The 114,427-nt window shown below is 44.6% G+C and overlaps 1 protein-coding gene across 3 annotated transcripts; it reads left to right on the forward strand.

Annotated features, from left to right (window-relative positions):
• The first annotated feature begins 1,918 nt into the window (after positions 1–1,918).
• On the forward strand, positions 1,919–60,326 carry TSC22D3 (TSC22 domain family member 3). Of its 3 annotated transcripts, none has more exons than XM_016198526.2 (4): positions 1,919–1,983; positions 2,585–3,010; positions 57,607–57,658; positions 58,802–60,326. In XM_016198526.2, the coding sequence occupies exons 2-4, from the start codon at positions 2,691–2,693 to the stop codon at positions 59,030–59,032; spliced, it is 603 nt and encodes a 200-aa protein (XP_016054012.1). In that variant the 5' UTR covers positions 1,919–1,983; positions 2,585–2,690; the 3' UTR covers positions 59,033–60,326. The 3 variants fall into 3 exon arrangements, with proteins under 3 accessions (XP_016054012.1, XP_087669627.1, XP_087669626.1); XM_087813501.1 differs by lacking the exon at positions 1,919–1,983 and adding an exon at positions 2,233–2,311; XM_087813500.1 differs by lacking the exons at positions 1,919–1,983; positions 2,585–3,010 and adding an exon at positions 56,483–56,838.
• Positions 60,327–114,427: the final 54,101 nt, after the last annotated feature.

The following is a 114,427-nucleotide window of genomic DNA, read 5'->3' on the forward strand; positions in this document are numbered from 1 at the left end:
ACAGCTTGTTTCTGGTTTTCTGGTCCCTACAGCAGAGAGAGTACTGCCCTCCCTCCATTTCCAGAAACTGTAGGGATATATAATACTCATAGGGCCTTATAGACCCCATATAAGACCTGTTGGAAATAGGAGTTTGTTGGCTGCCCTTTGCTCCTAATCACAGTGCTGATGCTTGTGGCAAATGGAAGGAATTTCGAATCTATGGAAGTCTAATCTAGAGAGACTCAAGCAAGTGTAGTTCCACTAGAAAGAGGATGGCTCTGCCTTGATTGGTGTTCCTCCAGGTGTACAGCTTGGCCATGGACCCTCGTAAGGTAAAGTATCTGTCTTTCCTTTCCTCCTACTCTGAGAACCAATGCAGTGTGGATTCCACTAGGAGGCACCTCTGGCTTCTCCAAAAGATCGAACTCTGTGTCCCAGGCAGAAAATGTTCAATGTTCAAACACAAGATGGCAGTATATACTGCTCTATTGCAAGGGCCAAGGACCTGTGAAAGAAGCGAGCTGAAGGGGTGGGTGGGGGTGGAGGGGAGTGCTGACTGAAACTGAAATCTATTTGAATTTTATGTGAAAACTGAACATCATAAATATTTTGAATTTTTTTGAGGAAACAATAGTTATTTAATCGTATATAGTCAAAGTATTCCAAGTCTCCAAGTCCCGGAAGTCTACCACAGCACACATCCCTACATCTCACAAAGCTGGTATATGACCCTGTCACCAACCTGCCTTGCTCTCCACAAATCTGACCTTTCACCTTATGTCAGACGCTCCAGAGTAACCTTTTCTGAGCCCCAAACCCCTCAGCTGGCAGTTTCATGACACTCCGGTGATCAAGAATAGCCAATCACCACACATCTTAAAAGGGTAAGAGCAGAGATCACCTACCTTGGCAGATGGAGAAAAAGACGGGGGAGAGCAAGTTTGAAAAATAGGGAAAGATAAGTGGAGTCAGGAGAAAGGGACAAAATTGAGGCGAAAGGGGGGGGGGGTGTGCACTGAAGTGAGGAAAGGAAAAGGAAAATAAAATGAGGGGAAAGAAAGGGGAAGAAAGAAGTCCAGGAGGCGAAAAGGGGTAAATGAGGAAACACAGAAAAGGAGAAAAAGAAATGAGTAAAAAAAAAGAAAAAGTGGGCAAAAAAGAAAGGGAACAAAACGGAAATGGGTAGAGAAAAGAAAGGAAGAAAGGAAGAAAGGAAAGAAAAAGAAAGAAAGAAGAGAGAAAGAAAGAAAGAAAGAAAGAAAGAAAGAAAGAAAGAAAGAAAGAAAGAAAGAAAGAAAGAAAGAAAGAAAGAAAGAAAGAAAGAAAGAAAGAAAGAAAGAAAGAAAGAAAGAAAGAAAGAAAAGAATGGGAGAAAAAACACAGGGAGACGTAAAGGGGTCAGGAGACAAGGGCAAACTGGGAAGAGAGAAAAAAGAGCGAGTATAGGACCGGCTTCCGAGAGCCTGACGGGGATCTTGCATTCCCGGAAGCCAGGACAGAGATCTCCAAGTGGGGGAAAGAGGGAAAGATAAGTGAAGTGAGAAGAAAAGGATACAACCGAGGGGAGTTTGTGCTTCTGTGAGTTTTGTTTAAGGCATTTATTGAGTACTCCTGAAGTGTATCTGGCACGCTCAAACTCTCGGTAGGAGCAACCGTTTCTCTTTGCACCGCCCCCCTCACCCCGGCCCCAAAGAGGCTTGCGGAGAGTGGTGGTGTGAGGCTGTAAGAAGGCTCTTGAGGGCGGTGTCGCTCCTGTAGGGGGACCCGTCCGCGGTGAGATCCGGAATATTTGCCCTCCCGCCGAGATCGAGAGCTGGGTGCTGAGGCGCCCCCAGTCGGGCCGCTTGTAGATTTCTGGTGGAGGATGCGCCGTGAGGGGCGAGAGAGTCTGAGCTGAGGCGCGGGGCACTACTGAGCAGGCTAGGGTGCGAGTCGCCGTGTGGTGCGAGTCGCCGTGTGGTGCGAGTCGCCGTGTGGTGCTAGTCGCTGTGTGGTGCGAGGGTGCGTGGGTGCGGCGGGGCGGGGCGGGGGTTTGGGGGCAGGACCGAGCGGGCTTGGGGCGGGCGCCCGCCGGGGAAGCTGGAGCGGTCTCCACCGGCCCCCCGGGGGTAATTTACATGCTGCCAAGGCCCTGTGAGGGTTCCTGGGCGTGCAGCTCTCTCGCTCACTCACTCATGCTGGGCTCCTGCCACCGTTCAGCCAGCACAGCCCAGGGGAGCTCGAGAGCGGGCGAGCCAGCGAGCCCAGGAGGGAGGGAGCAAAGAGAAGAAAACGAGGGCGCGCCCCGGCTCTCCCTCTGCCCTGCTGCCCGCCCTTCCTGCTGCCACAGGTCCACCCCGAGTCCCGCTCACACTTGGGAAACTTGGGAAGGTGCTGCGGCAGCGTGTGGCACCTCGGGGGCGGGGGGGGGGGGGGAGGTACGGCCCGGGCCTCTAGCGGAGGGGGGGAGGAGGAGGAGGAAGAAAAGGAAGTGAGCCCCAAGGATCCACTCCGAGCTGTTTGTCCAGCTGTTTCTATTCGCACCCCGAGCAGCACAGCCAGAAGGGGGCCGATCCAAGTGTGGTTAGCTGGAGGCGCTAATTTCCAACTCTTCTCTTAGCAGCTTGCTTTTCCCAGACACCCTGGAGTCTCCTCAGGCCAACCCGGAGGACGCGCACCTGCCAGCCGCCCCGGACCTGGCAGGCCAGGCGGCCCCCGAGCCTGAGAAGATGGCCCAGCCCAAAACCGATTGCCGCTCACCTGTCGGTCTCGACTGCTGCAACTGCTGTCTGGACCTGGCCCACCGGAGCGGGCTCCAGGGAGACAGCAGCGGGCAGAACAAGAGCCCAGGCAGCCCCACAGTGAGCAACTTTCGGCAGCTGCAGGAGAAGCTGATCTTTGAGAACCTCAACACCGACAAGCTCAACACCATAATGCGGCAGGATTCGCTAGAGCCCGTGCTGCGGGACCCCTGCTACCTGCTTAACGAGGGCATCTGTAACCGCAACATCGACCAGACCATGCTCTCCATCCTGCTCTTCTTCCACAGGTGGGTGGCTGGGCAGATGGGTGGGCATGCTTTCTGGCTAGCATCAGCCTCTGCTGGACCCTCACCTCTGACAAAAGGGGCTACCAGGAAGTTCACAGAAGCTCTGGCGCTCAGGCTATTGTGACCCACCCCGAGGCTACCTGGAGTCTTGTGGGGTTTAGAGAACCCCTGGCAGGTGGGAACTCTGTTGAAGTGTGCCTGCAGAGGCTTTCCTAAGGAGGTGCTGGAGCTTAGAAAGTGGCCAGAGCCCTAGATGGTTTAGAGATAGCTGGTGGCACCCCCTCCTCCAATGCATAATTTCCAGTGCCACTTTGGAAACTGCTATGGGATGCTCTTGGGACCTGAGTTCCACCCTTCACAAAAGCCCATTTCTAAGTATGCTAACTCAGGTTGAAACTTCAAGGGCTTTGAAATTACTGAGTGGCCCTGACTGACAGTGAGGGCAGGGAAAATGTCAAGACAAATAAAGAGACTGCCGATGTAGGACAGGTGGGGAATAAGAAATGACAGTCTTGAGAATTTCTTGAGACTCTGGATGGGGTACCCCCACCCCATCCATGGATCACGGCCTTCAATTTACAATGATGGCTAAAAGCAGCCCCGGAGAGCATCCTAGGGTGGGAAGGTGGATGGATTCATGTCATCGCAGGTGTTTGTTGGAGTGTGGGGAGTAAGGTAAGACTTTCTAGAAATCTTGCTGAAAGGCAAGGAAGAGAGAAGGGAGGGGAGAAACACAATGGGAAGCCCCAAGGAGTCTGTAGTCTTCTGGTCTGAGACACTCTGGTAAGAGCCAGCCTTGGGGGGACAATTGAGGCAATTTCGAAGTAGGGGAGGCAACTTCAGGAAACCCAGCCGAGGTGGGTTTGGTGTTCTTGGAGCCATCATAACAGGACACAGATGTGTGTGTGTGCAGGCGCGAGCGTGCGCCTGAGAAATACAATGACAAAGTTATATGCATGAAAGAGAGCCCTGCGGTGGAAGGCCTGGGTTGTATGTAATACAAATTATAACTCTGCCTCACTATGTGAGCCTGAGCACGTCACCTGACCTCTCTGTTCCCTAAGGTTTCTTCTAGTTCTCAGACTCCAGGTCATGGGCGGGTGGTGTGCTTAGACAAGGTAATAAGAAATTGTGAGCACCGCAGAATATTTGAATAATTGGATGGCTTTTCAGTGAGGCATAAAAAGGAAATTTTAAAAGCAATAGAGATAGCCAGGAACTACCCTCACTTAGTGTTCAGACCAGGTTTACCTCCGCTACCCCAGAAGTTCCAGGAGGGGACAAGCCAGGCTGCTGATTTTGTTAGCATTATCATAATATATCATAAAATATATTTCTTAGGCATTTTCCACGCCATCAAAGACCTTCTTCATCTATTATTTTACTTTAGGCATCAATTTATTTCATTGTCTAAAAAAACCAGGCCATGTTCTAATGGGTTTCTAGGGAATATTCATTTCTGGTGAGAGATTATTATAAGTGTATTCAGACCACAGATGCTGCAGCTCCGCTAAGCAAAAGTCCTAACAGGCTCCTAACAATCCAGCTCTGCTTGGTAGGAGAGTGGTGGTGGGGGAGGGGCAGTAGAGACACCTGGAAAGAGCTCCTGTCACATTTGCTTTCAACTGAGAGAGAAACTGCCCTGAAATGGTCTTGATGCTGTGTAAGAGGGGACACATCCTCAGCAGGGTTACTAGGCTTGGGGCCTAGGAGGGTTGGATCTAGCTGAGTGAGGGGTGGGACTGAGAGTCTGAGATCAAAGTGTTTACTTGTGCCACACCTTGGGAGGCTTTCTGATTGCCTGGGTTTCTTGAATGGAAAGACCTCTTTTGTCACCTAGTCCATTGACACCTGTCAATTGGCATTTGGTTCTTGGCAAAGCATAGAAATGATATAGAGTAGGAGTGTGGGGCACTGAGGTCATTGGCAGAGGGAGCAGAGTGAGTTGTTGGAAATGTGGACCTGAGCACCTTGCTTCCTGGGATCAGAGCAACTCAGTGCCCTAAATAGCTAAGCCTTTCTGTAAAGCTGGGGAGTGTGACAGGGTCCTGTGGTAACAGACAGCCTTGTAGTTCTAGCAGGACAAAGTGTTCTTACATTTTCCTTGATAACTGGGACCTTAGTGGTTGGGGATTCTGAATTTGCTTTAGGTTTTACCTAGAATGACACTCTCATTAGCAAAAGTAGGAGACCATTATTGCTGGTCATGGGACTTTTCCAATATCTGAGCTGGACAGACTTCTCCTGAGTGAAAATTTTCTCTTTCTTACTTCATTTATTTCCTGGGTTTCTATCTTTATACTTAAGCCATCCATCTGACTTCTGTTCCATTTAATGATTTGATATTTCAAATTCCTATTGAGGTGTCTTTTTCCCCCTTTAATTTATCTATTCTCAAGGCTACCTCTTCTCCTGGAGAAGAGACTCTCCTTGCTCCTCCTCCTGCAGCCCATTTCCCTGCTGGAAGGGCTCCTATATTCTTGGGAGGGAAGGGCGGGGCACATTCTTGACTTCTATCTGGTTTGTCTGCTTTGACCTGTCCCTTGCTCCCAGCTTAGTTCTTGGTGTCCTTGGAACACAAGAGTAAGGAATTTGAGGATAGGGTTGTGTTTTACACTCACTTGGTTTTCCCTGGGTTCCTAGTTATAGAGCCAGTATGCAATAAAGGGGTTTTTTTGGTTAGACAACTGCTTCATTGTTGGTGTAACAATTGTAAAATGTAAAAAAGCAACTTTAACCTGGCCTTGGAAAATCCTTATTAAGGTTTAAGTGTGAGTTGTTTGTTTGTTTGTTTATCTGAACCACATGTGTAACTCTAATAGTCTGGGAGTAGTCCTGATGGACAGTGCTGTGTGTATACACACAACTCAGTGCTAATGGGCATGTGATTTATTGGTATGTAAATGGTTTCTCTAAACTATTGGGAAGTGTGTTTAAAACAACACTCCTTCAATCTTGTGTTAGGTAACGAATAACTATAATAGATTAATAGCTAACATTTACTTAGCATTTATAGGTTGTATTAAGTGTTATATCTGCCTAATCTCATTTAATATTTATACCAACCTACAAAATGGATACTGTTATCGCCCTTCTCCATTTTATAACAAAGAAAATTGAGGCTTGGGAAAATTAAGTAATTTGTCTGATGCCTCGCGATGAAGAGCAGAGCAAAACTTCACCTAAGATCAGTCAGACACTAAATAATTGTCTATTAAGAAAAAAATGTTAAGCAGAGGTAACTATTAGCTGAGAAACTAACCAAATGTTTAAAATGTCCTTAGTAGGTAGGGTAGCCAACCATACCTTTTGAGGACACAGGACTTTCAATGTTTAAGCTGGGACAGTCCCAGGGAAACTGGGATGGTTGGTCACTCTATTATGAGGGCACTCCACCTTATCATTTGAATATGCTTCTAAAACTGGAAAACTTAGGTGGCAGATAGAATATGCTGGACAAACAGCTAAAATTTCCAATTTAAATGTAGCCTATGAAAAAACTGGCAGTCAAAATTTGAGGGACCTTAATTATCTGATCATTAGGGGTAGTAATCTGAAATGGAAACTTTTGCCATATTCTGTTGTCATTGTAACCTCAAATTTATTTCTAAGAGTTTATCCAAAACTTCTTAATCAGCTCTATTCTGCTGCCTTTGGCTCAGGAGCACACCTGCCCTGGGTGGTCTGAGATATTCTGAATTGGAGTTCCCTTGTTGCTTTAAAAGCCCTAGGAGCCTACCTTTAAGCTTCTGAGCTGGCACCAACTGGTTCCCACACTTAGATGCTCAGAAAATAACAATAGCAAAGATTTCTAATTGCTTTATGTGTGCTAATTCATTCAACCTCCCCTACTGAGTTGATATATAGTAGTAAAAGGAAAGATCAGGTTTCCCGAGAAAAATTTGCATAACAATTATTTGTACTTCTCTAAATGAGACTCAGAGTTCATGATTTCATAAAGGTATATTCCTGGATCCGACTTCTGAGGATGTAGCTGCTTACCCAGTATGATTTGAGGGGCCAAACTACTCTCCAGCCTGCCTGCTGTAGTTCCTAAAGTCACACTAAGATTCAGTTCTCTGTCTAGGAACCATCTAAAACTCCTCTCCTATACAGCACAGTGGTATGCTGATCACATCATGAGAAACTCTGAATTAGAGATCGCAACCCTTTGTCAACTCATTTGCCATTTGATTTTGATGATGGAGTTCTTTGCTGCAGAGAGGTTTTTGGGTTTCTATGTGGTTAAGCCTGCCATTCTTTGCCTTGTGACTTTTGCTTTTGGTACCAAGCTTTGAAAGTCCTTCCCTAGCCCAAGGTAATGTAAAATAGCTATTTCTTGAGTTCCTACTGGTCTGACAAAGAATAGGCATTCAGATTAAGGCATATTTTCTATTAAAAACACAAACTCATTTACAACTTAACATTTATGATTTGAATACCTCAAGAGAAAATTGATATGAGATAAACCATCTTCTTGCTGAGGTACAGATGTCAATTCCACGTACTAAGAGGCTTTTGCCTGTGAGTGACCCTAGTGCTCTAACAGCACACCTTCTCCCTCCCTCCCTCCCTCCCTCCCTCCCTCCCTCCCTCCCTCCCTCCCTCCCTCCCTCCCTCCCTCCCCCCCTCTCTATATATGTATGTTTTATATATAAAATGTATGTATATATTACATAATACATATATAGCAGTAAATTTTATATAACAAAATTTTCCACTTTAACCATTTTAAATATATAATTCAGTGGCATAAGGTACACTCACAATGTTGTACAACCATCACCACTCTCCATTTCCAGAACTTTGTCATCATCCCAAACAGAAACTCTGTACTTCTCAAACAATAACTCCCCATTCTTCCCCCTCATCCCCTAGTAATCTGTATTCTACTTCCTGTCTCTGAATTTGCCTATTCTAGTTATTTCCTATAAGTAGAATCATATAACATGTGGCCTTTTGTGTCTGACTTCTTTCACTTAGCATGATGTTTTCAGGGTTCATCCATGACATAGCATATATCAGCATTTTAGTTCTTTTTATGACTGAATAATATTTCAGTGTATGTATATACCACATTTTGTTTATTCATTCATTTATCCATGGACACTTGGGTTATTTCCATCTGTTGGCTTTAGTGAAGAATGCTGCTATGAACATTGGTATACTGTTATTTTTTTGAATCCCTTCTTTCAAATCTTTTGAGTCTCTACCTAGGAGTGGAGTTGCTCAGCACCTCCTTTTCAACCCAATTTTGTGGTCCCTTACTCAGAGTCAGTCCATACAAATGTAGTAACTCTCATGAAGTGAGCAAACGTTTTTTCTTTGGGGAGAATGCCCCCTCCCTGAGTCAGCTGCTAGTGCTGGTGATTATATTGAAAAGAAAGCTAAGAAGTTTAACAAAGTGATGGAAATACAAGTTTTATGGGGGACATTATATGCTTTCTAGATGTTCATGAATAAGGAACTAGCAAAAGTTTTAGTGTGTTCTCTCATGCATGGCCAGGGTCTACTCTGGTTTACTTCCCAGAGTTTACTTTTTAAAAGACTAACATGTGATATCTTTACTTGTCATTGACTACTTTGTGTGGATTTGTTTATAAGAACTTCGTTCAGGGTGACAGCTCATAGGGAGCAGGGTTATCTGGGAATAAGATGTGGGAAAGCCAAGTTTGGCCAAGAAAGGTAGAAAGACAAGGCCAGAGTCCATGAAAGCCCTGCTGCAGTATGGGGCTTTGGATAGCATGAGAACTCAAGAAGTCTAGATGGAAGGTTCATGATCTTAAAGAAAGGTGGCAAGAACAGAGCATAATTTTCACCTATTTCTCCAGGTTTCCAGGAGTGGACCAATGTGAATCCACACCTCAGAAAATAGCTCTTTCCAGGGTGACCTTATTTTCCTGCCTAAAGAGAAGGTTAACACTCCTGCTTATATTTGCACTTCCAGATAAACTAGCAAGTTCTCAATTCCAGGTAGAGTATTGGTTCCTTTCCAGAAGGTCCTGAAGGCCAGGGAGTCTGGGTAAATGGATATGGAAGTGTCTGGCCAAGGCTGCCAGGGCTTCCGGGTCCCCTGAGTGATGGAGCGCAGCAGAACACTTCCCCCCACTTTGTGGGTTGTTTGAAAGGAATGAAGTTGGTTGTGTCTGCACCTGCTGGTGGCCGTTGTGCTGTGTTTGCTCATGCGATTCTGCTCCTACCTGAACTTTCTCCTCTTATGTAAGACATCCCTCAAGATAACTACAAAGCCATAATCTGCCATGGCTGGCTGGGTTTACATAACAAAGTGGTTGGTGTCATGCAATATCACCTCTTGAGCCCCAGAGAAGCCAACATGCTGAGTGGGACTGAAGCATGGGCCCATTTGGTGGGGCACTCTTTGTGCCTCAGTACACTCAAGGAAGAGCATTCCATGACCACAGGGGTCAAAAAGACAAAATTTCCCTTTTAGATGAAGAGAGCAATAATAATCCAGGACATGTTGTGCTGCCCCAATGCTTGCAATAATGGGACAAGTGTTAGGGCTTTGCTGTGGGGCCACAGCTTTGGCACAGCAGGCCCTCCTTAGAATTCTGTTGTCTAATGGGAACCTCATGAAGGCCAGAAGGCTAGATCCCAGCCTCAAAGCAAGTTAGATAAGAAGTGGGGCAGGAAAAATGGCTTATAGAAGTCATTGTCAATCACCCCACAATCTAGCTTAGCTAAGGAGTCAGAGCGGGAATGAGATGGGGGTTTGTGAGAGTAGAAAGCAAGCTTTTCCAAATGCTAATTCATGCAGGAGAGAATCTTATCAGCTGGCAAGGTAGGTTCATTTCTATCTTCTAGCTGTAAATCCCTGCCCCAAAGTAGTTATTGCTCTTTTGGTAACAGTGTAAGAGGTGCGAAATCCCAGCCAGTACGGGAGACTGAATGGGAAGCTTCCCATTGTGCAGACACTAGCCCAAGGGGAAACAGAGCTGGAAGCCTGTTTGGTCAGTGATGCCCCAAGCACGCTATCAGCCTTCCTCCCCTGGGAGAGACTTTCCTCAAATAGACCCAGCCTGAAATTGGGCTCCTGCCTGTGGACAGAGCTCTACAGGGACCTTCCCTATCCTTCCTCGAAAGAATAATTTACTCACAAAATAGCCTTGGGTATTCAACCCACTTCCTCTTGTCTCCTCTTCAGGGGAGATGGAGAGCAGCTGCTCACAGTTTAGGGTTCAGGTCCAGATTCTTGCCGAGCTCTCTAGGCCAGTGATTGGCTACAGCTATCCCTGAGGAAGAAGGGGATGAGAAGTGAGAGGAGGGGAAATGGTTCCAGTGGCTCCTACCTGGCTTACACCCCCCCACACACACATACACACACCTCCCATTTAGTCTCACTCACAGACTAGGTTGGGCCTAGGCCATCCAGAGGGCCCTGACTCATATCTCGTGTAGTGCCTTATGTAACAGAGATAAGTTACTGAGGCATCAAGCTTCTGCTTGCTCAGTGGCAGGCCTCTCTGGGGCCAGGCATTCAAAAGTCTGCTGGGGATCTAAGTTGAGCTCATCATACTCCTAAAGGAAAAGCCTGCTCTCCCTAGGTCACGCCAGCAGTCTGCTCAGAGGCAGGTACCAGGCTGCAAAGGTGATCCCCCCAGAACTCCCACACTCAGCAGCAAATGTAAGCAGGCAGGTGAGCTCCTGTGGGCTTAGTGTGGTTTAGGGTATGACAGAGGGGACAGGTAGGCTCCTGCTATTACCTCACAGTACACTGCTAAGGGGACAGCCTGGTACATCTAGAAGAGCCCCAGAACATCTCAGAAGTCCCTCTTCCTTTTGTATCTGCTTGTTGGTTCAGGGATTGTTCTGGGGGCCCTAGGCAGAAGGGTTTACCAGAAGATTGAGGAGCTATTTGAAGGATGACCCTAAAGAGCCAACTCCCATTTCATTCTCCATGAAGTCTCAAAGTCTCCAGACTGGCCTGAATTCACAATGATTCTTAATTCTCTCCCTGGCCTATTCAATAAATTGCATCACTGGCATGGTGAAACTGAGACCCCCATGAAGTCGGACTGGCTGGATTCTGTGATGTTTTTCAACACAGAATAGCCCCATCAATCTAATATACCACTGGCTCAAAGTTTGTGACTAAACCAATAGGTCCTCTTTTTCTCCTCCCTTGTCTTTACCCAGCCTGTCCCATTGTGTTGCCAGTAAATTACTCATCAGCTGAGAATAGTTGAGGATACTTCTCTCCAGTCAGAGAAAGAGGAAGAAACAAGGAAATAAAGTTTAAAAAAGGTGGTGTGGGGATAACTAGCAGGCATGGTTGCATCCAAAGCTCAGGCACATAAATCCTCAGACAAGTTCAAGACCATCTGCTCAGGGCTCAGGAGAGCTGGGCACCCCAAGTCCCCTGGATCACAGCCAGAATCCAGTCAATATTAGCTGATTTGAGGTGGAGGTACAGAATTTCTCTTTCTTGAGACCCCTCTCAGGCTTCCAGCTCCTTTCTTCTCCCAACCCCCCCTGCCTTTTCAGTTCATAGTCAGTAGCAGTAAAAAAAAAAAAAAAAAAAAAAAAAGAGAGAGAGAGAGAAAGAGAGAGGGACAAAGTGGGAAAAAAGAATAAGAAAAAACCCAGCTCAGTTCTAAGGCAAAATAATCTGTCTGCCCAGGTGCACAGCAAATTAATGACAGCAACACCTCCTCATTCAGCCATATACTGAACAACCAAGCACTTCAGTGAATCAATCTACCATTTATTGACCAAGGGCCTGCTATTTATTGAGCGCCTACCGCGGGTTTATTGAATGCTTCTGTGCTAAGTACAGTAGAGGATATGGGAGGTGGCAGAGACTAGGAATGGAGTGTGGGGAGCTGAGAGTGTAGCTGGGGGAGTGAAGCAGCTGTGTCCCAGGCAGGTGGGGAAACAAAGCAATCCCACTGGAGCTCTTGCTCCTTGAGAGAATGGCCTCAAGCTTATGGTGCCCTGGGTCTGCAGGTCCAAAGCTTGGGCAGTGGCAAAGCAAACTAGGAAGGGAGAGTCTCTTTATGGTGGCAGGTTCCAGCAGGGCCTTAATGGGTTGTCTTTGGTGTTGTGGGAAGTGGCTATGGGCTTTCTGGTTGGGAGAGGGGAAGGGAACCTTGCCAGTCCAGCAGGGCTCATGGATAGGAAGGGGCTGCCCTGGGTGGGGGAAAGGGCAGTGAGGAAAACTTCCCATTCTTCCTACTATAGAACCCAGAGTCACCAAGCTTCAGGTATGAGAAAAAAGCCCACACTGACCCACTTCTCATTCCCCCTTTCTGACTCGGGGTAAGCTGGCCCCTAGCACTCTCTCCTCAGGGGACCTGGGATAGCCTTTGGTGAGTTGAGGCCTTTGGGGCCTGGGATCAGGATAGCACTTCCCTTGATGCCTGGAAAAATCCCACTGGAGCCAGGAGGGTTGAGCTTGGTAGTGCAGTCGAGGGCAGGCACCAGAGGAGCCTGGGGAGTGTAGCTTCATATCTGCATACCTCTGGCCTCAGTCTCTACCAGGACCCTTCTGAAGTGGGTAACAGAACCCAGGGGGTGTCAAGGTGCTCCCACAAGAATATATATACTATTCACCCAAGTCTCTCTGGAAAAAAAAGTTGTTGGCAGACCCACAGGGTGTCATTTTAGCCTTGTTTGCACATTGGTCAAACCCTTCTTTCCCAGATGCCTTATAAATGAAGGCCCTAGAGTAGGGCTGAACAAGGAGGGAAGCCTCAAGTAGAAGCAAAAGGAATCACACTCAGGTCACCTGGGGAAGGAGGGTGCTGCTTATGGTCAGCATTCCAACCTGGCTTTCTGGGGCCCTCTCCCCCAGAAAGTGTCCTGAGCATCAGTGCCCACACTCTTTCCCACCAATGCTCTGGAGAATTCAAACAGAAGTTGATGAACAGATTCAATCAACAGCAAATATTTCTTGCACACCTTCTGTGTGTCAGGCTCAGTGGTAAGCATTGGGAATAGAATGGGAAAGTCACAAAAGGCATGGTCACAGCCATCATAGAATAGCCAGTGAAGTGAGGGAGATGGACATTAACCAAATAATCACACTAATGAATCTATAATTTCAAACTAAGTGCCAAGAGGGAAAAGGAATAAGCTTCTGTCAGAGAATATAACAAAGGATCAAACAAGGCTTCCTGAGGAAGTGATACTTGAGCTAAAGAAATTAATCTCTAATTCTGAAATTCTAATCATCAGATCCAGGCCAAAGGAGACATTTTTAGACAGAGGACTTTCAAAGGAATCCCTGAAGTTATACCATGTAGGTAGCTGCTTATACCCCTGGAAATATCTTTATGGCCAGCAAGTCCAAAAGGAGAGGACTGACAACATTCTGACAAGAGGAAGAAATAAATTTGAAGCCCACAGGGCAACTAGTACTTAATGTCATCCTTTACTAAAAATAGTCCATGACAGTATAGAAATGTGTAAAGGCTGGCCCTGGGGACTGGTGATAAAGTGGGTATTTATTGCCTGTGGGGAGGAGAATTTGTTTTTGTAAATTATTTACTGTAAAGAAAAAAGAAATGGGAGGGTCGTCTGGGCTTTCTTTTCCTTTTGTAGGCCTCCTTATAAGTTATGAATGTTTCTCATTGTACAGAGGCAGTGGGGCACAGAGCTTCAGGCTGCACTTTTTTCTGGGGCCCAAATTGTAAATTTTCTGGGCTACAAATGTCAGATATTTGTCTGAAAAACATCCTGAATGCAGAAGGGGAAGGAGGCTACACCTCTGAGAAGGGCAAAGAAATTGATTGAGAGGCTCCAAAGAGCTTTCATTTGAGAAGGATGGCCTCACAACAATGTCAAGACAGGTGACAGCTGAGAGCCCGGTATGATCCAAGGAATTCTTATTGTAAAGGGTCCAGATAAGGCTGATAAAACTAGCCAACAGGAGACTTGAGGCGACTATGGGGCCAGGCTATAGGAACTAAGGTGATTGATCTAAGAGGAGTTTAAAGGTGGGGTGAAGGGGGGTGGAGAGAAAGAGTTTGATCTTCAAATATAAGAAAAGTCACAACTCAGAGATGGAGACTAGCTGTTTCCAAACCACACTAGGAACAGAACAAGAGGAAACAGGCCTGTAGTGTAGCATGAATAATTGAGATTTGATAGCAGAAAGAACTTCCTGACTATAAGCATTCAGAGAAGCTAGATAAAATTACCATGGGATATTATATTAATTTATAAATATGGAGATGGTGGTGAGAGTAACAATAAAGAACTGGATAAAAGTGTGAGAGCTAGTTATAAGGACCATGGACAGAAGGGCACAGACAGGTAGGGAAAGCAAAGAAGTCAGAAGCAGGTTCTTCTAAGGAAAAGGAAAGTGAATGTGTGATAGATGAAAGTAATTTCAAAATAAAAATGTCTATAAAATTTCCAATGGAAATCAGTCATTAAAACAAGCATATCCTCTCCTGGAATTGGAATGATGTGGGGGAATAGACTAAGGAACTGTTAGAGTCTATTTCCACATCCTCAGCCTTCTCATTTCCTGGCTAAATTAGGCTCAATGGGGTACCCGTCCTCCATAGTCTAACAATTTTGGGGAATACCCATAGGAGCAATGGAGTAAAACTGCCCACCCCAGGTACTTGTGGAGGAGGAGGATTTTTCCTTCCATGTGCACAACAAAGATTAGACACGGGCTACAGTGGCAACCAAAAAACTAGGCAGGATCCTGTGGCAGGAAACTTACAATCTCGTGGTAGAGGCAGACATCAATTACACAAATAACCATATCATTACAATTGATCATAATGAAGGAAAAGTGCAGGAAGCTGCAAGAACACAAGTTAAGGGGGCTTCCCTCAGGGTTAGAAAATCCACAAAAAGAAAATTCACCTTGGTAAAACCTCAAGCACTTCATATGCTCCTCTGTGAGGAACTCTTGCCCCAAATTAGTATTGAGGAAAGACAAAATGAACCAGTCACTGCTAATGCCCAAAAATATGGATTTTGAAGTTCTTCTGGCTCACCGAGGCCCTCAGTTAAGAGCAAACCCCCAGGGAAATTTTCTCATTGCCCAGATCAAGCAGCCTTGATTTAGACAGAGCGATTCTCTAAGGGCCATAATGGCCTATCAGCTGAAAAATCAGGATCAGGAATACTTTGAAGAGTTCATCACTTGCCAAATGAACAGGTAAGGTCAGTGAAGAGAATAAAGAACTAATGCCTGAAGATTATTCTTGAAACTGGCCCCCAGAAATGACCATGTCTCCAAAATGCTATGTCTTCCGTCTCTTATTCAAATATGGGAGGCTTTGCTAGTATATTCTAGTATTAGCTGCAAGGTGTGCCCAGGGCTGTTAAGTCCTGGGGAGCCAGGATCCTAGAGTGGAATGGGAGGTGCATCCTTGTGGGTAACTAGGATGGGCTTCTCTTCCCTTCAAAGGCCCTGGAAGGGCTGCTGAGGAGCAGAGGACATTAGCCACCATGTGCTCATGAAACAGGGTCTTCACATTTGATAGACTATCACTACTATTGGCTAGTGACAACTTCTCTGGACCTCAGCTTCTTCATCTAGAAAATGGGGGAAGTGTGGTTGAGAAGATTAAATGAAAGGATGCTCCAGGGAAGCACTCAGTCAAACGAAGCTTTCTTCTATTAGACAAATCATATGTGGAACCAGAACAAAACTGCCTGACTTGCCTTGCCTCCCTTTGTCACCAGTCTACTCACTGACCCCTCCCATTGCTCTGTCGTTCACGCACCCTCTCCTGCTTAAAGCCAGCTAACACCTGCAACCCAGACTGGCAAGCTTTCTTCCTGTCAAGGCTTGCTCTCTGAACTTTCTTCATTCACAATAAGGTATAAATGACTGAGAAGGTTTTCCTCCGGTATGGGGAAGGGAGAGCTGCCAGGAGCTTTGAAAATTTTACCAGAGATCAAAACTTACAGAAGCACACAGTCACCCTACTGGCATAGCTACCAAATGGAGAAGGATTCCAGAGCATAGTGGAGCTAGTAGGGACTGCCTCTTCAAGACCCTCTTCTCCCTTCCCAGGTTTGGCCACCAGCACCTTCTGCCTCCACATGCATCTTAGGCAGAGATACAGATGCTCAGAACTCATAGGGGTTTCACAGACTTTTGGTCTGACTCTCTCCAAGTACAGATGAGGAAACTGAGTCTCAGAGTGTGATAGGTACCTGCCCCAAAACAAATAACCATTTAGTGACCAGCTGAAAAGAGAAACCATATCTCCTGATTCACTGATCCAATGGTCTTCTGACTTCTCATCTCTAGATGGCTGTGCACATCCCATCCCAGTAAGTACACAAGCTCTCCATGCCAGGAGACCAGCTTTGGATCCACCTGATGCCAAAAATTGTGTTTTTTTATTTGATTTTATTTAATGGAATTGACCAGTGGTTTGGGTGTTATGGAGTCCCAGCCCTGAATCTTGCTTCTGCTCAGGCTGGGGCTGCATGCCACAGCCACAGTCATGCAAGGGGGACAGAAAGGCCTGCTGTTCGGGTTGGAAAAGAAATCAGTTGCTGAAACATTGGTCTTTTTGAAAGTTCCAACCACAGGGGCTGGCTGGCAGAGCCGCTGTCTGGGCTCCCCCGGAGGATCCGGCCCTCCCCTTCAGTCTGGGAGTTAGTTTAGGAAGCTGGCCCAACCTCGACAGAAGATCTGGAGGGCAGCACTCGCCCCAGGAGCTCCAGCCTTTCCTCAGAGCCTGGGAGCCCCAAAGACATTCAGAGCAGGGAACTTCCTCCTGCCTCCACAGCCGGAGCCAGCAGGCTGGCCCTGAGGCTCCCTGAGCACTTTTTCTTCTGAGCCTAGGAAAGAGTTTTCAGTTGTCCCCGCCCTAGCGTGGCAGCTACAGAGAGAATTAGAGAGAAAGGAGAGAGAAAGAGTGAGAGTGGGAGTGAGAGAGAGAGAGAGAGGGAGAGAGAGAGAGAGAGGAGGGAACCAACCCCAGCCAGGCAATCAAGGCTTCCCTGGGCAGTGGTGAGATGAAGAGGGAAAGGCTGGAGGAGCCCCAGCTTGTGGAAGAGCCCCAGTTTGGGGAGGACTCTGAACTCATGGAGGAGGCACAGTTCCTGGAAGAGCTACAGCTCGAGGTGGTGGAAAGTGGGTCAGATTTAGATCCAGAAGACCTGGGTTCAAGTCCTGACTTTGCCACCAATCTGATGCTTGAGCTTGAGTAAGTACCCCTCTTCCCTTCTGTGGGCTGCTTTCTCTACTTACAGAATGAGGGAAGGGAGAGATAAGATGGTCTCTAGGGTCTCTTCCAACTCAAATATTGTGGAAGACTATGCCTCTAAAATCTTGATGTGTATGGATAGGATGCATGGACACTTGAAAAAGTCATTGAACCTCTGAGTGTTAGAATGATGGGATGGAGGAGATGGGATTCCCATGAATAAGAAAAGGGGAAGAGAAGGTGGTAAATGTGTTAAGAGTCATGCCCCCAAGAGGGAGTCCAGGCTGAATAGAACATGAGATGATTTTCAAAACTCTAGAATGGTAGACTTAGAAAGAGTTAGTTAATGAGAACCAGGATGTTGGGGATGTGGTCAATGTGAAATTGCTTATGAGCTCTTCAACCAAATGTCTCCCAGTCGCCCCTTCAGCTCCAAAACTCAAATATCCAATCCAGAATGCATTTCTTGAGTTTTTCATGTGTGTCTTTGTGGAAATTCTCAATTTAATTAGGGGTATTTTTAGGTCTTGCATATTCACATCCAGATCTAAAACAGAGCTTAAGAAGAGGGATAAGACTAGCACTTTGTCTTGGGAACCTACTTTCTTGGTAAACCCCCTCATCAGACCCACCGCAGCATGACTCAACTGGGGACCCTTTGAGAATTTGATGGCTACTATATATAGCTACTCTCCCCCCACTAATGCACAGAAGAGCTACCAAAAATCAATCTGGCCCTAGCTGGTTTGGCTCAGTGGTTAGAGCGTCGATCTGTGGACTGAAGGTTCAATTCCAGTCAAGGGCACATACCTTGGTTGCTGGCTCAATCCCCAGCCTCTGTTGGGCTGGTGCTGGATGCAGCCAATCAATGTGTCTCTCTCACATTGATGTTTCTCTCTCTCTCCCCCTCCCTCCCTCCCTCCCTCCCTCCCTCCCTCCCTCCCTCCCTCCCTCCCTCCCTCCCTCCCTCTCTCCCTCCCTCCCTCCCTCCCTCCCTCCCTCCCTTCCTCTCTCTCTCTCCTTCTCTTTCCCCCTTCCACTCTCTCTGAAAAGCAATGGAAAAATATTCTTGGGTGAGGATTAAAAAAACACAAATCACTCTGTTTGGTGAGTGTTGGTGTTTAATACTGTTGGTGTTTCACTGTATTCTGAGTTCTTCAAGTTGGTCATCCTTCTCTGATTTATATGGTGAGAGTTTATAAGCCATAGTAGGTAACACTTCACTAACCAGAAAGTTCTTTGCCAGCCCAAGCATAAGAGCTCGGTGCTCCCTACATGGCAGATCGTCTCCAGTATCTTCTGCCAACCGTGTACCCACCAGCATCTTCACTGCAGTGGGGAGAATGAATAAAGAGGAACCCCCCACCTGTCTAGACACTTGCCCACTGCTCTAACACCCTTACCTTCACCACTACACACTCTGCTCCCTCCCTGCTAGCCCTCCTTCTTCTTGGCTCAGTTTGTTCTACAATCATTTCTTGCCACTCAATCAATCATAGATTTCTTAGGTTGAAAAGGATCTTAGATTCCTGCAGGGAATAAGGCTGCATTATATAGAACCTTTAGCTCTTTGGAGGCTGCCAGAGGGGAGAAGGCAGAAAGGGAGGAGAGTTTAGAGGAGGACAAAAAGAAAGAGGGGAGATAGATTGTGCCACTGCTCTCACCAAATAGAGATTTATACCTTCAAACAAACAAGGTCACAAATAAGAATCTACATGTGTCCTTTAAAGTTTGCAAGGTTTGTGTCCACACTTGGCATGTTTTTTCTCACCAGAAGGTTTTCAAGTTGGGCACCCTCAACTCGAAGGCATCTCCCCATGGGTAATGGAAATTAGGGGGCTCTGGGAGCCCTGGAAACTGAGTTGACAGAGCTCCCAGTCTCAGCCCCACCTCCCTCAGAGCAGTTCTTCTCCTCCAAGAACTTTGTATCCAGAGAACCTGAGTGTCCAGGTTAGATTGGAGAGGGTGGGGAGAAGGATGGGGGATGATTATTGATTAACAACAGTAAAAGAAGTTGTAAGTCACTGAAGACCTTAACTCTCCAAATGAAACAAGAATCACTTGGAAAACATCCCCAGGGGGTGGACACACCCACTGGGTTTGAAGGCATCTACACAGAAGCTGGTTTCCTTGTTGGTCAGCCCTGATAGTCCTTGGGTTTAACATTTATCAAACACACATCTTTCAACCTGGCAGAATGCTTTGCCTCCACCCTTGTGTTCTTGCTGTGGGCCTCCTTTGCCTCCTGACCACCCAGGAAGTAGGCTCAGGGAGAAGTGGGGTCACAGGCTTCCCAAGGAAGACCATGTTCCAGTTAGGGGGAACCCACATGCTCCTCGCTCCCTCATCTGCAGATTGCTGGGGCCTGTGTGAGCTCTGGGCTACTGATGTGGGCTTGGGGCGCTCCAGTTGAAGCAACCCCTGGGGCCAAGGCAGAGGAAGTCCACGCCACAGAGGGCACTGTCCGAGTTAAGTGAGGTCTAGTGTAGAATTCTCAGCAGGGGAAATAGCTCTAGGAAAGGAGCACTTGACATAAAATAAAGACCCTGTGTTCTGTTACAAACTCCAGCCTTGGCTCGAGCTGGCACCTGAAAGGAGGAAAATAATAAGGGCCAGGGCCTTAGCCCTGAGAGGAAGGCGAGGGAGGCAGGCTCAGGATGGTGTCCTGACCATTTGGGCAGTCTAAAGCCCTGCAGGCTTTACATTGGAGAAAGAAATAAAGCCATGCTTGTTGGTAGGGACCATCTGCCTGCACTATACAGAGACCGCTGTTTCCCCAACCCCAGTAAGTATACGCTGGTGGTGTGCGAGATGATTTTGTGTGGTAGGTGGACCAACTTTGTTTTTTTACTTTTATAGCTATTTATTTATTTAACATGTATTGGGGGGGGATGTATCTAATATGTACACCCTATGATTTAAAAAACTATTTCTAAGGTGGAGGTATTTTTAAGAAGTGAATCTGCCTAAAGTATTTTAGAGAAAATATGAAATAAGCAACAGTACCAGTGGTACTCAGATATGGCCAAAACCTTTACAGTGATAAGCAAATCACTGGATTTGGGGCCTTATGCCGCACTGTCAGCAGAGATGGAAAAGAGAAGCCAGAGGGTCATAGAAGCCATACAGTATGGTATAAGATTGTCTTGTCTATGTACACCTAGCATGAAGGCCTCCTCTGACAGCCTTATTCCAAATGTAAGAATACCCTGCTATTTTTATATCCACTGTGTCCTGCTTTGCCCCGTGATACTCAACACTCCAGATTAGCAGCAGGCCTTTCCCTTGCTCCAGACCACTGTCTCTATCACGCACCAGCACACATAGGGAAGGAGCTGCTGGAAGGCTGTTGGGGTTGTCCTCATCAGTTTCCATGGATTTCTTTTCAACATAGTCAACTCAAATGTAAGGAGGTATTTCCAGGAAGCAAGTCAAAGAGGTTACAATATTTTTCTGAATGCACAAAGCCACCATAGAAATAAAGGAAATATGTCATTGCAGCAATTTCGCATGAACTTGGGTCGATTTCCAGACATTCAGACAAGGTTTGGTGGGAAATTTGTATAAAATCAAACTGGACAAGGGAGTTCCCACTTCTAAAGGGAGTTTGTGATGGGCTCTTTGGTCTACTTCCTCCTTCCATTACCCTGAGATAAGGAACATGATTATTAGTCCTGCTTCTTCCCAAGGCTCACATTGCGGATTATAAGTGTGAGCCCTGAAAGGAAGCAGAGAGGTGATAAAGGTCTGCTCTCCTACCTTCCAGCTAGGTGGTGCCTCAGGAGCCTTGAGTGACTTTCCTATGTTGTCTGGTCCCTGAAACTGTCTTTAGCAAAAGAACCCAATGGAGACAGCTGAGCTTCAGACACCTCTAAGAAAGGAAATACCACAAGGTCCTTTGGTTGTACAGTCCAATATTTAACAACCTTTGCTCTCTGAAACTCTTCTTCATAAATTCTGTCCTCCAGCTTTCTTATACACCACTTAATATGCTTAAGTGGTAGTTATTATGTCCCTTGTCAGCCCTCTTTTCCAAATTAGCTAAATCTATTTTTTAAAGTAAAAAATTTTCATGTATTTTTCTCTATCTTTTAGACAGTTTCCAAATTCTCCACCAGAGATTTCATTCTGTCCTCTGTAACAGCTGAGAGTATAGCAGGCACACCTTTGCCTTTAGCCAACCACCCCAATTTCCTATGACCAGTGACACACATTTGCAACATGGCAGGTTAAGAAAGGAGCAAAATTAACTGAGCCTCGGAGGACCCAATTGCCTGCCCTAATCCCCTGAACTAGTTGTCCCACAGGAGACTGGAGCAGTGTAGTGTTTCATTGGTGGCCAGTGGCCATGAAATAGAGAAGGAAGATGACCTCATAGTTCCTACATGCCTTTTTCCTATTTAGAGCACCCAGGATCATGCTTGTTCCTTAATGATAAGAAATTGTCTGCTAACGTTTCGTTGTAGCCTCTGTCTTTAGCCACCCTACCCACCCACATAGCTCCATTCTTGTATCTAGGTAGAATCACATTTTGATTATTCCTATATTCATTATTCACTGTGGATTATTCATAGCAGTCACTAAATCCCAGGCTCCCCCTCTTTCTAGTTAGTCTCTGTGTACTTAGGCATGCAGGGTCACTTTGACACCAGTCCAAGTCAAACATAAAGAAAGAAGGTTCTTACAAAAATAAATTATTCACTCACACACAGATTCCAAATACAATCATAGTTGAATTTCACGTGGCTGGGTAACTTTAGACATGTTGCGTGGATTATCCAAAATAGAAGATAATATAAAAAAATAATGTATAGCTCTTTGAAATTGCACTGTGGTTCTAATTTTTTTTACTAGTTTTGTCTTCTTAATTTGGGCTGATATGAAAATGGGCTTGCATCCCTCATGTATATAGAAACTAGGAGGGAAAACTAGATCCAGGGAGAAGCTAAGCTGAGACCAAGCATTGCCAGAGACATTTCACAAGTGAAAAAGCCACCCAGAAATACCTGGGAATTGGTTTTTGGACATAAAGAAGTCTTTTCTGTGTGTCTATGAAATGTGTCAAATGCTTGTTTATGCCATGGATTTGTCCAGGAAGGTCTAAGGGGCCTATCCACCAGTACCTACTTTGACTTGGGGAGACACAGGGCCAGGAAGTTGACAGGAAATCATAGTTCCCTTCTCCTTAATCATCATAGCTTGATGGCTGTGTTACTGTGCCTGGTCTGGTCATCTGACCTATGCAAGTCTGAAGGAGGTGGTGCAATTCATCTGAGGAAAATCACGCCTGAGACAGGAAGGGGCACGGCAGCCTCTTCAGCCAAGGATTTATGTATCTGTCACAGGAGGGAAGTGTGAGCTGAGAAATGACTCCCAGAAGTGCTAGAATTGGAAGAGACAGCCCTGCCACCTTTCACAGTCAGTAGTGTATTCATTCGGAATCTGTGCTACCTCAGGAGGCTGGCATCCTGGCCCTTCTTCCCTTCCTCGAGTCCATTCTCCCTCTTCACTCCCTTCCTCCCTCACTAGCTCCTTTCTGGCTCAGTGAACACTTAAGAAAACAGAGCAGAGCTGGCCAGATGCACCCTGCCAGGGTCCAAGCTGTAGGTGAAGGAAGGAGAGCAGAGGCTTGCTTTTTGCTTGGCGGCTAGAGGCCAGGAGGACAGGTCCCAGACCCTTGAGCTAGCCACAGCAGCTTGCAGCTAATGCCGTATCTCCACAGTGGTACTGTGGCAACCTGGGTGGATGGGGTTCTTTCAGTCCCTGCAACCTACAAAGGCCAGGGAACTCAGTTAGGCTCTATCTAGACTTAATTCTTGCTGTTTTTGTGAATTGATTTTTGCATTTTTGCATGCCCTGCGTATTTTGGCTATGGGCCCTCTGCTGAGCCTGGGTCTGCATTTGCTCCACATCCCTTCCCCTTCTGTGAGATTTCCAGACCCACTCCCTTGGCAACCTCATTAGGCTTCTGTGGTGGTGGTTTCTCTGGGGACCCTAAGCTGGGTAGTAGTGCTCCATATTTAGGGCTCTAGATGTCCCAATGGCTTCAAACCTCCACCAGTGCAAAGGGACTCCAGCTGCCAAGTCCAACTTAGCTATCTTTGGGAGCATCCACTCCACTCAGGTCTGTGCTGGCATCAGTGAAGACACACTCCTAGCCTCCAGATGCAGCTCTTTGTACATTCCTTTCCTATTGTTTGTTTCCAGGCAGGGGTTTGATGAGGGAACAGATTCCACCCCCACCCCCCATGACAAAGAACTAAGGACTGTTTTCATGCTCTTCTTCTCAGGAAGCAAGAGGTGAGCCATGCTAGGCTTTGAAGCCCAGTAGGGAAGGTGAATGGCACCCTTGCTCCAGACCTCATCCCTCCTTAACCTGCACTAAAGGGACCCTCTTGGTCCTTGCACTAAGTAAGAGAAGAGTATGAATTCTGAGGAGATGCCTCAGTCCAGTGAAGAGATGGGATATCCCTTGCTGTAAACCTACTTGCCAAATCTAAAGCATTGTTAGCTAAAAGATAGGAACAAGGTCATCCCTGGGAAACTGGTGAACTGGGGAGGATTTGTTTTTGACACTCTTTCCTCCCCCATTCTACCTTTTAGTACAAGCTCCCCCAAACTATCTCCAGTTACTCAGGGCTCTCAACTACAAGGTGTTAGGTCATGATCCAGAACTTTCCTGATCTCCTGGAATCTTAACCATCCCCAGGGGGAAGTTTGCTTTCTGCCACTGCTAATGTGATAGAATTAATCCAGCTAAGGTGTAAACAGCTGGTAGTAACTGAATGTCCTACTCCTCCCAAGTCCCAATTCTATTGAAAGGGATAAGCAAACTAAGAACAGCTGTGGGCTAGTGGAGCTGGCCTTTTTGGGCAAGATTCCTCTGACCTTTAGCCCCTCAAATCATTCCAAGCAGGCAGCCACCCTGTCCATATATGTGTAAGGCCATCCCTGGGAATGTTGTTTCCTTTAGCAGAGGGCGTCCTAGATGCCCAGACACAAGGGAGTGAGTGTCAGGGTGAAGGGTCCAGCCTTAGCTTGCAGATCAGGTAGCCGAAGTCGACCTAGGCCTCTGTGCCATTCCCCCCACCAGCCAAGCAGGCACTTTGGAAGATGTAGGGGAAAACTGGAAATTCCCCTTCATGTGTACCTGACTCAGTTGACTTCTAAAAACATATCTGAGAAAGCAAGAGTGAGGGAATTACTTGTAATAGCAAAACTATTCTCCCTTAAAGAGAGGAGCTCTAACCACTTACAAAACAAGGGTTACCATCCTTCAGAAGGGGCTGTTGCAAAGCTATTTTTGGCTCATCTGTTCTTTTCTCCTTGAATTCTGTTCCTCTCCAGGCCCCTCAGGAGCCCCCCCTCTCCACCTCCTTCCTTATGTCTGTGCTCACACAGGCTTATGCAGGGGAAGTAACCCCTAGCCAAGTGATTCTCTCATCCAACACATTTTCCAAGATGGTCCCACTGCTCCCTTCCAGAAGAGCAGGGACAAAGACTGTCTGAGTCGATGTAATGACCTCTTCCCCTCCGCCCAAGCACACCGGAATTCCAAATACTCTCGTTTCCTTAGAGCACAAATGGCTTTTGCTGCTGATCCTCTGCTCTGGGTTACCCATTTCCTGCTCAGCCCTGGCACAGCAACTGTGTCTCTGCAGCAGCTACCTCAGGGTAATTTGAGAAGGAGCTCTGGGCCACCACATGTGGAAAAGGAATCAGGGGAAGACACATGTGGAATAAGAATCTCCTAGAGAAAGATGCTGGGCTTTTTGCAAAGGGCCTGAATAATATAGAATTACCAGGACCGGATGTTTCTAGGATGCCAGCATCATTTACTCCTAAATTGTTTTTATTATTATTTTATTATTATTATTATTATTAATATTAATATTATATCCTTCCCATTACAGCAACTCTAAGGAAATCCTTGACACTGTTCCATCTGCCTTAGGGAGTCAGCAACCACCAATGTCCTGCCTGTGAAAGTCTTGGACACACATACCCCTATCCAGACTGGAATATTAAGCTTGTACCTGCAGTATCTGATCAGTTTCTGCCTAGTCAGTCAGCCGTACCCTGTCGCTGAGCCTGTTTGGGTGGGGAGGGTAGGAAAATGGAGCAAGTGCTCCTGAAGGGAGCTGTTCTCTGTTTCCCTGACCCCAACTGCCCAGCTCTCTCCCCTTGTTTTAAGTCTCTGACAGCTCCAATCATGGCCATGCTCAATACTCTCTACCTGGCATGCAGGGTTTATTGTTGTGCTCAACCAGCACTTTCATCACTCCTCCTCTGCTCACCCCCTGGGCTGGTGGTAAGTTTCTATCTGCCTGGCCACTGAGCCCACCTAAAGCTCTCTGACCAATTTCTTTTGGTCTTTTCCCCCTGACCACATCAGGGATGCCCACTCATGGTGGTCCCACAAACTGAAAGGAGATGCTTCAGCAGACTCACCCTGGGGAACTACTCCCTCCTCCTCAAAGCTGAGAAAGCAGGAGCACTGCTCACGTTGATTTGGTCTGGACCTTTGTTTTATGCATGTCTAGATCCACATTTTTCATTGGCCTTCCAATACTGATTTACAAAGCTGAAAACCATTCTAGGGTAACCCGAGAATATAGGCCTGGGACCCTAGACAAAGCTGCTGAGTAGACAAAAAATGTTGCACCCTACCCCTTCTGCCTTTCTATAGCATTCTCTCACCCCCTTCTCTGTGCCCCGTACCCGCATCCCTCCAATGCCCAGGCTGTGGCTGCCTCCTGGATGCCCAGAGTACCAGGTGCCAAGCAAGAGCTCCTGCTCTCTACACCTTTTTTTTAGTGTGCTCCTTTGGAATCTTAAGGATCAACCAAACTGATCTCAAAGATAAGTGGAGGGCCCAGCCAGTGGGAATCCATGCCCCTTACCCCAACTTTAACTAGAGTAGCTTTGCTTCATATGTTTCATACATTGGATTCGCTATGTGAGACTGTTTGAAAGGAAGGGTCCACTTTTATTTTAATCACTACTCTAGGCCTTTCTCTTGTCATACCCAAATTCACCTACTCCTTTCTTGTCCTCTTTCCTCTGAACTCTGCTAGGGGATAGTGGGGGGTAACACTAATCAAATAACCATCCCAATTGATGTGTTAGCTGGCTACAGGCTGGCTGGCAACGCCAATGCCTTCACTTGAAGAAGATTAGGAGGAGAGCAGGCAAGTTGGCACTCTGCTCCTCACATCATGTGGCTGCCTCCCCACCCATCATTAATAATAATCCCTTGAATTTGCATAGCACTTCACAATTCCCAAAGCACTTTCACAGACTTTATCTTATTTGATCCTTTGGAAAGCCTGTGAAGGCTGCCAGGGCAGAGACTGTTATTTACATTTTACAGACTCCGAAGACTCTTGAGACCATTTACTCATTGGCTTCTCTGTAGAGCCTGCTAAAGGGAACTAGTCCGTTTGAGCTGAAGGGCTGGTTTAAAAGAATGAGAGTTGGATGCAACAAGGGTTATAAAAGCAGTGACAAGGGAAGGAGATGAGGCAGAAGGGAACAGCAGATCCAGTGCCACTGATTCACCATCCTGGTTTGTGAAACTCTTCGGAAGTAATGTGGACTTTGGAAAGTGCTGACTCAAGGAGGCAAAGAGATTTCCCATTCTCCACGATAGTTATTACTTGGGCTTCTGAGCCGGCCATTGCCTCCACCTTGTCTGACGTCCATTTTACAAACCTGACCTGATCACACAGCTCTCTTGAGGCTCATGAAGTAGAATTTAAGTCCTAGAACTGGAAAGCTCCATGGAGATCCAAGTGCCCATTTTATACGAGGAAACAGATGCCCAGAGACAGGAAAAGTCTTGCCCAAAGTCACAGATGCTGAGGCAGAGCTGGGTTGATACCCAGATTTCCTAACTTGCAGTCCAGAGTGCTTTCTGCTGTAACTCACTGCTGCCTTTGTGTGTGTGTGTGTGTGTGTGTGTGTGTGTGTGTTTGTGTAGGGGAGTGTGTATAGAGGTGTGAAGAAGGACTGTGTGCAGTATCCAAATGCCTGTCTGGTGAACTGCTGTGGCCTGGACTTTGTACCCATGTGCAGTGGCTGAGGCTTAAAGCCATTTATGGGGCCTGGGGTATGATAGGGTGTGAGAAAGACAGGGTTCAGGGTTTCTTTCCCAAGGGGATTCACCCATATAAACTGCTCCAGGTAATTAAGATCCCAGAAGAATTGGCAGCTGCTTGCTGAACAAATTAGACTCTGCCTTTATGGGCATGTTCTTTGCTGGAGATCAGAGGGCCCTCCCTGATGTTTGGTTCATTAGTCATTGTTCCCTGTCAGAGCAAGCACTCAGAAAATTGGATGTCTGGCAACAGCCTGTATTCAGAAATTCAATAGCAGCAAGCAGCTACAGCAAGAGCCGAGTGTCTGGGATAGTGTTCTGTGCACAGTAGGTGCTTGGAAAAATGCTTGTTAGCTAACTAATGAACTAAATAAAGAAAGCCTTTAGTCCTCCACACTATTCAGAATGAAACAGTGTCAATAGCAGATCTGATTGCTTTTCACCAAGCCACATATGAACTTTTTAATGTGCAGGCTGATGGGATTTGGATAAAAACTCACTGGACCCTAGATTTCCTATGCAGATAGCACTGCAGAGATCACGGCGCCTGCATTAGGATCTTAGATTTAATGGACTCACTCCTTCCTCTAAGCTTGCCCATGACTTCCTTCTAGTCAAATCCAAAAATCTTTTCCCAATTTTAGTCTTCTTTGGCCAGCACAGAATCAGCCCAGCGGCAGGAGACAAGATGAGGTTCCAGGACATGTGTGGTGATGAGGGAAGGGAGCAGGCTCCAAGAGGACATTTAGGTCTGGTGGACTTTAAAATCAAATTATCCTTCACCATCTTGCCACAAGCCAGGCCTGCCAGGTGAATTTGGGCAGACACTTTAGTATTGTTCTTAAATGTCAGGGAAAGGGTTTTGTTTTTGTTTTGCTGTTTTCTTTCTTATACTAAATGTTCTTAGTTCAAAATACCCAGAATTCCTTGCAAAGGTCAACTAGCATAACAGGACTAAGAGATTCTTAGTAACTTTTGGCAGTCACTAAAGGTTACCGCTGGTGTTTTGTCTATAGGCCAAGGGAGTGAACTCTGTGAGGGATTTCAAATGTCCTTCATGGACTTTTCCGCTATGCTAAGAGCCATTAGAAAAAGTACTTCTCTTATTCACCTAACTATACAGTCACTCCTTTAAATCTCTTCTACCAAGGAAGAAAACACTGCAATTTATTGAGCACAGACTCCTTTTGCCTTTGTTGGGAAGGAGGATTTATATGAGTGTGTGTATGTGTGTAGCTGTGTACATATATCAGGACTTGAGTGTGTGGAGGAGGTTTGTGTTGTAATGTGGATGTACATAAAAATGTTTAAATCATGTCCAAAAAAAGTATGTCAAAATGTATGGTAAATATATTTATTTGTATGTCGGGGAGAGGGATATCTGTGTTTGTGAAGGGATAGCTGGAGAGACGGCATCTGGGAAGGCTGATGTTCTTGTGTGTGAGATACATATGTGTGGAACTCCATCTGAGTCTGTTCCTATATGTGAGACTTGAGAGTTAGGATGTGGGAGGTATATATGAAATAGGTACGTGAACGCGTGCACGAGCATGTGGTGTGTGTGTGTGTGTATGTGGTGAGGATTTGTTTGGTGTATATATGTATATATATATATGTACTATCTTCAAGTCCTAGGCTTACATGGCCCCATTCCTTTTTCTCCACTCCCAGACCTTCTTAAATCCTCTGCCTCTGATTCCTCCTCCTTAAGGAGATATTTTCTAGCATGTATCCCCCCTTTCTCTATTTCATGATCTCTACCATCCCCCACCCCATTGTTCCTTCTCCCAGGCCACCTACAGTCTCTAGCAACAAAGTGGGGGTGACTCCACCATTGAGAAGAGCAACACTCAGTGATTGGGAAACAATCTCTGAGCCAGTGAAATGTCTGCCTAAAGATTATTCTTGGAGCAATGGGAATCCTCTGGGTCACCCTTGGACAGATTAACATCATTAAGAAATATAATATAGATATTCAATCCTAGAATTTTGGTGAATTAATTAAAGCTTTGTTTTTAGTTCTATTGAGAAGGAAAAATCATTTATTATCTTTAGTCTGACCTTGTGCCTTCAAGAGAACTCTTATTCTGTGAAAATAAGGGCTGAGGTAGGCAATTCACACATGCTTGTGAAATCTAAGCAGATTATCTCACCAGTGGCTATAACTGTAATAAACTAAAGTGACCTCTTTAAACAAACAGATGTTTGGGGCTGACAATTGAAGTGCAAACACGACCTTAATTAATGACTTGGTTGGTAGTAAATAGTTCACTCTTTAGAGATATTAGCTAAATTCTCAGTCTTAGTCATAACATAGGTTTCCAGGCTACCTTTGTATTCTTCCTATTAGTAATGAAAGCTTTCTAACCACTTTAACCACTTGGTTTGTGAGGCCACTTATAAAACAGGCCACTTAGAGACAGTTCTGATTGGAACGAGTGTTTAAGAAAAGTATTCCTAAATCCTCAGAGCTCCCATCCATATATGTGTGTCCACCATCAAAACCAGTCCCCTTATATCTTCTCTTAAGTAAGCTCATAAACAAGGTATATGTTAATACCCATTAATGAACAAATATGATCTCTAATTTCAAATAATGTCCTATCAATAACTCACTCTGGATCTGATGTAGACATGCAGCTAAATTCAGGGAACTGCCACTTCTCGAGCGAACCAAGAAAGCAGCCAAACACCCTGTTGCCAAAGAGATGGGTGAAACAGGGTAGAGGATGCTGGGAAATGGAATGTTCAGCTCCTTGGTTTAACTGCCACTTGGTGTGAGGCACCGCACCCTTGTCTCAACTGCTTATTTGTTATTTCATCAAGATGTGACAGGGAGGGGGTAGTTAAGTCAACTGACATGCTGGCTTTGGGTGGCCCTCCCTTCAAGAATAGCTCTTTCTTTGCAGCAACAGATACATCCAGCTGCAGATTTCAGTCATCACTGGATACACTTGCAGATGAATTCAGAAATTATACTGGCTTCCCCAATTGTTGTTACCAAGTTGAACAAGCACTATTGAGACCATCTTCTTGGCCACATCAGTGTCCTGAATGCCATAAGAAAAGGGCAGAGGGGAGAAAAACCCATGAAAGGCCTGCTTTCCACCCTTCAGGAGCTTTGGGTCAAGTTGGGAAGATAGAATACATGCAGAGAAATCACTCAAGAATGATTATAAAGATATATGTCCACAGATGCAAAATAACAGATACCAAAATGTCCTATAAAATGATGGACTCTGTAAAATGATAGGTGAAATGAAATGGCAATTGTGACTCTCTGGAATTTTGGTGTAGAACATTAGTAGGTCAAGAAGAACCTTATTCTATCACCTGTATATCACAGCCCTCAGCAAGAGCAAAGGGAATGGAAGTGGTTGGAGCAGGTTCCAAAACATGTGTTTAAGTATTGAAAGTAGTGAGCATGATTGTCTTCCACACTGAGCTCTTTATTTTAATAGAGCTTCTCCCAGATATCCAGGTTACCCTGTCTCAGAAAACTGCACGTGCTATTTCCACACTGGTCATAGTGGAGGATTGGTGGCTTCTAGTAGTGCAGGGTTGCCCATGTCAGAGATGGCAGCGTCAACTCAGCTTCATCCCCAAGCATGACTTAATCACAGACCAGTTGATTTAATTTTGGCCTGAGCATGCCAGGGTCAGCCTTGTGAACCTTCCCATCTGCCTACAACCTGGCCCCAGAGCTTGCTCAAGGTTAAGAAAGCTGTCCATGGCATATCACCTTTTTGAACCTGGTAAGCACTCCCACCCATTCATTTCCTCTTCCTGTTCACAACTGGAGTATTATATCTGGGCTGGAAAGGAGCAAGGTGGGTTCTGAATCTAAAAAGAGTACAATGGTTACATACTTGGGTTTGCCTTCCACATTCCTCACCCACTTACCAGTGGAGAAACTAAGGCTGAGCTTATACCCTCTTTCAGAGCTTGGGCCTCCAGTAGGAAGAATACTCTAGAAAAGGTAAAGATGGGGAAGAGCAAGGGTCCCTAACACAACTCAGGCTTGACATTGAACCCCAAGTGTGATGCCCACCTGGCACAGTAGAGTCAACAGGCACATCTACTGACAGGTGAAAGGGGTCTAAATGCCCACAGCCCACACCACCTTCATGGCCACCATCAGCTCAACTAACCAGACTACACCGCCCACTTCAACTTGGAGCTGGGTCTACAGCTTCTGGGTCCCAAAATTCCTGCTTGGGCCTCAGGTTGGTATATCTTCTTCCAACCATGGCAAAGACCCAGAAATCCTTCTCTCCCTCACTCCGGGTCTCAGTTTCCCCACATGTAAGATGAAGTGGTTGTACTAGATGATCCCTGAGGTGCCTTCTGGCTCTGACATCTTGGAGTCTAAGTGCCTTCCCTTTTTTCTTGAGTAAACTCTTTTGGGGTGGGGTTAGGAGGGGAAGCAAGAGACATTTGAGGACTTTCAGTTTGGAACGGGGTCCAAACTTTCCAGGTTGTGTTTGTTTTTGCATTGTGTTTGCTTCTTTCCAACTGTTTTCTCCCATCACTAAGGGCTAGCAGCCACTCTGGTTTGGGCTGTGAACATGGCAGGGTGGCGGGTCAGTGGTTCATGGCCATCCTGAGCTGTTTCAGACAGTGCAGCCGCCTCTCCCCTCGGGCTTCAGAGGAAGTTCGTCACTCCTGTTGGAGCCACTGTCTCCGGTCTGACTGGGCAGAGTCCCTCCCCTCAGTGGCAGCCAGGTGAACTGACCCTGAGAGGGCCACTCTGAGACTCCCACCAGCCAGTGCCTTGAGACTGGCTGGGGTGGGAGTGGGCACTCTGCTTGGGGCTCCAAAGAGGGAACTTCTGGGGATGTTTTGAAGAGCCTGTGAAGGCCTCTGGGTCAGATCAAGTTCCCCTCAGGAATCTGGGAAACTAGGACTGAAGGAGGCCCTGTGGGGGCTGATCAAACTGTGTGCTTGGGGGTAGTTTGCCATTAAGCTATAAATGAGCTTGAGGGAAATGAGGGGGAGGGGGCTCTGTGACACGTCATGCTCTGGTTCCTTCAAGGGACCTTGGAGGACTTCAAGTCAAGCTCTTCATTTCACAAGGGAGGGAAGAAGCAGTCTTCCATGAAGCCATGACCAGGAGTTGGAAGGAGAGCTTGTTGTTCTGTGTGATCACGTGATCCTGGGACTACCCCTATTTCCTAGTCCTTTCCAGGGAAACATTAGTGAGCTGAAAGAATCCTAGGCAGGGAAAAGAGTGATGATGTGCCACACAGAAGGCAGTGTCAGCCACAACAAACAAGCACAGCCTCAGACAAACACAAACACACATACCTCTCTCTCTCTCTCTGTCTCTCTCTCTCTCTCATTCACACACACACATACACACACACTCACAAACACGTGTGCTGAGGCCTCACTGCATACCCGTTCCAGATACTCAAGTGTGACTTCATGGCACTGAATTTCTGTGACTACACCTGTGTCCCAGCCCACATCACCTGTTGGTACAACTTCACTTTGCCCAAGTGTCGGGGAAGAACAAGGTTCCTTGGAAGGGGAGGAGCATTTTCTAAAGCTTAAAAAAGGGAAAAGAAAGAAAGAAAACAAAGCAAGGCTGAAGTCCTCCCACAGGCAGGCTCGTGCTCCGGGTGTGCTTTCACAGGCCAGAAACTACAGAACTGGGAGTACTGCCAAGTGCTTTATCAAAGGAAACAGCCCGCCCAACAGCTGGAGATGGGCTCCTGCCAGCTGTGTGTGCCTCTCCGTCTCTCCTTCTCCTTTTCTCTCCCCTCCCTTTCCTATCTCCATCTATCCATCTCCTGCAATCTTGCACTTTGCGTCGGGAGAGCCCACAGACAGACTTCCTTGGAGCATAGAGAATACCCTTGACACTGAGGAACTTAACATATCACAGCCCCAGCTAGAGTAGGGGAGGCTGTCTTTGTGAGGAGGTGTGCTGTCCAGACTAAGGTCTCCTGGGCAAGGGGCTGCTGGGTGGCAGCTTCTGCTGCAGCTGGAGCCTTGGGGAAATAGTCGCGTAGTCCCTATGTCGCCTTCTTTATTGCCCACGATGGGAGGCGGTGCCTGGCTGGGCTGTGTGTGTTGGCGGCAGCAGGGTGTTTTCCAGCAACCTCAGCAACTTTGCGTCCAGATTCATTAATTAGTTAATTACTTGGACTCATTTCTCTAAGCCTTGGGCTTCCCAGGGAGGAAGAAGATGATGTGCAGGTGGGGGAGAGCTCTGAAGAAGGGGGTTCTCCCTCTCCTGGGGGTGGGGGTGGTGATTGGTAGATAGTAAGGAGAGAGAGAGTGAGGGTAATCTCCTGTGGCTTCACCCCTTCTCCCAGCCCTCACCCATTTCAGGCTCCCAGTTTGCGAGCTAAAGTGGCCAACACAGCCCTAAAAGGCAGCTTTGAGCTGCGTTTGTAGGAGCAACCCAATGAAGATTGGCGGTGACAGGGCTGCCTAGCTTTGTGAGTGGAACTGAAGGCAGCAGCCCCATCCTTGGGGAGGCCCAGGGGCTTTTTTCTATTTCCTGATTGTGCACAGTGTGCACCCCTTGCCCCAGTGGATCCCTGGAGATGGCTCAAGGCAAATCTAACATTTCCCCTGCCAGCCTGGCCACGTCTCAAGGGCAGGATTCCTGTTGGGTTTGTCTCTATACCCCCAATGCCTGCCAAGTGCTGGGGGCTTAAGTAATGCATGGTGACCTGGCCTCTGGGGAAACCACTTTAAAGTTTGGGTCTTATCAAGTGGGATGCAGCAACTTGGTCTATGTGTAGTCTCTAAGGATGCTAAGTTAAGCTTATTCATTCTTTACCAGTGAGCAGGCACCATACTGAGGTCTGTGGAGGGGGGGTTGGTTACCAGCAGGAGTGAGACCACAAATTTAGGTAATCTTAGCTTCTGGCCTCTAGTGGAAATTCTGCTGTTCATCTTCCCTCTTGCACAACCTCTCCCACCATTGTGGTTCTCCCAAAGCCAAGCTCTTGAATCTTCCATCTTACCCCCTCTTCCTTCTTTCCCTGAGGTTTTTTGTACAGATGGTCACATTATATGCTTAGTCACACAAGCCCTGTAGGATAATGAGCACATTGGGGAAAGTTAATTGAGATAATATATATACTATATATACGCTTGGTGCGAAGTAGGCACTCAACGAATGTAAACTGCTGGTGTTCAGTGCTGCTGCAAAGAGAGAGAGAGGGAGAGGGAGAGTGAGTGTGTGTGTGTGTGTGTGTGTGTGTGTGTGTGTGTGTGTGTGTTGAAGATGGCTATCACACACAGCTGGGCTGATAAGACTGACTGCATGCTAAACTGTAGACAAACCAGAGGCCCTGACCAGGACACTCAGAAGCACTTCAGCAGTTCTGATTGCCAGCCCTGGCAACCACAATCCTGGGTGCAACATGGTATGGAACTCAAGAGCCTGAGGCAGAGTTTAATCCTTTATTTCTAATTCAGTCCCTCCTAAGTAACACTTCCCTTCAGGCCATAAGACTGACTAGACTGGCCCCTGTGCATGGATGGGGCCAAAAGTCTTTGGGAAAATTCCACCTTCCCCACAATTTCTCTAAACTCTGGCTTCCTTCGTTTGGGATCCTTTTGTCTCACCTATCTTCTCCACCCTAAGCTCTAACACACATTCCCATGCCACATTTTCCCCAGCATGTTGTCAACCCTGAGTACATCTGAAAGGACCAGGCCAGGACTCCAAAGGACCATTTTTATAATGGACTATTCACCATATTCCTGAGTGTGTGTGTGTGTCTGTGTGTCTGTGTGTGTCTAGAGCCTGCAGCTTTGGGGTACCAGTTCCTTTGCATGTTTAAGCCTTGTGACAGTAATATCTCTTACTCTTAGTCCAAATACTTACTACTGCTCAGCTATTCCTTAACAGCAGCCCCTGAGAGCTGGGCAGTCAGAAGGATGCTGATGGTGGGCATGTACACAATTTATGATCTAAGACTTCACGAGTGGAGGTGTGTAGGGCTTGCCCCCTCCAGTTCCCTAATGGGGGCATTTCTGATAGTTGGCAACAGCAGCATGTCAGCTGCAGGGAGCAAATGGTGTGAGGGAAGAGATTCCAGGTCTTCTTTGGCTATGGTTGATTCCTTATTTCCTCTCCTTTCCCACTTTGGGAGCATTTGTTGCTGTCTGAAGGGCCAGGCAGTGCCAAGACCACAATAAACAGCTTGTCCAGTACATACAAGCTCTTTGGACCCTGAAATGTCAGCTGGCCAACTGGCTCACAGCTAGACCCTGCTGCGTGCCTTTTGCATCCGGCCCCAACAATGCCGCTCAGCACTTGTAGAACCATATGTCATAGCAACAAGCCTGGGAGTAGGGGCTCCAAGTGACCCGGACCTAGCTCTGGGATGCCAACCTTAGGGGCTGCACTTATAGACCCTGGCAAAATAAAATGCCTTAGGGACCTAGCTCTTCAGGTCTCAGACCAGCAAAGTGACCTGCCCTCCCCCTCTCCCACCCAGACCAGACAGCTAGATTCCCTATGCCCCATATGGCTGAACTACCGACTAGTGTTGGACAGAAACATCTTGCCCAGTGAAAGCTAGTGGGGTGCAGGGCACATGCCTCTAGAGGGTACAGACAGAGCACAAAGGGCAAGGGAAGAGAGTGAGAGGTGGTAGGGTTTGGTGACAAGAGTGCCAGGCCAGGATCCAGGAAACCTGGGCTCTACTCCCAGACCCTGCCACCAACTCCCTTGGAGTCCTTGAGCAAGATCATCACCCAGAGGGCAGGGTTGGGGGAGCAGGCACAGTGCCAAGACCTTGCCTAGGAAAAGAAGAGCTACAAAATCTAGTTCATGCCTTCAGGAGGTAGGGATGTAGTATTTAACCACAAACACTTTCTAATAAAGAGCTAACTCTCTACCTTTAAATCCCTGCTGTGAGGACTGAGGGCAGAAGTCACAGTTGTCCTTTAGTTGGGGAAGGCCCTGTGATTGTTCTCACTTTGGCCTCTTATGGCCATCCAAGAAAACTTCTCTGGGGTGTGATGTTTGTCCCTATTCCTAAGAGATTGTATAGAGAAGGCATCTCTCAGCTCACCACCATAGGCAGCCATACCTCAGTATCCCTAATGTTCAGAGACCCACACCAATGCACACAGTCTCAAGACCTGCCTTCATATCTCATCCCTGAGTGTCCTCTCCTTGGTAGCAACAAATCAGTTGTTTCTGCCCTACATGCTCAATGAGGACTCATGAGGTACAACAGTCTTCAATAGCACCAAATACAGTTGTTAAAAGCTACCATTGAGTAGGTGCTCAATAGATACTTGTTCAAATAAACCCAGGCTGGAATAAATTCACAATACTTTCATATTAAAGACTGCATTTAATGGTAGAAATGTTAGCCTCTGCAGTAAGACCAGTTCGGAGGCAGGAGCATGCTTGTGACCCTGCAAAAAACAGCATGGGAGCAGCCACCCTCTGTGTGCATGGAGGGAAGGTAGGATACACCCACTGGGGGTAGGGGAAGGATGTCTGGGAAAAGGGCCAACATACACTTCAGTCTGAAGGCCTCAGACACTTCCCAGCACAGGAAGGTCCCATGGTGGTATCTAATTGACTTTCTAGTTGTTCTGTTCCTTAGTGAAGGCCCTTTGGCAAAGGTAGGGTAGGGCTGAGCTTCCAGAATCTCTACTGGAGCTTTGGGTGTCTTCTGGTTATTCCCAACCAGGTGCCAGTCAAGAAGGAGGACCTTGAATCTGATTAGCATTGCCCGAGGGAGCCAGGAGGACCTTCGCCCAGGTCTTCCTAAATCACTCATACCTCCATGTGCCCTCTCTCTCCCTTTGGTTCAGGGACGCTGGAAGCCATGGTCTAGCCTTTGCAGCTTCACTTGCCAGATTCCCGTGTTGTCTATGCCTCCACTTCAGGGTGGATGAGAAAGAGTGGCCCAGGAGGAAAAAACAAACAGAGGAAAGGTCTTTGGGTCTGTTGACGTTGTAAGTGCTATTGATTTTACAAGATTTTTCCATTGGGAGGACAGTGAGCTGACCTCTTTTTACAACTGGCTCGGGCTTTGATACCACTGTCTAGGCCATGAACTAAAAATCCAAGAGGCTATGGCTTTATCTCAATACATACTTGATAGTCACCACTCTCAGCAAGGCCAGGTAAGGGCCTACCAAGTTGGAACATGGGAGTATGTGGGTGCTTACAGGCCTGTGTTCCTTCCACTTTTCCCTAGGGACACTGTACAACCCCAGGTCCAAGCACTCTCAGATCTCGCTGGACCTGGATGGTAGGGGAGGGAGGCTTTTCAAGCAAGAAGGACTCTAGAAATCAAGTTTGGACAGGAAGAGGATGGTTGAAAGAGCACTGAACTATGAATTGGTGACTTGGGCTTGTATCCCAGTTGGGCCACTAATTAGCTGTCTGATTTCAAGCAACTGACTTCCTCCTTCTTTGTCTCAGTTATCTCATCTGTTAAGTGATAGGTGGAACCAAATGATCCCCGAGGTCCCTTCCAGGTTTGTGAAAAATGCAGAAATTAAGAAGGAGGAAAAGAATATAAAGAATAGAGGAAGGAGCAAGAATATAACATTCCAGTACAGTGCAGAAGTGGGAAAATCAGAGAGAAAGAGGTGTGCTGCATCTTGCTGAAGTGGAAGTGGCCCGAAGTGCAGACTCAAAGGCCTAGATCTTGTTTCAAATTCTACCATTAATGACCTGTCTGACCTTAGGCCGGTCACTTCTGCTCTCTGTACCTCATTTAAGTGGGAGAAGGAGTTAGCTCCTTGCCCCCACCCCCCAGACTACTTTCTTTTTGGGAAACCTAGGTATACACATGGGAACAGATTCAGTGCTCAGTGGTATGACACCAACAATAGGTGCATTTGAAGAAGGGGTGGGTGATGGTGGCTGGTAGGGTAAGACCTTACCTAAAGAGCAAGAGAGGAGAGTAAAAGGGTAGCAGCCCCAGAATTAGATAGACCTGGATGGTATATTAGCTCTGGCCCTGCCTGACTATGTAACCCAGGGCAAGTCTTTTGCTCTATCCAAATTATAGTTTCCTTACCCACATAAGGAAGGAATTGAACTAGTTGATCCTCAAGGTTCCTACCATATCTCTGATTACGTGGGAAATAAAACACAACAAAAAGAGGCCAGAAGATGCCAAGTAGGCCAAAGGGAAGATTTTCGCATTCAAGGAGGAAGCCAGCCAGTATGGGTCAGACACGTTCGCCAGGAGAAAAGAAGGGTGGTGTTCCCAGAGCAATAGAAGACTGGGGAGGGTGGTGTGGTGGTGGTGAAGGAGAGGAAGAAGGGGAAGGCAAAGGCAAGGCAAGGTCATTTCAGAGGAGTGATTGGAAGGGACACTAAAGCATGTTCAATGAGAGAGGACTTGGTTGGAAGGCCTGCAGATAGGAGCAACGGCCTCTTGAGTGGGTCTCAGACCAGATGCTGAGGGTGGTAGTGAGTGCTACAGAGTCTCACTGAAAGCTAAGACCCAAGTGGAGGGTGGGGAGCTGGAACACTTTTCATTTGGCAAGCTTTCCACAGAGGAGAATGTGGTCAGGGGCCCATCCCTAACTATTTGATACTCTTGGATTTTATACCTCACTGATCCTTGCCCATACCCAGAGATTGATTCTGGGCAGGCGTGGAAACTGAGGCTCTGAGAGGGGATTCAATGTGCCTGGAGTCACATGACAATTTCATGGCAGAACCAGGAACAAAAGTTGGTCTCTCCTGATTCAGAGCCCTGTTCTTTTGGTGACTTCTGCCCCTTTCATTGTATGATGTTAAACAAATCCCTGGTTGGAATTTTTGGCCTCCTAAGGGAAAAAAAAAAAGAAGGAAGAGAAACCAATTCCAAGTAACTGAGTTCTCAGGGCCTTGGGAGGTTGAACCATGCTAGGAGGTGCTGTGGGCTGTTGGGCCACAGGGCCCTTGCTTCGGGCGGGGGCAGTGAGGATGGGGTAGGGGTGAAGAGTGTGGGTTCTGGAGTCAACTCATCCTCGAATCTCAGCTCCAGCTGTGTGACCCTGGGTTGGTCGCCAACTCCTTGAGCTTCTATTTCCTCATCTGTCACCTGTAAAATTAATTAATTAATTAATTACATAGTGTTGTGAGAAATAATTGAAATAATGCATGAAAAAGTGCTTGGTCCAGTGCCTGGTGCATGATAAACTTTTAATAAGTAGTAGCTGTGATCATTACCCTTATTACTTTTACTGGTTTAACAAATATGAGAGTTTGTGATCTTTCTTACCAACCTCCCACCCCCACCAAAGACCTACATTCTACACTATGAACTTTCCTCTTCCCTGACTAGCCTTAGAATCCTGCCACCACTTCAGTTGCTGAGCCTTGGGTCTCTGAGACCACTTTCATCACTTCCATTATAGGACCAACATTCCCAGGTGGCTTCTCCAGAGAGTCCCACTTCCTCTCAACCTGCCTGCTGACATGGGGCCCCAGCAATGGGAAGAGGGAGGGAGACAGGTGCCAGAGGCCAACACAATGAGGCTATGCATTGCTTCTCTGTCACCAGTTCCCTGGCAAGGCCTAGCAAGGTCACCTTTTGCCTCTAATCTCCTCCTTTGGGGAGAGGAAGATTGACATGAAGTCTTGAGGGAGCACTCAGATGAAAACAAGGGCTTTACCCCCACAAATTAAGAGAATGCTTCCCTAGAGTATTTGCCATACCAAAAGACATTACAGGCAAGAGGACTCCAATCACCTAGCATAGGAGTAGATCTATTAGATCCTTGCTGACCCATGGTAGGCATCATTTACCAGCCCCTAGGAAAGCTCAAGGGGCCCCTGATTCTGGTGAGAGAAACCTAGGTTTCCTCAGTGAAAATACTCCGGGTTATAGACCTTCAGAAGGAACTGATTGCTTAAGCTGGGAAATTCAGAGAGTTCCCCAAACCTCTCTCAGCCTCTCATTCCTGGGGGCAAGGTGGGGTCATTGGAGAAATTCGGTGGCACTAGACCAGGAAGGCACGAAATCACCTTTTAGCATGCAGGTCCTGGAGATAAAAGAGCCCAGCCCATTCTCTGGGTTGAGAGGTGAAGGAGGAGATGGGTGGGAAGAGCAGGTGGGTGGGGCCTGGTGAATCTAGAGGTGGAGCAGGCAATTGCCTATCTGGCAGGATTTCACGGGCCCCAAAGCAGACACCATCTTTAAGTTTCCCCCAGCACATGTAACCAATGATGTGTTTCTTGAGCACATGCTTGGTGTTTCACGTTATGTTTAGCCTCTAGCAAATTGTCAAGTTCAGTCATTACCACCCTTCCACCCCCCAGAGTCCTTCCTCTTAAAAACTTCCATGGGGACTGGCTAAGGTCAGGGCTGGGAAGTCGAGGTTATGTGGCTTACCAATGACCCCGGATTGAGAGTGTGTGTGGCAAAAGGCCCTTAGATGGTGAAGGAAAGCCTGAGGGTAATAGGATGGGTGAGAGGGATGGAGTGGGAGATGTTCTTAAAGCAAGATGGAGGCGCACTGGAGACCAAATTTGCCTAAGGGCCAAGCCCTGGAGGAGAGACAGAGAATAGAAAAAAGGAAGAGGGCAGGCCAAAGGCACACTGACATTTTTTTGTAAAGAGGACACTACTGTGTAACCTGAATGAGTCCTTCAAGCACAGCATGGGGGTGACATAATAATCCCTGATATTTGTCCATGACCTTGCCATTTAGGAAACTCTCTCTCTCTCTCCCTCCCCCCCCCCTCTTGTGAGTGTGCGTGTACACATGCACACACATACACACACAGTCTCTTAATTTTCATAACAGCCCTGTCAAGGTAGATAGGGCATGTGGTAATTACTTCCATTTGATAAATGAAGAAAGTGAGACTTAAAGAGATTAAGTGACTTGCCTAAGGTCACACAAACAGTTTTAATGGCAGAGATGGGACTAGAACTTTGGTCTCTCGACAAGCAGGGCAGCGAGGCCAGAATTGACCTAATGAAGCCCTGCCGAGTGTGGCTCAGTGGTTGAGCATCCACCTAGGATCCAGGAGATCACAGTTCAATTCCCTGTCAGGGCACATGCCCAGGTTGCAGGCTTGATCCCCAGTCGGGGGCGTGCAGGAGGCAGCCGATCAAGGACTCTCTCATCCTTGATGTTTCTATCCCTTCCTCTCCCTCTCTGTTCCTTTCTCTGAAATCAATAATGATATATTTTTTTTTAAAATTTTAAAAAAATTGACCTAATGAGCATCCAGAGTATGGAAGTAACCAACTCCATAGTGTTTTCTCAGGAATTCTGAGAAAGACCCCTGCCCCATATATATATTGATCTCTCCTCTCTGGTCACTAATACTTGAAACTGCACTCTTAGAGATTCATTCATTTGGATTGAAACTGTGGCCCCTCTTAAGATGTGGAGGAAAGAGTAGGAGCACAGGAAAATATATCACCACCTGGGAGTATACCTAGGAGAAGGCCCTGGCTGGAGTGGGGTGGGGGAGGGAAGGCAACACTGGCAAACTTTTCCCTTTTGCGTAAGAAGTGGAGAAGTTGCGTCAGAGCGTGAATGCTGGTGACACTGAGAAGCGGGGCCAGTCTGGTCAGAGGCGGGCCTAGGAGCACTCTAATGGGTGAGTGACTGCACCAGGAGTCCTTGAAGGAAGGCTGGGGTAGGACTTCCATGTAGTGTGGGGGAGGGGGAGGGGAGCTGTGGCGAGTAGACAAGGAAGCAGGTTGGCCTAAGAAGCTGGAATTGTGCAGGGGTAGGAGGGGGTGTGGGAGCTATTCAGGGAGCTGGCCTGGAGCCAGGGGCCAGTCCCAAGGGGGTGAGCTGAGGCTTGAGAGTTCTGGGCCCTATTCCAGCCCCTGACCTTGAGTCACCATGCAACTCGGCATTTTTCCTACCTCAGCCCAGACACCCATCAGGTCTCTTATCTCTACTTTCCCGTTACAGAAAACTGTGTAAAAGTTACTCTCTGGACTCCTCCTGGTGGACCCTGCCCTCCTACAGATGTTACCACCCCCCCATACAGCATCCTTCATGCCTCCTGGGACTTGTGGAAACTTTTGCCTGCTGCCTTTGGTCCCAGAGGCTGACTCTCCACAGTTCAGGCTGCCCTAGCCCAAGATGGTTCTGAGGGCAAGGGCTTTAGGCCTCCCCCAGTCCTTGGCCTGGGCGTCTCCACTCAGAGGCACAGCTGTAAATAGCTGCATCTGAAAAGATCAATGCTGGGATTGTTAGGACTAGCAGCAACCTTAGAAGTAACTTTTGCTATTCATTCATTCAATTATTGCATTTGTTGATATTCCAAGGTTGTTCTAGTAGCCAGGGGCAAAATCAAGCCAGAACCCAGGTCTCCTGACTTGCTATTCCAGTGCTCTTTCCACCATGTTCTGGAAAGAATATAAGGGTGTAGTATTTATCCTCTATGTAGAGCCAGACTTACCTACAGTCAGAGTAGCACCTGGCCTACTTGGCAAGATCTGAAGATCATTGATAAACAATCTCCCCCTTCTACTGTTGCCCTCCCTCAGCTTGCTCCCTCCTCACCCCCCATACCTAAAATTATGCTACTTACTGAAATCTTTGGGTTAAAGCTCCTGTGATTTGACTAAGCAAAACCTGTTAAGCCATTACCTGCCATTTACACAAACACATTTCTCTGATTTGTCCCTTAGGATTGGCCCAAGAGCCAGGTATGGTTGATTTGGGGGAGGGACACTGTGAGTCCCCTCAAAAGGGCATGGCTGGGGAAGGGCAGGGAGCCCTCCAGATGGTAGAGAGGCCCATGTACCTCCAGGCAGCAGGAGGACAGAGGTTCCCTGAGGGAACAGGCAGGAGGAAGGCACCTGAAAAGGAAGCAGGAAGGTTCTGAAGACAGACTTCTACTTCACAGTGTATACTTCTGGCCAGGCCTGCACCTACACAGTGATGCTCCATGACATTTTGTTTCAAAATACATGTTTACATTTGGTCTTTCCTTATACTGCGTTATACTGAGTCTTTTGTCTCTTTCACAGCCTGGTGAGTGAGTAGTGTGTAATTAGATTTCTCAGGGACCTTTCCTGAGTCTGGTCAAGTAGTTGCCCTTAAATAGTTTGCCAGTCCCTGAATTGAAATGCAGTTCCGTCCCATCTTGGCATGCTAGAGGGGCTCCCCTCTCCAGGAAATTGCAATGGGAATCCTTTATTCAAGGGAAAGAGCAGCTCCTATTGGAGGGCTGCCCTGCCCTGACCCTGATAAGGGCCTGTTTCCAATTCCCCTGCAGGTATGGCAAAGGGAGTTCAGTGGGAAGGGACATTTGAGTCTAGAATGTAGCCATACCTGAAACTCTCCTCAAAACTAAGTGAAATGCCCAGCTAGAAACTGCCTGGAGCTTTAGAATCAGACACCAGAGGTTCACATCTGGTCACCTTGTTTGGGTGACCCTAAACAAGTCACTTAACTTCTCTGAGCCTCAGTTTCTTCATCTTAAAAATGGGCCTAATGAAAACATGATACCCAACTCCTACTGTCAACTATGCAGCTGTTGATGAGGCTCAAAATGCTAATGGATATAATGTTCCTGGCACAGTGCCTGCTCAGTAATCTGTACATGAGAGCTACTGATATTATTATTGGGACCAGATGTGGCTTCAAGATCTCCCAGTGATAGGTCAAGATGAAACAGCAGTCCATCCCAGCCCTCTTGTTGCATCGAGGTTTTCATTATGTCAGGTTTGCTTAAAGCAAGGCCCACCTGCAGGGCATTCCCTGTGCTGGTGATTCATGGGAGGGTTGCATGCCACCCACCTATTTTAAGCTGTTCTACATTTTCTTCTCCCTGACATGGACGTGTTTACACAGGGGAGGGCAGTCCCAGTCAAAACAAGATGAAAATACACTGCTGGCTGGGAGCCCCAGGCTAACTGGTTTCAGGTCCTCTCCCAGCTGTCAGTGCTTCACAACAGAGCCATGGAGATGGTTGGGGGCTGCCCAGACATACTCTCCAGCCTCTCTCCATTGGCCAAGCTCTGCCTAGTGGTAGCAGGCAGTTGGCCATCACCTGGTCAAGCTAGAGTCAGGTTCCGGGACACCAAAATTTTACAAGGCTAAGAAGGAGGGGTGCTGAGGGGCAAGGGCTGTCCTGGCCAGCTCTGGTGTGACTATTGTGTCTGCTGCCAGGGCTGCCTGGTGCATAGGCAGAGGAGAACTGCCAACTGAGAGTGGCGGAAAGTGGCCAAAGAAAGTTCCCCCAGCAACCTCCCCTTCTGCTTGGCATTTCCCTCACTCAGACTCATTCCTGTGAGTTAATAGGAGCCTCTTGGTAAAAAAAAAAAAAAAAAAAAAAAAAAAAAAAAAAAATCCTGGGGAAGAAGAACCCAACAACCACTTATCAGAGTGTTCCTGGGGGTCAAGTTCTCACTTATGCCAACTTATAAATGAGTAAGTAGAACTTGAGGAAGAGCTGTCCATTTGATGAGCAAGCAAATGGGATCCCCTGGACACTCAGGCAGTTTTGTTTCTTGACAGAAAGTCCAGGAATATTTTGGCACATTTGGCTGTCCCCTGAAAGCACAAGGCCACCAGTTAGCTAAGATACACTGTGAGGCTCTGCCCCAGGCAGCACTCCACCAGTCTCTATTTAGTCAGCCTGGGTCACTTCTCCCAGAAGCCCCCCACTATTCAGGCCACACTGAACAGATCATCATGTTTCTTCCCTGAGAAAAACTAAATAGTTCCCCTTTCAAGAAAGACTTTTCATTTCAACAGGGATCCTCAAGACTTCAAACCCAAGGGTGACATTAATGGTGAGAATGTCCTTTATCTTGGTGGGCATCAAAGTATTTTTAGTCAGGACAGTTTTTTTGTCCCAGCCTCCCCCATCGTTCCAGTTATATGGCTGTCACTTGCTCAGAATCAGGCCTGCTGGCCTGAAATCCCTCTTTGATGTTCCTGCCAGCTGAAACTAGACTGCCCTGCTCCTGGGCTTCATCACCCTTCACTGCTTCCCGTGGGTGTCCTGTTCTCAACTGACCTAGCCCCTCCAGCTAAAGACGGAAACTAACCAGTCTTAATGTTAACGGAGAACCAGGAAAACACACACGCGCTCAAATTATCTCTTTTATTGAAGAGGTTGGGCCTTGATTCCAGGTCATTAGTGGCCACTTACTCAATTAAATTGTGTTTGGGTTAGACTGCCCAAGTATGTTTTATTTTCACCAGTCTTTTGTTTTTAACTGCAGAGTTGCTCTCAGACAATAACCATCCTCAAATTAGTGTTAACACAAGGCAAATAAATTTGCCTATAGTTCTTCCCCATTGGAACTATTAGCAAAGTTCTAATGCATCCAAACCTTTATTTATTTATTAAGCACATATTTACCACATTGAGAATGTATGCCAGACACTGGTCCAAATCCTAAGGGTACTGTGGTGAATAAGTTAAGCCCCTGCCCTCTCAGAGCTTGTATTCTAGTCTAGAAAGCCCATTGATGCTCACTAAGACATTGTGTGCTGCCCACTTTCCATCATGATCTTATCTAGCTGTGCCTTTGGTACCGCTTGAAAGATCAGAGGTCCTGCTGATTACTGACTGCTTGTATCATTGAAAAAGCTCTCGAGACCAAAACCTTATGTATGTCACAGGTCTTAAGTTCAGGGAATGATTTCTCAGACCTTCAAGAGACTAAATTTAAATGGTGATTCCATTTTAACGTCAATCCCTCAAATCACCTTCTCCCCATAAGCAGTATCAATAACTTGTGAAACCATGGAAATGACAATTGGAACCGGACAGAAAGTTAGCAATGTTTGAAACAGCATTGATAGGGCTGCTCATTTGGTGAGCCATTTTGCCAGCAGTGTTCAGGGACTACGGAGCCCTTATTCATCATGGAGCATATAATGTTCATGCAGCCCTTCTTGCTCTCCAAAGAGCTCAGCTGTGTTGCCTGCATGATGTCTACCCGGTCTATAAACATAAGCAAATATATATATCATTGTCAATGATGTTATCAGTCTGCAAAAAAAAATATATCTCTATTTCTAGACTTGTGAGTGTCCATAAACATACACACCTTATATGGTGTATATTATATGTTGGGGAGGGAAGTCTCATTCCCAGTTCATAAATGAGGAGTTGGCAGCATAAGAGGTTTACAAACCTTCTAAGCAGTCCTCTAGCTGGCCAAGGTGGAAAAAGAAAGTATTTTCTTCCAACTTGATCAAGTTCATTTAGAATGGGTGCTAGAGCTGCATTTCTCAGGGAATACCTCACCCTGACATATGCACTAAGGGAATCCCTCTCAATTCTGATCATTACAGGCATACCTTAAAGATATTATGGGTTCAGTTCCAGACCACAGCAATAAAGCAAATATCAAACTAAAGCGAGTCACAATTTTTTTGTTTCTCAGTGCATATAAAAGTTATGTTTAAATTATACTGTAGTCTATTAAGTGTGGAAGAGCATTATGTCTAAAAAAAACATTGTACGTACCTTAGTTAAAACATACTTTATTGCTAAAAATACTAATTATCATCTGAGCCTGTTGGTAAATGGAACCAATAGATCTGCTTGATGCAGGGTTGCCATAATCCTTCAATTTGTAAAAAATGCAGTATCTGTGAAGTGCAATAAAACAAGGTAAGCCAGTACTTTCCGTCTGAGGGCTCAAGACCAGCTTCATGGGCCAAGCCCATTATTGCAGCAGCACATTGTTCGAGAGAGATCACCTAGTGACATAACGGATGCCTCTGAATTATCTCCCAGTGTGCTCAGGCCCCAGTGCTCTAAGATGTCCAAGGATTATCTATGAAACTCACTTCTTCTCAACCGTTGAGCTAGTAACTGCCTATACTTGACCATTCCTTAGTTTCCATATTTACTTTAGCTCTTCTGCAATTCTGTCAATAAACTCCACAGTATAATTAGTTTTAGCAAATAACAAGATGTCAGAACTGTTAACCAGGATTTGTTACTTTGCTGTTAGAGCTCTATCCCAGGACATAGGGGCCAGTGTTCCTCTTATTTTTTAAGGTGTATGAGTTTTGGCAGGAAGCCTTTCTCCGGTAGGCCCACCATGCTCTGCTCAGTCTACAGACCTTTAAGGCTACTGTGCTGCCACAGCTCTATCCATGAAGACCTGGGACCTTCTGTCTTTGCTTGGTGGTACAAAAATGTTTGTAAGTAGATTTAAAAAAAATTTTTTTTCAAAAAATCAATAGAAATACTTTGAATTTTCCATTTTTGTGCTTTACCCTTACAGTCTTGCTGTGGCCTTTCAAAGAAGTTTCTACTTGGTAAAGGACTTAACATTCATTTTGTCAAGAAGGGGGTGGGGGCTGTATTTTAGGCTGGCACTAAGAATTTCCAGGCTTTTGACCCAAAATATCTTTCTCTTCCAAACCCCACCCCCAACACCGCCTGTCTCAAGGAGCAAGAGAAGAGGTTAAAGGGTCAATCTGTTGCTGACAGGCAACCAGGAAGTCCAGGCCTTGGGGGAACCATAGTCTTTGTTTATTTAAACCCCAAACCTAGCAGGAAGTATAAATTAAACATAAAAATAAAATAAAATAAAATAACAAAACATAGGCCAGATGTGTACCAACAGAGAACAGCGAATTTCCCTTTTGCTTTCCCCCTGGGAGAGAGGAGTCTGCGAGCACTGGGGCTTCCTGGGCAGGGAGGCAATCACAAGCCATAGGATAGGGTGAGGATGGTGGGGGGGAAGAGCACAAGGCTTGGATCAGAGTGAGGATGGGCATGTCAGTAAGTCTCTATAGTCAGCTCCAGCAGGCTCCTGAGGGGGAATGAGTCACACCCTTCCAGTCAACCTCTGAATGGACCAATGTTTGATGGGGTGGTGACAACTAAGGGCTGGAGAGCTGGCACTTGTAGAAGGTAGGTAAGGTAATTGACCAAACTGTGCAGTTGGAGGAAAATCAACCCCATTCCTGTTCTATCCCTGTCCTTGGGTTCTTTTTCCTCCTCTCCCTGTGATACCCACCCCCATGTCCCCAACCTCTCAGACCAAGAGTTCCCACCAAGAGCTGTGAAACATCTTAGAAGCAATCTGTTCCTCATAACAGAGAGGCAAAAATTGCCAAGGATTGATTTATAAATTAGAGCAGGTTCGGATTTTCCTTAAAAAAGCAACTCTCTCATTCATGTTTTGATCAAGTTTTTGGGAGTGATAGGAAAAGAGATGGCTGAACAGACATTAGGCCCAGGATATGCTGAACCCTATCATGGTGTGTCATCATGGTCTTGGTGGCTGTGGCACTACTGGAACTCTTCAGGTGGACCCTGTCTTTGCTCTCACTTTTAGAACAAGTGGTTGCCAAAAGCAGTTCAGTGAACTGGGGCCAGAAGGGCTGCAGCCATATCACCTGAAAATACCTTTCCCTAGCCATAGACCAATTCCACTAGAATTTCTAGGGTTGGAGCCCAGGACATCTATATTTTCCACAAGCTCCACTAGTCAGTCTTGATGTTAAGAACCTCATTTCTTTCCCTCCACAGTCCACCAGCAAGGTTTACCTGCTGTGAGTCCAGTAGTCTTCTAATGCTGATCAACCACTGCCTACTCTTGAAAGTAATATGATAATTTAGCTCATACTTAAGTATTTGTTAATATTAGTGGCAGAATGTAGCACTTTCCCAGGATTTTTTGCACTGGGAAAAAAAACTTTTCTAAGTCCTCAAAGTGTAAAGAGCTCCATTAGAATGTTGGATGGTGATGTTTGTAGGCACTGTCATAGTCAGGTTGGGCAAACAGCTTGAACTGAGAGGAATTTATCATGGTGCCCTTCAAATCACACTTCTCAAGTAGCCAGTTACATATGGCATCCATGCCAAGACTGACTCAGTTAGTAGTACTCACAAGGAGCCTATGGGAATCATTTATTAAGCATTCACCTGATTGATTGTGCATAAATGGTGCTTATTTTTACTTCTCTTTCATTTTAATGTACTATTAACATCTTTGAAAGCTATGGACATGGCAGCACCAGGGCTTCTTGTCCCTGGTATATAGTGGAAGGCTACAAGTTGGTTCTCCTAGTATCCACCTGACTGCCACTCCATGCTTTCCCTAAGACCCTGTCACCTATGACTCCTGCACAGTGCGCAGCCAGCTCTGGACCTCGGAGAGTGCAGAGGTCATGGTTTTTGATAGCCATGGGCTTGTCTAGAGTGTCCTGCCTTGCAATCTTGCCATGTCTTGTTGCTTTACTACCCCTTTTGGATCCTGGGGAATCTGGCAATCGCAGTGAGAGAGAGAGGAGGGAGGGAGGGAAGGAGAGAGAGAGAGAGAGAGAGAGAGAGAATTACACCCTTCTGTGAATTAGACTTTGTGAAAGGCTGAGAGGGTGTTTGCATAAATGTGTGTGTGCTTCCGTACTTCTCTTTCTTCTTGATAAGGTGTGTGTATTCCTTGTCAGCAATTTTGAAACTGGCCTAGAGGCCTTCCTTAACCCCTCCCAGCACTCTTTTGAGTTCCCTGGCTCTGTTCCCATGGGGGCTGCCCAAGGAGGAGTTTGCCTTGTTTCCCTCCTTTCTCTCTTTTCTGGGAGTATAGTGTCGCCTGCCCCTTCTTGCCACTGTCACCAGCTAGGCTGCCTTCTCTCCATCCAAGAAGCCTTAGGTGGGGAGGGGTGTGTGTGGCTGAAGAGCCAGGGGTCCTTTGCAGTTACAGAGCCCCTCTTCACAAGTCATAGAGTCCCACAACAGAGGATCAAGGAGCTACCTTAAATGAGCCCATGGTGAATAGCTCTTCTGTGAGGTAAGCGAGGGCCTCAGGCATACAATGTAAGAGCCCTGGGAGGCTCATAATGCTTACCCATCATGGCCCAGGAGCTGAGTGCTTGAAAAGGCTGGCATTATTACGGTGGTTTTGTTCCCCAGGGAACCTGTACCACTTCAAAGGTCACTCATTCTATAGTGGGGCCCACAGTGAAGCCAGGTGCACCACCTAAGAGTGCCTGGCCTCTTCATAGGCCCCTTGTCTGCTAGCCTCACATACTCAACAAGATCCTCCTGGTTCTTGTCATCCAAGCATTGCCAATAGTCCCAAGTCCTTCACATACCACTCAACGTAACCTTGGCAACTGCCAGAAAAAAATGGCTTAGAATTTTGGCTGTTGGGACTGCTCCAGAAAGCAGAAGAGAAGGGGAGAGGCCTGGATAGACTGGCGGAAGGCTGGTGCAGACAAGCATGGAGTGGCCATGTTCTTGCTGTTTTCTTTCCCATCCTCTGGGGAAGATGCTGTGGGCCAGGATACCCAGAGGGTAGACTGTGACGAGAGGGACTGTTTGCCTATTTGAAGATGCTTGTTACTCTGGGAAGGTGAGATGGAACAAGGGTAAGACTGAGAGGAGTTCACCAAAGAAGGAAGGCCAAGAGGTTGGTAGGTAGAGGTGACCCCACACGCTAAATATAGACCCCCTTCTCAGAAGGAAGGAACTGGCAACTCAGAGAACAAAGAACCTGTGCCTCCTTCCTTTGGTTTACAAATCCCAGGGGTTAAGGAAGGGAATCAAAGCGGCACTGTCAGCCACAATGTCAGAGGAGCCTTAGGTCCCAGAACAACCCCAAGCTTCATGGTTGCTGTGTTATCCCAATCTAGATGGGCACAGGCCAAAAGGCAGGTGGAGAGAAAAAGAAGCACACTTGATTCTGAGAATGAAGTGGTGCCCAAGGATGGCAGTGGTATTGGCCCTCCTAAACCCCAGGATACCCTCTTGAGCACCCTCAAGCCCTAGTCTTTTTTCTAACATGAACATTTCACTAACAGTAAGGAGAGTTTTAAAGTTGCCACAGGCCTAGGGTATTCTAGAAGGAAACACAATTTTTTCTTGTTCTACCAGTTTTTAAAAGAATTTGCTGACATGTGCCTTGCACTTTGAATAGGCTTTCAAACAACTTTGAATTGAATTAAGTTGAATTGAACTGAATTGAATGATGATGGCAACTAGTGTGGGGAGCTGGGAGGAGGAAGAGATTCCATTTACTGAAGTTAATTTTATAATCTCCTTTTCAGGAATATCTATTTCATACTTGTAGATGGGTAATGGTGAGGGTGGAAAATGAGAAAGGAGAGGGCTTGAAAAAATTATGGAGGTAAATTTTCCCAGCTGCAAGACATAAGGGAAAGGGAGACAGGCATAAATATTGACACAAGGTTCATGAAATTTAAGATCCACTGAGCTAAACTGCATTCCTGGATAACATTGCCAATACTTCCATTCTTGCTGAGATGCCAGGAAAACTGCTTCAACCCATAGTTAGCCACCAAAGTTGGGGTGATGAAGGTGATTTGACAAGAGCACTTTTTGATTTCTCTGAATGAGGGTGAGTGGAATAGAATGCCTTGTAAAAATTGGGTTTGGTTCTGCCTGTCATCCTTAATGTCACTCAGAGATTGTTTGTGAAGCTCACATGGGACCCTGTCTGGAAGGGAGCTGAAAGGCACAATTTATTGCTCTTGCCATCATTCAATGCCAGGGTTTGGCCCAAATCCAGTGCTAGAGTTGCTTTTCCAAAATAGTGTGTCCATCTCTGCCAGGACTCTCCTTGGGCTCCTACCATCACCTTCTGCATCTGCGTCTGCATCCTCTTCCTCATTTTCCTGCCCCTCAAAGCCTTGGGCATGCAGGGATGTTAACATGATCCACAGAGGACAAGGCACTTTCTCTGTCACTATCTTTCCTTCTTGCTTCTCTCCTGGAGTTTGGGGATTTTCCATGAAGCCAAAGTAACGATGTAAGTGGCAGCGGCCTTCCTGTCTATAGCCTTCCACACTGGAGTGGAACCAGAGGGGAAGAGAGAAGGTAAGAGAGAAGCAAGGACAAATTTAAATATAGCATTTCAGCCTCCTTATTCCCCCAGCCTCTTCAGAAAAAATGGGCAAGTAAGTAATTAGAAATAGACAGAGCTTCAGCCAGAAGGGAGCCTTGGTGAAGAAGTGAGAGGGCTGTTTTGCAGCCATCTTGTGTCCCATTAACTGTGCTAACACTCCCGTGCTCAATATCCTTTTTTATTTCATTTTCCAGTTCCTTCCTAACCCAGTGTTTGCTTGTGGCTTGTCCTGCACCTCTTGTATCGTGTCTTTTTCTGCCTCTCCTGACACTAGATCCTCTGTTTTGCTGGCAACATTGCTGAATCTTTGGGTGGAACATTCCCTGTAGAAAAGGAAGACTTGCCTATGAATAGTTTCCTTTGGGTTGTGTGGTACACAATGCTTCAAGTGTGACAAAAAAGGAAGTGAGATATTCCCCCTCATTGCCACTCCCAACCTACCTCACTTACTCTGAGTCTGCTCCCCACCCCTTGGTGGCTTGCTGAGATCCTGCCCACAGGTTCTTCGGCCCAGACTGCCCAGTCTCCGTCCCACTGTCATGTGGGAACCAGAAGTAGGAAGGGTTCTTGTCCTAGAGAGTCTGGCTTTTTAAGTGGAACAGACCAGTAAAATGCTGAGACACTTCTTCCAGCTCAAAGGGGCCTCCTGAAATGGAGGAAGTCATCCTTGTCCTCATTATGCCAACTTGTATCTAGAAGGTTGTCCCTGAGAGAGGGAGGTCAGCCATGTCTGTTTAATTGCAGAATCCCATGGCTGTAGGGCTAGAACTGAGAGCCAGCAGAGGAACTGGCTCATCAGCTGGGCACTCTTGCTGTGCTGGTTCTGGGTCCAGCCTACCTTGTAAATGTAGGATGGGAGAAAGGGAGTTCGGAAACTTTTACATAAGGTTGTTGGGCTATTGAAGTCCTGCTCTACTATTTGCCTGGAACCCACCTTAAAGCCCACAAGACACAAAGACTGCTGAGAGCCTCATGGATCAGCACTTGACTCAGAAAAGTTAACCAGATCATATATATCTTGTACAGGGCAAGCTTCCACTCACTGCAAGGTCGGACACAGCTATTCTGGGCAGAGGAATTTTCTGGTGTGCTGAGGGTTCAGCAGAAAACCTTTTGGTTCTTCCTATTTCTCATCCCTCCCCTCCCCACCCCGCCCTTGTTAGAAAATCTTTCCATAGGGACATTTATGTCCATTGTCTTCCCTTAGCCAGCCCTGGGATTCTGGGATCCAGCCACTGTTTGATAAGGGAGGATTACAAGGAGCCATCTCACTCAGCTGGCGGCTGGCAAACCAGAGGTGTAGAGGGGATGAGAGATTGGCTGAGTGTGGGCTGAACATGAGACATCCTTTCGAAGTTGTTTTTTTAAACGAAGTCCCTGACATGAGCTTGTTTTCTTGTCATTGGCTTCATTCTCTTAAAAGCTGAGCACAGCAGGAATAGGAATAAAAGGAGTTAATTAAGGGTGCCAGTTCATGGGGTCCTAGAAACTGGAGGTCAGACTGGACTGTGAGGATTGTTCCAAGACTCCACACCTTATTTGAGATATCGTATACCCCAGGACTGCATATTCCATTCTGCAAGCCATCTGGTTGGATTAATGTTTTCAATTTCCTAGACAGAGCTTTCTTTGATGGCTGTGTGGCTGCCTTTCAAAATGATGTGGATAAGCACAGCCCTCATATTAAAAAAATTGGACACTTTGGATATTCTTCCTGTCCCCCAATGCTGATCTCTCTTGCCACAAGTGTCAGAAAAGCTGGCTGCGCTCACAGAGCTCAAAGTCAGCCTCTGGACCTCTCTCTAATAGTGCTGCTGGAGTCCCAGAGGTACTTGCCCAGCTCCTCACCCTTTCCTCCATCTCACCACTTTCCTCGCACCTCCAACTCAACCCCCAGCTGCCTGGAATTACTCATTCAACAAACCTATACTTGCCCCATGAGACAAGTAAGTGTAGTAGGAACAAACTTGGTCTCTAGGTCAGTAAGACCTGGATTGGAGTCACAGCTCTACAGTTTGTTAGCTGATTAGCAGTGCCACCTTGGGCAAGGTAGGCTCTCAGACCTTCAGTTTCTTTATGTGTAAAATGATAGTGACAGTGCCTACTCTGCAGGGTTTGTGGTGTATCCAGCAGTGTTTGGCCCATAGACGATGATACCCAGTTAATGGTAGCTATTTTTGTCAGTGGGTCTCGAATTCAGCTTATTTTTAATTGAAGTATAATTAACGTACAATTCAAACACATCCTAGCTAGCAAACTTAACTTCTTTCTTTTCCCTCTCCAAACTACTTGGATTTCACTATCTCCATCTCAATGTAAGGGAGTCTCCTCTAAAGGAGCTGTTTTTTCTTCTGTCTTATGCCCTGTTGTCCTGGTGGTGGTGTGTGTTTTTTCTGCCAACACAGCTTATTTATCTCTCCCTTTTTCTTTTCATCTCCCTTGGAATCTTGGGGCGGATAGCTACAGTTAGTTTAGGAAAGATTTACAAACTGATGAAAGGTCAACTCAGAGACTCTTCCTGGATTAAGAAAGCTCTATGTAGCACAGAAGATAGGCTAATATATCAGGGTATTAATTCCAATATCAATTAAGTTCCTGATTTAAGAGGGGTTTTTTTCTCATCTAATGTTCTTAATGACTTATAAATATAGTCTGGACTTTGTTCTGCCTACTACACAAAGTTTTTAGTGCAAACACCATGTTCAGACAGTTTGTGACCTAAATGTAATATAATATCCTAAGATTGGGATTGTCTCCCACCTAAACTGGGGTGAAGAAAAACATCATCCCTGGCTAGTGTAGTAGGTTTGCTTGAATAATTCTGTTTGTCAGCCCTTTGTAAACAGCATGGTCCTTGTGCACATATTACCACCAATGGGGTCCAATGGGAGCCCCATATCATAGTAAAAAATATTGGCTGTTTTGTGGCATAACTGCCCTGAAAGCCTGGAGAAAATCAAGGCCTTCAGACTGGGTTTCACTGGGGCTTTGACAAGGGTGTTGGTGCCAGGCACCTGGTTAAGAGAAATATCCTGAAGCAAATAATAATTACCTTCTTTGCTGATAAGAGAGCCCCAGTACTTTTCCAACAGCAAGATTGCATTAAGGTATTTCTTTGGACCACAGCCTGAATCACAAACTGATTCATGAGTACTAGCCCTAACCTCAACCAAACTATTGTATATGTGGTGGAACCCAATGTTCTCCTTATGTCCCTGAGTTGTTGTAAATAATACTCCCAGTTGCATCACCTGTCCCGTGTTCTGTCCAGGTTGCTCCTTCTGGATGCAATTCTTTGTGAGTCCACGAGGTGGCCTCACTTAGGAAAGCGCATAAGAAAAGGACCTCAAGCCTCTGGTGTCTTTTTTTTTAAGCTTGAGGCTAAAAAGATGAAAACATAGTTTGATGGGAACATATATACCTCTTAGTAGACAACAATAACCTCATTTGCCTTGTGACTTGGAATTTGTTTGTGCCTGAAGTACCCTCGAATCCTGTGAATGGCTGGGCCCATCACAGGTGTTTTCCTGGGATGGTATATATATATAGTCTTGGTTTGTAATTTTGTTGTCTTTTGCTGTTTATAGGAAAGTAACAGAATATTGTTTTTAAAAATAGGGACATGAAATCCTGGATAATGTTGAATGTTGAATGCGGAATAGGGTGTGGAAACCAAAGAGAAAAGTCTAGCATCTTGTGGTCATTCCAGTGCCCACTCTCTTACCATCTCCTCTCATGTCTGTCATCCACCTGGCCTCCAGGTGCTCCTCGTACATGTTCCCCTACTCATCTGAGCTCCAGGACACCCTGTCCTCCACATAGACATATTGGCATGCACAGATTAGCTCAGACCCATGCATGCGTCCCATGCATGTCACAGATCTGTGCATATGTCGGTACACAGACAGGTGCATCCAAAGGAGGAGCTGAGTGGATAGGTGCTGGCGTTGGGGCAGGTCAGCAAGCCTGCTGGTTGTGTGAGGGGACATGAAGGTGACAAAGTATGTGTGCAAGAGAGACACTGAGAAGGCAGGCGGTGGGAAGAAGGCAAGGCTCCTCATGGTGAGGGTGGGTGCCCAGGGAGTGTGGCTTGTGATAGCATTGCAAAGCCTTGGGGATATATTGGCTGACCCCTGAAGAAGAGCTTTTAAAACCAGCACCGCCCTCTACTGCACACTTTCTATCTGCTGTTATGGCATTTGTATTAATTTCTCTAAGAAATCAGTTCCAGTTTGGTTTTTACCAATCTCCAAAGCCCTCTTTGGAGATGCCAGTTGGCACAAGAAAGTGCTGAACTGTTTACAGTCCCAGCCTCAGGTTCAGGGAGCGGATGTGGTTTCACTGGGCCACAAAGCTCCATACAAAACTCATTTGCATGACCCCTGACGCCATGTGACGCAGCTGGCTCCTCCTATATAAAGAAGCAGGGGCCGAAATATCTCGGAGTCTGGGTTGGACTAGCGGCCGTGGAGTTTGTGACACACTAGGTGACACCCCTCGAGTCACTTCCCTTCAAGTCTGGAGCGCTTGCCTGGCTTTGGGTCCTCTCGGCAGCGTTTGTCCCCTCTTAGCCCCAGGATCGGACGCGCAGAGCCCAGCCCTTTGCAGCGTGCCAGCAGCCGAGGCCGGCAGCCCAGTCAGCACAGCACGCGCAGCCTGGCCCGAGCTCCCCGGCAGCCCAGCTATGAACACCGAAATGTATCAGACCCCCATGGAGGTGGCTGTTTATCAGCTGCACAATTTCAACATCTCCTTCTTCTCTTCCCTGCTTGGAGGGGATGTGGTTTCCGTTAAGCTGGATAACAGGTAAACTACTGGCCGAAGCTCCCTAGCTGGAGTTGGCGGGGGCTAAGCTGAGAGCGGGATCTCTGAGCGAGCCGCGCGCCGCTGGTCCTGGATCCCTACGGTGTAGCATCCTGGGAAGGGGCGGGGGTAGGATACGCGAAGCGGAGAGCGGGGGGGGGGGGGGGGGGGGGGGGGAATGTCACCGCCGTTCTGGGATCCGCCGTCGGAACGTCCGTGCGGCCTCTGAGAACCTGAGAACGAGTTGCAGCAGCAATAGGCAGAAGCAGCCAGAGGCTGAGGGGCGGCGGGCAGGGCTGAACAGGGCTGGGCACGGGGCTGGCCGTGCGCTGTGCGCTGCTGGGGAGCAGGCCGGAAGCTTCTGAGCCCAGAAGGAATTCCTAGCTAGCTTCGGAGCTCGGTAGGTTTGCCCGGGACCTTCTGGGCCAGAGCTGCAAAGGGCCAACGGCGGGGGGCTCCCTGGGTTGCACGCCCCATTGTTTGCCAGTCGCCCGGGCTAGCGAACAGGCCATGCCAGTCCATGCGCCCGGGGACCCGCGCATCGCTGCATGCGGAGCTCTGGGCGGTGACGGCAGAGAACCGGCCTGGGTGGGGAGGTGCAGCTTCCTGCAGTGGCCAGAAAGGGACCTGGGGACAAAGTGCCCAGAAATGTGGAACAGGGAGGCAGGACAGAAGAAGAGCTGAGGCAGATGGAGGACTTTGGTCGGCAATCAGGTACTCAGAGCGGAAAGGAGGTGGGTAACACATTTGCTTTCCTTTTTGTCTTGGCAGTGCCTCCGGAGCCAGCGTGGTGGCATTAGACAACAAGATTGAACAGGCCATGGTGAGTGGCATCACTGCGTCATTCCCATCCCCAGACCTAGCTGCTGCTTATGTAACTCCGCATGACTGAGGGGGTGGGTGCAAAAACCATTAGCCAAGAGCCTGAGGAAGCCGACAGCCTGCTTTCTATCCCCTTGCAGGTCTTAAGTAGAATCCCATTAGCGTGGCACGTTTGAGGGCATTTCTAGTATACCCTGGATGGGCCCCCTCCTTTCTTCCTCTCTCACTCATCTTGGGGCTTGGCAGAAGCCTCTGGCTCCCTCCAATGCCGGTTGCAGGGCAGTGAGCTCAGACACTTGTATTTGCCTGCATCCGGCATTTGGCAGTAACCAGAGCTCATTGGATGCAGCCAGCCGCACTGCAGTACCTCTGCAGAACCTGGGCTGGGGTCGGGAGTTGGGAGGGAACAGGAAACAAAGCACCTCACCCCTTCCCCCTCCCTTTTCCAGGTAGAGGTCCAGCCATAATGGCTATAGGGGGTTAAGGCCTTCAGCAGTTAGCAACCATTTAACTGTGCCCTGCAGCCTAATGACACAGTTCCCTGACCCCAGTGCAGTCATCAAATTCAGAGAAGATGCAGCAATCAGGTACTTTCCCCCAGGGCAAGTTTCTTGTCATGCCAAGCTTCAGGACAGCTGCAACTCCGTGTGCTGGGTCATGTGGAGAGGAAGAGACTCCAGAATTGCCAATTTTATTGTCTTGGTGAACATACATAAAGCAGACAAACACTGTGAGGTGCTTTGAAGGTCCTCCCTGGGATCTGGGCCAGTAGCAGCAACTTACGTGGAAATGGGGATACAGCCAATCACCAGCAACCAGCTGAAGTCTTACCCAAAATGCTTCTAAGAGGCCAGCTTTGGAAGTCATTAGAAACTTGCAGCAGGGATCCTGTGTAGCTCAAAGCTGGGCTCCCAACTCAGGCATTGCCCTGATCATGCAGCTCTCCTAAGCAAGTGTTTAGGTGCTTTGGAGAAAGGTACAAGAGGAATAGGGCTAAGGAGCCAATGTGCTGAGGGGTTGCTGAGGAAAGGTTGGAGGTTGGTGGCATGAGGGACAGCACAGGCACCTCTATAGCAAGGTGAAAGTGCTATGGAGGAGCCATGATGGTTAACGAGTGGCTTTGTTGTGTTTTCCTCTGTGACAGGATCTGGTGAAGAATCATCTGATGTATGCTGTGAGAGAGGAGGTGGAGATCCTGAAGGAGCAGATCCGAGAGTTAGTGGAGAAAAACTCCCAGCTGGAGCGTGAGAACACCCTCTTGAAGACCCTGGCCAGCCCAGAGCAGCTGGAGAAGTTCCAGTCCCGTCTGAGCCCTGAAGAGGCAGCTCCTGAAACCCCACAATCACCTGAGGCCCCAGATGGTTCTGCAGTGTAAGTGGCTCTGTCCTCAGGGTGGGCAGAGCCACTAAACTTGTTCTACCTAGTTCTTTCCAGTTTGTTTTTGGCTCCCCAAGCGTCATCTCACGTGGAGAACTTTATACCTGGCATAGCTGGTGCCAAGAGATGTCCCAAGGACATGGCCACCTGGGTCCACTCCAGTGACAGACCCCTGACAAAGAGCAGGTCTTTGGAGGCTGAGTTGCATGGGGCTTTGTTACCCCAAGCCAGTGAGCCTCTAATGTCACCGCGCCCTGGGGGCTCCCAGGGCCCGAGCAACTTTGTTGTGACTGGCAAAGGAGAAAGGTAGTTTGAGATGTTGATGCCAGTTTGCTCCTGAAAGTATAAGGGGGTCTGCTTTTCATTTCCATGGACATCTTTAACAGCTTCACCTGACAACTGTTCCTATGAAGAAGCCACTTATGTTTTAAGCAGAGGCACCCTCTCTTATCCCCTGCCTCGCCAAAGCAGGGCCACAGATGTGAGAGATTGAGCCAAGTCAGCCTTCTGTCAGTTAATATGGTATAATGCATGGCTTTGTGCAAAGCCCAGTGTGGGATTACAGCTTTGGGATGACTGCCTACAAAGTTCTGTTTGGTTAGTAATGGCATAGTTTTTCTATATAGCCATACATGCGTATATATACCCATAGGGCTAGATCTATATCTTAGTGTAGTGATGTATACATATACACATACACCTACGTTTCGAAGGGTCTAAACAGCTTTGGGAGTATTGACCAGTCCCTTACCTCTTAAGGTTAATTCTTTGACTGTGTTCATTTACCAAATTGACCCAGTTTGTCCTTTAGGTTAAGTAAGACTAAAAAGTAAAGGAAGGGAGAGGGCCAACCTCTGAATGCGGCCATGGATGCCTTGCTGCTGCAATCCTTGCCCCCTCTGTTCCCTGAAGACATGTGAGGTCCTCTTTTGAATGCCAAACCCACTATTCACTGGTGCTGACTACATAGAATGGGGTTGAGAGAAGATCAGCTAGGACTTCATATTGTTATTCAAAAACTTTTTTTAATGTTTGTGGAAAACTTTCAAGTGAAGAGAACGATTGGCTTGCTGGTGTCCTTTTGTGGACAAGGGATGAAGAAGGCAATGGCTTTGATCTGATGATGCCTGGGTGATGTGCTCAGGGAGCTTGTCTCTAGGAGGTTCTGCAGCAGTGAATATTTTCCACTTTCTGACACCTTATCCTGATGTATGTCTCCAGGATTTGGATTTTGATTTCTCAAATGTAGCTTGAAGTTTCAATAAACTTTGCTCTTTTTTTCTAAAAATAAACCTGGTGTTTGGCTGAATATAAATGGAGTGGGTGGTAAAGGTCCTTCATGTGGCTGGGAGCACTGTTTTCCTGATTCACTAACCATTCATGAGCACCCACTAAATGGCAGGCTTGTGCTACTTCCATGATCCTGTATAACTGACACAATACCCACATTGTACTGGTGAGGAAGTTGAGACTCAGCCAGTTTAAGTGACTTGCCCAAAGTCACACAGCTATTATGGCAAATAGGGACTCAACCCCACATCCATCCCTCTGTGTCCTGCCCTGATTTTTTTTTTTTTAATCCTCACCCTGGGATATTTTTTCCATTGCTTTTCAGAGAGAGTGGAAGGGAGGAAGGGAAGGAGGGAAGAGAGGGAGAGAGAGAGGGAAAGAGGGAGAGAGAAAGGGAGAAAGAAACATCAATGTGAGAGAGACACATCAATTGGTTGCCTCTTACATGAGCCTGGACCAGGACCAGGATCGAGCTTGCAAATGAGGTATATGCCCTTCGCCAGAATCAAACCTGGGACCCTTTAGTCTGTGGGCCGACACTCTAACCACTGAGCCAAACTGGCTAAGGCATGCCCTTGCTTTCATATGACATCTTCAAAGTAAGTGGCAAGGTGACTACTAACACACAACCTCAGCTTGAGGTGTGATTCAGGAGGATGAATACCTCAAAAAGGCCCAAAAGAAAATAGAAGGCTATACATGTGAGTGAGCAAGAAAAAAGGAACCAAATAAACATGAGTGAGCCTCTCCCCTCTTCTGAAAACATCAGGAGCATTTAGTGCATTCACCAATCCACATGAGACCCTTGACCTTGGCAAAAGAGCTAAGAGGACCTTAGACAAGGAAACAATGCATATGGTAGCCAAAACCCCATCTCTATCACCCAAAGAAAGATGCTCTTAGTCCCTGATGCCTCACTTGTCACTGCTAGAAGTTGTCTCACAAAACTCATGAGTTGAATGGGCAGGACCAAGTCTAAGGATCCTGACTCCAGCTTCCCTCCTGTGCCTCTCTCTGAAGTTCGTCCTCACCCATCACCTCTTCCGCAGCCCCATGTCTCTGGCATCCAGAGTCCTGCCATTTCTCTGATTGGCCATTGGTGAGCACCTGGTGTCTACCACACCCTAACCATGACCCTGAGCTGTGTTCTAGGCCCAACATATTCTCAGGGGAGGCTATCACCCTTATTTGATTGACCCATTCAATCTCAGTGTACTATAGCATATATACCTATTCCTTTCCCACTTGAAATTGAAGAGACTCCCTGATTTTTCTGTGCCACGAACCTCAAATATCAAGAGGTCTTGGCCTCCTCCTTTGTGCCAATCACAGCCTAAATATATTCAAAATGTCATGCTTCCTTCATTGTAAAGCTCATACATGTTAGCCTGTTCTTTTCTAATCACCAAAACTCTTCTTCAAAACCTTACAAACCCCTGCTTGGTGGCCTCTCAAATCTTAATTTCCCCACCTAATCTCTGTTCATGATGCCAACTTCATTGTCTACAATTTGATCATGGCGTGCAGTTTACACAGCTGCTAAAACAGATACAAACTTTGGACCAGTCAGCCACCCTCAACCTTGACTGGCTCTCCCCAATCCCCACTTACTCCCAAACCCCTCTTCCTTTCAAGGTGAGCTGAGGGACATTTTTGGCTCTTTAGCTCCTTTGTAGACTTCCCAAATGCTATTTCTAACCAAACAAGAGCCAACAGATGAAAAAAGAAACTCAGGACATAGCTCAGCAAACACACAGCCATCTCTGGTAATCCAGCCCTTCCCTACAAGAAAGGGGAAAAACTAGCCCACAGTCACATAGTGGGAAAGAGAGTACAACTTTGTTTCCTAGGCAACCTCAACTAAACAGAGACAAACACTGCCACTTAGGAGGCCACAACAGTTGTTAGACTAGATAAGAGGAACTTTGTGGCTGTTTGTTAGTCACATATAGGATCAGCTCTTTTTTTGTCGTCTCACAGAAAAACAAGTAGGGGTGGGGAAAGGCAAAAGAACACATTGCTCCTGGAAAGAGATTCACAGTTTCTGGGCTCAGCTGATCCAGCTGGACCCAGAACAAGGAAAAGAACAAGAGCAACAGCAGCAGTAATGTTCCCCTGCCTGGGCATGCCCCCTCTCCCTGTCCCCTCCTACCTATTATCTCATCTGATCCTCACAGCAGCCCTCCTCACATGTCAACAAGAATCACAAGAGCACCACTCCACGCCCCTTCTCATAAACATGGAACATTTTGTTTCCTGCCCTTAGAAAAAGAGGCAGTTATGATTTACTTCCATTTGACAGACAAGAAAACTAAGAACCAGAGAGTTTGGTGCTACTCCCATGGTGCCCTTGTATCCCATGGGGTACTGGTTCCCAGCCTGTGTGACCATAAGGACCTGGCTTAAATGTCAAGAATATCCTCAGACCTCCCCAACCCAATAGTATTTGAACTTTTAGTATTCACTGAGAAAGAGAAAAGACATAATGACAAACAGTGACTGTGAATCCAGTGGGGGCTTTTAAAGGAATGTATTGTATTTGCCACAAAAACACAGAGGTGGATTTGAAAAGTAAAACAGAAATACAGGCACTAGATGATTTACAGACAAGGACTGCTGGAGTGTAGGGTGCAAGGGTCTCAGGCTGGGAACTACCATCAAGGAAAGCATTCCCTGTTGGGGTCTGAGAAGAAACCCAGGGAATGAGCAGATGAGGAAGCAAGGCCACTAGAATCTGGGGGTAGGGAGAAATACTCTAGAAAGACCATAGAAAAGAAGGCACACAACCCACAGTCTCTTAGGGTGTTTTGAAGTTATCCCAATATCATCCTACTTATCCGGGAAAACTTTTGCTTTCAAATCTCTCTTCATCTCCTCCTAGTTGGTTAGAAATTAATGGACATAATTAGAGCATTGTAGACATCCCAGTTCCTCAGATGTCTCATGCAGAGAAGCTTGTTAGAACCTAAATGCTTAATACTTAACTACCTCTCCGAGATCAGGCAAGGTTTGACAGAAAACTCAATCAGTTAGCTATTCCAAACAGAAGTGGTTTCCAGGGAAGAGCTCGCTGGCAGAGGCCATAATAACAATAATTAATAATAATAGCTAACAGTTGCATGGCATTTACTTGGTGTCAGACAGTGTTCTAAGCCCTTTTACATCTATTCCCTCTTTTAATCTTCTCCACAAACCTATGAAGATATGCCATTAAGACCTCCATTTTACAGAGGAGAAAATAAGAACAGCAAGGCCACAGAGAAGTGAAACAATTTGCCCAAAGTCATGCAGCTAGTGAATGGAAAAACTGGGACTGGTGGGAGAGGAGACAATGCATTGAGAAAAAGGATGGAGAATCTCAATAGTTTTCATAATTTCTCTTAGACTAGGTAAGTGTTTCTGGGATGGGAAGGAAAGGGTGGAAAGAAGACCATCCCAAACTAGCAGAGAAGCTAACATAAGATTTAAAATGGCCAATGAGCCTAGAAGGATGGGAGTAAACAAGGAAGGAAGAAAGAGGGAGAATGGGAGATCAACTTGGCTGGTTCCCAGCCAACTGAACTGAGATAAGATCTAATAGGTCGGTTGGAGCCATGGTAGGCTTCTGAACAGGGAAATGATATGATGCCAAAGATATTTGCAGAAGATGGTTCCTGACAGCTGGAGGGGCTATAGCAGAGAAAGGCTAGCTGAAGACAAGCCAGCTGTTGCTGTAATCCAGGTGTGAGGTGATGAGAGGCAGCCAGGACAGGGAGAGGGGTGGTGGAAAGGAGACAAAGGGACAAAGCCAAAAGACACCAAAAGGGTATTTCTCCAAGTATGGTTGGTCTGCATCAGGTTTGTTTAAATGCAAATTCCATGCCCCACTCCCAGACTAAAGAGTGGAGTTGCCCTCGGGAACTGATAACTCTGGGAACTGATAATTCTAACAAGTTCCCCTGGTGATACTAGAGGATGTGAAAATTTGAGGAACTTCAACTAAGTGAAAAATAAGCATGACCTGGTAACAAAGTGAGCTGGGGATGGGAGGTCTAAGTAGCCATGAGTCGAGGATGACTTGAAAGTTTTTGTTTTGTGTTTTTTAAATTGTGGTAAAATATATATAACATACAATTTACCATTTTAACTATTTTTAAGTTTATAGCCTAGTGGTATTAAGTACATTCACATTGTTGTGCAACCACCACCATCATCCATTTCCAGAATTTTTTCATCTTCCCAAACAAACTCTATACCCATTAAACACCAACTCCCCATTCCCACCTCCCCCCACCTCAGCCTCTGGTGATATGAAAGTTTGAGTCCAGAGAATGGAGAGACTATGGAAGCACTGAGGGAACCAGGTGTAGGGAACTTCAGATTTTCAGAAGAAAGATGAATCCCAATTTTGATTTCACGCTGAGCTAGGCATATTTACATAAGGAAATATCCTAAAACCAGCTGAGGAAAGAAATGTGAAATCCAGGGCTAGAGCACCAGATGCAGATGTGTCTGTGTGTCACAGGAGCTGAAGTGATGTGAGAAGATATGTGCCCCAGGAAGTGGGTGTAGAGGAGGCCAAGCAGCAGGCCAAGAGCTGTGCATGCCTTTTAGAGGCCACCTACAGTGAGGCCACACGGGGGAGAAGGGCCAGCTTGGGAGGTGTCAAAGACAGAGATAGGAAAATCCCCAAGGGAACACTGAGGTTTGTGATATTCTCTCCATTTTTATCTTTTTGTTTCTTTTTGACATTTCCTCTTCAGAGTCCTGACCACAAGCCCCATCATCTTATAAAATTAAACTAGTCCCTAAAAGTCACTTTGAGGAAGACTGAGGCAGCTGAGGTATTCTAGGAAGAGGAGTCAGGAGTCCTGGGATGTAGTCCTAGTCTTTGGCTAACAAGATACATGACCTTGGGCAAGTTATTGGAGTCTCCAGAACTCAGTTTTCCAATTTGCAAAACAAAGTGGTTACCCAAGATCATTTCTAAGCCAGGAGGTACTTAGTGAGTAACTGGGCCCAGAAGACCCCTCTAGCTGTGAAACTTGTATACATTACCTTTTGGCTTGAGGCTTCACTTTCCCTTCCAGCTCCCAGATTCTATTCATCTTCATATCGAGTTCTATCAAGTTGCTGAAGAAAGAGCCACTTTTAAAGACCAATACATGGCTGAGCACCACAATACCCCATGTAATTTTGTAGAGGAAGGAATCACCTACAGTCTAATTTCCCAGCCTTGCTCACTTCGTGAACCACTTCTGGTTGCCTATACTGTGACAACACACTTTCAAGCTCTGGGTCACCCAATTCAAATAGGAGGGATGTGGGTGGATTGCACGCAGGCCGTCTTGGGTAGGCAGAGGGGGATAGGCTAGCCTTTGAAAGACTTGTGACTGATGCAGGTAAATGGAGAGTGCAGGAAAGGAATGAAAAAGAGCTGACTACAAGGGGGTGGACAGGGATAGACAAGAACTAGAAGAGGTGGAATGTGAGCAGAAAGGGCACCCCAGCCCATTAGACTTCCCTCAGCTGGCTCCTCTGCTGTTTGGCTGCTATTCCACTGGTGAATTTCCTACTGCCACCACCTAGAACAGGACACATTCTTCACCACAGACTGGTTCTATAGGTCCTGAACTGTCCCAAACATCTCTTCTTTGCTCTCTATTGTAATACAGAATTCAGTCATTTAAGAGCAAAACTAATCTAACCATTGTGCAGAAGTATCTTGAAACACAAGTGGTGTTCCAGAGAGTTAAGTCATACCTGGGATCAGAGAATAGAGTAATATATCATTAGGGTTGGATGGAGGCTCTAGAAATTAATTGCCCCAACCTCCTCACTTCCGAGGGGAGGATATTGAAACCCAGAAAGAAAAACAGGCTTGTCCCAGCTTCTCACACAGTGGGGCAGGATGAGCCCTCTAGTGTTATAGGTCCCTTTCTCTAGGCCTCAGTGTGTCCATTTGTAAAATGAGGAACTGGACCAGAGCAATAGTTCTTTGTACTGGAATCACCTGGCGAGAGTTTAATGCAATACTAATGCCTGAACCCTGTCCCCAGAAGTGTTGGTAAAATTGATCTGGAATTGTAACCTGGGCATAGGCATTTTTAAGCTCCCAGGTGATTCCTAGATGATCTGTAAGATTGTCTCTATCTTATCATCTGGATCCACTTCAACAAACATTGGCACCTACTGTGTGCCAGGCACTCTGCTAGGCACAGACCAGGTCAGACATGGGTTTTGTGCTTCTGGAGCTCGTTTTATGTTTCCCTAAATAGAGAGCAAATGAGACAGGCTGCTCATATTAGCAGGCCTGTTCAGAGGCAGCTCTTTCTCCTCTTTCTCCAAGCAGCTTTATGATTAATAAAGGTGATATTCTTATCTCCTGCGTGTGTCTCTCTTGATTGATTCTGATTTCAGACAGAAGACAAGAGATGCTATTAATCAGTCTCCTCAAATGTTAAAACAGTCGGTTGGGGATGACAGGCAGTATGCAAATAATCTTATTTTTCAGTTATTTTACAGGCTTCTCCTCCCCTATCTGCTGGAGTGCCTCTGGGCTCAGCACTACCCTGTCTACACTCTTTCTCTCTGGTTGATTCCATCTATTTTTAAGGTCTTAAGTAACATCACCATGTTAATGACTCCCAAATTTATATTTCCAGTCCTAAGCATTCCCCTGAGCTCTAGACCCAACTATTCAAAGGTCTCCTCCGTAACTCTGTTTGCATGTTTCACAAAGTACATCAGTGTCTGCATGATCAAAATCAAACCCTTGACTCCCACCTCCTCCAGTGCATCCCACCTCAGTGACCCTTGATTTCTTCCTCCCCCTCAGTTCCCACAACCAATCTACTCAACCTCCAAGATACCCTGACTCTACTTTCTAGTCCCATTGCCACTACCTGGTCTAAACCATCCTCCTCTCTCAAATGGAGACAAAGCCTCACACCTTGGTCTCCCTGCTTGCACACTGGACCTTGTCCAATTCCACAGAGCAGCCAGAGTGACTTTCTTAACACAAAACCAGATCCTTGTGTTCCTGTACTTTAAGCTTATCAAAGGCTTATCACTGCACATAGAAAAAAGTCCAAACTCCTTCCCACAGCCTGCAGATGCCTACATGATGTGATCTGGCCTCTGATGACCTCTCCAGGCTTTTTGCTCATCATTCCCCCTCTTTTACCAAGCTCTGGCCCCACTGAACTTCTTTCATTCCTTAAACACACCTCAGAGCCTTTGTTCATGTGGTTCCCTCAGTCAAGAATGCTCCCACTAGCACTGCTACCCCATGTTGCATGGTTATTTGTTCTTATCCTTCAGCTAAATCCCTTCCTCTGAGAGGCTTTTATCTATACCCTTGTCTAAATGTTTCCCCCATTATTGTTTCTCTCTTTGCACTTATGCAACATTGTAATGACTAGTTCACACATTTTTGTTTACTGGTTCTGCCTCACTGCACTGGAAGCTCTCTGAGGGCAGGACCCCTCCCTGTTTTGCTCACCACTAGAGCCTCAGAGCTGGATACAGTACCTATCACGGGCTGTCCAGTAAATAAATGTATGCGAGTTTCAGATGTTGTGGCAGGTGACAGCAGATTGGGGAAGAAATTTTTGGATGGGAACGAGGGGGTAGCTTTCCCAAAGTCTTTCAAATCACACAAGTAAACTGGCATATTATGTCAGTTATGAAAGCAAAGAACTATTTATTCTTTCAATAATTATTCATTGAACCTGTGCTAAATGTCAAGCACTGGGCTAGGCATTGAGGATACGGTGGCAAATCTGAAAGATGTGACATGAGTTTTCATGGGGTTTACTGTGAAGGGAAACTGCATACAGCTTAGTGGTATTCCATGCCTCTTGCCTAGGGAAATCCCCATTGTTACCCCTTACAAAATTCTAAATGCTCACTTTTCCCGACATCCATATTTTAACCCATAAAACTTCACTTCATTATTTGGAGTTACTTGTCAAGCTACAGTCTCATTTTAGGGAAGGAGTATAGTATTAATTAAGATTAGCTCTGGTTGCAATAACAGAAAAATTATAACAGTTGCTTTAAAATCAAAAAAGTTTACTTATCTCTCCCATAAGTTTGAATGTAGGCAGTACAGAGTTGATAGGGTGACTATAAAATCACCAGACACTCAGCTTCTTCCAAGTTGTTGCTCTACCATATTTAGCATGTTGCCTCATTGTCCATGATGGCCATTTAAGCTCCAGCCACTGTAACCACAGTCCAGACAGCAGAAAGGGGGAAAGGGAAGAAAAATCACTCCTTCCTTTTTTAGATATGTTTTTATTGATTTCAGAAAGAGGAAGGGAGAAAAAGAGAGAAACATCAATGATGAAAGAAAGTCATTGATCGGCTGCCTCTTGCATGCTCCCTACCGGGGATCTTGCTCACAATCCAGGCATGTGCCCTGACTGGGAATCCAACCGTGACCTCCTGGTTCATGGATTGATGCTCAACCAACGAACCACACTGACAGGGCACTCCTTCCTTTTGAAGAAGCTTCCCAGAAATACTACACAACACTTCTGCTTACATCTCATTGGCTAGAACTTAGTCGGGCCACTCCTCTTACGGGAGGCTTTCTTTCACTGGGTACATAGCCATCCCCAAACAAATTCGAGTTTTTGTTTTTATGTAAGAGAAGGAAGGATGTTGGAATAAGCAACCAGTGGTTTCTTCTTTAGGTGTCTGGGTATATTGAAAGATGAGAAGGATAGAGAAGAAAAGGGAAGAGAGCATAGAAAAGTCCACCATAAAAGACTCTATGACCATTGACTATTCCAGTGGGCCAGAGATGGCTGGGAAGTGTGGCCATATGCTCTGGAAACAGAGCAATCAGAGTAAACCCTTGTGGGGAAGGTGTGTCTCTGCTGCTGTACAACTGTTTTCCCAGAATTTCCCAGGCAAGGGCGCCTTGGGAGGTGATCCAAGAGGCCTCTTATCAGTAAAATTCCAGAAACTGGGAGCCCAAACTATCCTCTTAAATGATTTTATGCAGGCAAAATGAAAAGTGATCCCTAAAATAGGCAGCCCCAGGTCAAAATCTTGGGCTCCAAGATCCAAAGTTAAAATTCCAGAGAAGATCCTCTTAGTTTTTGGTGGCTGTAAAAGGAATATCAGTATAGAATCTTCAAATCTTGGGGCTGCAAGAGGTATTGCAAATCATCCAGTCCAGCCTAATCCCACCAATCACCAGTGTCTTCCACCCTTCAACCTCACGCTCAAGGCAGACAGGCTGGGTTGAGCAGATGTTAATTTGAGGGTATTATTTTCTACGGGAATGTACCTTTTTGCAGAGTTAAAAGATTTGAGGGGGAAAATTACCCAATAATATCCAATTCCCTACCCCTGAAAGTTTGTCACCTGACCTTGCCCACCCAGTGAGCAAAAATTCCTCAGGCTGAACAGAACTCCTGCTCCTCTCACGAACACTGAACGTTCTGTTTTTTGCCCTTAGGAAGAAACTGGTAAATAACTGCATTCTCTTCTCCCAGTTTCACACCCCCTTCTTGGAAAAAAACAAGGAATTGGATCACATGGCCTAAGTTTATGTGGTTTTGAAGGGCTCAGCCTCAAACTTCCAATTGTTGTCAGATACACATGTTGGAACATAGCCTGTGTTCTGGCTGACATGAGGGGAAGCTGCTGAGTTCCAAAGTGTAGCAAGTTGTTTTTCTATACACTTCCGATCATCTTAACCCATGTGACCTATTTGTGCTCCTCTCCTAGAGAGGCATTAAGCACCCTTAGGAGCACGTATAACTAGCTCAGATAGAATATGGGAAAGGGAAAGTTCCCAGAAATCGCTATCATCAAATTACCAAGGCCAACCACCTCCTTTTGTAGATTCTGTCATTCAGTCACCTGTTTGTTCATTCGACAAATATTAATAGAGAAACTATTGTGTGTAAGGCTCTCTGACTGATGAGGTTCCTGATCTCATGGAACTTACATCCTAGTAGAAGGAGACAGGCAATAAATAAACAAACAAGAATCACATCAAATAGTGAGGAAGCTGAGAAATAGAGAGAGGAAGGGAGTTGCTCAAGATCACACAGTCCAGGTCATCTGACTCCCAGTTCCCCCATTTTTTCATTAAATATACATTGAATGTTGATCAACTACATGTGCCAAGCACAGTACTAGACAATGCGGATATAAGATAAGACAGACAAGAAAATCATAGAGACTTCTGGTTTTCCAGTTTTGCATGTGAGGAGCTTAGAAGTCACCACTCCATCACACAATAATTTAAAAGCTTAGATCCAACTTGACTTGGGGTGATAAACACACAATCCAATATATAAATGATGCATTGTAGAATTGTATGCCTGAAAACGTGTATAATTTTATTAACCAATGTCACCCCAATAAATTCAATAAAAATTTAAATAAAAGCTTAGATCCATAAGAGAAGTAAGGTCACAAGGAAAAATACTGCACCCTAAATTGGAGAGACAGACAAGGAGATACAAAGAAGCACAACTTAGAGTAGAAACCTCTGTGAGAACCAGTAACAAAGTAGGAAAATCTGAACTGTCATTGAAGAATTTCTGGTGGCTCAGTATGGACAAGCCTGTGATTTAAACATTCCAGGGGACCCAGTCAGAGGGAGGTCACCAAACTTTTGTCAATATTATCTCCAGGAACTCCACCAGGTTCTCAGAGTGAATATTGGAAAAAACTCCTTGTGCTTCTGGCAGGGAGAGGTCCATTTAAATGGGCCAGAATATTCTATTTTTCTCTAAAAGGCCTGCCCTTGGAGAAACTAATTTACCAGCACCTAACTTCCTGGAGTTTTATCAGAGCCTAATTGACCTAGGGAAAAGAAATATCTGACTCTAACTGGCTCTAGCATTCTATGTGAGGGAAGAGAAATAACCAACTTCAGCCCACTCTAACCATCCTGTCCCAACTAAGCAGGGAAAAACTGAGGAGGTGACCCAAGACACTTCTCACCAGTAAGATTCCAGCCCACACTACCCTCTTAAATGTTTTTATGGAGGCAAAAGGGAAAGTGATCCTTAAAATAGGGAGCCCCAGATAAAAATCTCAGGCTCCAATATCCAAAGTTAAAATTCCGCAAAAGACCCAAAATAATGTCAGCATCACAAAAGACTGAAACCTAATCATAGGATTATAGAATGCTTGTCCTCCCCCCATGCCTTACTACCACATTACCAAAGGCCTATTTACCAGAGTTCCTTTTACACAGTACATCATATTCACCTTTTAACAAAAAATTATAAAGCATACTAAAAGGGGGGGGGGGGGACCACAGTTTGAAGAAACTAAACATGGAAATTTTTTAAAACTATGATTAATATGCTAAGGGCTTTGATAAATAAAGTAGGCAACATGCAAGAAGAGATGGGTAGTGTAAACAGAGAGAAGGAAAGTCTAAGAAAGAATCAAAAAGAAATACTAGAGATCAAACACAGTGACAGAAATAAAGAAATCCTTTAATGGGCTCATTAGTAGACTGAAAACAGCTGAGGAAAGACTCTCTGAGCTTGAGGATATGACAATAGAAACTTACAAAACTGGAAAACAAAAACAAACAAAACAAAACAAAATCCAGAACAGAATATCCAAGAATTACAAAAGATGTAACATATGTGTAATGGTAATATCAGAAGGGGAGAGAGAGAGAAAGAGAGAGAGAAGAATGGAAGAAATGTTTGAACTAATATGATTGAGAATTTCCCCAAATTAATGTCAGAAACCAACCTACAGATCCAAGAAGCTCAGAGAACACCAAGCAGGATAAATGTCGTATTCAAACTTCAGAAAATCAAAAATAAAGAAGAAAAATCTTGAAAGAAGCCAGAGTATGGAGTGAAATATTTAAAGAGAAAAAAGGCACCAACATAGAATGCTGTATCCTACAAACTTATACTCCAAAAATGAAGGAGAAATAAAGACATTCTCAGACAAATATTGAGGAAATTTTCTGCCAGTAGATCTATGTTGAAAGAAATGTTAAAAGAAGTTCTTCAGTAACAAGGAAAACTATATATGTCAGAAACTCAAATCTACAGGAAGAAAGAAAGCGCATTAGAGAATTAATACATAAAGGTAAAATAAAAACATATTTTTATTATTCATAATTGATCTAACACTTTGTTCCAAATAATAACAATAATGTATTTGATTATGTATGCTTATGTATAAGTAAATGAATGATAGCAATGATGTATGGGATAGGAGAGAGGATTAGAAATGTTTTGTTTTTATAAGGTACTTGCACTATGCATCAAGTGGTATAGTGTTATTTAAAAGTATGATCTCACTTATATGTGGAGTCTAAAGAACATAATAAACTGATGAACAAAATAGACCCAGAGACATCGAAGCATGCAACAGACTGACATATATCAGAGGGAAGGTGGAGGTGGGGCAGGAAGAGATTAACCAAAGATCTTATATGTATATATGCATAACCCATGGACAAAGACAGTAGTGTGGTAAAGGCCTGGGGTGGGGGGTGGGTGCAGGGTAGAAGGGATTAATGGGAGACAAAGGGGGACATCTGTAATACTTTCAACAATAAAAATAAATTTAAAAAATAAAAGTGGATTTGGATAACTTGTAAATGTATATTTCAAAATCTAAGGCAACCGCTAAAAAAGGGGGAAGGAATTATAATTGATATACTAAGAAAAAAGGGGAAATTAGTCATATGCAACGCTCAGAACCTCAAAAGGCAGAAAAACTATGGAAGATGAAATTAAGAACAAAAAAACAGAAAAACAAATAGAAAACAGTAACAAATATGGTAGACATTAATCCAACTATATCAATAAACACTTTAAACATCAATGGCCTAAATGCACTTTTTAAAAGACAGATTGTCAGAGTGGATCAAAAAATAAGACCCAACTATACATCGTCTACAAGAAATTCAGTTTAAATATAAAGACACATATAGATTAAAAGTAAAAAAAAAAAAAAAAAAAAAAAAGTAAAGGGATGGATAGAAATATATCATGCTAACACTAATCAACAGAAAGTGGGAGTAGGTATATTAATTTCGGACAAGGCAGATATCAGAGCAAGGAAAGTTATCAGGGATAAAGAAGGGGATTACATAGTGATAAAGGGGTCAGTTCTCCAAGAAGGCATAACAGTCCTTAATGCACATACACCCAAAAACATAGCGGCAAAATGCATGAGACAAAACCAGAAAGAACTGCAAGGAGAAATAGATGAATCCACTATTATAGTTGAAGTATTTAATACCTTTTTCTCAGAAATGGACAGATTCAGCAGTCAGAAAATCAGAAAGTACATAGTTGAACTCAGTAACACTATCAATCAACTGGATGTAATTGACATATATAGACTATTTCATCCAACAACAGCAGATTACACATTCTTTTCAAGCTTACATGGATCATTCACCAAGATAGGCCACATTCTGGGCCATAATACACTTTAACAAATTTAAAAGAATAAAAATTATACAATGTATCACTGACCCCTACCTAGTGACTCACTGAGAGCCTCCCTGAAGCAAGTCATACACTGCCAGAGGCTCTTTCAGTAACTGAGCCTAACAAGCAACTAAAATGTGAGGATAGATCTCAAGGATTCTTGGGGCATTTGTTCACCTGCCCTCTGGCTTAGTGCTGGTGGAAACTGGCTTTGGTGTGCGCCTAGGCCACTCCCACAAACACCCAGGCTCAGCAGAGGCAGCCACAAACTGCAGATCACTTTGTAGGTCCAAACAGGTGATCTAGGGCCTGTCACTGGTAGCGCCTGACATCGACCAGCACTGGATCCCCTCCCAAGGGGTCCCAGAACCAACACAATCAGTGGTTCAGACCACATCAGAGCACAACCCAATTAGCTCCACAAGGAACACACACAAAGGGAACTCTAAGCAGTCATCAGACTCTGTTGCAGAAAATTCAGCTTTGTGGAGCCAGCCCCTGCACAGCAGCTCATACATTGCACTCAGGGCTGATCCTTATATCCAGTGGAGGGCAACACCACCGATGGATGGGCCAACAGCAATCAAGACTCAACTATGGCCCTGGCTGGTGTGGCTCACTTGGTTGGATGTCATCCCATGCACCAAAAGGTTGTCAGTTCAATTCCAAGTCAGGGCACATGCACAGGTTGTGGGCTCAATCCTGGGTGTGCAGGAGGCAACTGATCAATGTTTTACTCTCACATTGATGTTTCTCTCTCTCTCCCTTCCTCTCTCCTTCAAAATGAATAAAACAAACCAAAAAAAATTAAATAAAACTTCCATATCTAAACAGATACATATTAAAATATTTTTTAAAAGACTGAACTACAGAAATAAGGTGAATAAATTAGTCAGAGAGTATATATGCATAACCCATAGACACAGACAACAGTGTGGTTATGACCAGAGAGAAGGGAGTGGGCAGGGGCTGGGTGGAGGTGCACAATGGTGGGGAAAATGGGGACAACTGTAATATTATCAACAATAAAAATAAAGTTAAAAAAAGACTCAAATATGCCCAGCCGTCATGGCTCAGCAGTTGAGCATTGACCTATGATCCAGGAGGTTGAGGTTTGATTCCCCGTCAGGACATACGTTTGGATTGTGGGCTTGATCCCCAGGAGGGGGTATTCAAGGGGCAGCCTATCAATGACTCTCTTTCCTCATTGATGTTTCTATCTCTCTCTCCCTCTCCCTTCCTCTCTCTGAAATCAATAAAAAATATATATATTTTAAAAAGACTCAAATACAACAGGAGGGTTCACATAACCTGCACAGGGGACATTCTTGGAGCATCTAGCTCAGGCAATTAGGGAGACTGTGCCTCAGAGCCCAACAAGACACCTACTACATAAAATCACCATACCAAGGCATAGCAGAGCCACCTAATACACAGAAACAAATACAAAGAGGCAGAAAAAATGGGAATACAAAGAAACAGGCCTCAAATAAAAATAAAAAACAGGAGAAGTCCCCAGAAAAAGAACTAAATGTAACGGAGGAAAGCAAGCTACCAGATACAGAATTCAAAACAGTAGGTGTAAGGATGCTCAAGGAACTTAGCAAGAATTCAATAGCATGAAAAAGGACATAGAAAACATATCAAAGAATCAGTCAGAAATGAAGAATACAATATCAGAAGGAATAAGCATCAGGCTAGATAAAACAGAGGACCAAATCAGCAATTTGAAAGACAAGGTAGCAGAAAACACCTAATCAGAGCAGCAAAAAGAAAAAAAGAATTTTAAAAACTGGCGTTAGTCTAAGGGACCTCTGAAACAATATAAAGCATAACAACATCCACATCATATGGGTTACAGAAGGAGAAGAGAGAAACCAATGTATCAATAACTTACTTGAAAAAATAATGGCTGAAAACTCCCCTAACCTGTTCAAGGAAAAAGGCACACAGGTCCAGGAAGCACAGAGAGTCCCAATCAGGATGAACCCAAAGAGGCCCATACCAAGACACATCATAATTAAAATGGCCAAGGTTAAAAACAAAGAATCTTAAACGCAGCAAAAATATATATATAAAAAATAGTTAGTTACCTACAAGTGAGCTCCCATAAGCCTGTCAACTGATTTCTCAACAGAAACGCTTCAAGCCAGAAGGGATTGGCATGTAATATTCAAAGTAATGAAAAGCAAGGACCTACAACCAAGACTACATTACCCAGCAAGGCTATCATTTAAAATTGAAGGAGAAACAAAGATCTTCCCAGAGAGGGAAAAGCTAAAGGAGTTTGTTACCACCAAAGTGGTATTACAAGAAATATTAAAGGGTCTTCTTTAAGAAGAAAAAGAAACAAAACAACAACAACAAAAAACAGGGGAACATAATTTAAAACATAAAATGGCAATACATACATACCTATCAATAATCACTTTAAATGTAAATGGCTTAAATGTTCCAATCAAAAGACATAGGGTAGCTGAATCAATAAGAAAAAAGGAGCCATATGTATGGTGTCTACAAGAGACCCACCTCAAAATGAAAGGTACACACAGACTAAAAGTAAAAGTATGGAAAAGATACTTTATGAAAATAGAAATAAAAAAAAGCTGGAGTACCAATACTTATATCTGACAAAATAGATTTTAAAACAAAGGCTAAGAAGGACAGTGCATAATGAGAAAGGGAGGAATCCAACAAGAGGATATAACTGCTGTAAACATCTATGCACCCAACATAGAAGCACCTAAATATATAAAGAAAATCTTAGTGGACATAAAGGGAAATATCAGTAGTAATATAGTCATAGTAGGGATTTTAACTATCGTTTGACATCAATGGATAGATCTTCCAGACAGAAATCATCAAGGAAGCAGTGACCTTAAGTGACATACAAGATCAGAAGGATTTAATTGATATCTTCAGAGCATTTTACCCCAAAGCAGCAGAATATGCTTTTTTTTTTTTTTTTCAATTGCACATGGATCATTTTCTAGGAGAGAGCACATGTTAGGACACAAAACAAGTCTCAATAAATTTAAGAAGATCAAAATCATATCAAGCATCTTCTCAGACCATAATGGTTTGAGACTGTAAATCAATCACAAGAAAAAAACTGAAAACACACAAAGACATGGAAGCTAAATAACACATAACTAAATAATGAATGGTTTAAAAATGAGATCAAAGAATAAATCAAAATATACCTTGAAACAAATGAAAATGAGAACACAACAACCCTAAACCTATGGGACACAGCGATAGCAACCCTAAGAGGAAAACTCATAGCTGAGAAATTCATATCTCAAGAAACAAGAAAAATCTCAAATAAACAATCTAACTTTAAACCTAAAGGAACTAGAATAAGAACATCAAACAAAGCCCAGGGTGAGTAGAAGAAACGAAAATATAAAGATCAGAGCAGGGATAAAAAAAATACAGTCTAAAGAAAACAATAAAGAAGGTTAATAAAACCAAGAGCTGGTTCTTTGAAAAGATAAACTAGATTAACAATCCTTTACCCAGAATCACCATGAAAAAAGGAGAGAGGACCCTAATCAATAGCATAAAAAATGAAAGAGGAGAAGTACCAACTGACATGAAAAATATACAAAAGATTGTAAGAAAATATGAACAATTCTATGCCAACAAATTGGACAATCTGGGCTAAATGGATAAATTCCTAGAAATAGAATCTTCCCAAAACTGAGTCAGGAAGGATCAGAAAATCAGAATAGACAGATTACAACTGATGAAATTGAAGCAGTAATAAAAAAACTGTTAACAAACAAGTCCTTGACCAGATGGCTTCACAGGTGAATTTTACCAAATATTCAAAGAACTACCACTTATCCTTCTCAAACTATTTCAAAAAATTCAACAAGATGAAAGACTCCTAAGCTCATTTTACAAGGCCAGTATTATCCTAATTCCAAAACCAGATAAAGACACAACAAAGAAAGAAAATTATAGGCTAATATCCCTGATGAACATAAATGTTAAAATCCTCAACAAAATATTAGTAAACCAAATCCAGCAATACATTAAAAAAATCATACAACATGATCAAGTGGGATTTATTCTGGGGGTGCAAGGTTGGTACAATATCAGCAAATCAATAAATGTGATAAAAATCACATGACAATATCAATAGATGCAGATAAAGCATTTGAAAAGAATCCAGCACCCATTTATGATAATAACTCTCAGCAAAGTGGGACTAGAGGGAACATACCTCAATGTAATAATGGCCATATATGACAAACCCAAGGCCAACACCATAATCTATGGGCAAAATGTATGTAAAAGGCCTGTACTCAGAAAATTATAAGACACTGAAGAAAAAAATTGAAGATACAAATAAGTGGAAGCATATACTGTGTTCATGGATAGGAAGAATGAAAATCATTAAAATGATCATACTACTTAAAGTAATCAATAGATTCAACACAATTCCCATCAAGGTACCAATGGCATGTTTCACAGAACTAGAACAAATATTCCAAAAATTTACATGGAACCACAAAAGACCACAAATAGCCACAGCAATTTTGAGAAATAAGAACAAATATGGAGGAATCATGCTACCTAATGTTAAACTATACTACAAGCCACAGTATTCAAAACTACATGGTACTGGCATAAAAACAGACATAGAGATCAATAAAACAGAATAGAGAGCCCAGAAAAAACCCACACCTTTATGGTCAATAAATATTTGACAAAGGAGGCCAAAACATACAATGGGGGTAATGATAGTCTATTCAATAAATGATGTTGAAAAAGTTGGACAAATGTGTGCAAAAAATGAAACTAGACCACCTTCTTACTCCATACACAAAAGTAAATTCAATATGGATAAAAGATTTAAGTGTAAGACATGAAACCATAAAAGTCCTAGAAGAAAATATAGGCAGTAAAATCTCGAACATTTCTTGCAGCAATATTTTTTCTGATATATCTCCTTGCACAAAGGAAACAATACAAATGGGATCTCATTATACTAGAAAGTTTTTGTACATCAAAGGAAACCATCAACAAAATGAAAAGACAACCCACTGAATGGAAGAACATATTTACCAAAGATACATCTGATTAGGGGTTAATATCCAAAATTTATAAAGAACTTATAAAACCTAACACCAAAGGAAAAAAACCACAATGCAATTAAAATGTGGGCAAAGGACCTGAATAGACACTTCTCCAAAGAGGATATACAGATGGCCAATAGACATATGAAAAAATGCTCAGCATCACTAATCATCAGAGAAATGCATATTAAAATCACAAGGAGATATCACCTCACACCTTTCAGAATGGCTATCATCAATAAATCAACAAACAATAAGTGGTGGCAAGGATGTGGAGAAAAGGGAACCTTTGTGCACTGTTGGTGGGAATGCAGATTGGTGCAGCCACTGTGGAAAGCAGTATGGAGTTACCTCAAAAAATTAAAAATGGAACTGCCTTATGACCCAGCAATTCCATTTCTGGGATTATATCCGAAGAAACCCAAAAGACTAGTTTGAAAGAAGATATGCACCTTTATGTTCATTGCAGCATTATTTACAATGGCCAAGATTTGGAAGCAGTCCAAGTATCCATCAGTAGATGAGTGGATAAAGAAGCTGTGGTACATTTACACAACGGAATGCTACTCAAATGTATAAAAGAAGGAAATCTTGCCTTTTGCGAGAGCATGAATAGACCTGGAGAGTATTATGCTAAGTTAAATAAGTCAGTCAAAGAAAGACAGATAACATATGACCTCACTTATATGTGGAATCCAATGAACAAAATAAACTAACAAACAAAATAGAAACAGACTCGTAGATACAGAGAACAGGCTGACAGCCGTCAGAGAGGGGGGGGTTGGGGACTAGGAGAAAAGGTGAAAGGATTAAGCAAAAAAATTTATAGACACTGACAGGAGTATGGTGATTACTAGAGGGAAAGGGGGTGGGGGGAAATCAAAGATGGTAAAGGGTGGCTAAATGGTGATGGAAAGAGACTTGACTTTGGTTGGTGAACACACAATGCAATATGCAGATGACGTATTATAGATCAGTACACCTGAAATCTATATAATTTATTAACCAATGTCACCCCAATAAATGCAATAAAATAAATTTTAAAAATTAAAACAAACAAACAAAAGTACCCAATTGCAAACATGTGCCTTCCTTTAGGAGACAGGAAAAGTGACCTTGAGAGCCGAGGTATTTTCCTACAGGGCAGAGCCTCAAGCTACAGTATTGTTCCCAGGCTTTGAAAACTAATGAATTTTTTAAATCTTTTTTATTTTTTTAAATTTTTGTTCAAAATATTACATATGTCCCTTTCTCTTCCCATTGATCCATTCCACCCCCCCTCACCCCCTTCCCCAGTTCCCCACCACACCATTGTCTGTGTCCTTGGGTTGTGCATATATGCAAATAAGTTCTTTGGTTAATCTGTCCCCCTCCACCCACTCACACCCCCCTCTGTCCCTCTGAGATTCGTCAGTTTGATCCATGCTTCCATGTCACTGAATGATTTCTGTTCATCAGTTTATTAAGTTATTTAGATTCCACATATAAGTGAGATCATGTGATGTTTGTCATTCTCTGCCTGGCTTATTTTGCTTAGCATAACATTCTCCAGGTCCATCCACACTATCCCAAAGGGTACGAGATCCTTCTTCTTTACAGCTGCATAGTATTCCGTGGTGTAAATGTCCCACAGTTTTTTTATCCACTCATCTACTGATGGGCACTTGGGCTGTTTCCAGATCTGACCTGCTAGATTTCACCAATCCTAGGGACCAGTGAGTCTTTCCTTCTTTTCTTTCATTTTCTCCTTTTGAAATGGGACAGCCACCTATTAACCTATACCTTTCTCACCATTTTATTTTGGGAACAATTACTTGTTTTCTAGTCTCCAAGTGCAAAGTGGAATTTTAGCCAGGAGGGATCATACCCTGAGATCTACCCATACCTTATTTAGATGATGAGAGTGCATACTATTGAGTTGATGATACTTAGGTGAGATTTTGAAATTGAATTGATACTGCAATGCATTCAGAAATTTGGAAATTTGGGGATGAAGTACTTATGTTATATATGTGGGTAGGATGTAAAACTTTGGGGACCTGAAGGCAGGCTGTGCTAGACTGAATAATGGCCCCCCAAAATTTAGCCACATCCTGACTTTTGAAATCTATAAGTGTTTCTTTACACAACAACAAAACAGATTTTGCAGATGAGATTAAGTAAAAGATCATAAAATATGGAGATTAACTTGAATAATGTAGGTAGGCCTTAAATGTATGATAAGTGTACTTAACACAGGGACGTAGAGGTAGAATTTACACAGACAGAAGACAAGAAGGCAGTGGGACCATGGAGGCAGATATTGGATTGATGCAACCACAAGCCAAGAAATGCCAACAGAAGCTGGTGGAGACAAAGAGCTGATTCTCTCCTAGAGTCTCTGGAAAGAGTGGAGTCCTGCTGACACACTGATTTCAGCCCAGGGAAACAAATTTGACACTTATGGCCTCCAATACTATGAAATAACAAATTTCTGTTGTTTAATGCCAAAGAAAAACAAAATAAACAACAAAAACAAAAAACAAAGAGACAATATACTAAATGGGAGAACATATTCACCAATGATATATCTGATAATGGGTTAATATCCAAAATTTATAAAGAACTCATACTACTCAACACCAAAAACACAAACAATCCAATTAAAAAATGGGCAGGGGACCTAAATAGATTATTTTCCAGAGAGGACATACAGATGGCCAATAGACATGAAAAAATGCTCAACATCACTAATTGTCAGAGAAATGCAAATTAAAGCAACAATGATATATCAGCTCACACCTATCAGAATGGCTATCATCAATAAACCCAAAATGACAAGTGTTGGTGAGGATATGGAGAAAAGGGAAACCTTGTGCACTGTTGGTGGGAATGCCGATTGGTGCAGCCACTGTGGAAAACAATGTAGAGTTTTCTCAAAAAATTAAAAATGGGTCTGCCTTATGACCTAGTGATTTCACTTCTGGGGATTTATCCAAAGAAACCCAAAATACTAATTCAAAAAATTATATGCACCCCTGTGTTCATTGCAGTGTTATTTTCAATAGTCAGGCTATGAAAGCAAGCCAAGTTCCCATCAATAGATGAGTGGATAAAAAATTGATGGTGCATATATACAATGAAATAGTACTTAGCCATAAGAAAGAATGAAATCTGACCATTTGTGACAGCATGGATGGACCTAGTGTGTATTGTGCTCAGTAAAATAAGTCACTTAGAGAAAGACACATACCATATGGTTTCACTTATATGTGGGATCTAAAGCAAAACAAAGGAACAAACAAAATTGAAATAGGCTCAGTCAGAGTAGCTCAGTTGTTTGAGCATCGCCCCATGCACTGAAAGGTTGCATGTCTTCAGATAAGGATAAAAAAAAAAAAAATTAATTGGAACAGACTCATAGACACAAAGAGAAAAGTAGTGGCTGCCATAGGGGAGGGAGTATTGAGGCACTGGGTGGAACAGGTGAAGGGACTAAGAAGTACAAATTGGTAATTACAAAATAGTCACAGGGAAGTAAGTGAAACAGGAAATGTTGTCAATAATATTGTGATAACTATGTATGGTGCCAGTTGGGTACCGTAAATATGAAGAGGAACACTATGTAAAGTATATCATTGTCTAACCATTAAGCTGTACACTTGAAAGCAATACAAAATAAAATTTTTAAAATAAAATTAATTAATTAATGTAATCTATCCCATTCATAAGCTGAAGAATAATCATAGGATCGTATCAATAGACACAGAAAAAGCATTTGACCAAATCTAACACCCATTTATGATAAAAACTCTCAGAAAGCTAGGAATAGGGAAGATTTCCTCAACTTGGTAAAGAATATCTACATGAAACCCTACAGCTAACAGCATACTTAATGTTGAGAAACTAGTAGTTTTCCCAATTAGATCATGAACAAGGCAAGGATGTCCTCTTTCACCACTCCTTTTCAACCTCATATAGGAGGTCCTAGTTCATTCAATAAGACAAGAAAAGGTGTACAGATTAGGAATGAAGAAATAAAACTGTCTTTATTCACAGATAACATGATAGTCTATGTGGTCCCGTGCACTGAAAGGTTGCTGGTTCAATTTCTTGTTAGGGTTGTGGGTTTGATCCCCAGTAGGGGAGAGTACTGAAGGCAACTGATCGATGTTTCTCTCACATTGATGTTTCTCTCTCTCTCTCTCTTTCTCTCTCCCTCTCTCTATCTCTCTCCCCCTCAAAATTGACCAAAAAACCTCTTGAAATTAATAAGCAATTATAGCAAGGTTTCAGGATACACAGTTAATATACAAAAGTTAATTACTTTCCAACATACCAGCAATGAACAAGTGGTATTTGAAATTTAAAACATATTATAATTTACATTAGCACCCACAAAAATGAAATACTTAGATATAAATCTAACAAAATATGTACAAGATCTATATGAGGAAAACTATAAAACTCTGATGAAATATAATTGAAGAACTAAATAAAGTGTAAAGTATTCCATGTTCATGGATACGAAGATTTAATATTGTCATACTATCTGTACTTCCCAACTTGATCTATAGATTCAATACAATCTCAAACGAAATCCCTGCAAGTTATTTTGTGGATATTGATAAGCTGATTCTAAAGTTTATATGGGGAGGCAAATGGCTCAGAATAGCCAACTCAATATTGAAGGAGAACAAAGTCAGAGAACTGACAGTACTCGACTTTAAGACTTACTACAAAGCTACAGTAATCAAGAGAGTACAATATTGGTGAAAGAATACACAAACAGATAGATGGAACAGTACAGACATCCATAAATAGATCCAAATAAATATACTCAAGGGATGTTTGACAAAGGACCAAAGGTAATACAATGGAGCAAAGATAGTTTTTTCAACGAATGATACTAGAACAACTGGATATCCACATACAAAAGAAAATGAATCTAGACAGACCTTACACTCTTCACAAAAATCAACTCAAAATGGACCATAGACCTAATATGGAAAGTGTAAAATTATGATAACATTGAGTTCTAAAAGATAGGAAAAAACCTAGATGACCTGAGGCATAGCAATGACTTTTTAGATGCAATACCAAAGGCACAATCCATGAAAAATAATTGATAAATTGGACTCCTTTAAATTAAAAATGTCTGCTCTGTGAAAGACACTGTCAAGGGAATGAGAAGGCAAGGCAAAAAGTGGGAGAAAATATTTGCAAAAAGGACTGTTATTCGAAATATACAAAGAACTCTTAAAACTTAATAGTAAAAAAAATGAACAACCCAATTAAAAAGTGGGCAAAAGACCTGAACAGAAACTTCACCTGATACCACACAGATGGCAAGTAAGCATATGAAAAGATGTTCAACATCATATGTGATTAAGGAAATGCAAATTAAAACAATGAGATACCACTATGCACTTATTAAAATGGTCAAAATTCCAAACTGACAACACCAAATGCTGGAGAGGATGGGGAGCAACAGGAACTCTCACTCATTGCTGGTGGGAATGCAAAATGGTACAGACACTTTGGAAGACAGTTTGGTAGTTTCTTATAAAAGTAAACATATACTTAGCCATACAACCCAGCAATCATGCTCCTTGGTATTTATCCAAATGAGTTGAAACTGTATGTTCAATACAAACATCTGCATATGGATGTTTATAGCAGCTTTGTCCATAATTTCCAAAACTTGGAAGCAACTAAGATATCAGTCAATTGGTGAATGGATAAATAAGCTGTTGTACTTCCAGACAATGGGATATTTTTCAGCATTAAAAAGAAATGAGCCAGGCCGGGCATGGCTCAGCGGTTAAGTATCGACCTGGGATCCAGGCGATCAGGGTTCGATTCCCGGTCAGGGCACGTGCCCGGGTTGAGGGCTTGATCAATGACTCTCTCATCATTGATGTTTCTGTCTCTCTCTCTCCCTCTCCTTTCCTCTCTCTGAAATCAATAAAGATATAAAAAAAAAAAAAGAAAGAAAAGAAAAGAAAAGAAATGAACTATTGAGCCACGAAAAGACATGGAGGAACCTTAAATGCATGTTACTAAGTGAAAGAAGCCAATCTGAAAAGACTACATACTGAATGATTCCAATTATAGTATGATATTCTGGAAAAGGCAAAACTATGAAGACAGTAAAAAGTTGCTAGGGGTTGAGGGAAGGGATGGACGAATCAGAGGAGTACAGAGGATTTTTAGGGCAATGAAACTATTCTGTAATGATACTGTAGTGATAGATAAATATCATACATTTGTCCAAACCCACAAAATGTACGTCATTATGGACATTGGGTGATAATGATGTGTCAATACAGCTTCACCGATTGTAAAAAAATTGCCACTCTGGTGCAGGATGTCCACAGTGGAGTAGGTTGTGTATGTGGGGGTACAGGAGCACATAGGAATGCTCTGTACTTTCTGCTCAAATTTGCTGTGAACCTAAAACTGCTCTAAAAATAAAGCCTATTAATTAAAAAAACAAAACAAAACAAAACAAAAAATGTTGGGGGAAACAGGTCCCTTAGAGATTACCCATCCAGTCTACTTATTTGGCAGATAAGGCCCAGAGAGCAGATGGTACTTGCCTAAAGTCACATGCAGCAAGCTTGTAGCAGAGTGTGGGCCCAAACCAAATGTTTTGTCTCTTTGTCCAATATATATCATGCTATGTAGCAAGGGTTAGCACATTGTTTTTCAGTTAGACAATGACTTGTATGAGCTCTTCTGAAACAGTTTACAGGCTCCATTGTCTGCAAAAGGACAGAATGTCTTAGCCCTAAACCCTCTGCCCTTGAAGCACAAATTCTATGATCAGTGGGCCTCTCTGATTCATAAAAGATCAGCCTGCTGTCACACCAAGTCCTCTATTCTGCCCCGGGCTTCTGCTGAACCTTCAGAGATAGGGGTAGCCTCGGGTTTTCGCCCTGTCTTGTTCTCAGCCCTCCAGCTCCTGGCCAAAGTCCAGAGCAGGAAAGGACAACTGGCAAACCCATTAATTAGATACTATTTATTCATTGTAAAGTCTCATAATTTGTTTTAAAGGAGACTTTTTACCTTGATTAATATCATAGGCTCCCATGCATACATTAAATTATGTTTCAGTCTGTACAAATATATCTGAAGTGTGTACTTTTTGCAGTTGGCAGTAGGCAACCAGTGCTTCTGTCAGCACTGTCCTCTCCAGATGCCTACGAACCAGGTCCATGGTTCTATTTGAATTAACACATGATTACGCCCACACTCTCCAAGTTTGCAAAGAGCCCCAATGGATGCATGGATAATTTGATCTTCACTGCTTCCTTCTCATTGAAAATGATTTCATGAGAAGTAAACTTTCAGAGAGAAGTCTGTCTTTTCCTATTCAACCCTACCCCTTCTCCTTGACCTCTCCATGCCATCTATGCCCACACTCTCACCCCAACATGACTTTACTGATTAATACCTTTTTTTTCCTGAATTTTCAATCTTGCATGTTTACTTACTTTCTCTATGGCTAAAATGGGCCTGCTTGTCTCATCCTTATAATAATGACTCTCCATCCCTTCTCCCTCCCTTCTCTCACTTGCCATCCCACCTCATTCCTTCCCTTTATAGTCAAAGGTCTTTGAAGGAGAGCCCCCTTCAGTGACTGCACTTCCTCACTTCTTGCAGTTTGCCTTCATCCCTCCCCTCCCCAATATGTTCAAAAATCTGAAGTGAAGACAGACCCAATCGACATTTTGCAGCTCCTAACTTAGGGACCCCTCTGCAGCCCTGGGCACTGCTAAGCACATTCCCCTTGAAACTTTCTCTCCCCCTTGGCCTCCATGGTCCTCTTCTCTCCTAGTCCTCCTCCTATTTCTATTACAATTGCTTTTTACCTACCTTGACATGGTCTTCATCTTCTGCCCCTCTTTTATGTTAGTGTTCCCCAGGACTCTGTCCTTGGACCTCTTCTCATGATAATAATACACTCTCACATTCTGGCCTCATCTTTTCAACCTCAATCTATATGGCCCCACATACACAGCCCCAGTCTAGACCTCTCCCCTGAGCCCCAGACCTATATATTCAACTGCTGGTGTCTCACTGTCACCTCACACATGACACACCCAAGATGACTCATCACTTTTCCCCATAATTTTTTTCTCTTAATACTGTGTTCCCCATCTTGCTGAATAGCTCCATCAGAGACCTAGTCAATTAAGCCAAAATATGGAAATTATCCCAGAATCCTCTTTCTCCTTTACCCTCTTCCACATCCAACCTATCAGTTTGTTCTGCCAGCTGTTCCTTCAAAATATATCCAAAACATGACTACTCCTTTTCACCTCTACTACTGACTTCCTGGTCCAAGCAACTATCTTCTCACTTGGATGGCTGTAGCAGCCTCCTAACTGGTCTCCCTGCTACCACTCTGTTCCCTTCAGTCCATACCCCACATTACAGCCAGAGGGACTGATGCAGTATAAAAATGCCCATATCACTCCTCTGTTCAAAATAGCTCTCATCTCACTTAGATATATTTTTTATTTATTGAGTGATTTCAGAGAGAGGAAGGGAGAGGGAAAGAGAGAGATAGAAACATTGATGAGAGGAAATATCGATCAGCTGCCTCCTGCACGCGCCCCCCCCCCCACTGGGGATAGAGCTTGCAACCTGGGCATGTGCCCTGACCAGGAATCGAACTGGTGACCTCCTGGTGCATGAGACAACGCTCAACCAACTGAACCACACCAGCCGGGTACTTATCATCTCACTTACAATAAAATTTAAAACCCCTACCAATGTAGAAAAGGAAATCCACATTCTGGTTTCTGCCTGCCCTATCCAGCCTTTTCACACAATAGTCCACTCCGCCCATTTCCCAGACATTTTACATACCAGGCTATCACTTATTTCTGGATATTTGCTGGTAACTGTGCCCTCTGCCTGGAATAATTTCTGCGTTATGGTCAGCCAATCTGGTGACCATATAATTAATCTTTCAAGACAGCAATAGAAACTTCCTGATACTTCCAGACTGAATCTACCGTTCCCTAGAAGGTTGTCTATAGCATCTGTAAGCCATTGCCAGGAAATGCCTACTGGGCACTTATGGTGTGTTGTTCCCACCCACTCTTATAGGTAACCAATTCCATTAATTTCTGGTTTATTCTTCTGTTTCTTTTTGTACAAATGAGCGGATGCATCTATATTTTCTCACTTCCCTTCCTTCTTACACAAAAGATAGCATTTTTAAATTAAAAAAAAAAATTTTAGAGAGAGAGAGGAAGAGACAGGGAGAGGGAGGGAGACACATCGATGTGAGAGCAAAACATTCATCAGGGATCAAGCCTGCAACCCAGGCATGTGCCCTGACCAGGAATCAAACCTGAAACCTTTCAGTGCATGAGATAACACCCAGCCAACTGAGCCACACCAGCTAGGGCCACAAAAAGTAGCACATTGAAGATACTTTTTGCACTTTGCTTATTTTTTTTACTTTCCAACATATCCTAGAAATCACTCCCTATCAGTTCATAGGAAGCGTCTTCATTTTTTTTTTTTTTTTACTACAGCATAGTGCTCTATTCTGTGGCTGTACCAAATTTTATTCAATCACACCCCTATATATGTACGCTTAGGTAGTTTAAATTATTTTGCAGTTATAAGCAATGCTATATGAATAACCTTGTGCATATGCATTTCCATATAATTGGTGGTGCATCATGAGGATAAATCCCTAGAAATGGGATTGGTGAGTCAAAAGGTAAACACATATATAATTTTATGAGATATTATCAAATGCTCCTCCAAAGGGTTGTATCAATTTCCTTTTCCACCAGTAATATATGAGAGTCACCTCGGGTATTTTTGGAAGAAAATTATTTTAACTAGCTACATTTCCTAGCTGACCTCTTTGTCTGTGACTGATCCATTCATTGAGCACGAAGGCCCCTCAGCCACTCAGTACACAATCCTACCCCTTGAGAATCCCCATCAGAGAAGGAGGATGGACAAACCCAAGTCTTACATTGCTGGCAGTGCCCCTGAATCTTGTGCCTTTCAGGTTTTTGTTGAGGAGAAACAATAAGCAAATTATACTGGCTCCAAGTGTGCAAGGCAACATCCTATCTCAAAGTTCATAATCAAAGGTCAGTTAGCTTGAGGAACACAGGAGGAAGTACAAGGAAAATTTAGTACTTTTCTACACTCACCAAGTACCAATTTGGTTTGTTCAAAGGCCCCTAATGAGGACAGGCATCCATCTTATGAATAAATAAGCCATCCTATTGAGAAAAATAACAATAAAAGTAATTTACTGTGCTTCGAGGATAACAAAGTGCTTTCACACACATACTGTCTCATTTGATCCTTACTATAGAGCATCCACGCTGGAACAATTGCTTCCCTGGCCAATCTTTGATGTACATTAAGTGGTTCGTGGACTTTAACTGTGATTTATCCACCCACCCAGACTTCAAAGGGTTAATGAGAGCTGAACTCTGAGCAACCTGAACTTATTAGAGGCACAGGGTTGGAGGAAGCCTGAGAGCAGGAAGTGGTCAGGAAGCCGAGTCTGCCCCAGGCTCAAATTTCCCTGACCGAGAGCAGATGAATTATGGTGGAAAACCCCCAATTGCACTGTATCCTCTCCCTTTAATTTAGGCATTTAATAAACACATTGCATCGTTCTCCAGAAATGAGGAAAGTTAATCATTTTCTTGGGTGGAGAGTACCAAGCACCCCTTGCAGCTTTGTGCAGACCTTCAAAAGAACTTCTGCATACAGAGTCTGTGAAACTTTTTATACTTGTCTATTAAATTTTCACTAGGCTCCCCTGCCCTCGTTAATATCATTAGAGAACCTGAGAATCTGTCCAGTATTTGTCAGACATCCCAGAACACAAGGGAGGGATATGAGGCTGAAAAGCAGGTAATGCCCTCATGAGGCACTCCTGTCAACTTTCCCAGCTACCGGTACCCTCTTGTTTCTCCCTGGGTGCCCAGGGCTCCCCACCATGGCACCATTATCACAAGCTAACTGAAAAAAGGCCTTCTCTTGACTCCTTAGCTCACAACAGCATAGTGTCCACCTGTTTCTACCAATATGTCAGGCTGTCACTCCAAGTGTAAAATGGGGAGGCATGGTCATTTTCTCTCTTGGGCATTCCTAGCTTGTCAGGGCTTCAAGAGCAATTTGGATAGTATAGAGCTATAAAGTAGCTGCTTAAGGAAGCATTTATGAGTCTGAGGTGTGGGATCAGACAGACCTGAATTCAGATCCTGGTTCTGCCCTTTGCTGTCTTTTGCTGTGTGATCTAGGACAAGTCACTTAACCTCTCTGAGCTTCATTTTCCTAATGAGGGGGGAGGAACATAATAGTATCCACCTCACAGGAGTTATTGCGGAGATTAAATGAAGTGAGGAATGTAAAATGCTAACCTCTGGTGCATAGCAGCTATGAGGCTCCTAGCATGTCATGACTAGAAATGACCTTGGAGAACATTTACTCGGATTCCTCATTTTCTAGATGAGGAAATGGACGTAGAGGGGGATTTTCCAACTTGTTAATGAAAGAACCAGGATTAGAAAAGTTTCCCTAACCCTTTTCAATCCACTATGGTGCCACTGTTGTCCAAAGAACAGCACTCTCAAAGCAGATGAATAGGTAGTGAAGTGAGGTCTGACCTGCTGGAGCCCAGGTCAGGGAGATAGCAATGCCACTTTGGCTGGTGTAAATAGGCACCAATGCTGGCTTGCAAATGAAGCCTATGAGAAATTTCTTCTCTAGGATTATTTTCATGATTATCTACACCCAAGGCTATTTCAGCAAAGCCTTGGTTGACCATCCATTTGGTGTCACTTCTTAATTGGTTGTCAACTGAGCAATCCTCAAAGAGCAAATGTTTCACTTTGGGAAACAGAACATTTATTCTCCTTAGGCTGTGAGCCAGATGCCTCTCCCCAAGGCCTTTTGGTCTGGGTGTGAGGCTGGGGAGGGAAGGAACTTCTCTCTCCAGCTCACTTTGCAGCAGGAAGTTCTGTGGCTTTCACAAGGACAAGTGCAGGGGGGGGGGGGAGGGGGAAGAGCAAGGATGCTGTGGCTCTTATGATTGGCATTCCCTAGAAGTGGTGTGTCCAAGAGCAGCCAATTCCATGCAAGCTCAGGAGTGAGGCCCCTCCCCCTGACCTCCCGTGGCCCTGCATGAGGTTGTTGCTTGCTCACTCTCAGACTGAGGAGCACTGGGAGTTCTGCCCAGCTCAGCGTTTGGTTATATTATGGAGGCAGGAAGGAACTGGCCAGTAAGCACTTAGCTCCTGGCATAGCAATGGCCAGACTAAACAGGGTTGGGATATGCAACTGAGGGCTGCTGCTGGCTTCACTACACTCCGAAGCAGTGGAACTCCAGAGCACCCCAAATAATGGATACCAGAGTTGTTTCATTTCCTTGCCACTCAGAGTATCTGTGTTGGCTTCCAAAACTCACTTTGCCTTCTCTGCTTGGTTCTCTATTAACCTCCCTCTTGTGGGAGAACAGGACCAGGAGGCAGAGTGACCTTGAGCAAGTTATTCCACTTCTCTAGGCCTCAGTTTCCAAATCTGTAAAATGTGTGGGCTGAACTCCTTCGCTGAGATCTCCGCAGATGCCATCCTAGGCCAGGTCACCATCAAAAAACTTCCTGATTTGTCTCTCTGCTTCTACTACTGTCTCCCTTCAATCCATTACCAACATGGTAGCCAGGGGACTCTTTAAAACACAAATTACCCTGGCTGGTTTTGCTCAGTGGTTAGAGCATTGCCCCACAGACTGAAGGGTCCAGTCCCAGGTTCGATTCTGGCCGAGGGTACATACTTCGGTTGCAGGCTCTATCCCCGGCCCCGACTGGGGCACGTACAGGAGGCAACCAATTGATGTGTCTCTTTCACATCTCTCTCTCTCTCTCTCTCCCTTCCACTCTCTCTGAAAAGCAATGGAAAAAATATCCTCAGGTGATGATTAAAAAAATAAGTAAATAAATAAATAAAACACAAATTAGATAGTACTACTCTCCAGCTTTAAATAAAATGCAAGCTCTTTGCTGTAATCCATGAGACCCCTACCTAGCTGGGTAGTATCATCTCCTGCCTCACACCCCCTCACTCCCTCTGTTCCAGTTACACCAGTCTTCTGGTATATTCCACAGGCATGACAAGTTTGTAACTGCCTCAGGTCTTCACGTACCCTCTGCCTGAGATGCTCCCCCTCAGTTTGTTTGCTTAATAAAAAGGTCACTTCCTTGGGTAAACCCTCCTTGAATAGCATCCCCCATTCCTGCTCCATTCCTGCCAGGCTCATTCAAGTTCCCTTGTGATATGCACTTTCACTGGACTCTGCTCTTTTCCTTCACAGCACTTCTCACAACTATAATTCTTTAACGTCTGTCTTCCCCACTGAACTCTAAGCTCTGTGAGGGCAGGAACCTTGTGTGTCCTGCTCACCATTTCATCTTTGGTACCTTGTACAGTGCCTGGCTCATAAGAGGAGCTCACTAAAATTGGTTAAATGAATGAATAAATGAATGAAGCTCCCTGCCAATCTGGGCAGCCCACAATGCCAGCCCCACAGCTCCTTAGCCTGGCCACTGAGTTCCGCCCTCTCTGGGGCTCTAACACATTGACCTATTGACCTCAATGTCAGATAAGCCAGGAGGGCAAACCTGTTGTTTGAAGACTTGGATTGGGGTCATTTCTAAAGCCCAAAACAAAAGATGTTGGTTTATGTTATTAATGCCCCTGGCTCCTTTCATTAGTGATTTGATCCCCCAAGTATCTATCGGGCACCCCAGTCCTGTCCTAGATGCTGCTAGTCTAAAGGCATTCATCTTCCCAGACTTGGTCTGGGCTCTTTGAAAGCTCACATGTAAACACCAATTCTCATGCAGGTCAGCCTGTGCTAAGTGCCTGGGAGGAGAGAGCAGGAAAGGGCAATTGAGCACTGATAGTCCTGTGGACACTGAGTGGGGGAAGGAAGAGGGGCAGAAGATTGTGCAAGAGGGTAATCCAATTAGTAGAGGAACAGAAGGGCTTTTCCTGATGGAAAGATGAGCATCAAAGGAGGAGGCCTGCCCTAGCCAGTTTGGCTTAGTGGCTAGAGCATCAGCTTGTGGACTGAAGGGTCCTGGGTTTGATTCTGACCAAGGGCAAGTACCTCTATTGCAGGCTCGATCCCTGGTCCTGGTTGGGGGGGTGTGTGGGAGGCAACCAATCAATGTGTCTCTCTCACATTGTTGTTTCTCTCTCTCTCTTTCCCCTTGCCCCTTCCACTGTATGAAAATCATGGGGGGGAAAATATCCTCGAGTGAGGATTAAAAAAAAAAGGAGGTCCAAAATTCCAAGGGACCAGGCAGTGGAAGGATCTGCTGGTGGAGGGACTGCAAAGCTGGAGCTGCTGGAGGGCTGGAGGAGAGGTGCTGCCCCATTCCCACCCTTGGAGAGTCTTATAGAAGCAAACTTTGTGTAAAGGAGGGATATCTGGCTGGGTGGCAGAAGACCTGCCTTTTAATCCTAGCTCTGCCACTACCTAGCTGGCTGATGTTGTTCAAGGCACCTAAATATTAAGATAAAGAAATGCTCTCCGTCCTGGCCAGTTTCGCTCAGTGGTTAGAGCATCAGCCCGCGGACTCAAGGGTCCCAGGTTCGATTCCAGCCAAGGGCGTGTACCTCTGTTGCAGGCTCGGCCTGGGTCGGGGTGTGTTTGAGAGGCAACCAATTGATGTGTCTCTCTCACATTGATGTTTCTCTCTCTCCCTTCCACTCTCTCTGAAAAACAATGGAAAAAATATCCTCAGGTGAGAATTAAAATAATAAAAAATGAATAAATAAACCAACCTTAAAAAAAATGGTCTCCATGATTATTATGATTATTATGCTAAGTGAAATAAGCCAGCCAGAGAAAGACAAGTATCACATGATCTGACTTATATATGGAATCTAATGAACAGAATAAACTGATGAACAAAATAGGACCAGAGGCATGGATACATAGAACAGACTGACACATCTCAGAGGGGAGAGGGATGGGGGAGCAGGAAGAGATTAACCAAAGAACATATATGCATATATGGATAGCCCATGAACATAGACAGTAATGTGGTGAAGGCCTTGGCGGGGGCAGGGGCTGGGTGGAGGGGGTCAAAAGGGGGAAAATGGGGGACATCTGTAATACTGTCAACAATTTAAAACAAGAAATGTTCTTCACGATCCATAAGGCTTACTAAGCCTCAGTTTCCCACCCATTAAATGGGAGATAGCACAAACCTTGGAGTAGTGTTGGGAAGGTTTAGGTGAGGTGATGATCTAATCTACTTAAACACAGTGCCTGGCACCTTCTAAGTGCTCAGTAAGTAACTATTATTGTTATTATTTGGCATGATCCTAATGTACTTGTTTTAAAATTTCCAAGGAAAAAGAAGTCAGTTGCCACCTACAATGCACCGGGGGCGAGGGGATGTGGGAAGGGTTTTCCTTGGGTCCAGGAAGAAAATAAAGTTTAGAATTGAATTTAAAACTAAGTTTGGAAATAAATGTTTCCTTGCATGAGGGATGAATCTGATTTATTAATTCCTCCTTTGGATGCAAACAGCTTTTTGGTCCCTTCCTTTAAAAAATAAGTACCGCTTCGCAGGGTGTGGCTGTGCGGTTGGGCATCAACCTAGGATCCAGGAGACAGAGTTGGATTCCTGGTCAGGGCACGTGCCTGGGTTGCAGGCTTGATCCCCGGTCAAGGGTGTGTGGGAGGCAGCCGATGGATGATGACTCTCTCATCATTGATGTTTCAACTCTCTCTCTCTCTCCCCCTTCCTCTCTCTGAAATCAGTAAAGTGTATATATATATATATATATATATATATATATATATATATATATATATATATATATATATATATATACCAGTTATGGATGCACAAATGGTTATTTAGTCTTTTAAATTTATTTTGCTTGAAAATGACCTGGTTTTCAAATAATATTATTTTTTAAAAGTACTTCCATGGACTTAGTGCCTTTTCAATACCAAAAGAGAATGTTATTGGAAATGGACAATTGAGTGTCATGAAAACCGTCAGTTTATTTCAGTTTTTTTCCTCCTCTCTGATCTATGCTGGCACACTTGCTACCTATCTGCCTAGAGACCATGGCCTTCCATGAGGGCAACTCAAAGTGATATAAAGCTGGTTAGATCTTCAGAAGTGGCCATCTTCCTGTTCTATTTTTTTTTTTTTCCAGCTCTTCTTCTCTAACCCAAGCCCACAGCTTACTCAAATCTCCAGGAGACTAAATACCTGATTGAATTAGTCCATTTGTGGAGGGGCTTGCCCACAAAAGTGTTTTCTTGCCCTTGAAATGTTTTGGTTGTTGTCTTCTAGTTAGTTCAAAAAGAACTTGAATCAAAATGCATAGATGCAACCATCATATAATTGAGTATATATGCTGGACATTCCATAATAAGTGTTAAATTAGATACTTGAAAATATATAAGCATCTAAGTATATGTTCTGTTTAATAATTTGTGTCCTTAGATCCTTTACATTCATTTATGTGTTCATGTTTATTTATGTGACCTAGTAGGACCATGTATCAAATAAAACACACCTGTCATGCCTGAGAAAATTTTAAGAAGACAAAAGAAGGAGGTCCATGCTGAGGAGGGCTGTCTGTCCATTGAGTGGCCACCAGGCATTGTGTGTTGGGGTGGCAGGCCCATAAGCACCTCCAATCCATGCTCGCACAATCAACCACAGCAACTCTCACATTATTGTGTCTCAGAATCACTCAGGGAACTTCTGAAACATGTAGAACCCACGCCTTCCTCTGACCCAGCCTGTAGATTCTGATTGAGTGGGACAGGCATGGGATCCAGCCATCTGCATGTTTAATAAATCCCACCCCCCCCTACGTCGTTCTGAGACTGGTGATCCAAAGAGAACACTCAGAGGAACACTGGTCAGGTGGGCTGGCAGGTGACAGATGCAAGTAGGAACTTAAGTGGAAGCCAAGGACCACAGTGCATCTTGAGGACTTGGGGTGCATCACTGATTTATGGGGGGAGGGAGTTTGTTGGGGGAGGGAGTGAGTTTGTGGGTGAGTGGCAGAATCTGGGTGAGGGTCAGGTAAATGGTATAAGAAAGGAGTCCTGAGCCCGTGATAAGAGTCTTCAGGGCCTTGGTAGCCATCCATTCCTGAGTCTTCTGCCTGCCACAGGCTAGGGATCTCTGCTGTGCCCAGGAGGTTTTTGGTCCAGAAGGGAAGGAACAAGATGAGGGTTTTTCTAGAGGTGAACCCAGGAACAGCATAATCTCCAAGCCACTCCATGCTTCCAAGTGGGCAGTGATAGAAAGAAGTACACTAGTGAAAGGGAACAATACAGCAGGAGGAGACAATATGAATGTACTTCATTCATTCTTTCAATTCTTTATACATTCTGTAGTAAGTGCTGTGAGATTTGGTGGTGCCACCATCTGCCCACCTGTCAAAACCAGAAACCATAGTGTCATCCTAGATTCTTCTGTCTCTCTTACTTATCCCCGCCAAGAAATCTGTTTACCAAACTTCATTGACTCAACCTCCTAAATGTCTGTTGACTCAAACCCTCCTCCCCTAGCCCTTCTGCCGCTGCCTTAGTGCCAGAGATCACTAACTCTTGCCTAGACCTTGCAGAAGTTTCTTCACTGATCTTGCCAGTCAGGCTCGTGTCACTCTAATCCATTTTCCACACTGCAACAAGACTGATGATCTCTTATTTTTAAACAGCTTAATCAGGGTATAGTTTACACAGCTAACATTCACCTGTTTTAAGTGTATGTCCAATTATTTTTGTATATTCAGTGTTGTATAACCACCATAATCCAATTTTAGGACCTCTCATCACCCTAAAAAGGTCCCTTGTGCCCATTAGCAGTCACTTCCTATTCCCACCCCCAGCCTCAGACAACCACTAATCTACTTTCTGTCTCTATGGATTTGCATTTTCTGGGCATTTCATATAAATGGAATCAAACACCATGTGGTATTTTTTGTTTGGCTTTGATTGCCTGTCAATATAGAATTTTGTTTAGTTAAAACCCTTGAACAAAATGTTAACTAGTTGATGAATGTGTTAACTAACCTTACTGTGGTAATCATTTTGCAATACAGGGGTGGGCAAATGTAGGTTTGCAATTGTGAGTATGCAAAACAAGGTTTATTTTTGTATTGTTGTTTATTATTATTGTATTATTCATTTGTATTATTTGTCTTATTATTATTGTTATATATCCTTACTTATGATTTATCTTTTATGTAATGATGGGTGGTAATTTACCTACATTTGCCCACCCTTGTATCATCAGGTTGTATACCTTAAAATTATACAATGTTATATGTCAATTATATCTTAATAAAGCTGTAAAGAATGAAGCCCTTGAACAGCTCCCCATTACCCACCATATAAACATCTCTTGTTAGTTTTCAAGGTCCTTCATACCTGACCCTGCTCTTGAACATCCTATGGTTCCTTAACGTACACCATGCTCTTTCTTGGCTCTATGCCTTTGTGCCTGTGGTTTCCCTGCCTAGAATGTCATTACCCTCCCCCTAAAGAGGCCTAAACTTTGCTATAATGTCTCCAACATCACATTTCTTTTTTATTGGCTTTATTAAAAGATTGATGAATCAGGCAGAATCCCTTCTCGCAACTAGAAGTGTGCTTCCTACAATATCCCATTTCTTAATTTCTGTTCATCACTTCCACCTCTGTAAGCACCTTGCACCTTGTATATGCTTTATTCATTACACAACTCATGTTGCCTTGTAAGTATCCATACACAGGGGAACTCCCTAGCTAAACAGTGAGTTCCTTGAGGGCACAGGAACTATCCTATTCATTTCTGTATCCTCACATCAGGAATAGCTCCTGGCTTAAAATGGGTACTCAATAAATGTTTGTTAAGCCAAACAAAACTGCATGAGACAGTCCAGAAACTGCCCTTGAGGATCTCACAGTCTTGTCAGATCAACCTACATTTACTGAGGTCCTACTATGTGATGGTAAGAGAAGGGAGATAATCAAAAGGACAAGGAATAATGCCTGCCATCTTGGTGCTTACAATCAAGTCAAGAAGATACACTCTCCACAGATCAGCAGGTTGCAATGAAAAACATGATATGACCAAATGTTAGGTGAGACAGTGGAGTGCATCAAGAGCCCAGTAGAGAGGGGAGTGGCTGTTGGAACTCAGAGAGAGCATCATGGAGGAGGAACTTGAGGAAATTGGGGAAGGAGTTGGACAGGAATAGGAAGCATAAAGAACATTCTTCAATGTCAGTGATGGAATGGCCTGAGCAATGTCTTGGGGCAGAGTGGAGAATGGAATCAATTTGGACACTGGTGACTTCATAAAAGACAGTGATAATAAGACCCTGAAGTACAGCTAAATCAGTAGGAATGGCTATGCTGCTGGAGTAGGATTTCCAGATTCCGCAAATAAAAATAAAGGATACAATGCAAGGGACATACTTAAAAAATTTATATGTTAGATACCCAAAATTCACATTTAACTGAGTATCCCTATGCTGGTGGACAGCAAGATTGGGCCAAACCATAAAAGTCTTTAATGCTATACTGAAACTTTTATCTTAAACCCTGATGGTAATAAGGGCCCACTGAAGGGTTTTAACTATAGAACTGACATGATCAGATGTGCCTTTTAGAAAGATGGCTCAGGTAGTGGTGAGAAGAACCGGTTGGGGGAATGGCTGGGGGCTGTGATAGCAATTCAGGGAACAGAGGATGATGGCCTGAGTCATGGCAGAAGTTGTGGGCATAGAAAAGAGGCTGAAGTTCAGGAGCAACCCAGCTCAAATCAGACGATGCTACATTAGTAATAAGTACATGTTGGGGGAATAAGATATGGGGGTTGTGACTCAATGCCCAGGGCCCATAGGGGAGCAGCCTCTAAGTGGCAGCTGGGCTGAGAATCATGTGATTTCTTCTACAACCTCCTCCTACCCAAAGAAAGGAAGCGAGGAGGGCACTGGTGAAGCTTAGGTGGAAGAGCCTGAGCAGCTGCCATAGCAGAAACCCCTCCCTTTCTCCTAGATGGTCAGTCCTGCAAATTTCCCTCTCCTCTCTGTGTCCGGCACCAGTCCAGGGCACACAGTGTTCTCCCAAGCAGATACACACATTCTGGACTGGGTGATTCATTGTCCCTGGCCAGAAAGGCCTGCCTGCTGCAGTAAAGACCAGGCAACCCCAAAGAACATTCTAAAGGGTTTCCTGTGCAAACCCTCAAAGAAAGGTTCATACTGGGGAAAACAACAGGTGTCAAAAGAGTGTTGGCCTTTTGTGGGGTGATTTTTGGCATAGCTGATATAAAGATGCCCCATCTTGCCCTGCTGGCCACGAACATCTAGAATACTCTCCTAGCTCAAGCTTTGCACTCCTTGGGGATGCAAAAACCAAGAAGGCAGGGCCTGCTTGTGTGTTGACTTGTTCCGTTTTAGCCCAGACACTTGGGACAACCTCAAATCCCGCCCCTATCCTATGATCCTCCTGGCTGCACGTGCATCTGCACATGGCTCTGGCAGGGACTGGAGGCTGTCACAGCAGGGAAAGGCTCTTCTCTACAGGCTGCAAAAGTGGGCACAGAGGTTAGGGGTGAGAATTTTCCTATGATCCCCGCTGTCTTGCCCCAGGATCTGTGGGATGCACTGGTCCTGCAGGGCCTGTGATGGAGCTGCCAGCACGTTCTTTGGTAACCTCTGAGGCCATTATGACATCAATGAGGAGGCTGCCTACCTAGTTAAGGGCAGCGGCTCTAACACAGATGGAGCTGAGTTCTAGGCCTCACTCTCCCCTTACTAGCTGTAGGCCTTGGACAAGTTACTCAAACTCTGAGCCTGAATTTTTACAACCAATGTGTAAAACCATGGTAATTGGGGTAGTTGAGAGAAATAAAAGAAATTATCCTGTAAAGCATTTTGCCCTGTGTCTGGCACTTAATAAGCATTGAATAAACGCTAGCTAGTATAATTATTCCCCTTCATTGCCCATTGTCTCTCTTTTCTACCTCACACCTCATCAGATTCTTTTTCCAAGGTAATAGCTCAGAACTATCCACCACTGCCTGGCCACAGAGCCTTCCTCAAGGATACTTCTCTGAAGAACGCCTTCCTTGCTCCACAGGTGGTGGGTCTCCCTGGGCCTCTCATCCTAATTCACAGCCACTTGCCCTCTATACATCAGTCTTTTGCTTTTTCTCTCTTGTTCCATTGTTGGAGAAGGAGCCAGAGATGAGGACAAAGGGCAGGGGCAGAGAGCAGGCTGGCTATGCCAGGTGGGGCAGAGCAGATGCTGAGAGTCTGCCCTGTCAGTGCTCTTTCAGTGTGGCTGCTGAGGGACTGGGCTTTCTGATAATGTGTCACCCTGCTTCTGCCCCAACCTGCCCTAGGGCCACTGCCCTCTCCCTAGCAGGATTTATGGACCCATGGATGGAAAGAAGGAACAAGAAGCTCAAAGAGCTCCAAAGCTTACTACCTCCCACATAGCCCTTCTGGCTGCCCCTCAGCCTAGCCCAGGGCTGTCATCCTCCACTGCCCTTGCAGGCATCCATGTGCCCTGATTCACAACACACACTGAAAACCAGAGGGACAAAGCTAGTTTTGAAAAGAGAAGGGGTCCTGGAGGGCCAGGCAGTGACCTACCACCAGGGGCCTTTGTTTGCTTTCCAAGCTATATACCTTCAAAGTGCATTTATGTGCCCCTGCGCTTCAGGGAACTTATCAAGACCAAGTGTGAAAATATTCCCATTACTAAATTACTATCACCCTAGCAATGAAGCCTGTGATAGAACACCAGCTTTTCCCTAGCTTTTACTGCACCTTCTAGGTAGAATCTCATTAAATCCTTTCCAATCTCTAGGAAAAGAGACAAGCAAACATTTGACAAACAGAAGACACAAATAGCTGCATTCAAGCCGGCTGAACAGAGAAAATAGGTAGTCAGTGATGGGGGTGGGGCATCTGAGAAGTTGTGTAGGTCCTGTGAAAACAGGGCTGGCTGGGGGAGGGGGGGAGGCGCTTTCCATTGGCCTTGCCCAGCTGTCTTCCTCCCACTCAGTTAGAACGAAATGTTCTGTCTTTTGTAGTTATAACCTCTTTTCACTTGGAAAGACTTGCCCGAGTCTGGACCTTGCTCAGGGCTGCCGCTCTAAGAAGCTCTCACGCAATATACTAAATTACCCAGTCAGCCTCGGTGCAAGGTCCCTTCCCCCGCCCCGCCCCCTTTCTTCCCCTCCTTCTGTCCTCCTCCTCCCACTAGAAGAGCCTTTGTGGTTGGTGCTTAGGCAGCTTCCAAGCCCAGGCCGACCCAGAGCTCTAGCTCACCCTCCCCTCTGAGCACGTGTTATCCCATGCTTCCTCCTCTGCGCCCGGGGGGCGGGGGGGGGGGGCATGGGAGGGTTTACGGACCGCCACGCGGCTTTCTCACCGCCAGACGAGGGCGTGGCAGGCGGGAGGAGCGGAGGGCGGCAGTTCCCAGAGTGTCTGGGTTTACTTACCAAAGGCACCCGGGAGATCAGAGTTCTTTAGATTTTCCAAAAGCCCCTGACAAATGTCTTTACCCAAATCTACCCAGGAAAACAAAATAACTTACACTAACAAGGGACTTGGGGAGAGAGGAAGAGGAAATATTTGGCTCAGAATCCCAGCAATAGGATGGGATGAAGGTCGTGGGCAGCGCCTGGGAAGCCAAGCTTTGAGCTCTGAGCAGATGGAGGGGTGGTGGCGGGGGTGTTCAATACGCCTGCAGGTAAGGGGATGGAAAAAGTGGCCAGGGTGTAATGTAAGATCATGGTTCTCAAATTTGGCTGCAAGTTAGAATCAGCTAGGGGAGCTTTAAAACTCCTGCTGCAGGAGCCTCACCCCAGACCAGTTATCAGAATCCAAGGGGGGGGGGGGGGGAGGCGGCATGCTTGAGTAGTTTTTAAAACTCTCCAGATGGTTTCAATGGTCAGCAGAGGTTGAAAGACAGTAGTGTAAGAACTCCTCAAAGCTGGTCCAGAACTAGCAGCCTTGACACCTGCGAGCTTGTTAGAAATGCATAATCTCCATCCCTACCTCAGCCCCACTGAATCAGCACCAGCATTTTTTAAGTAACAGCTTTCTTAACATATCATTCATACCACATGCCACAAAATGCACCCCTTTAAAGTGTACAATTCAGTGGGTGTGGTTTTTTTGTTTTTGTTTTTTAGTTTTTTAGTATATTTACAATTCTATGCAATCACCTCTATTTACCTGGTTCCATTTTTATCATCCCCCAAAAGAGACCCCATATCCATTAGCAATCTCGCTCCCCATTCCCTCCTCCCTCCAGCCATGGACAACCATTATTATACTTTCTGTCTCCATGGATTTGCCTATTCTGGATATTAGTGTCTGCATGTTAGCTGCATTCATAGGAGACTTGTGTGCACATTACAGTTTGAGAAGCACCAATATCAGATACCTTTTTTGTTTTGTTTGTAAATATATTTTTATTGGTTTCAGAGAGAGGAAGGGAGAGGGAGAGAGAGATAGAAACATCAATGATAGGAGAGAGTCATTGATCAGCTGCCTCCTGCATGCCCCTCCCCCCTCCTCCCCCCCCCCCCCCCAGGGATCAAGCCCACAACCAAGGCATGTGCCCTTACCAGGAATCGAACCTCGATCTCTTGGATCGTATGTAGATGCTCAACTGCTTTGCCAAGCCGGCTTTGCCACATCTTTGTCATGTAGATGTGTGGATACAGAGCTGCTAGATTTTCTGCTTTTTCAAGAGAAGCCAGAAATCTGGATTTTTATGTGAAATCTTCCGCTTTTTAAAAGGTTGGCAACTAATTCAAATTTTTGGAAAACACTGTTCAGCCAAACAAAATATGCCTGAGGGCTGGATTCAGCCTGTTAGCTGCCAGTTTGCAATTCCTGATGGTCACCAGGTTCTTACCCACGCCCACCAAAATCCTTCCTACTCCAAACAGAGTCCATTTCTCCTTGTTCCGGGTCCCATGAAACTGGAGGAACAACTACTTAATAGCCACCTCATAAAATCCTCTCAAGTCTTATTCTTCCCTTTTCCAAACCAACAGGTATGCATTTACTGAGGACCTGTGATGGTGCTTTACAATTTTGGAATTACTTAAATCTTTACAACAATGTTTATGACAGATATTATTATCCTAGTTTTAAAGACAAGGAAACTGCCTGGCCAGCATGGCTCAGTGGTTGAGCATCCACCTATGAACCAGGAGGTCACTGGTTGGATTCCCAGTCAGGGCACAAGCCTGGGTTGCAAGCTCAATTCCCAGTAGGGGGTGTGCAGGAGGCAGCCGATCAGTGACTCTCTCATCATTGATGTTTCTATCTCTCCCTCTCCCTTCCTCTCTCTCTGAAATCAATAAAGACATATTAAAAAAAAAAAAAAAGACAAGGAAACGAGCACAGAGAGGTTAAGTAACTTTCCTGATGCTGCACAGTGGCTAAGTGTCCAGTTCCTGGGCATTGGTGCCTGAGCTCTTTCCATCTCATCACACAGTCTCCACTTTACTGGTCTTTGCCCAGAGGCCCCATTTTCATCTCCTTTTTCTTCTTCTGAATCTTCTCTATTTCCTCCAGATTCTGGACATATCTCTCTGATGAAGACTAAACTGCCACAGAGCACGGCCTCAGAGAGCCTAGGACCTAGGTTATCTGGGGAGAGTTTCAATTCCAAACATCCAGGCTTGTTTCTCCATTACACTCTTCCTTGTCAAATGTGTCCTGACCTTTGGTATGGAAAATGTGGCCAACATAAGTGAGCCATGCTCTATTTTGAGGCTGATTCATATTCAACTTGTGGTCAATTCCCTCTTTCACTTGGTGTTTTGCTTGTTTATTTGTGTTGAGCCAAATTATGTTGTTAAGTTTTGTCACTAACGGACCCCTTGCACTTGTTCCCACTGAATTTCATCCTGGTTTTGCAGCACCTTCTTCCTCCAACACATACTTCCCCCATCTCCTGTGGGGTAGGCCACCTCCCAATCTTCTTTTATTTTCAAGTCACTTCAGACCTGGGGAAACTGTCTCCACACTCTGCAAGTGTCCCATCTGTCTCCCTCCTTTCATTGCCCTGAGAACCCTCATGAAGCTCCTGGGAAACGATGCAGACCGGTGGAGGGAGGCCAAATCTGTACAACTAAATTGGTTGGGAGTGGAGGAGGGTCTAGCTGTGGCTGGGAGTGTCCCTTCATGGTGGCCTTAGGCTGGAAACTCTCCTAGACCAGCTCCAGACCTAATTTGGCCCCAGGAGGGGGCCAGGGGTCTGTGGACCACTCTTCAGCTCAGAGGGATCCTGGGTTCTGGAATACCCTTTGGCAAGAGGCTTTTCAATTCAGTACTGTCCCCTTGGGACATCCCATTGTCTGAGTGCTGTGGAATCCCAGGCCAGTTGCTAGGCACAGGGCTCTCAAACAATGTAGTGTGACAGTTCCCCAGCCCGCCCTAGGGGCCTCCCCAAGCCACAGGGTGTGGTTTGCAGTCTGGGTACATTCTGTACCCTCACTCTGGGGGCGGGTTTGTGGTTCCTGGTTCAGTACAGCAGAACCCCGCCCATGCCTTTCCTCTCCAGCCACAAAAACAAGTTTAGACACCAAGAGGGGAGGAATTGAAACAGAGGCTGTTACTGTACAGCTAGTCCCTGAAGGCTCCAGGTGGATCCTCCCCTTTTCCCTTCCCTGAAGGCATCCCATGCAGGGAAGGCCAACAGTGTCTACTGCTGGTTCTTTGATTCCCTACCCCCCGTGTTCTTGAATGGCCACCTGAGCCATCTAACAATCACCTAGGGGGGATGCAAGGCATGCTCTTTGGATACTGACTATCACTGTCTTCCCAAGAGACCCCGAACCATGGCTTTCCTTTCTCTAGCAGCATTAAGCATCTCCCCATTACCCCAGCCATGAAGCTCTGATTGCTCAGGGTCCTGGATCTCTGGTATTAACATACTTCTTATTATTATTAGCTACCACAACTTGAGTGTCCATATGATCTTGGGTGCTTTCAACCTTTCCCATTTCACCATCACAAGCTCTTAGTGAGGGAATGCTAGCTAATACTTATTTCACACTCACTATGTGCAGGTACTGCTGTAAGCACTTGACATATCTCATTAATTCTCACAACAGTTATAGGATAAATCCTTGTACTATTATTAACCTCATTTTATAGAAAAGGAAACTGAGACACAGAGAGGTTAAATTCTGTGCCCAAGGTCATATACTACCAAGTGGTAGAATCAGGATTTGAACCCAAATCTGGTACACTCCAGAATCCATGATCTTTCCACTTGACTGGACTCCCTCCTTTCCCCCCACAACAATCCTGAGGACTGGATCTTAGCAATATTTTCTCTAAGGCATAGACTGGCTCAGGCCTCAGAGGAAAGGGCAGCTGCCTGAAGAAGCTGGGACCTTTGCTCAGTATTATAAGGATTCCCCAGGACTCCCAAGGAGTCAGATCACACCCAACTGCTGCTTCTGCTGGCATGGGGGGCAGTGTCTGCTCTATAGTGGGGTAGTTGAGTGTGTGCATGTGTGTGTTTGTACAGGAACTCACACAGTGAGGGGGGAGGGGCGGGGAGGGAAGGAAATTCACCATCCGGGAGCTCTCTGGCACCCTCTTCAGGCAATGCATGCTCGATGCTGCTCCTCTCTTTGGGTAACCAGTTTCTGCCATCTGAGGCTCTGTCCCTGGATCTCAAAACCCACCACCATTTCCTATGGGCTGTAAACTCAGCGGAGCAGGCTGCTGCTGGGCCTGCTTTTATATTATTTTTTACCATTTGAATAATTTTTAAGTGTACAATTCAGTGGCATTAAGTGCATTCACATTATTGGGCAATGATCACCACTACCCATCTCCAGAACATTTTCATCATCCTAGACTGAATCTCTATACCCATTAAACAATTATTCCTCTCCTTCCTCTTCCCCAGCCCCTGATTACCACTATGCTACCTTCTGTCTCTATGAATTTGATTATTTTAGCTGCCTCATATTAGTGGACTCATACAGTATTTGTCCTTTTGTGTCTGGCTTCTTTCACTTAGCCTAATGTTATCAAAGTTCATCCAAGTTGTAGCATGTGTCAGAATTTCATTCTTCTTTAAGGCTGAGTAATATTCCACCAAATATATATACTGTATTTTGTTTATCCATTCATCCACTGATAGACATTTGGGTTTCCACCTTTTGGCTATTGAATATAGTGCTTCTGTGAGCATGAGTGTACAGGTGTCTGTTCGAGTGTCTGCTTTCACTTCTTGAGGATATGTACCTTGGAGTGGAGTTTGGGGATGTTTGTCCATTCCCCGTGGCAGGTAGTGGCCTGGTCTTCTTCAGAGTAGGCTTGCTTTTGCAGCTTTCTGCCCTGACTCTGCTTTGTCTCAGTGCAACTGTTAGCAACTCTAGAGAAATCTCCTTACTCACCCCACACTACCCCCACCCTGTTGCCAATAATTCGCAGCACCAATTCTGACTGGACTTCATTTTCTGTTTCTGCCCTGTGTAAGTCTGGTCATATTCTCTTCCGTTGAAGACCATGTCAGTCTTTGGTTGCCCTCTTTTTCAGCTACCCAAAATGGCCCTTGTATAAGCAGTGGGAGACAGTATGGTACAGTAGTTAAGGGCATGGACTTTGGGACCAGACTTGCTGAGGTTTGAATCCTGGCTCACTCCTTGTGTAAACTTGAACAAGCTAGTTGGCACCACAGTGCCTCAGTTTCTCCATCTGTAAAATGAGACAATAATAATATATATTTCAAGAAGTTATGAGGAATTAAATGATATAACATACAGAAAGCCATAAGCGAAATGCCTGGTGCATAGTAAATACTAAATAAATGGGAGCTGTTTGTAAGTTCCCTTTCTCCCCGTCACTGCCTCTTTGGAAAAAAAGCAAAACACATCTGGGAGATAGTGGGAGCCACTTCAGTATATTTTCCAGGGAGGGTTGGTGTTGAATTGATAAACTTCCCTCTTCACCATCCCCCCACCCTTCCTTGTGTTGATAGTTTTCTCAGTCTGGCACCCCTCCACTTGTGTGAAATGCTTTTGTTAAGTTCGTGTAAACAATATAGAGACTATAGAGATTGTTCTCTTCACTCCTGCAGCCCAGCATATTGTAGCTATTGTGTTTGTGATAACCTGGAGTCCTCTTGGGCTCCCATTCAGACCAAATATGGCCCAGGAAAGCTGCCAACAGCACCTGGCTTTAAGAAACCTGTCTTTCCCCTCAGGAACCCATGACAGAGGGGGTATGTATATTGTTTATGGATTCCAGGCTAGGAGAGAAGAAACTAGTCTCAGTGTATTTTATGCTTATAAGAAAAGATAGCCTTATCTAGTTTAGTTCTGTTGGTTAAAGCAACATATTAACAGGGTCTTTTAATAGGGTCAAAACCATCATTTCAGTATTCTTGGCCATTCTCCAATTCACCTATTAAAAACTAGGGGCCTGTGGCATACAGAGATAAACAGAGTAAGATCCCTGCCCTCGAGGCACCCAGGTCAAGAAAATGCAAGGCTCAGAGTGTGCTGAGACAGTTTAAAGAAGGCTTCCCTAAATCCTCCTGGAGGAGTAAGGCAAGACTTTGCAGAGGCAGCGTTGATGTTTGTGTTGACACTTGAAAGATAAGTTTGTCAGACTGAGGCATGGCAGGAAGGACAGGGCATTCCCTGGGGGACAGGACATTTGTGCACTAAGGGCTGAAACTGCCAGGGATGCCGAGGGCCATGCCAGTGGTTGGCTGTGGCCGAAACATAAGGAGCTTTGTAGGGTGGCAAGACAGGAGACGGGCAGGGGAGCATGACCCAGAGCATGGAGAAGTACTTTCTGTTGTTTTTTGTTTCATTGTTTTGTAAGAGTTTGGACTTTATCCTGCAGGTTTTCCAATGTTTTTTCCTGAAATACTAAAGTTCCACAGAGTGGCCTCTTTGGAGCTATCCGAGTTGCTGTTGGGGGTGAGAGGGGAGGAAGGGACAAAGAGAACACTGAGTGGGTGGGGCTGTAGGATTTCTGCCTCTCTCCAACTAGAATAGCTCCACTTTTACCTGTGTGAAAAAGTTTTATCCACCTCAGGACATGGCCAAAAAGAACCAAAACACCTTTTTTAAAAGTTTCACTGTATTAGACAAAACACCATTGACACATAAGTTTGAAAACTACTGTTATGGACAATGGGTAAATATTAAAGGATCTGGAGCTTACTGTAGTTTTCAAATATCTAATAGTTTTAATATCTGCTGTATGTATGGAGGATGGATTATAGGACGGCAATGGCAGAGGTAGAGAAACCAATTAGAAGCCCGTGAAAGGTAATATGGTGGCTCAGATTGGGGCTGTAGAGGTGGTGAGAGGTGGTGGGAACAGGTCTAGGTTTAGGAAGCAGAATATGCAGGATTTGGTGGTAGCTAGGGTGTAGGAAGTTGGGGAGAAGATGTTAAAAGTCACTTCTAGGTTTCTGCTTAAGGTCATGTCTTGAGGTGGAGAAGGCTGCTTTGGGCAATTACTTGAGCTCAGTTTGGGGCACATTGGTTAGGACTATCTATGAAACATCTGAGTAGAAATGCCTTGTAAGTGGTTGGATATATGAATCTGGAGTGCAGAGGGGAGGTGGAGCTGCAAATTCAAGGTTTATCAGGAATGAGGCTGAATGAGGTCCTCCTCAAGTAGAGAAAAGAGAACTCTTAAGGACTAAGTCCTGGGAACTCCTATTTTTAGAGATCACAAAGATGAGGAGGACCCAGCAAAGCAGACTGAGAAGGAGTAACCAGTGAGGTAGGAAAACCAGGAAAGTGGGGAGGAATCCCAAAAACAAGAATTTCAAGGAGGAATGAGTGATCAATGGGACAACTGGTGCTAAGAGGCCTAGTAAGTTGAGGACAGACAATAGACCATTCGTGTTGGTAACTTGGAAGAAACTAGGGACCTTGACGAGAACAGTTTTGGTGAAGTGGTGGGAATGGAGCTAGATGGGAATGGGTTGAAAAGTGAATGGATTAAAAAAGAAGAGTGAGCCCAAGTGCCCATCAGAAGATGAGTGGATAAAAAAATCTGTGGTACATTTACACAATGGAACACTATGCAGCTGTAAAAAAGAAGGCTCTCTTACCCTTTGGGACAGTATGGATGGACATGGAGAATACACTAACAGAAATAAGCCAGGGAAAAACAAATATCACATGATTTCACTTATATGTGGAATCTAAGGAACAAAATAAACTGATGAACAAGATAGGACCACAGACATGGAAGCATGAAACAGACTGACAGATCTCAAATGGAAAGCAGGAAGGAGGGCATGAAGGCATTAACCAAAGAATTTATAAGCATATATGAATAGCCCATGGACACAGACAACAGTGTGATAAAGGCCTGGGGTGGGGTGGGAGATGGATGGAAGGGGGCAAAGGGGGGAAATTAGGGGACATATATAATACTCTCAACAATAAAATAAATTTAAAAAAAAAAGAGTGAGTGGGAAGTGAAACATTGAAACTGTGTGTGTAGCCAACTCTTTCAAATTTGTGCTTTGGCCCTGGCAGGGTGGTTCAGTTGATTGGAGCATCATCCCATGCACCAAAAGGTGGCAGATTCAATTCCAGGTCAGGGTACATACCTAGGTTGTGGGTTCGATCCTTGGTTGGGGGGGGGGGTGAATGGAAGGCAACCGATCAATGTTTCTCTCTCACATCAATGTCTCTCTCTGTTTCTCTCTGTCTCTGTCTGTCTGTCTGTCTCTCTCTCTCTCTAAAAATCAATAAACAGCCTTGGCCAGTTTGGCTCAGTGTATAGAGCATTGGCCCGCAGACTATAGGGTCCCAGGTTTGATTTCAGCCAAGGGCATGTACCTTTGTTGTAGGTTTGATCCCTGGCTCTGGCTGGGGCTCATGCAGGAGGCAACCAATCTATGCATCTCTCTCACATGAATGCTTCTCTCTCACTCTCTCTTCCTTCCACTCTCTCTGTAAAGCAATGGAAAAAATATCCTCAGGTGAGGATTAAAAAAATAAAATAAAAATCAATAAACATATCTTCAGGTGAAGATTTTTTTAAAAAAAGAGTTGTTCTTTGTTTTACAGAGGAGGGTGAAAATAGTTCATTTTCAGACAATTTGAATCTGAGGTGCCATCAAAACATCCAGACAGTGTGTCCAGTTAGGCAGATGGATATACGGTCCTAGAGATAAGGAGTGAAGTCTGAGCTGTATACAGATTTGTGAGCCATTTGTTGAAACTCTGAAATTTATGAAATTGGAAGAAAAAACGTTACAGTGGCCTGGCCAGGGTGGCTCAGCAGTTGAGCATTGACCTATGATCCAGGCTACTGCAGTTCGATTTCTGGTCAGGGCACATGCCTGGGTTTCGGGCTCGATCCCCAGCAGGAGGCGTGCAGGAGGCACCCGATCAATGACTCATCATTGATGTTTCTATCTCTCTCTCTCTCCCTTCCTCTCTCCGAAATCAATAAAAATATATAGTTTTAAAAAGGTTGCAATAGTGAATAAAGATCATTTGGTGGGGTCATGTTGGAAGTTGAGGAAATGCCTGGCTTCTGCCCTGAAGGGAGCTAGTTAGCTTGGTCCTATTGTAAGGGACATAAAGCTGGTTCATGGAAGACTGATGGGAAGACCTCTTGAAACCCAAGGCTGTGAGGGAATTAAGAGCTCTATAGTGAAGGCAAGTCTAAATGGGCCCTAACTGTTGACATTTTGAGATCTGGAAACTGCATGAACAAAGTCATCCAGTATAGCAAGATACAAAATTAACCACTCAAGTTTCAAAAGGAAATGTGCATCATGACACCATTTATGCAAAATTTAAAAAAAACAACAAACATAAATCAATACTACAGAATGTTTATGGATATACACTGTGTGATAAAGTATAAAAATATAAATAGGAAAGATTTTCACCAACCACCAGCTTCAGAATAATGGTTGCCAATTGGGTGGGTAGAAGAGGAATGGGATGGGGAGAATGTTAACTGTCTGGAATGTTTTATTTCTTGATTTTGTTTTGTTTAAAGGATCGAATATAAATATGGCACAAAAGTGAACATTTGTTAAATCTGGGTCATGGCTACCATAGGTGTTTATTATAATGTACCATTTTCTTTCTCTTTTTTAAAGTTTTTTTAAAAATATATCTTTATTGATTTCAGAGAGAGGAAGGGAGAGGGAGAGAGAGAGATAGAAACATCAGTAATGAGTCATTGATCGGCTGCAGCCTGAAACCCGGGCATGTGCCCTGACAGGGAATCGAATCCCATCTCCTGGATCCTAGGTCGATACTCAACCGCTGAGCCACACCCGGCTGGGCTATAATGGTACCATTTTCAATGGATTGTTGTGAAGAATGAGTTGATCCATAAAAATGACCTATTAGAACCAGCTATTATTGTTTCTGTATTTTTCTGTATGTTTGAAGAGTTTCTGAATTTAAGAAATATATATTTCTACTCCGTGAAAAAAGGCAAGTATTAACTTCTGAGGAATTTCAGCTCTGATAATAATGATTGTTGTGCTAATTAGTACCACTGTGAAATGACACTCATTACAGCCCAGACCATCTACCAGCTGCAATGCTGCAGTGCAAAATACAGAATACTGCAGATACTTCAAAAGGAAAATGCAACTAGCTAGGCAGTGGACCCACAGACCTTCCAGCTGGACTTCTCTTGAACTTCTTACTATGTTAAACAGACATACAGACTGCTTAGTCTATAGGAGCATCTCTGCCAGGGTAAAAGATTGTTAATTGCAGGAACCTCTCTTCTATGGCCAAGGGGTAGAAGTGTCTTATGAGCATGCCCAGCGTAGGCCAACCAACAGCAGACCGGAGGGAATGAGCATATCCTTCAATGGGGGCAAACCAGCTGACCAGCTTAGATATGTAGACTGGCTAACAGAGGCTGGGAAATCCCCAGGGAGGGAATAGAGGCCATGAAAAGAGTGATAGGAAGCATATAACCATGAACTGTCAAAGCTTGAAGGGCCCTTAGAGATCATCTAATCTTTCAATCTTTATGGATTAGAAAACCAGGGCCCAAGGAGGAGAGAAAAATTGTCCAACATTGCCTAACCACTCAGTTGCAGGTGTGGAAAGATAACTCACAGCTGCTAATTTTTCTATAGGGTCTTTGTGTTCTTTTCCAGGGACCACTCTGCCTTCCTGGTCCTTCAAACTCTTTACCTGGAAAACAAAGTTAGCTGCCCTGGGATGTAGATCCCTTCAAAACCCATTTCTTCTCACCCTGGCTGGGTAGCTCAGGTGGTTAGAGCATTGTTCCAATAACCCAAGGTTGTGGGTTCAATCCCTGGTTAGGGTACATATAAGAATCAACCAATGAATGCATAAATCAATGGAACATTTCTTTCTCTCCTTATCTCTCTCTCTCTCCCTCCCTCTTCCCCTCTTCCTCTCTCTCTAAAAATCAATAAATAATTTTTTAAAAACATCCATCTCTTCTCTGGAGCCCTCCCTTGAAGCTTTGCCTAGCTTGGTCCAGGAAGGTAACATGAGCCTGTGAAAACTCTGTTCTTTTAGCACACACTACTCACATTACCAAATGCAGGTCTGGCTGCCAGAGTTCCAAGTTCAAACCTTAGGTGGATGGACAATGTTCCTAGTATGTGGCCAGGAGCCAGAATCTTCAGTCCTATAAGATCAAATCACGCATTGAAAGGCTGTCCACAATGCATATGAAGGTGAAGACTGTAGCAATGGGGGGTGGAGTTGGGGAGGCAAAGACAAGCAAGAGAGCCCCTCCCCCCCCAGAGCCCTAAAGCAATAAAGTCTGACAGATAAATGGTTGGCGGTTGGCGGGAGAATAATTGCCAAGCAGGCCATAGGGGAGCACCAGGAAGCCACTGAAAGGATATGATGGGGGTGAAGGGAAGGGTGGGTGGGGACTGGAGGTAGTGAGTGAGTAAAGCCAGGCAGTTATTTAATTATTCTAATTTCACCTTTCTCAAGAAAAAAATCAGGTAGCTTACAAGGACACACAAAATAAATCAAGGCAATATAAATTAAAGGTAGAAAAACAAGGGTGGGCAGAAAGTGGAGCCAAGAATAAGGGTAGAAATGCATATCATAAAAACCTCTGTTCCCACAAAGGGTGGACCCAAAAGTTGACTCTAAGCTTTCTAGCAGCCAACAGGAAAGGGGAAACCTTGTTATTATGCAATTCACAAATGTCCAGGAGATAAAAACAAACTCATTGCTCAGAAGGGTAACTGTTCTCAGTAGTAAGATCAGACAGGAATTCCTCCCTGGGGGTCCTCAGAGAGGATGCTGTGGGACACAATGAACTACATCCTTGACGACATCCTTACATAGCGGTAGCAACAAGTTTCAAAGGACTGTTTTTCATAAGGACCCTCAGAATCAACTGCCTGTATCCCACTGCAGCCAGGCAATTAGGAGCTAAAAATAGTGTGCCTAGTATGTTTGCATTGGTGGGAAAAATGAGGGTTATATATAGGCATCCATATGCATCAAACTCCTCTGGAAGAATAAATTGGTAACAGCAGTTGCCTCCAGGGAGAGGAAGTAGAGGACTGTGGCCTGAGATAGGAGAGACTTCCTTTTCATAGTACACCATTTTGTACTGCCTCAATTTTTGTTAACCATATCTTATCCTTTCAATAAAAGCATTCGTTACTAAAATGATAGTGACATTCCAAGTTCAAAGGGTGAGCTGGGTTTTATCTCTGAGCCACAGCCAGGGTGAGGATGTCTGAAAATTCTCCTTGATGTTTAAGGAAAAAGGAGAGTAACAACTATTGAGCAACTCCTGGGTACTAAGAGCTTTCATTTCCATTAGCTCATTTAATCCACACAATAATCCTGTGAGAGAAATCTACCTCATAGACAATCAACTCAGTTCCCTTGATGAAGACACATGAATTAAATAACTGCTTCTTTTTCTTCCTGCTACTGATTTTTAGGAGAAATGAGCAATTGGGAAGAAAACAAGCAGTCATGGGGAATTTAAGATAGCACTTGTATGTCACATACTTATACTAAATTTTTTTATTTAGTATTAAATAAATTTTTTTTTAGTATAAATAAATTTTGTCATTTATCTGAAATTCAAATTTAGCTGGGCATCCAGTATTTTCTTTAACTTCTTAAAAATTGAGATATAATTGACATATAATATTATATTTGTTTCAGGTGTACAATATAATTTTTTGATGTATGTATATATTGTGAAATAATAACAACAATAAGTCTAGTTAACATCCAGCCAGTATTTTTTTAATGCTGTTTAAATCCACTATGCCAATCTAAGACTTTTAATTGGTGTATTTATGTATTTAGACCCTATTCATCACATGTAATTATTTGTCAGATATGCTGGAGATCAAGACCACCATTTTATTGTTTCCTGTTCCATTTTTTGTTTCTTTGTTCTCTTTTTCCTAACTTCCTGTGGATTACTTGTACCGTTTTTAGAATTCTATTTTAATTATCTATATTGCTTTGGGGTGTTTGCATAACTCTTTGCATAACTTTTCTAGTGGTTGCTCTA

Source organism: Miniopterus natalensis, chromosome X (genome assembly GCF_054644295.1).
Source record: "Miniopterus natalensis isolate mMinNat1 chromosome X, mMinNat1.hap1, whole genome shotgun sequence".
NCBI lineage: Eukaryota > Metazoa > Chordata > Mammalia > Chiroptera > Miniopteridae > Miniopterus > Miniopterus natalensis.

Coding starts and splice junctions, on each gene's coding strand:
- TSC22D3 (XM_016198526.2), top strand. CDS start 2,691: ATGGCCCAGCCCAAAACCGATTGCCGCTCACCTGTCGGTCTCGACTGC. Junction 3,011..57,606: donor ATCCTGCTCTTCTTCCACAG/GTGGGTGGCTGG, acceptor TTGTCTTGGCAG/TGCCTCCGGAGCCAGCGTGG. Junction 57,659..58,801: donor ACAAGATTGAACAGGCCATG/GTGAGTGGCATC, acceptor CCTCTGTGACAG/GATCTGGTGAAGAATCATCT.